Source organism: Vigna radiata, chromosome 7 (genome assembly GCF_000741045.1).
Source record: "Vigna radiata var. radiata cultivar VC1973A chromosome 7, Vradiata_ver6, whole genome shotgun sequence".
Lineage (NCBI taxonomy): Eukaryota > Viridiplantae > Streptophyta > Magnoliopsida > Fabales > Fabaceae > Vigna > Vigna radiata.
In genome coordinates this window covers 6693661-6837839 of record NC_028357.1, presented here as the reverse complement: position 1 = coordinate 6837839, position 144179 = coordinate 6693661, and the positions used below count along the sequence as shown (strand labels likewise).

Below are 144179 nucleotides of genomic sequence, written 5' to 3'. Positions count from 1 at the left end.
CAAAACGGGGAGAAATTATAGAAATTCTAAATTCCTTAATTATTTCAACGGTCATATTTTAATGTGTTTTTACTTACATGATATGTTAAATCGATTACATTATGTGCTTAATTTGTTAAATCTGTTTGAATGTTTTTCAGATGTAACTCGGTTAGTTATATAACTGATTAAATTATTATAGTAATCAATTAGATTGTGTCTGTTATGAGAAAACTATAAATTGACGCATTGCACATTGTACTCAAAACTTTTGATCGTTCTAAACTTTCATATCTGATATATTTGAATTAAGAAAAGTCATACAGGTGTGTTGAGATGCTCCAAGAAACAAGATACATAGAAGTTTCTTGAAGAACAAATTTGGATTTTCACTATTGATCAACTACTGCACTACTGAGGTGTACTCTTGACTGATCAGATTTTGTTTTTAGCTATATTGGATTGTGTTGTTCCCTATGCGTGCGGCCAGGAAGAAGAGCGTGGAGTTTTTTGGACTTTGAGGAGTTCTCAAAGGGTGACTGTATGAGATGATTGTTCTTGCTGCAGGGTTTTGTTATTGGCTATATTAGATTAGTGAGGTAGAGAAGTGGTTACATTTGAGAGGTGAAAAGCTCAGATCTTTGTAGTGTTATTGGCTTTCAATCTCATGTTGATTGCAAGGACACTGGATGTAGGGATTAAGGTCGAACCAGTATAAACCTTGTGTTTGTATTTCTTTCCTTTTCTCTTATACTTTCATTGCATGAGCTTTATTGCTTAGATTCCAAGAATGATTAAGATCATTCTAAGTTTTCAATAAGATTGAAAAAGTAATTGTTTTTATTAAATACCAATTCACCCCTCCCCCCCTTCTTGGTGTTGAGAAACAAGGCACTTCCTTTCTTACAATTAAGCAAGAACAAGAAAATGAAATTGAAACATCAACACAACATAGGCAAACAAAACTGGAACAAAAAAGAAACTCGAAAAACGTAAGTGCAAAAGCGAAATCAGTAAAATGAAATTGTGAGTAAAACGAAATTGGAATTAAAACTAGAAAAAGAAAAAATGAAAAATGAAAAAAACCTCAGACTAGAGCGGTTATACGTTCTACAGAGTGGAATGGAATGTATGTCCTAAGGGTGGCTGCATGGGTTCAAAACCCTAGGCCAGCCAAGTCAGCCCTTACAATTGGGCTTCTCCCTAATAGTCTAAAATGGACCCAAAAAGTCAAAAGTCTGAACCAACAATACACAAACGAATTAAAAACGAATTTATAAACTAAATTGAAATAAAAACGCCAAGGCGGAAATTGGTAGATGACGTGGTAGCCCTCTTAAAGTTTGAAATATAATCCCAAAATTGCCCTGAAAATAATAACGGGAATAATTAAGCTCAAATAATTTGAATTAATTAAAATATGAATTACTGGTCAAATTAAGGCCTAAATAGCAAAATTGAGAGAATAATGGACAGTTAACCACAATTCAATAATTAAATTTAGTAGAAAAAGTTAAGTGAATAGGAAAAAATAATGATTCATCAATGAAACCCTAGGAGTTGAGATGATTTCTTGTTGGTAGTGACCATATGTTCGTCCACCATTGGAGAGGAATTTCTTTTAGTAGTGGCCACATGACACTCTAGGAATGGAGAGGATTATGCTTTGTGAGTGGCCACATGTCCTCCCATCATTAGAGAGTATTTGTGGACACTTTTCCACTCCTTAGAAGGCCTAATTTTTGACCAATAGGAGCAAAGGGGGAAGGGGGAATAATGTTTTTAGGGTTAGAAGGAGACATCATTGGCCTATAAATAGAGGTGTCTCCACCCTTGTATTTCATCTTAGATTAATGTAATGTTATGCTGCCAAATTAAGGCCATACACTTCCTAGATCAAGACTACAGAAACCTAGAGGTCCCTCTAGTCACCTTCCTCCTTGAGTTGGCCTCACCTCTTTTGGAGCCATCAAACATCACTTCACCATCACCATATACACCAAAATCATGAGCATATCACCTTGTCCAGCCCCAGCTACGTAACCTTGGACCTTTTCCCACTCCATGTCGGCACTCATCATCCAAGGAAACACCATCTCCATGCACATCTCCTAGTTTTAGCCCAACCTAGCTAAGGAGGTTGTTATATGGTGCGAATACTTAACTAGTCTAGGGTAATGGGAAGTTATTCACTAACTAGGGATATCAAGATTGGTGCGAATACTCAACTAGTCTAGGATAACGGGTGTTTATGGTTGGACAAGGACAACCGGGAGTGGGCTAAACTAAACTAGACGGTGTATCAAAAGGATACTCGGAGCATCTATGAATACTAGGAGTGGTGAAGAATATTGTACAACCAAGAGTGAGTTAAACTCAACCAATCAAAGTAATAGTGGTTATTTTGGCTAGGGATGCTAGGAGTGGTTAGAATACTCAAATGTACTTCATTAAATATTTTATTAAAACCCTCTATGTTAACTTGGAGGAGAACTAGACGTAGCTCTAATGAGTGAACCAATATAAAAATTGTTTGTGTGTCATAGTTTATTTTGTAAACAATTAATTCGTAACAAAAGCAATCTCTAAACACTCAAGTCAACAACAAGTCTTCAATGAGCGTCATTATCCTTAATGGGTTATTGTCTACAAATCTATTGGAAATGAGTTTGAGTTAGTCCTATAACCAAACTCAACAGAATAACATTTATGAAGGAAGTACAACTAACTCACAAGCATAACGTACATAATGATTAGACTTGTAGCAGCGAAAAAAGTTATGAAAACATTATTCAGCCCTCCTTCTAGTATTTTCCAAAAACTTCAATTGGTATGAGGGCCTACCTCAATGATCTAATTCCTAACAAAACTCGAGGAAACGATTTAAAGGCTTGTAAAACAAAAGGTTATTGATCGTCTACGGAGCATGATGTATAGGAGACAAGACAAACAAGGTAGTGAAAGAAACAACCTTCCCATCTCCAACTTATGAAGGATTGCACAAGGACATTAAGAAGTAGGCTCAACATCTCTGGCAAGAAAATAAAAATCCTACATCTTAATAAAAGAAATGCTCGTGGAAATAGGAGAATTGATTCTCAAGAAAATTGGAATCTTGAGAAAGTCTACTACATCAACCTCTTCTCAAGTAGACTTGATGGAATCCTTCTGACACAATCCTCTTTCTCGTATTTTTACATTTCATTGTACCTGTAGCTTAGCTTGCAAGGAGCTTGGGTCACTATAAATACCCAACTCCTCTATTGTATTTTGACGTTTGAGATTAATGAGAATAGAATTTCTAAATTCAAGAAACTATTCTCTCTTGAAAGTTACAAGGCTAGAGAGTCCAAAGACTCCCTCTAACCACCTTCCAAGGCACATAACCTCCATTTTCATTTTCCTAGATTTCTCCATCGTGCTTTCTCTCTCATCCTCCATGCTTGCTCATTAGCCACTTCAACGCACACTTCATCCGCACATCAGAAGCCATTTCATTTTTCTGTGGCACGCGTCATCAATCCTCACCACATCTACTTTTCGTCCTTGCGCATCAGACACCTCACTCACCTCATTTCTCACAATTTTGCTCTTCGCGTCTTCTTCCTCGAGAGTCATTCTCTCTCGAAAGTTCTTCACAGGTTTGTCAAGTTCTTCATAGATCCGCCACTCTTCTCCATAGATTTACCATTGTTCTTCGTATCTCACCGTTCCTCTTCATCTTCTACACAGAATAACCTCCATAACTTAGGGTTTCTTCATTGTTTTCACTTTTTCTGTCGATTTCACCGAACAAAAGCCTTTCCATCGCTTGTGCTTTGATTTCCACCGATTAAACCACCATTCCCTCCGTTTAATCGATCTAATTTGAGTTTTCCCCCTTTTCTAGGGTTTTCCATCGATTAACTTAGGTTTTAGGGTTTCCTGTGTTCGTCTACGATTTCTCTCAGTTTCCTTCGAGTCAGCTCTTGTAGAGCTTCGTCTTCATCATTTCCGTTGTGTCTTCTCGTCGGAGAAGCTTCGAGGAGGTCTAGTTCGTCGTTGCACCACTTCACTCGGCCTATCCTTGGAGCCTTCGTCCATCAAGACTTTATCAAACTATCTCATTCTTTGAAAAATAAAAGATGTCACTCCGAGAGTATCAAGAAAACTGATGTCAACAAAAATCTTCTCTAGACATAAAAGATTGTCTGCTAACAAAGTGAGCTCACAAGTTAGGAAGAGAATGTCAATATGCAACATCATAAATCATGTTATAAGTTAGAAAGGAACTTGAGTAAGTCCTTGGAAGACATAAAAGGATGAACATAAGTCTTAAGTCAAAAGCTCCAGCACTCGTCAAGGCTTTTGAATAGTAGCAGGGTCAGTAAAGAACAAAAGAAGTATTTGTCATGAAAATCAATTGTCAGGCTCTCCACAACAAATTTAAATGAGAGGGAGAAATTTATCCCAAAAAATTAGATGGAAAGAATGAAACCAAGCTTTGGAGAAATAGGTATGAGCAATAAAAGGAGTATGACTATAACATGCAATTAAAAACAAACAAACAAACATTTAGAAGTAAACAACTCTAGGTTATCTTCCACTCTAGACGATGTAAAGGTGTTAAGACATTTGATAGCAAACAATGTCTAGGTAGGCTAATAGGTTATAGAAAAACTTGTATATCTAGGTCGAAAATAAGAGAATGATTAGGATCAAGGAGTTCCTAATCGAAAAATCACCTAGGGAAATATCTAGGTCAAATCTTTTATCAAGGATGATTGGCTTTCAACTTAGCAACAACAACACTTAATCATACTCTCAGTGAAAGTTCTTACCCTATGCCAACACGCCAAGTTCTCAAAGCCACAACATAAGGGTTACATAAACCCTAGAACACTTATCACCACACACAGTAGATAAGAATTTTGAAATACACTTATTTCATATGTTGTATATTAGAATGAGAGTCCTAATCAAATTTATAGAGATCTCACTCAAGGATACCTCCAAAACTCTGTTGTCAGCTATTTAGCGTGTAATAATCGATTATCCAGATATGGTAATCGATTATGTATTAATGAATGTACAACGGTCAAAAATTTGCTTAAAAAACTCATAATTGCTCGTGATAATCGATTATGGAAAGTCATAATCAATTATTGATAATCGATTATCGTAAGTGGTAATCGATTATCTTGAGTATAAAATGAGGTTTTCTAAGTTAAAACGATTTTTTAATGCAACCTAAAGCAAACAATACACAAAATCAAATATAAACCACATCATATACATCAATCTACTAAATTACAAAAACTTTAATATAACAAGTCTTCATGAAGATCTTCCTCCAGTAAGAGTACTTGAGACTTGACTTTGAGACATCATCAAAAAATTTACTATTCAGCTTTATGCTAACACTAAGAACAACAAGGGGTTTTAATTCAATCTTTATAGTAGTGGATTGTTTTAGAAAAATGACCCATTTTATACTCTTCTACAAAGTAGATGATTCAAGAAATATTGCTGAATTATTCTTTAGAGATGTGGTCAAATTTCTTAGTTTATCTCATCTTATCATTTCCAATAAAGATACCAAATTATATAGAGTTTGCATATAATAATAATTTACTGCATAGCACTATTAAGATATCACCAATGTATTTACTACCTTTTCCTAATTCTTTTGACTTTATTCATAAAGAAGGATTCTAATGTAATTTTATTACAAAATTTTTATTATAAAAGTAAATATTTACGTTAAAACTAAAAGAGATATAAGGAAGTAAATTAAAGTAAGTAAATATTGATGTCACCATCAAAAAGACTTGTCTACTTTTCATTCTGAATTGAACCTTGTCCACTATTAAAATCCTATAACTTTCACCATGGGAATGACCTCAAGAATAAAACTAGACTGAAACATGAGTAATGAATCATTCTAGAAAGAAAAAAACGAAACTTTTTTTTCAGAAAACACAAGGACTTAATAATCATTCAACAGTATAAGAGACCTTAATACCCAAATTCATACTCTGGTACGATTAGGTATAAACATGTTTTAAAGATCAATTAGTGATTAATCAAAGTGGAGAATATTTCAAAGCATAATATGATATATGTTTAATCAAAAATAAATATCTATAAGAAGAAAATTTGAAGACAAAAATAAGTTTGGAAATAGGTTTTTGCCCCCTGGTCTTGATGGAGAAATGAAATTGGGTTTCCCATTGTTTCTTTTCCCTCAACATTGCTTCAAAATGGACACAATTTTGACCATAATTTGGTGGGTTTAATCAATGCATTTGTGCTTTAAAGTTGTTCAGTTTCTCAAAAGGTAAAATAAATGTGGGACCCACCTCTGTAACACCACCCAAAATATTTCCTTCATCCAATACAATGAAACTATTGCATTCAACTGCACTCATTGCCAAGTAATGAACCTACACCAAAAAAGATACCCAATTGTGATTTTTTATTACAATAACGAGGTTTCGATGTCCTAAAGCCAAACACTTGTTTTATTTATTTTTTTTAAATCTGTCATTTTAATAATCTCTAAGAAAGAAAACGAAAGCAATATAATAAATATTTTATTCAAAATTATTGTTAAAATTCAATAAATATAATCAATTTAGAAAATATAATAGATATAAACTCAGATTTATCAAAAGTATGAGTTAAAATTTATTACAGTAAAATTTAGGCTTAATAGTTTACTTTATTTATATGTTAAGTGGTTTTTTTAAGTTTAGTATCCAGATTTAAAAATATATACATTGAGTTTTAAAGTTGTCAAAATTGTATGAATCAAGTCTCTTTCGTTAAATGGGCAAAAATGGAATTAATTCCAGTTGACACGACGAAGGAATGCACATATTTTCTTCTCCCTCTCCTGTGCTTTTATTGTAGTGCTCCCGCCTTTTCTCTCTTTTCTATATCTTTGTCAAATATTTTCTTTTCTCTCTCTCCTTCCTCTGCAACCTCTACCTTTAGAATAACCAGTTCTCCGGTGAGTTCCCTCTGAGTCTCACTCATCTCTCTCGTCTCCCTCGCTTGGATCTCTCCTTCAACAATTTCACCGGTCAAATCCTTTTCTCCGTCAACAACTTAACCCACCTCACCGTGCCTCTGACGTCGGCGAAGTTAGTCAGCAAAAGCCTGTTACGGCGACACGTGTTGTGTCGGTGGAGGTAGGGACATTGTCTTTGAAGGAGGATATCATCGAGGGTTCTGCGAAGGCTGAGAGGAACAAACTGGTGTTCTTTGAAGGGGGAATATACAGTTTAGATTTGGAGGATTTGTTGAGGGCTTCGACGGAGGTGTTGGGGAAGGGCAACGTGGGGACTTTGTAGAAGGCAGGGCTGGAGGAAGGAACGACAATGGTGGTGAAGAGGCTGAAGGATGTTATGGGGATTTCCTGCACCATCTGTTGTAGTCGTGGAAGTTCATTATTTTATTTGAGGGTTCCAATATTTTATTAGTGTTGTTGTTGTTATTGTCATAAAGTGTGTTGGGTGATTAGCTTATTTGCGGGCAGTGGCATAAGGGTGCTTTCTAAGTTGATATTGGAGGTAGGTTATACTTAGTAGTCTTTGTCTTATTTCTTGTTGCATTATGTATCAATGACATGTTAATTATATTGATTTACTAATGGGGAAAATAGTTTAATATGAAGAGTGTTACTATAAGTCTACTGTAAATGGGAAGTTTTGTGTAGCAGCATAGAGTGTGCTTGTTTAATGCATGCTTCAGGATAGAGAGAAAAGAAAAGTATTTAATAAAGATATAGAAAAGAGAAAAAAAAATTGAGGTATTGAAAATGTACATATTCTTTCGTCACGTCAGTTGGGAGTTAATACCGTTTTTGCTCATTTAATGAAAGGGACTTGATTCATACAATTTTAACCCAATATATGTACTTTTGAAACTGAATAGTAACCAATAAGTTATTAAGCTTAAAATTTATTATTTATTTAACCTATTGTGTTACTTATTATTTGGTAACTATAACCTTATTTTTTAATATTTAGTTTTATGTTTAAAATGTACATGTCTTACTCGGAGAAAGTATATTAAAAGTTTTATATATCAATTAAAAATAAAATTAATTTACAATAAATATTATATATATATATATATTATTGTATGCAAATGCATCTTATGAAATTAAGTAAAATTAGATTCAAAATCCTTTTTAAATATAATATCAACTAAAATAAAATGAATTTATATTATATAAATAAATACTAAAATGGAATTGTGTTTAATTTTTTTTAATAATTCTATTGAAAATTAAAAGGATTGATGTTTTTTTAGCAATTACTTAAAACCTTTCCCTCCAGAAAAAGATATTGAGCACTATCATTATTTAGAAAAATGGAGGAAATGGTGATTACTTGTTCCAAATTATGAGAGAGTTGGATGAGTCCCACATTGACGTGCATACGTGTGATGCACATGTCATGATAATACCAAACATCATATACTTTGTTTTGTTGCACTTCTCCACTTTCTAATAATAGTACCACTTTTAAGAACTTTTTATTTTTAAATTTTTATTAAATTTTCTTATTATTATTATTATTATTAGTTGGTTACAGTTACCATACCCTCCCATCACTATTATTATTTATGAGTGCAAAATGGGTGGCTTGGGTGGTTGGGATTGTTGCACTGAATAATCAAATTAACAGTAACAGTGAGAGCGACAGTGAAACTCTCCCTTCCACGAATAAACTTTATTTCACCTAAAACAGCAGCATGTGCAATGCTCCGATGCCATGAGAAAAATTAATTTTAATTAAATAAAATATTTAAATATAATTAAAATAAAGAAAATTATGATTTTATTGGCAATTTATTTTCTGTTCATTTTTATCCTAATTACTTTCTTAAAATCATTAAATTCAGCAAGTCTGTTCGTTAAAAAACTATAAAAAGAAATATTCGAATGAATATATTATTTAATTTATAGATAATTATTTATTTATTTCAATTAATATTTGTAAAACTTTAGAAAATGGTATTTTAGAGATGATAGTAGTTTAAAAATAGTGAGAATAGGTTATTTTAACATTCAATAGTGAGACTTGATTATTTTAACATTAAATAGTTTATTTATAAATAGTTTTGTTATAAACAAATTTTATTATTTTAAAACATACGGTCTCTCAAAAACTACTTTCTAGAGTTTTCTACCTTTTCTATAAGAGTTTTAACTCCTGAGTCATCTCTTTGACAATTACGAGGTATCTAATTGACCACGACGATAAGGTCTACATTCTTATCTGATTGGTTTCTGCAATAGAGCAAGTAAGTTTTAGCTCTTTTTTCTCTTCGCTCTTTAATTGAGTCCATGCATGGAAGTTTCCATTTGCATGTATATTTGACCTTTTCTTTGAGTTTCCTTGTCAACCTAAGGTCTTAAGGACTCTTTACTTTTTCAATTTGGTGATTCATACGTGTTTATAGAAATTTCTTATGCGAGAAGTATTCAGAGTGTTTGTAGAACTTTGTATCGTCAGTGTAAGGTAAGAGAAGCTAGTTTTACTTGATTTGTTTGATAGACAAGTTCTAATTAATGTTTGTATGGTAAATTATTGATTAAATTGTGAAATTGTATTGGATTAAGAAATTTAGTATGTTAAGTTAATTGTATATAATATATGTTGATGTGAAAATTGATTTAATTGAGGTGCAATGTGATTATGATGAAAAGTTTGCGTGTGATGAATTTAAAGATGTTAAATTGGGTGAAGTAGGAGCTATCAAATTGAATAAAGCTTTGTTTACATTTCAACAGAAGAAATAAGTAGTTTTTAGGCTAGATAGGTGAAAAGTTAAGTGAAGAGTTATTTTGGTTAAATTGTGTTTTGGCAGGGGTCTAAGGGTTGATTAAGATTTGTTTGAGTGTTATGACAACAAGATTCTGATGTAGAACTAGTTGGTCATCTTTTGGAAGTGTCTTGTATGGTTTTTAGTATTTTAGGGGTTTTCACTAGTGGTATTTTGGGGGTTGTTATTAAGTTTATCAAGACTTGTGTAAGTTGTTAGTTGCATAGAATTGATGTTGAAAGGTATAAAATGGAGTTTGATTGATGTTAAGTTGTTAAGTGAGGTTGAGATAGCTAATTTGAGTTAGGAAGGTGTTTTCCAATGTTTCTCTAGGTATAAAAGGTCATAAGAATCAGTATAATGTGTGTGGGGGGGGGGGTGGAATGTCCAAGTGGAGATTTGAAGTATACCTATTAGAGGTTAGTAGCTGCTCTGAAAAATTCCATTACTTATGGAAAAATCCACAATCTGCTTATGCACTTCTCTGTTTTCAATTTCGCACTTCCTAAAGTAAATCCACAAGTTGTGGGAAAAGCCATAACTCAATTGTTGAACTAGTTGGTTTTCAATTTGTTTCTCTCGAGACAAATCCACAGGTTGTGGAAACGTTCACTACTAGTTTGTGAAACTTTCTGGTTTCAACTCTGCATCTTGGACATCAATTCTTCCCAAGTTGTGATTTTAAAACTTATAAACACCAATGTACAAGAAAAACACAAACCCCAAATGTATGATCTAAAAGAAAGATAATGCATGATAAAATCATTCAATTAATGAAATTATGTATGCAAATGGCCTAAACTAAGATATGAATGCAAATACATTTTATTCACTCATCAGCCACCCTGTTTACTTCAATACTTATGTTTTAAATTATTTGTGATGCATTGTTGGGTTGTTTATGCTACTTTGATGCATGATCGATGATGATATATGTTGGTATTCAAATATGAAAGGGTGTGAACATATGTTTATGGTTTCCAATGGTTTCAAGGTTTGGAAAGTTGGTTCCAAGGTGGAACTTCATGGTGTGGTTTCAAGTATCATTAGTATGAATGCAGGGAGCTCAATATTGGAGGTTATCCTGACACTATAATGGTCATACGTTCTCAAATAGAGAGGTTTAACGCATGTAGTGAGAGTAGTAAGAGGTCTGAGTCTGATGGGCCTTTCTCTATTTGGCAAAAAGGCGTTTGAGGATTAACCTTGTGATGTATGGTAGGGTGAAACCTAATTAGAAAGGGCTTTGCAAAGCAGTAGTGGCCACCACAAGTGCACAACCCGCCACAACTCGTCATTCATTCTAAGTCCGGACAGACTAGTCAAATTGTTGCCATGCATACAGTGTTGGGTCGTTTGGTGTGAAATGTGTATCATGTGTATAATGTTTGAATGTTCATGCGTATAATGTTTAAATGTTCATCCGTATAATGTTTAAATGTTTTTATATATCATTAATTATTTGTATTCTAGCTTACTCTTGTTTTTGTGTTGTCTGTCTTTGTGTATGTTTCTCTTTTGTGATAATCACTTTAATGGTGTGAGCTTAGGGAGACATTCTTTACCGTTGCTCTAGCGAGAAGTAAGAGTGAGACTGTTAGGAAGTCAGATGATTCTACATGTGTAGATCTTGTCTTTTGTAAGTTTGTTTTCTTATAATAATTCCATTATCATATATGTAATATTCATTTTAGTACTAATTTACTATTAAAAATGGGATTTACAATATTTAAAAATTAAAATTAAAGTTTAATTAAATTTTAGATCTTTCGTTAATTTAAATATCTTTTAATTTTTATTAATTTTTATTTTATTAATTAAACAAAAAAATTATATTTTTATTTTGAGTATAGGTATATGTATTTCAAAAATATAACCAATATTCTAGACTTATCTTTCACTTATTTTTACGCAAAAATATTCCTTTTCCATCTGCATATAATGTTTCAAATATAAAAGTTGGAATAAATGTATTTTATATTATTTTTAAGTTCATGTATTCTATAACCAACCTAAATATTCTTATATAGTTTTTAAAATATTTTTGTATGAAAATTATTGTTAAGAATATAAAATGAGATAGGAATTGTTTTCATAAAAAATTTAATTATAATTTATTTATTATAATTTTTAATGATTATAAATTTCAAAAATATTAAGATATGTCACCTGACAAATAATATATATAAATTTTAAATATATTATTTCGAAATCTAAAATTATCAATCGATCATTTTTAATATTTAGGGACCTTTTAAATAAAATAATAAAATTTATTTAGTTATTAATATTATTTTCGTCTATGTAGATGAGAGTCTCTTTTATTCAATATATTTTCAATTAAAGCAATAAAAAGTTATTATTTAATCATTTTATTAATCACATACATATTTTAACACGTGGAGACAATAACAAAACTTACCCTAAGCTTTGCAAGGTAAATGTGATATTGTAAGAGAAACTTCCTCACGCTAGCTTCGGTAGAGAATAGATTGTAGCAACTTTTAATTGATATTAGACATTAAAGTTTCATTTAGTTTTAATACTTTAGGTTGGCTTCTTAAAATTATTGGTCAAAATCCAACATTGGAAAAGATAATACCATCGTCACTTATTTAACGAAGAAATTAAATAACAAATACAATTAAAAAATATAAAAGTTTCAAGTGTTTAAAAAAATATAAACTCAATTAAAAATATCAATGAGACTTATAATTTAATTAAGCCTAAAATTAATCCAATATATTGTGTAATTATTCAATCTTTCTTAAATTTATGTTTCTAAAAGAAGTTTAAAAGTATACTTTTCATTTGTTTTTGTAGAATTTAATTCTGAAATTGTTATGAAAGTTATGATAGATGGTAAGACATATAAGTCAGAGAAAGCGTACAAAGCGTATGGGAAGAAAAAAGAAAATTAGAATAGGATAGAATTAGGAGGAATCCTTAGGTCTTTAGAAGTTTTCATGCATAATATTGTACACATTCACATTAATGTAATCTGATATGCTTGATGTGTTTGAATTAATATATGATTTTGTATGTTTTGTTTATGTATGTTATGATTACTTTTTGTAAACGAATTATCATCTATATTAACAACTTTGACAATTGTGATATATAAACTGATATATTATTCAAACTATGTCTGAAAAATCATGTTAAAAGGTTTCAAAAATTTTGAAACACGAATATACTTCCTACGTTAACTGAAAAAGGGAAGAGATTGTTAAGACAAAATCGTCTATAAGACTGAACTATCTAACATCTTCATGTTTTGAAGTTTAACAAATAACGATAAACGAAATGAACATTTGATAAAACATTGTTTTTGTATAAAGAATATCATTAAATGAAACGACTTCTTATGAAAAAGCATTGTGATATCTGAATGATTAAAGGAAAGTCTTTAGTAAACGCACTATTATGAAAGTAGATGCCTTATCAAATGATATCCTCACAAAATGCATCTATAGGTTATATGAGAGTCTTGCTAAACGCGCTCTTGCTATACATTTCTAAACAATGCTAAACGAGCTCTCACTATATCTTGCAAAATAATGTGCAAAATGAGGCTTTTGGTAAATGCACTAAAAGACATAAACAACGTTCCAAAAACATGTGTTGAATGACATTTTTTTAAACGTGCTCTTGAACCAAACCAAGACCACTAAACAAAGTATTGTTAGTAAATTCCTTGTATAGGCTAAATGACACCTTGTTACAAAATGATATCTTCATCCAACGATGAAACCTCTATGAACTACTTGATATCTTTTGAGAAATTCTTAAACGGTCAATCTTGTTTAAACTTAAAAAGCACATAGTTTTACTGAGCACGCATTAAAGAGCATTAAATGCACAACGTCTCAAAACAACAAAAGTGATAAGAAAAAGGACATATCTGTATGCATGCACATCTAAAGTAGTCTTTGCAGTTGCCTATGTCAAGTATCTACTTGCTCTATCATGTACAAGTCAGAAGTGGATGTTAGAAACAAATAAGACATTCACAGAATGTTCTCACCATTAGAAGTCGCGGTGAAATGTTGTACAACCTACTTTTGATAAAGTACTGAAAAAGAATGTCTGCTCTGACAAGTTAACTTCAACCTACGATTGGTACCTATGAAAAGGCCATGAAGATTGGAAGATAAAAAACAAGCACTATCTAACAGATATTTTACCATGAATCCTATAAATTGAAGATCCTTGAAGAAAAGGACTTGTAACCAATCTTTTAATTTTAAATTCTGAAGAGAATTAAAATACTTTACATTTAACGTTGAGGAGTTAAACGGTAGCTAAACGAGTTTGCTTAGTGGAAACCAAAAGTGGGTGAAATTTTGACGTTTAACTTGGTGAAGTTAAACGGTACTTAGACAAGTTTGTCTCTTGGAAACCAGGAGTGGGTGAAACTTAACTAGAGAGTGTATCGGGAAGATACCGGGAGTGTCTAGGGATACTAGGAGTGGTGAAGAATATTGTGCAACCAAGAGTGAGTGAAACTCAGTACTAGTCAGAGTAACAATGGTTACTCGGATTGACTAAGGATGTCAGGAGTGGTCAGAATACTCAGTTGTAATCTCGTTGAAGATTATAGTGGAACCCTCTAAGGTGTTAGAGGAGACTGGACGTAGCTCAACCAGTAAAAAATAACTGTGTGTTTATTGTCATATTCTTTCTAAACATTTCTCTTACAAATATTTTTATTGTATACTATTATATAGAAATCATTTACCAATTATAATCTCATGTATCAAGCATGTACATCATCAATATAAAACATTTATTATGCCATTTTTTTTCACATGTATGATGGTTTTCGAATTAAATTTGAGCTCTATGCAATTTATGAGCTGTATCTTAAGCTAAACATGTATATAACAACATTTAAAACTTGTTTAACAATTTAGAAAAGCAGTTAGAAGCATGTAAAGCCAATTTTCGTAATTAATAATATAATAGATTATGAAAATTGCAGTTTGAATTATTTAACAGATTAAACAGATTATGAAATTGTTTAATCTGTTAAATTTCGTAGAATTGGTTTTTAACAGTGTAAATGATCTTGAAACTTGTTTTGATCACTCCATCACATGTAAAAACAACTTTCTTGACATTTCAACATGTTTGTTGGAAGTCCCACATCGACTAAAGATAAGGCCAAATTATAATATATAAGTGAGGTGCAAACCTCACCTTACAGTTTTGTGGGGTTGAGTTAGGCCTTAAACTCACTTCTAATATGATATCAGAGCTATCCTAGAGAGTTATAAGTGGGCATTTCTGTTTCTATTCCACCCGTTGTGTGTTGGAAGTCCTACATCGACTAGAGATAAGGCCAAATTATAACATGTAAGTGAGGTGCAAACTTCACCTTACAAGCCGGTTTTGTGGGGTTGAGTTAGGCCTTAAACCTACTTGTAATAATGTTAGTATCATAATAAACATGATATTTGCAGCAATTGTGTATTAAAATTCATGATTAATGAATGATATGATCAATTGAGCACAATACCAAGTTCAATATCAGACTTAATATTCATAATAAAATCAACCTTGGTAATACAACATATTCATCCAAACATAGACTTGGTTCAATCAATGAATCATTCAGATATACAGATATTGGAATCAACACAATCATCCAAAACAATTTTTAACCAATTTAAAGCATAATCACTAAAAAGATCAAGTATTAAACACTGTTTAGAAATTGAAAACATTCACAATGATGTAAATGTACCAGTATGCAATACTAGAATGTTTTTCAAACTTATAATGCACAACTTTGAATAAGAATGCCTAGTTTATTTCTGATAGTGTAAAATCTTTCCTTTTACATAGGTTTTGCAAAGATGTCAGTCCATTGTTGCAATGTATCAAAAAATTCGAGTTTTAGTAATTATAACCAATCACTCTAACATTAGAACTACACATCAGAGTTACATTTTCAAAGTCAATGTTCTAGCTAGTCAATATGGTTTCAAAACTTGAGAAGTCATATAATATGCAATGAATTCAAAAACATATTTCTAATCTACTATTTCAGTGAATTTTATTCAATCAGATACTAGCTAATAGCAGAGATTTATTTCACTCAGATTTAAACATGCAAAATTATTTTTAGATATCACGAGTATAATGCTAAAAATCAGAGTTCAAAAGTAAATCATCTAAGATTATGTGAAATATTAACTCCAAAATATTTAATGATAAGAACATGGAATCAATACCATTGATTAAGAGACGAGGTTAAATCTATTTGAAAGTGAAAAACTCTCTCTGAAGCAGATTTAACAGATTATGTTTTTAATGTAATAGATTATATCAGTTACAAAACCCAATTTCAGTAAAACAGAGAATAACCTAATAGATTAGAAGATTTATATAACAGATTAAATTTTGCAGAAACTGTTATTTTGCATATTTTCACTAAACCTCTTCATGTCAAGCAACAAGCATACATCAAATACATCAAAATGTTTATACTAAATGAGAATTATGCATGTTTTACTAGTACCAAGGCTTGTTACCAATTGTAAGATGTCCTCAAGGTGTTATAAGCACTTTTAATTGTGAGATTTGCTTCAGCTTTGTGCATCACCTTGAGTCTATTCCTTTTCCATTCCTCTCAATCTCTTGCAAAATAATTTAAGGGTTTGGATGCAAGTACCCATTTGAATTTGGGTCATTTCATGTTAGAAGATTTCAATGGTTCCTTAGGAATCAATTTAAAGTTTCCTTTAGGAACACCAGATTTTTTGTAATAACATGAATTTGATGCATGGCCTAACTGTTTGCAATAGAAACAGACAATTGAAGAGGGTTTACTTATGTTAATAAACCTTCTGATTCTTAATCGATTATTTTTACCAACATATACCCTATTCCTTCTCTATTCAACACACTCCTTTGTGAACCAAAAAGAGCATCAAGATTTGAACTGCCTAGTGTAAACTTAGACAAGGTGTTCATAAGATATTTGATTCTTTCCTCTTGTCTTGGACAGTTTTCACAATTTGACCATATGTCTTTCAAAGTCATTCTTTGGTCTATAGGGAGGTGATGCAGTAGACATTTCCACATTTCTTGGGTCAACATCTTCTCCTTTAGTGGGTTGGTGTTCATCACTGCCTTAATCTTCTTTTTCCAGTCTTTGCTTCAATTTGAGTGAAGAACATTTCAGTTTGGTGTCTCCTCCTCTTTCACATACAATACTGGAAGAAGCAGCACCTTTATCCTGCTTTCTAGAGCACTCTTTATTCCCTGCAAAATTTAAGTTATTTTTTCTTTTGCATAACAAAAATTTAAAGAACCTTTCTGCCATTAGATCAGTCTCTCCATCTTCTGAATTTTCTGTCAGTTTCGTAGTCGTTTCAGTAGCATAATTCAAGGAGTTGATGTCTGTTTTTTGTTGTTGATGTAGCCCTCTTTTCAAGGACTGTTGATCACAACATTCCATGCACTTTTGCCTATTGAATTCAAGAAACCATCATCGATTACACCTTTGCTCATGGTCTAAGACATATTGGCCATCAGGATCGATTTAACCAATTAAGCAAATGACCTAACCAATTAAAATTCGAGTAACTTCCAAAAAACTACCTCTGGTGCCGATTGTTAGAAAAGTGGCTTGTATCCCAAACCAATATGGGGAGTGAATTGGATTTTCCTTAAAAAATTGATCTTTTCAAGAACTTGATGAGTTCTTTGTGTTTCTTGATATCAATAAACAAATGTGATGAATCAACAGTAAAAAAGAAAGGATCGAGAAAGATAAACACAATCAATTTATACTGGTTTGGCCAAGCCTACATTCAGTCTTCCTTCAACAACCCTAGTTGAAGGGATTCCACTATAATGATAGAGTATACAAGAATACAAAGATATCACCTCTTAATGCACTCTCTTACCCACTCAATATCACTTATAGCAACACAAGAGGTTAACACCCTCACACTCTTACAATACAGAAAATAATCACAACTCTCTCAAATAATAATCCCAGCTCTCTCCCTTGGAACACCAGCACAAGTACAAATACAAAGTATCAATGATAAAACTATCTTCAAAGCAACACTCCAATAGTGTAGACATGATCAGAACTCCTTCAAGCTCACTTTCTTGAGTGAATCTTGGTGGGTTTCAACCTTTGATGCCTTTGATTCTTCAAGAACTCTTCTTAGACACTCCTGCAATTAATTCTCAATAAGAACATTAGTATATGAAAGTGATTTCGTTAAATTCTTATTGAAAAAGCGTGCAAAACAGTTATTTATAGGACTTATAAAAAGCTAGCGCAATCTAATCATAATAAATTTATTTAACCGTTAAAATAATTTTGACTTTGAAAGACATTAATTTTAACATATGAAAAAGACTTAATCAATTATTGGTTAAGAACATTTTCAATTTCAAAGATCGTTTAAAAAAGATTCTCTCACTTTTGAAAACTTCTGTCCTAATCGGTTATACACTTTGTATAACAGATTAAGTTTGCCTTTATTCAAATATACAAGAGTTCTAGATCAACTTAAACCGAATATACAGATTAGTACATTACTTAAGAGATTATTTCATCCAGAAATATAATTTTCAATCTGTTTTATGTGAAAATAATTTACTAATTTTAATAAAATATTTTCTTTTTTAACTTATTTATAAATTTAATGTGATAAATACATGTAAGTTAAAATAAGAATTTTTTTAATTAAAATTAAACTTATATAATGTAACATTAATTTTAATATTTAAGTGAAAATATTTGATATATAAATTCCAAAAACTTATTTTAACATTTAAATATAAGTTATAATTAAACTTAAATACAATTGAACAACATTTTCCTATTGCATTTCATAACATTAACATCGATATATTTAATATTTTTCTATTGTATTTCATTACATTAACATCAAAGTTGTCATAACCATTACAAACTAAAAAAATAAAAGGAACACAAATTTATTTAAGCCTTGGCTTTAAGATATCATAAGTAAATTTCATGTATATTTTATTTAAAATTTATTTTCCGGTCGTGTACTCCTTTCATTTCAACCCAACACTGAAAACCCCCAACAAAGTATTTGTATGGTTTCTAACCAATAAATGCGCTACATAACACCTTCAGTCTAAGTTTCCAATAACAACTATCAAAATCACTTACAACATTGCCTTGTCCATCAGCTATATTAATATTAATTGCATTTCAATGGTGAACACCCAATAAAATGTTCAGAGTTTATACTAATTTGTAAGAGAAAAGGTTGACAAAATTGTTGGCTAAAATTTTCATATGTAACACTATCAATCCTTATCCACTTTATTTCATCTCAGCCCCACTTCCAACACTTGAGTAAAAATGAGTTCAAATCTGAACCTTTTATGTATATGCTGCAATCATCTGGTTGTTTTCCTTAGCCTGAAAAGAGAGGATATGGGTTATGAACTGTTCATTTGAACTTCACGTATCAGCAATTGTGACAGAGTAGCTAAAAAACCACATGATTTCAATTCATACAGTCACTAATTTATCTGTGTATCTGTTTAGCTGACAGATGAAAACATACCAGAGTGTTATTGGAACATCTTGCTATATGCCTTTTTCTCTAGGTCACGCCTATCAGCTATCTGCAACAACAAAGCATTAACTATATAATGCTTGTTCAATTTAGATAGAAAAAAAAAAAGTGATTTGTTTTAGTAAGATGGTTTAGTGATTATTTTTCAGTTATTTAAAAAACAAAAGCTAATTCACGTTTGTTCATGATCATAAAATAACCTTTTTAAAGGAAGCAGCTGATTTCATAAGTTACAACTTTGGATTTTGTAATCTTTACGGCTTCTGGTTGTTTTGAAAAGTTGAAACAATCACATAAAAAAAGCACTTTTAAAGAAAAGTGATTCTTTAAAGAAAAACAAAGCTGTGAAAAGCGATTACTCACCTTCTTCCTAGCAGCAGCAAGTTCCTTTTTAATTCCAGCTGAAAATAACAAGATATCAGTTATGTTAAAGGAAACTTTAGATTACTAAGTAGCAGAACTGCACTATAAAGTTTAGTAAAACTATCCATACAAAATCACATCATTATCATCAGTTCTTTGTAAAATGGCCATTATATTTATTTTTTTTTTCTTCCTCTATACTTTTAACTCTTCTCTTTATCTTCCTAAGAAAATGTGGAACTGTCTCTCCATTTTGCATCAATAGCTAGATTAAAATAAACGAGAAATTGAAATTTAGCATAGCAATTAAATAAAACACAGAAGAGTAGATGACAGAAAGACCAGAGCAAAAATTGTATGTTCATAACTAACCATCATTTGGCTCCAAGGCCAGTGCCTTCTTAAAGCTTTCAACTGCAGCATCAATGTCATGGAGTGCCATATAAGCCTGGTGAATTGGAAGTAACATAGTTATCAGAATTAAAAGCAGGAAGTATTAAATATCAGTAACACATACTGACATAATAAAGGGTTACAAAAGCTCCGAACTTTTGACAGAAAGCACTTCAATTACAATACCAACCTGTCCTTGGCGAAACAAGGCTTTAGCATTGTTGTCTCCCTCACGCATTGCAAATTCTGTATCCAACAATGCTCCTTTAATATCCCCTAATTTTAATTTCGAAGCCTTGAAATAGACATAACACAAACAATTAGGTGAAAAACGGAAAATTTAGTTAATATGGCAACATAATCAAATGAATATAATAGTACAACATATTAACTCCCAACTTACAGAACTGTTTGTAAAAATCTGAGACTTCGTTTTTCTCAATCCTGAACTTATCTCTGCAAAGCCATATCAATATATATACAGTAATACATTATTGTTATCAGAGTAGGAGAAATGAAGTTGTGGCATAACAAAACCACAGCAATGCACAACTAAGCTAAAGAAATAGTACATAAAGGCAGCATACCCTCATCAATGCCTTCCTTTTCCCAACAAATATCCAGGTAGCGTAAAGCTTTCCTGTACTTCCTTAGAGCCATTTTGTAGTCTTGTTTCTGCCAGAAAAATGAAAATCATATTATTTTCTTGCTACTAAGAATTACAGGAAAAGGGGGGCAACTACTGCAAAATGAGCACTCCACAACTATAAACTGACAGAAAAAAAATTTCATTCATATCTCAGAAAACCAATATAAGCCTTTTCAGGTCAGGGTATGAAATAATACATCAGAATAATAATCTGAGTTTTAATACCCTGTAATACTCATTGCCAAAAGTTTTAATTGAGTCCACAGATTTCATCCACCAGTTAAGTTCATTAGGGCTCTCATCAAGGTCTGCTGGCCAATCAGGATAGGTGTCTCCATCTTTGAAGAAGTTAGATATCCCATCATCTGCCCCTTCAGGAATTTCTCCACAATCCACAATTTTAACATCAAGAGTGGGACGGTCATCCTCTCCGGTTGCAACATGCTCAATCGATCGGACGACTCCCATTCCTTTAACTACTTTTCCAAATACAACATGCTTACCATCTAGATGGGAAGTTCGGGTAGTAGTGATGAAAAACTGTGAACCATTTGTGTTGGGACCAGAGTTTGCCATTGATAGCACCCCTTTCCTTTCGTGCTTTAACTCAAAATTTTCATCTTCAAACTTAACTCCGTATATAGATTCTCCTCCAGTACCATCTCCAGCAGATATATCACCTCCTTGAATCATGAAGCCTTTAATAACGCGATGAAAGCAAGATCCCTGAAAATACAACAGAACATAACACAATTTCAGAAATTGACATTTAAACTAAGATCAGATTCATCTCTTGTGGAGACAATATCTCATGGAAGAAGCATTATATGTCAAGACTATAACGCAAGACGTTAATTAAGAAAATAATAAGAGGAATTTGTTTGCCCTTTTGCTTAATTGAAAGCAAGACTTATACTTTAAAATATCTCACCAATATCTCTCAGGAACCTCAACAAATAAGTTAAGAGATGAGAACTATTTATCATCACACCTTAAATCCAAATATATATTATCACAAAGAACAGTGCACACATGAATATTTTGATTCGTTTGATGCTGAAACCAAAGCCAACAGATTCAGAACTTCCTATCAAAACATAGCACAACAGAGCCAACTGGGCAATATATACTTGAGTAAAATTCTCCCAATTTAAGCTCATTTTACAGGATATTCTTGAGCAATGAACTAAGAACAGACACCAGAAGAATATTGAATTCCCTGTTGTAGTATTAATCAAGATGAACAAAAAACAATTTTTACACTTCAAGACCGATATAACACGAATTACTAAAATTTAAACTATTAAATCTTCCAATATCTGTTCATCTGTAGTAATCTTTTTCTTTCCTTTCTGCATCGGTGAGATAAAATGCTACGTTAATTATTATATCATTTTAAAAACAAAATCTGGAACACTGGAAGGTTGGCATATCTCCTGGATCATAGTGTATAATCAATTGGCAATTACTATACACCAAGTTGACGAATATTTTCAAATACAAATAATTTATGGAATTTCAAAAGCAATTCGCCCCGGGAAAAAACAAAGTTTTAGATTGAAGAAACAGTATCAACCCCAACATTGATACAAGTAAAAGAATCCTTTTGCAGGAAGTAAAAATTGAATGACTATAATAAGGTATGTACAATCAAAGAATCTACTATAATAAGGTAAAAGAATCCTTTTGCAGGACATAACCGTCTTTTCAAAACTCTTCGTCCAAAAGTGATGAAATAAAAAGCACCGTCAAATTCAACCCTTGGAATACTACAAAGTTCAGATCTTAGAGTAGCTAAAATTCTAAAAATCATCGGGATACGTTGATGAAAAGGGAGCAACAAGCATGCAACCAATCCTCTAAATCGAAATATCAAGTTTTGAACGCCCCCGTTACACTCTAATGGCAAAAAAGATATATTTATTTCATTCAAATAGCATATAGGATTCACTCAGAAGAATTCATGAAGCGGGGCATAAACCATTTGACAAACAAGGGTAAAAAAGCAATCTTTGAGAGATGAAAAGGGAGAATTGAATAGACATAGAAGAAGGGTATATGGATAAAGTGAGAAATGAAAGGTAGAAAGATTAAAAAAAAAAAAAAAAAAGACCTTGAAATGAAGGGGCACCCCTGTATTTGGACCAATGCCTTTCTCACCAGTACAGAGAGCTCTAAAGTTCTCAGCAGTTTTGGGAGTAACATCATCGTAAAGCTCCACCACTATCCTTCCTTCAAGCTCTTCCCCTATGCCGATGTCCAAAAAGCACCTTCCTCTCCCCATCTCTCTGTCTGCGATGTGATTCACTGTTATTTTGGCTGGGAAGGAGTAGAATGCTTACAAGACCTTCTAGACTCTTCTCTGAGGTCACTCTTCAAAGTTCAATCCGTAACAAACAGAGTGTGAAAAAAGGGGGAAAAATAATTACTGGGAAAATTAATTGGAGCAGATAATAATTGAAGAAACAAAAGTTAAAAAAAAAAAAAAAAAAAAGACATAAGTCTAAGGATGTTGGTTGAGAGGACCCTCACTCACACAACACAACCCTGATGCTTGCTAATGCTTTTTTTAGTTTATGTTTTACTTTGTTTCTCTACTCAACCCCTGGCTTCATCCCTACCAGCTTCAACTTTGAAAAGCCTCAAAATTTATTTTTATTTATTTATATAATAATTTATTAATAAATTAATTTAGTTTGGTGTGTGTCTGAAACGAGTATTGTATGGAAACTAGGTAAGGCGTTTGCATTGTTTTCTCAGATCTTGATTGCCAAATTTGGATATATGTAGGGTCCTTAGAGTAAAGGGTAAATTTTAACCAGAATGGATACTCTTTCTCTTTTCTTTCTTTTTGTTCTTTTTAGGTTTCAAAGAGAGACACTAATCTATTCAAATATAGAATCTATCTAAGGCGTTAGCCTTTCTTTATCTAACTTATATATCATATGATCATCACAATTGAATATTTAATCACTTAAAGAAACATGTCCATAGGAAAAAAGAGCATCTTTGCTTCCTCCACCTCCTTAAGTGGGTTCTGCATCTCTTCACTATTTTAATTTATTTTAAAAATATTTTACATATTTTCCTTATTCTTTTATTCCAAAAATACTCTATATCTCTCCACTATCCTCAACCATCTTATTTTACATATTTTCCTTATTCTTTTAATTTATTGATTATTATGTTTAAATTTGTAATTTTTTACCGACAAAGTATAAATGGATATAAATTTTAGAATATTTGGAATGCTTCAACTCCTATAGAAAAAATTATATACTTATTTTGTTTGACATATATTATGTGAAGAGTCTAAGTATATATGATCTCAATCTCCTTCTCTGCATCCTTTCATACATAAATTTAACGAGCATTCCAAATCAATAAATATTATAACGCATATAAGATATAATCAAATATTATACTGTTTTGCAATGGTATAGGTTGATTTGACGAAATACACTATGTCATTTGCATTTTTCCAGACCCATGTGTCTTTTATTTCTCTTCTAAAAGATTTATTTGATATAATTTGCTTAAGTTCATGCTTTTCGACTCCTTCCGAAACCATTCATTCTCTTCTCCATACTATAGATGTCATTCCCAACTAGTCTCAATCCATTTCCCAAGCTCATATAATGTTTCGTTCTTACAATTTAAGCCTAGAAAACGTGTGGCTTAATGGTATATCTCATATCCATTTTGTAAGGTCCCAATTTAGAGTCTCACAAATGTATTTAAAATTAAGATATTTCAAAACTCTTAAAGTGAAAAAAACAGTATTAATTAAAAATTTCAACATTTAAAACATGTGGAAGTGTTAACTTTACCAAAAATGTTATCTAATTACATAATTCTAAAATGAATAAAATAAACATTGTTTCTATAATTTATAGCACAAAAACTTTAAATAAAATTCTTTTTTCCCACTGTCCCTATCATACATCTGAAACATCTACACATTTCTTGTTCCCGTATAATAAAAGGTCATACTATCATCGCAAGACACACACAAACATAAATATGTATAGTTAAGCTACCATTAACACAACCGATGACAATATAACATACATACATATATATATGTGTGTGTGTGTTTGTTTGAGTGTTTTAACCTAGATGTTTTACTATTACCTATGATCCTGAGTAGTTTCCTAAGCTTTTCTATGTTGTGGATTCTAGTTGTAAATTTTTGTGTAGGTTTTCTTATGTTTGGGGATTTAGGTTCTAGGTTTTGTATTTTCACCCTAAGTTGTTTCCAGATTATTATTATCTCGTTTTAATGTTATTTGATTAAACTTCAAAATATGAGAGCGTTTAGGTGCATAGACGATTTTTTTTAACAAAAGAGTCTTTTAAAAGTAAAAAAAAAAAAGAAAAAAAAACTATTTCTACAGAAAGTCCTCTTGAGCTATTGCATATAGATCTACTTAGACCTACAAGGACAACGTCTGTGAGTGGTAAATGCTATAGACTAGTGGTAGTAAATGACTTTTCCAGATGAACATAGGTTCAATTCTTGTTCCATAAGGATAAAGCATTTGGCTTTTTATAAAATCTATAAAAGAATAGAGAATGAAAAAGGTTATAACATTATAAACTCTCAATGAAGTATTTCATAAATTTTGTGAAAACTCTGGCATCAAACATAACTTTTCAACTCCAAGAATACTGCAACAAAATACTCATTGAGAGAAAGAACATATCTTTACAGGAAATGATCAGATTTATGTTAAAAATTTAAATCTCCAATCAATACAACTTGATACATTCAGAATAGAGTTTATATTATATCTATCTTATGCAAGACACCATATGAATTATGGAAGAATAGAAAACCTAACATATCATATTTTCATCCTTTTGGCTATCAATGCTCCATATTAAATACCAAAGATAATTTAAGGAAATTTGATTTCAAAAGTGATGAATGGATTATGCTTGGATATTCTAAAACTTCTAAAGCATTTGGAGTTTACAACTGTAGATCATCTAAAGTGGAAGAAGTCATCTATGTAAAATTCAATGACCTTGAGCATGACCATAAAACATTAGAGACAGATGATGAATTTTCAAAATTGCAGATAAATGAAACAACATCCAACAATGTCAACACATCATTTGTACCTAAAGTGTCTAGGAATCCAAGTGTGGCCAAAGCATCTGAACTTGAAGATGAGGAAACTAAATTGAAAAGAAAGCCTGGTGGAGAATATCGTTTGATGTGGAAGAGCTATCCAAAAGATAAAGTCATTGGTGACATCAAAGAGAATGTCAAGACCAAGTCCTTCTACAAAAAAAGTGTTGAAAACCCTTTTTGTCACAATAAGATTTCACAAAAAGACATAGCTCCCCACCAATGAAGTGTAGTGGCAACCAAGGTGTCTAATCTAACAAATTTGGTGCATGTTAAGCCTTTGAATGTATAATTATCCTAACTAAAAACTAAAAAGGTGAGGAAAACAAAGTGAAATTAAAAGAAGGAAAACCTAACTAAGAATGCATGATTTTAGTTATAGGAACCTATTGGATGCATGAGGAATGATGATGGAATGGTTTAATTCATAAAAACATATGCAAGACGTGGAATATGATATGCTATGCTCCAAGGAATGCGTGGGAGATGCAAAACTTCCTAAAAAACATGTACTTGTTCTCTATGTAGAACTTCATTGAAACCAACCACTATTTTTATCAATTTCCAGATGTTATGTATGTGACTAGCCTAAAGATAGAAAGGAATAAAACTAATGAAACAATACTGGACTTTCTGGGTATTAATTTGATTTAAGTCTGATGCAGCAGTCCTACATGCCAAGTGGGATGAAGAGGCAAGGCATGAGTTCTAAATGGGTAGTATGGATTATGTATGAACTGGAAATGATTACAAAATGAAAACTCCTAGGTGGAAACTATAATGATAGCTTTTTTAGGTAAATTTCATGGTGTAACATCATGTTCTGGGTAATTGCGTATGTGAAGTTGGAAAACAACCTTAAATGGATGTTTATGAATGACTTAATGCAAAGAAAACAACAAAAAGAACCTAAATGGCTAACTAGGTATCCTGATATGCTTAAAATCATAAATTTAGAATTTTCATTCTAATGAAAGCACTGCAAAGAGAATTCTCGTCACTATATGCAATTTAAAATGGACCTATCAATTCTAAATGATGCAGCGAAAGTGCATATTTCATAAACATTCAAACGGGTAACCAAGATAATGTTGTCGTGAAAGGAAAATAAGATTAAAAACTAACAGATCACCAAATAGATTATAACTCAAGAATTTAAAGAGCTAATGGACAATAATTAATTAGAAATCTCTACATTGAAAGGTCATTCCTAGCTGATGCATTGAACATTTATCTACTTCAAGAAGACATCTTGAAAAGGTATGCCCGTTTTGGGTCATTAAATTCCCATAAGGAAACACATGTATGCAGAGTTCTAGAATCTAATTCATCCAGACAATAAAGACTACTCCTAAACCAAGACTCATGCAAACTGAAAAAAAAAAAGCAAGATGGAAAGTATAAGAACAAGAAAACAAAATTACCCGAATGCAATCTAACCATGAAACATGTACTAATAACATGCAACAGGAAAAACACATATGAACATAATATCTCAATAGAATACAAACAGGGTGAATAAGATATAAATCGCGCAAGAAAATAAAAGAAAGCAGTAAAACTAAGCTAATTGGCGAGCAAGAACAAAGAGCAATGGTAAACTGAAATTGAAATCAGGAAAAGAAAACAAAATTGTGTTAAAGTCAAACAAATCAATAAAATGATCACACGTGTGTGTCTTATTTTCAAAAAATTGTTAATAAAAGTTATCAAAATATCATAATCCTTAAGGAAAATTGAATCCCCTTGAGTGTGAGCCCTTTAATTGTGCATTTTCGGCTCCATGGGTTTGGTCAAAACAACCTCACTTTATCAGGGTCAATTTGTCATTCAGGAAAATTAAAAGAGAGGTTAAAATGTAATTAAACTAAGATTGGACCTATGCAAAAATATATTTTTGCTATTTTTATCTTCTGATTTTTTTTTTTTTTTGAAAGGGAAAAACACATTTTTAAAAAGCCAATTTCATGTATTTAAAAAGAGAAAAGTAACAACAATTTTAATTGAAACCTATTTGTACTACTTAACATAGCCTATTCCAAATAAATTACAAGCTTAAAGAAATTAAGAAAATGGAAAAATGGGAAAAGTAGAGTGTTATCACACCCCACACTTAAGGAACTACTCCCCTAGACATGGGAAACTAAGACTCAAAAAAAAGAAATGAAAGAGCAAAAGACTCAAAGCAAACAAAGCATTTCTAGATAACATCATAAATTACTCCTAATTACAAGTTACACAATTAGAGCTACATTCTCTAACTCAAAACTGCCACAAGTGTATCACTCATTCAAATCCAAGCTTCATGAAATCTACCAAGCAAAAAGAACTGAAGTACTTGAAAAATACTAGAAGGAGGGGTTGAATAGTGTTGATGGAAAACGTATTTTGCAACCCTTCTGATATAGCATGCTATCAAGCTTTTGAAATATTCTTTTGAAAGCTTAGACGCTCGACTTGAAATATATTTATAAGCGTTGATAAGTTTGTTGTGTTATTCAAAATATTTCCACTATAGTATTTTGTAAGAACTTCCTTAAAAAAAATAATCGTTTAGTTTGGAAGTTCTTGTATTTGAAATATAAAGTTCAATTGCAGGTTTTGCAAGAGGATTGTTTAGTTAAAAAAAGAGAAAACAACACAAGAGATTTTATACTGGTTTGCTCCAACTGAGTTACGTCCAGTCTCCTCCGTAGAGGGTTCCATTATAATCTTCACACGTTTACAAATGAGTATTAGCACCACTCTTTCATTTTCTATCTTTTAATTCCATTTCTATTTGTGTTTATTTAGTTCTTAGTTTCCTTTCTATCTAAGCATGTTATTCCATATCACATCATAATTAAACAGGTTATTAGGAAATAAAGCATTAAAATCAGAGCACCTATTAGTAATAAGTGAACAAATATTTTTATATTGGTTCATTCCAACTGAGCTACGTCTAGTCTCCTCTAACCTTAAAGGGTTCCACTATAATCTTCAACAAGATTACAACTTAGTATTCTCACCACTCCTGGTATCCCTAAACAATCCTGGTATCAACTCGATATGATGCCTAGTTGAGTTTCACGCACTCCTGATTGCGCAATATTCTTCACCACTCTTGGTATCCCTAGACACTCCTAGTATTCACCTGACACACCGTCTAGTTAAGTTTCACTCACTCCTGGTTTCCATTAGACAATCCTAGTATCAACTTGATACGCAACCTAGTAATCCTTAACTCACCTAAGTTATACAACAAATGTTTTAATTCTCTTTAGAATTTGCAAACAACTGATTGCTTACAAGTCGTTAGACGATTACTCTCATAAAGAGGATATATGTTCAATACAAAACAGTCTATAGACTCAATATGTGTTTCTCTATTTTCTCTCTTCTTACAATAAGTAAGTTCATATGACAATGAAGCTTGAGAGTTTTTCTCGACTTTTGCTTTTTCTCTTCTTAGATATTCTATTTTTGATCTTGAGCTCTTTCGTGCTTTTCTCTCAACAATATTTCTCTTTTATTTGTAGGATGTATGTTGAATGATATTCTCTTCGTAAGTTATCATCTTGATTTTTTCTTTGAATCATCTTCAGTTTAAAGGCTCTTCAAAAGATATCCATTAAACTGAGTTCTTTTTCTTGATTCTTGTGTCTTCTCTATCTTATCATGTGAAGCAGTCGTTGGTTAAAATCAACTTGTCAGTTTACTTTTTAGTACTTTGATAGAAGTTGGTTATACTATTTTTTTGGCACGACTTTTGATGGAGAGAACATTCCATGAATGTCTTCTTTGTTTCTAATGTCCACTTCTGATATATTTTGAATAGAGCAGGTGGATGCGCGCATTTGGTTATCTACATAGAATAGAGTAGATATACATACAACAGATATGTTTTTTCTCTTATCACTTTTTGTTGTTTTTGAATGTTGAGCACTTAATGACATTTAATGTTTGTTCAAAGCAACAAAGTGCTTTTTATGTTTTTCACCGTTGAGATATCATTTTATCATTTAAGCTTTTCTCTAAGATACCAAGCGTTGAATAAGAACTTCATCGTTGGACAAAGTGAAGGGTTTAGCTCATGGTATCGTCTAGTCTATTGTAAACACTTTTGAGATTTTTCTTTCTTCAGCTAGAGTGTTTAACAAGTTTGCTTTCTACATGTTTTTGGAATTTTACTTGAAACTCTTAAAGGGCTTAACCAAAAACATTGTCTAGAAACTTTAACATTCTCATCTATTTGAGAGTTTAACTGATTACCGTTTGGTACAATATAACTTTTGCGTTTAGCATAACTCTCATAGACGCTCTGATTTGGTAATCATTTGGTGTTGTGTCTCGTTTAGGTCTAAGTGTTTTTAAGGCTTTTGTTTCCTATGTTACTAGATGATTAGGAATTTTGAGCATTACACTTATGTTTATACTATCTTTATATTTTAGTTATAGTATCTTTAACTTCTCATTTCGTTTAGAGTTATTTTGTTAAACTTCAAAACATGTATAAGTCTTATAAATGATTTTGTCTTAACATAGTGATCTATGTTTGATACGAGAACACATTTAGGAAAGTGTTGTTTAACATATTGTTTTTGAACAATTGTCTACAACTTTAACGTGTTTACCAAAAACATTATGTAGCATACATTGCATTGTTTAACAAGCTACAAAAGGAATGTGTTTAGCCAAAATATGTTTAATGATGCGTCTAATATTAATTATGATAGTGTGTTTAATAAAATATCATTTAATAACGTGTTTGTTGTAAGACTCATATAAAACAAAATATATTCTTATTTTATTATTATATTTTACGGTGTTGAATAATTATTTGTGGTGGTGTATGTTGGTGAGAAAAGAGTGTTAAAGAGTGAATATTTAAATAAAGATTTTGAATATATAAAGAGAATGGTCTTTACAATTATTCTATATATATTGATTGAATGTCGTAGACCTTAAATAATCATAGTACCAAGTACACCTAAAAGAGTAAACCTACCACAAAATAACAACTACGCTAAGTATAATAACTAGCTGGGTATAGAAACAGAAAACAAATAAAAACAGACCACGATAGCTGTAATTGAAAACAACAACAAAAGGAATGAAAATAAAACAAGATTCAAAACAAAATTACAAAAACATCCCAATTTAAGTTTATCTAATAAATACAACAATAATTAACTCAAATATCATCATTTCATTTGTTGATCACTCAAACTCAATATGTATTTTCATTTAGATCAAACTCATAAAATAATATATAAAAAATTACATATTAGTCATTAAATTATACTCAAAACTTAATTTAAAAAAAACTTTATATGCATATTTTAGTCACTATCGATATCTCAACAAAAAGTATTATATTCAAAGGATTTAAAAGGGTTAAATATGTTTTTAGTCTCTATATTTTGGGACAATCTCAACAAAAAGTATTATATTCAAAGGATTTAAAAAGATTAAATATGTTTTTAGTCTCTATATTTTGAGACAATTTTGGTTTTAGTTCCTCTTTCAAACTAAAGTACAATTTAATACTTCAACTTTACACAACTCTGGTTTTAGTTCTTTTTACCAAATTTTTTTAACTTTATCTGTTGTTTCAAACGCGTTTCTCAGTTAACATTGAAACAAAAATGTGTCAAACTGTAAACAATCCAAATGCTATAATTAAACGTACTTGAAACAGCAAATAACGTTAAAAATATTTGGTAAAAATGATAAAAACCAGAGTTTTCTAAAATTGAAGAACTAAATTGTATCTTAGTTTGAAACATAGACTAAAACCAAAATCGTCCCAAAATATAGAGACTAAAAACATGTTTAACCCGAAAACAACCTTCTAACAGAAAATTTCAATTATTTTCAAATTAAAAATGTCGACCTTGCATAAAAGTTAAGATATTAATTGTTACCACATTAACTTCACCTATCTATTGTAAGATTCTATTGAAAACATAAATAATTTGTAATTTCTTACTCTAAAATAAATTTCAATTCAAATATGAAAATCACTCAAAATCTAGAAGTCTAAATCAAAGTATTCAATCATAAGAATATTAAGTTTGAACTTAATAAAGTTGAGATAATGACTTCTCTAAACTTACCCAACAAAACTGAGTGATGAACATTTTAAAAAGAAAATAGAAATAAAATAAAAAAATTTGAGAACAAAGCAGAACTTACTTTTATTAAAGAAGTTAATAAATTAAAAATGATCCTAAACTCTCAGCCTATTATAGATATGTTAGAATCAAAGAGATGGAATTTAGAACAATGAATAAAGAAGTTAGAGAAAAAAAGAAAAGAAGAAATTTACTAAGCAGAAAAAAATATGCAGCATCTAAGATGTCATAAAAATATGTAGAGAGTAATAAAACAAGACCTAGAAAGTACAGTTTCTTTGTCTTTTCTGTCTCTCCAAAAGTGATGTTTCATAATTAGTCCACAGCTCACCGTCTGAGAATCCAACGAGGATGGTTCACAAAAGTAGTACTCTAATCAATAACATCTCCATTTTCATCGAAGCACTCAAAAGAGAAACATTTACCAAACACTAAAAAATAACAGTGATCATTCAAAGCTCAATGCAAACATCTAAGGACCACCTGAATAACTCACCATCAAAACAAACACCCAAGAAATTCAAAACTTCAACTGTCTCCTTTAAAGACCATTCATAATTTCATGTAACAGAACAAAAAAACTTGTCATTCAAAGCCCACACTTTGAAGAAAAATGCAGATACACTAAAGAACTCAACTGAAGAAGCTAAGAGAATCAATAGAACATAAATTATATTATCATAGCATAGACAATGCTGATGTCATTTTCTAATTAACATGAATATTTTTACCCAGATAACGGTTAATTTAATGATCATCTAGATAAGATGTAAATTTAAATTGAAAAATAACATGTCAGTGTCTAAATTGATGGATCCAAGTGCTTTCTTTTTTACATTTTCAAATATAATATCAACAATAAGCTAAGACTACCTTGAACTAGGAAATAGTACTGAATTAACTATCACTGTGGGCATGTAAGTTTTGCCTTGGATGTTGTTCTACTTTGATCTCTTGAGGGGCTTGGACAGATGACAAGTCCTGGATGACAGGTTCCGGCGGCAGAGGAGGTGGAAGAGGAGGTGGTGCGATTCTGCCATCGACACAAGAGGAGCATTTGGTCTCAATCCAAGTTTCTACATCAAACTCTCCATGACCCATGATCCGACGACCCGAACAGAGCCTACCAATCATGCCGGCAATGACACCTAAGACGGTGATGACTGCTAGAACAGCTATGACAGGTCCAACCGACCCGTGATCCAAATGGGTGGTGTATGCTTGCTGGGTTATTTCTATGGATGGTGGCTGTTGAACAAAAGGTGTCGCCATTGGAGACAGGAGTTTGAAATAAAAAAGATAAAAAAAAAAACACAACTTTAACTAAAAAGAGAGAAAAAAATCGAGTCTTTTAGAAGAAATTCAAGTTTCAAATAGTTGAAAATGGGAAAACATTGGTGGGTTTGAGAGGGAAGATGAGAAAATTGGGGATTACCAAAATGGGTGCTGATTTCAACCTAGCATATGTGTTTTGGGTGCCCTTTTTCTCAGTTTTGCCCCCAAATTGTAGCAAAAGGGCAAGGTGGTCTTTAGGGTTACTGTGTTTTGTAGATTGATAGTGTGGAAAGTGTGTAGGGTTGAGTGTGGAGCAAATTAAAGAGATGAAGGAATTTTTTGGGTGGGAGAGTGGGAGTAACAGCAGGAAAATAAGAGAGAGAGAGAGAGAGAGATAGAGAGAGAGAGGTGTGGTTTTTTCTGTGTTTTTCCTGGTACTACAACTAATGACTTGGAGAGAAAGCTTTGGACAAGGGAATCATTTGACTACGGACAAGGAAGTGTTAGCAAGCAAGATACATTCATGATCAGATCAAAAGTTCAAATGGTAAAATATAATAATAATGATAAGATTTTTAAGTTATTATGATTTCTAAAATTACTATAAGAATTAATAAATTTATCTTCTACATAATTTTTTTTACTTAAAGAAATGTATTATTTAAGAATTAGTATACTTAATTTGATTAAAAAAATTATGCGTTTTCACAACTAAAATGTAATTTGAAAAGAAAATTAAAATATAAATGAGGTGAAAGACACAGAATTGTAGAATAAAGAATTTAACAGTATATATTGGTGTAAAATATTTTATACTTTTATTCTGTTTAATCTATTACCATATAACTTTCAAATTAATTATTATAAAATTCAATAAACTTAGTATAGACACTGAACTGAAGTATGGTTAGAGGATAATATTTTAGTTACTACTACAATTTTTTTGCTTTGAAGTAAAGGTGAGATGAGTGTGAATTTGAAATAAGAAGAAAAGATATTGACATACAATTTAATTATTAATATATTTAATTATTTTATAAATGAATATTAAATTGTTTAATCTTAAAATAATAAAAATAATCATTGACTAGTGTCATTTTTATTTGTGCTAAATATTTTTCTAAAACAAATATTAACATGGTTGCATGAGTATTTTAACTAACACAAACACATAAAATATATAGATTAGTGCATTTTGATTGTTTGTTTTTTATTTTGTTCATTTTAGTTCAAAATAGTACTTTATATCAACAACTGTCCAATTTGATTATTTCTTCCTAAATTGATTCAATCCTAATAAAATTTCAGATCAGTGAATTCTTTTATTCTTGAAGTGTCACTTTATATTGTAATCACCAGTAGTTAAAATATATTTTGTGTGGTTAGTGGATGCATAGGTGGATGCAATTATCTTTGATGTGTTTAATAAATTTAATAAATAATAAAAAATATGTTAATTTTTTATATTCTTTTAGAATTCAACTTTTTCTCCTCAATTTAACTTTTTTAATGTAGTGAAACAAAACCTTTTCGCAGAGTGATGTGTTTTAGTGATTTTTTTTCCACATTATAAATCAAATTAAAATAAAAATTCATTAATTATATCTTGAATCACAATTTTTATTATAGAAGTTCAAAATTCAATTATGAAATAACAAATTTTCAAAAAAACATGGAGAAACAAAGGCAAAATCAAAATAAAAGCTTTAGCATAATCAATTATGAAAGGAAATGATAATCGATCATGCCGTTGGTTTGAAAAATAATCAGTTATTCTTTTTCAAAACCAAATATTTGGGTGACTAATTGATTGGTTATTTGTTTCAAGTCCATTTGATATCTTCTAATCATGAAACGACATAAAAATATTAAATGCTTGAAAGCTTAAATATTGATCTTTAAGACCTCCTCACCTGTGGCTTCCTTCAAATGCACAAGTACCAATTAATTATATTCAAATCTTATAAACGAAAGGACCAACCTTGGCCCACAATTATATAAGTACAAAGTATAACATCTCAAAAATATAGTAGAATATTATATAAAAGATTCATCATAGATATGATATGATAGAACAGTTAATACTATAATATAAAGTGTAACTTATAGTTATCCAAAAACAACTATAAATTTAAAACTTTATATACAAACTAGATAAACCAAAACTATGTACAAAGTCAGTCTAAGTTAACTAAACAATAGAATCTTCTTCCATCAAGTGCTTGCTCCACTGAGATCTTGTTTCCCTCTACTCATACCCACAGAATGATCATAGCCAAACAAGGAACATATCTACATACAAAGACAAGTACAAATAGAAGGATAAGTTAGATATAAAAGATTCATACATTAATATAACATACAACCATACTCAATTCATGCATATAGTATAACTCACTTCAAACATCTTAAACTATTATGACTTAGACTTGATTGTCCAGACTTAGAATGATTGTCGAGCTATGGCGGGTTGTGTACTTGTGGTGGCTTGTATTGCTTTGCAAAGTCATTGCCTACGGGTTTCACCCTACCACACTCACAAGGTTAGTCTGTTTCGGGCCTTGAGGCATACTGGAAACCCCCAAGACTAAGACTTTCTGCTACTCCTCATGACATGGATCAATCATCTCTACGTGAGAATGAAAGACCATTGGAGTTTCAGGATAAATCCCAAGACTGAGCTCCTATATTCATTCTAAACATACTTGAATCTCACCAAGAGATTCCACATTAATTGGAACATATTTTCACAATTTTAAAACTACACTTTGAAATCACATACTTTCACTTGGAAACCTTAACACATAACTTTGAAACACATATAAATTCATACATAATCATACATCATTCTCAGATGAATCAAAACCTCATTCAAATCAATCAAGAATCAAGAAGGAAAAATGTAAACTAAAAACCTGGACCAATCACTCAACGAACCTCCTCACTGAGCGACCCCAAAGTTCCCTTGCTCAACGACCCTGCTCTCTGTGCTAATCCACAGGCAGTACCTCCAAACTCCAAACCACTCACTCAACGATCAGTTTCGCTGCACGAATAAAACTCCCGGTGGTACCAGACTCCAACCTCTCGCTCAACTACTTCGTTCGATATGCAAATAAAATATTATAGTGCTCCCAGACCCAGACCTCTCGCTGACCTCTCGCTCAGCGAATCAACTTTTTGTGTGAATAAAAATCATAGTGCTCCCAAACCCAGACCTCTCGCTCAGCGACTCAGCTCGCTGTGCGAATAATAAAACAGTGTGCCAGACTCTATAACCACTCGCTGAGCGACTTCACTCGCTCGACGAGTCTGCATAATTCTACAACACAAATATGCATAATTACCCAACCTACACCAAATTTACCAATTCCAAATATTTTCCCCAACTTCTAATCCTCCTATATAGTTTTATATACCTAACTAAGTGTGCCTAAACCATCCTAACATCATTCTAAAGTGTTTAAGAACCAAATCACACTTCAAAACCTACCAATCATCAACCTATGGACCCAAATCACATTCTATCACTTTTGGCACAGTTGTAATCAACTTAGGGAAACTAACAAGTCCAAAATGACCTATCAAGACTAACACAACAAACCATATGAGTACTCAACTCTCATACCAAAATTTCACTACTCCATTTCCTCAAAAAGAGCTCTAAACCAAGACAAATTGCATATATTCATAACCAACCCATGTTATCACAGATTTCTAACATTTTATACATCCAATAATAGATAAAAGAACACTCTATACAGTTCACAATCTCAAATCATCAATCCACACTCAAAACAATCAAAATGCATATTATTCATCTACCCTAAACACAAATTCAGTGCCACCAGTTCCAAGAATCATACAAGCACCAAAAATACACAATTAATTATCAATTAAATAAATTCTAGCTTTCCTTACCTCAGCGTAAATCTGCCCGGCTCTAGAAAAACCCCGATCGATGCTTGCACCGCAAGAAAACTCTAGAAATACCTACAAATCACTGATTGGTGATAGGAAACAACCCTTAGAACCTAATTTGAGCTAAGAATCAAGAGAAGGAGACCCTAATCACATGCAAAGACCGATTCTTTGTATGATCACATATTAGGAAAAAGGTAAGAAATGACAACGAAACTTACCGACTCAAATCAAGAAATTGATCGGGTTGAAAGGTAGCCCTCGAAGCCAGGATCTCCTAAACACCTCCTAATCATCGAACAGATGATCCAAGAATGAGAAAGGTTAGAGAGAAGTGAGAGAAAATAAAGAGAATAGTCTTTTAGAGAGATAGAAGGTATTTTAGGTAATGAGACGAGTTTAGAATATTCTATTTATATTATAAAATTATTTTAAAATAAAATACTTGATCTCATTATTTTAATGCACCTATCAACTCTATTATTCTATTTTCTAGGTTCTTACACAAAGGCAAAACAAATATATGGAATTGCAAACTAAGACGTGCATTCACGAGACTTTAACATAAATGCAAACACTTCATATGTCATGAAAATCCACTGTCAAGTACCATGAAAGGAGTTTTCTTATAATGACCAAACAAGTCCGCAAGAGAAATAAATTTATCTTGCATTGGGTCTTATGTGTTATTTTTTAGCATCCTTTTCTTTTCAAAGTTAGATGCATAACTGAAGTTTTTCTCATTTGCTTTGACAAAAGAAATAAATTTAGACTTTGGCTCATAATATTGACTTTGCCTTTGTAACCTAATCCTCGATTATCAGAAGGGTGCTTGCAACCTTTAATTAGAAGGCCTAAACACTCATTACCTTCATACGTTTTGTTTAATACTTTGAGTAAAATGTCATTTTCGCATTCAAATTGTTTGACGCATTTAGTATCTTTAGCCATAGTTAAGTTTTTCTTAAATTTTTCTTTTGAAAAAATAAGATTCTCACATTGTCTTTTTTACTCAAGTAATTTACTTTCAAGTTCGCAAAACTTTTTGCTTCAAAGATTTTACATCATCCTTAGACGATGTTAAGTCATTTTTCAAAATCTCATTTTCTTTTGAGAATTTTTTGTATTGCTTTCTTAATTTTGAAAGCTTCTGATAATCTCGAAGAGTTAGATGGCCTTTCATTATAGGTGTTGAATATAGTGAAAACTATATATGAGATTTAATCTCCCTTTGTGAATATACACATAGGGTCCTTTATTTATAATAGAAGAAATATGGGTTAAGCCCAAAATACAAATAAGAAATAATAACAAACTAACTAAAAATAAAAGATAAATATAAAATAAAGATAATATATATAACACTCCCTCTCAAGCTAGTACATATATATGAACAAAGCTTGTTGCTAATATAATTCATCAAGTATTAGTGAAAATATCTGCTTCTGCGCTTGAGTGACACCAAATTGCTAATAATTTACAAGATAACATAGAAGACAAAATACCAACCCAAAAGACTTCCCCTAAGCAACAAATCTAGGAGGTTTCTCCATGTAAATCTCTTTTTCCAAATCGACGTTGAGGAATGTATTGTTGACATACAGTGGATAAAGAGGTCATTGTTGAAGAGTCACCACAACTATAAATAAACTAACAAAAGACATCTTTTCCATGGGAGAAAAAGCATATATGAACGGGTCAAACGCTATGGTGACAAAAGGGAGGTCAAAAGAGACGACAATGGAAGAAGCCATGGATAAACAAGAGAGAAACTATAAAAATCCAAGATTCTCGAATCAAGGCACTTGGAAAAGGAAAAAGAGCAACATCAATGCTCTAAATAGATGCCTGAGAGGAGACGGGATGTGCAACAACACATGATGAACCTAAAAATGGAAAACGAGCGATCTCTACGCTATGAATTACTACTAGACATGCCAACATGCACAACTGAAAAGGGATCAAACTCATAACTTCAAAAGGCGTTGAGAGCACGTAGGAGCTCCGACGAAGGCGTTGTTAATGGCATGGTGTAACATCCCATTTCTGATTGTTACGACATAAAAAAATTGTTCTTTTAAAACGAAAACAAAAGAAAACATCCATATAAATCTTAGACTGAGGAAATAAACAATAATCCACTACAATCCAATTAAAAGAACATTTATCATAGACTTATATCTCCAAGTCAACTTAAATGAAATAACATAACTAAAATCAACTGAAAATGTTTGAAAACAATAGAAATCTTTCCCTGTTCCATTCCCGACTTCTTTCCGCTCTAATTATCAACTGGAACATCTGTATTAACATTTGCTCCCATATAGCAATACGAGTTATACAATCATCGCATTCACACACAAACAATAAGGGTAAGCTACCATAATCATCATCTAATACAACATCAACACATAAATTATTAGTTAACAAAGTAATATGGTTAACATGACATATTCAATAAGTACACCAAAACCAATAACTACAGAAATATACATTGTCCTTTTGTACTCTCTCAGATAAAACTTGTTCACCAAAACAAGACGCTTGTTCACCAAAACAAGATAGTTCGAGTCATCCTCCACCGCAGCTTCAGATCTATCTCCCCTGCTCCTCAAGACTTACGAGTAAAAACTCTGCTACGTTCACAATGGGCATTATACTCAGCTCGATTGGAAACCTACGGGCGAGACATCCTACCCTTTCTACCCTCTCGAAAGAGGAAAGAGTGACACTCGAACCTTGTCTCTTCTACCGCCTCTTATAGACGAAGAGACCTACCTTTCTACCCTCTTGTAAGAGGAAAGATATTACTTCGGTTTTCACCGACACGATGAGAGTACATAATTATATCAACACGTTTGGTATTTCTAGTGTAATAATATTATCACACATTCTTAATTGCTCTAAAACATTTTGATCAAAACCCATAGCATTCCATCATCCACAAAATCATGGAAAAAAAATATATCAAGACGAATAAACAATAATCGCGTCACTGTTGAATTAGAACCAAACGAACTCATACTCCTACGCCTACATGGTCCGTAGCCATTTTTGAATTGGCATATTTTATCCACCCTTGTATACAACCTTTTCAAAATTTAATGCATATATAAATTAGCATTGATAACCTGACATCATAAAACTCAAAGAAAATCACGTGAACCAATTTCAAAGAATTAAATATTACGTAACAAAAATTTTATCACCTACACCATCTAATATAATACCTTTTATTAATATAATAACCCTCCCACCCTAACTTAACATAATGTTATTTATATAACAACCTAATAAGGTCATTCTCCAACATAATATAATATAGGTTTAATACCTATTTTGGTCCCTCCTTTGGGAGGGTTTGTTCAAAGTGGTCCCTCCTTTTTTCAAAAGTTCACTTAAGTCCTACCTTTTGCAAAAACTGTTCAAAGTGGTCCTTTTTGTTAACGGCGTTAACTTTCTTAACGGCACACTTTGAACAGTTTGAACAGTTTCCTACCTTTTTGCTAACAGCCAAAACGTTACACCTCAGCAAACTGTTCAAACTGTTCAAAGTGTGCCGTTAAGAAAGGTAAGGCCGTTAGCAAAAAGGACCACTTTGAACAGTTTTTGCAAAANGTAGGACTTAAGTGAACTTTTGAAAAAAGGATGGATCACTTTGAACAGTTTTTGCAAAATGTAGGACTTAAGTGAACTTTTGAAAAAAGGATGGATCACTTTGAACAGTTTTTGCAAAATGTAGGACTTAAGTGAACTTTTGAAAAAAGGAGGGACCACTTTGAACAAACCCTCCCAAAGGAGGGACCAAAATAGGTATTAAACCTATAATATATAATTATAAACTAACGTAGTATAATATATAATATAAACTAAGGGTAATGATACTTTGACACCCAACGCTTGACAAATTTTTGACACCAGACACGTGTTATGTTGTGATTGGATCGGATGGAAATTTTTTTAAGAAAAACAAAATGATGTGGAAATAGGATGCGATAGATGGTTTTCGTTTTGGCTTCTCGCGGGTCTCATTTGGTGGTTTTCAAAATAAGAGAAAGGCAATTTCGCTCTCACTCAGAATCCTTCTCGCTCTCGCCTAGAAGCATTTTCGTCTTTCTCCTCCGTCGCACTGACCCACCAGCCCACCGTCGTCGCCGTTGAAGGAGTTCAGAGTTGGCTAGAGGCACGCCTTTCACCACAACCGTTCAGCCGTTAGGTGCTTACGAAGCTAGAAGACGCCATTGAAGGTCGATTTTTCAAGGTTTTTTTCCGTTTATTTCGCTAATGGTTGGCTTTTGTTCGGTGAGTTTAATTTATTTATTTTTTTAATTTTTTGGCCATTTAGGTTTTGTCGTGGTAAAGTTGAATGTTTTTTGAAGTATTTGTTGAACATTTTGTCCTGAATGTGCTTTATTTGTGGAAAGTTCAAATTTTTTGTTAAATGTTTTGGGCATTCAGGATTTGTTTTGTTATTAGGTTGTTTTGTTAAACTTTTGGTTGAAGATTTGTTTTGTTATCAGTTGGTGAAGTGACATACGAGGTTTGTTTTGAAGTTTTCAACCTGGACAAACTTTTTTTTATCTAAATTAATTTTTTTAATCTTTCTATCAAGTGCTTTTTCATGGACATTGGTACAGTAAATATTTTGCTTGTAAAGTTGACATTGTGCTTGTCAAGTTGGAATAAACAAATATAGAAAATAAAAGAATCGAATCTGCTATTGACTTCATAGTTGCGTATGCAAATTTACTTTTAACTTGAATTGAATATGGCAACCCTAAAACGTTATCAGAGAAAGCTTGTTAATTGCCATTTTTCCAAAAAAAAAGGATTAATGATGTTCATAAAGATAAAAATATAAGAAACAATATTTAAAGTTATATTTGGCTTGTATCTAACTACAATTATTAATTTTATATCATGTTCATTTACATGTTCTCTTTATATCTTTGTAATTGTAAATCTTTATACTTGACTAGGCTGGAATTATATATCATATATCTACTTTGTTAAGAGTTTTTTAAGGTTCATTAGTTAGGCAATATTAACAGATATTCCTCCAATAGGTTTTGCAAGCCATGAGAAGGCTAAAAGGTAAAGGCAAAAATATCTGCTGAGACTAAGGTTGTATTTGACCAGCTAATTGAGGATGTTATGAAGCTGATGGAGAATGGTGAATACAATTCAGTGAATCCTTCTGGGCTTTGTAGATATTATCCATTGTGTAAACATGTAATCATTTAGATAGCCTGATTAGACTCTATGTCTTGCAACTTGTTTTGATTCACTCTTTCTTTAGTTGCTATGCTTACATTGTGCTTAACTTTGGCTCCTTGACCTTTTTTCCCAGATGTTTATCATGAAAAGCGAGAGGTTTTTGATCGTGATGCGGGTTAGTGTTATACACTATGCGTTATTCTACTTATATTATGTTTTATGTCAATGTTGTTTTATTTACCTTTTGCAGTTTGGTTGTCATCATTTTGTGACATCCAACTCAATGTACAGTACACGGATAACAAAGTTTCCAAGATTGTTGAACTGGATTGATATCAACACTGGGGACAAGTTCATAACAAGTGTTTTGGCTAAGGGATCGGTGAGTAGTTCGTGATTTAAGGAATGTGTTGGTTCAATGTATTTTATATTTTGTATTTTATATAATTAAATTTGTTAATTTATTCAAGTTGTTGATGATGTTGGGGTTTGGAAAGAAGAGTTTTCTTATGCTATAGTGAAAGAAGTTGTTAAAAATTATGGTGTGTCATTCAACCAACAAGATAGAGGTGAAAAGGAGAAAATAACTTGGATTGTAGAAGAACAAACGTGGGTTATTGTCAACATGCAAAATATTATTGATCATTTAAGAAAGTTGGTTGAAGCAAAAAATGAAGATAAGGGTCAAGACTTTGAGGATAAGGCGTTTAATGGAAGTGAAGATTCTTTTCAAAGCACACCGGTTCAACATCAGGCAATGTGCAAAAACAAAACTGGAAGCAAAGGCCAAATAAGTGGGGAGATCAGGCAAACTTTCTGCACACATGGGTCAACTGAGAAAATGACATTGATTTTTAAGTGAACCAATTTTTTTAAGACTTATTGGCCATAAAAGTGATGTTCAACCAATGATTATGACATGTATATGGTTCTCCATGGGCAAGGAACAATTCTTTTTAAAACTCAATATGCAGAAACGACCTGGGAGCAAAGGGCAAATAAGTGGGAAGTTCAAGCAAAGTTTCTACACATAGGGGTCAACTGTGAAAATGGTATTGATTTTTAAGTGAATAAATTTTTTTAAGACTTATTTGCCATAGAAGTGATGTTCAGTCATTGATTATAGCATGTATATGGATCTCCATGGGCAAGGAACAATTTTTTTTAAAACTCAATGTACAAAAACAGACCTAGGAGCAAAAGGCAAATAAGCGGGGAGTTTAGGCAAACTTTCTGCACACATGGGTCAACTGAGAAAATGATATTGATTTTTAAGTAAACCAAATTTTTGTTAAGACTTATTGGCCATAGAAGTGATGTTCAGCCATTGATTATAACATGTATATGGATCTCCATGGGCAAGGAACAATTCTTTTTAAAACTCAATGTGCAGAAACAAACCTGGGATCAAAGAGCAAATAAGTGGAGAGTTCAGGCAAACTTTCTGCACACATGGGTCAACTTAGAAAATGATATTGATTTTTAAGTAAACCAATTTTTTTAAAGACCTATTGGCCATATAAGTGAGGTTCAGCCATTGATAATCACATGTATATGATGAATCTCCATGGGCAAGGAACAATTCATTTTTAAAACTCAATGTGCAACAACGAGCAAATAAGTGGGGAGTTCAGGAAGGTTTCTACACACAAGATTCAATTGTGAAAATGGTATTGATTTTTAAGTGAACCAAATTTCTTTTAAGCCTTATTTTCAGCCATTAATTATCACACTTAAGTCCTGTATTTTTCATGTCAACATAGTCCATTCCATTAAATGGTTTAGTGACAAATGTTTAATTTGAATTTATATGAATGATTATTATTACAAATGTTATATTTTATTTTAATGGTTATTAAATTCCAAAATTAAAAATTGAACTTAATATATAAATATTAACATATAAAACAACATTTGTATAAAAACCTATGTCATTGAGACCAAGAAGTCATAAATAAACTTTAATTGAAATATAAATATATAAGGACATGAACATAAATTGATGATGTCCTTTGTGGTTCACACTAATATTAGGTGTATAACATTACAATGATATTCGTTAATGTGAACTTCAAATATGATATCAATCTAATGGTTCTCAATCTCGAAGACCAGAACGTCTCCTTCCTTCAAGCCATATTGGGTGCAAAATTCCTTCCATCCTTTTTCAAACTTTATTAAATTCCTACTCTCTGAAACTAAAACTTTGCACATGATATCATCCTTATAATCATGGAGCATAACCTCTGTCAATCCTTTGTTCCTGATTAAATTCCAAAATGTACTTTGCAAGTCCGGTCAGCTAGAAACATGATTTGCATATCCCACCATAGATAAAAGATGGGATAAGAGATGAGTAGAAATAAATAAGAAATAGTAAAATAAGTTCAACTGTTTTTTGAAACCATTTCTTCTCTTTGCCTCTCCCACCAAACATACAATATTATTTCCCTCCTCTCAGTCAAAGAAGATGTTAATTATACAACTAATCACCGTGCATGTTTTTATCCCCCCAAGATCTATATATTGGCGTACACATATCACATCTCTTGATATAGTTTCCAACAAAAAATATCATAAATCAAGAATAAAGTTTAACAAACAACTAAAGACACGTCCAAACATACATCTATGAAAGATGTCAGCATAAAAATTGACAAACCACACGAAAAGATGATAAAGAAATGTGTTGTACCATTGTCCTGATGTTGTAGAGCAATAAAGCCCAGTATTTGGATCATAATAATAGCACAAAATGTTGTTATAATAGTACCTCGACCATCAAATATTGATGTCAGAACAAGCTTAAAACAACATTTTTTGGTAACAGAATTCATTAGAAGAAATGGGTACAAACCCTCAACTTTTGCCAACTTCTTAATACCATAATGATTTTCTTTATTTTTTGGTTTTGAAAATTACAACAAAGATAAATAGTATCATGTCTATCAGACCATTTCCCAAAATTTACATGGAAGAGAAGAGTCATACCCAGAAGATTCATCATACACAAAATCACCTGAAAGAAAAGTAGAACAATGTTAAGTAAATACTAATCAAATGAAAATCAGTAACAAAGACTTTGGAAGCCAATTTACCTATCCTCTATGCCAGAATTTATGGCATCCGATGAAGATTGACTAACTGCATTATTTTCATATGTAGATGGCTTACTATAATCCTCGTCAGCAAACATATCATAATCACCTTCACCATTGCTAGAGGCTTCTCCACTAGCCAAATGTTGATTTGATGGGCCTTCCTTTGCCCGGGCTAACTTCTCATATCCTTCTGAAAAAGGGAGAATGTAGAAGGCATAAGCATTAAGCAGTTAATACCACGAAACAAGCACCCTTCACTCCTTCTCATAAACCTAAATATCGAAAACATCATAGAAAGAAGAAAGAAGAGCCAAGGAAAAATTGACTATTAATAACCTGCCCCAAAATCCAACACTTAATTAATATGGAGGCCCAAAGATAGTTTCTCCAAATACTAAGAATAAACAAACACCATGTATGATATTGATAATAGAACAACAAGTTCTATCTTGCATCACGACCATAATAACAACATAAGTTGAACAATATTATAATAGTAAAACCAAGTAGTTAAATCAAATAAATTAGAAAATCAAACCACATATTGCATCATGTTGTTAACAATGCAAACATAGTGTATAACACTAACCCACTTCACGATCAAAAACCTCTCGCTTTTCATGATAAACATATGGGAAAAAAGGTCAAGGAGCCAAATTTAAGCATAATGTAGGCATAACAACTAAAGAAATAGTGAATCAAAATAAGTTGCATGACATAGAGTCTCATCAGGCTATCTAAATGATTACATGTTTACACAATGCATAATATCTACATAGCCCAGAGGGATTCACTGAACTGTATTCACCATTCTCTATCAGCTTCATAGCATCCTCAGTTAGCTCGTCAAATATTTAGTCTCAGCAGACATTTCTACCTTTATGTCACTATTACCTTTAAGCCTTCTACGGCTTGTAAAACCTATTGGAGGAATATATGTTAATAACTCCAAAGTAGATATATGATATATAATTCCAGCCTAGTCAAGTATAAAGATTTACAATTACAAAGATATAAAGAGAACATGTAAATGAACATGATATAAAATTAATAATTGTAGATAGATACAAGCCAAATATAACTTTAAATATTGTTTCTTATATTTTTATCTTTATGAACATCATTAATCCTTTTTTTGGAAAAATGACAATTAACAAGCTTTCTCTGATAATGTTTTAGGGTTTCCATATTCAATTCAAGTTAAAAGTAAATTTGCATACGCAACTATGGAGTCAACAACAGATTCGGTTCTTTTATTTTCTATATTTGTTTGTTCCAACTTGACAAGCACAATGTCAACTTTACAAGCAAAATATTTATTGTACCAATGTCCATGAAAAAGCACTTGATAGAAAGATTAAAAAAAATAATTTAGATAAAAAAAGTTTGTCCAGGTTGAAAACTTCAAAACAAACCTCGTATGTCACTTCACCAATTGATAACAAAACAAATCTTCAACCAAAAGTTTAACAAAGCAACCTAATAACAAAACAAATCCTAAATGCCCAAAGCATTTAACAAAAAATTTGAACTTTCCACCAATAAAGCACATTCAGGACGAAATGTTCAACAAATACTTCAAAAAACATTCAACTTTACCATGACAAAACCTAAATGGCGAAAAAATTAAACTCACCGAACAAAAACCAACCATTAGCGAAATAAACGGAAAAAAACCTTGAAAAACCGACCTTCAATGGCGTCTTCTGGCTTCGTAAGCACCTAACGGCGGAACAGTTGCGGTGAAAGGCGTGCCTCTGGCCAACTCCTAACTCCTTCAACGACAACGACGGTGGGCTAGTGGGTCAGTGCGACGGAGGAGGAAGACGAAAATGCTTCTGGACGAGAGCAAGAAGGATTCTGGGTGAGAGCGAAATTGCCTTTCTCTTATTTTGAAAACCACCAAATGAGATCCGCGAGAAACCAAAACGAAAACCATCTATTGCATCTTATTTCCACGTCATTTTCTTTTTTTTAAAAAGAATTTACATTTGATCCAATTACAACGTGACACGTGTCTGGTGTAAAAAATTTGTCATGCTTTGGATGTCAAAGTATCATTACCCATAAACTAAAGTACTATAATATATAATATAAACTAACGTACTATAACTTCAGTAATGAATCTTTCTTTTAAAACGTCATTTCCAATATAAATGAACCCAATATACTAACTTTCAAAAACTAATATAATATAACTTCATTCAATGACTAACTTTTCACATATAAATTCACTGCTTGTATCCAAAATAATTCAAACCTATATAGAATGATATTATACCAAAAACCTGATATGCGTTCTCTTCCCATGATTACTTTATAGTCCCACTTTAAACACTCCAACTCTCAACAATACAACACAAAAATTCTATATAACGTTTCACAAAAGCAAAGGTCTGTTAACCAAGTGGCTTTCCTTTGAAGCAATGTGGTCACAATTTCAGAGGAAATTCCAAGTAAAATTAAGACCCACAACAGGATCACTCAGAAGACTACGCACACCTCAACTGATATTTACCCAGGTTTTCCCCTTCATAGGCCAATATCCTCACTTCCTCAATAACACTACTATATCCAACTCTTTTCTTTCTCCATTAACATACACACACTCAACCTTCTATCCTAACTCTTCTTCCCCACAATTCCTCTCTTCTATCATCTAAAGCATTCTTACCACTCAAAACCTACAATGAAAAAAAAACATGCAACTCCATCTTCCCCTCTCAGTCTGAGATCCACACTACTCTCTCTATCAAAATCACACCTTACCCTATACTTTTTTCATCCTCTAACTTATATTATAAACATACATACGCATAATCCATTATTCTTCCCATTTCCATAAATATAATGAAAACTATCCCATTCATATGTACCCCTTGCATGCCACTCTCGGTTAGAGAGTATTATACAATGTTCATTATGGATGAAAAGACCAAAAACTAGCCGAAATGGAACCTAAAAGGTTTCGTTCTACAACCATTCACATCAAAAGTTTTAAAACAAAACGACGCATACACCTTACCCTTCCAAGGCTTAGCACATAAATCAATACAAGTTATCTATGTATTTAAACAGGGACACGTATTCTCATGCAAAAGTCCATAGCACACTCCCCGAAACAACATACTCATGAAACTAGGGTAACAGGAATTAATGTCTGAATCATCAAGTTCATATCATCACATGACATGCTAAATACTTCAAACATCACAGTGCAATGAAAACGATATCATATATTCTAAATATGATACATGTGAATTTAACCCTACCATGAAAAGAGTTTATACCCATATCTTACATTACGAAATACCTTGTGTTCATGTAACCGTGCTGTCAACACCCAATTTCGTCCGGGTGACTGAATAATAGGACTTGTTTATTTTATTTTATTTTCTTTCATTTTTATATTATTTTATTATTTTTAATTTTATTTACTATTTTGGTTAGTCTTAAAAAATAAAAATAAGAAAAAAAAAGAAACAATACGAGAAAAAAAAAAGAAAAAAATTTTGTTTGGTGGAAAAGAGAAAAGTGATCGCGTGTTGGAGAAAGGGGGTGGCAGAGGCTGATTTGGTTTTGGCAGAAATGCATTGCAAAATTGGCAGAAAAACGGTTTTGGCAGACAGGCAAGGAAACACATTCATACAATACAAGGCTCTTCATTCCTATGGTCACGGGGGGGATACACCCGTAATCACACACCACTTTGAATCATCAATACAGAAACTCATTCTCTCCCCAACGTCCTAGAACCATTTCCACAACCATTTGCATCCTCCAGTAGCACATCTCCGCCAAGGACTCAGCCGCCATCAACAAGACGTCCAAGCAACGTTTGTTTCCCTATCATCCACACAACACGCAAGGGAGCAGAGAAGAGAGAATAGAAGCATCACAAGGGCGAAAGGGATTGTCGGAAGGTCGTCGGAGATTAATAGCATAGTAACTCAGCATAGAGTTCTCAAGGTAAACAATTTACTTTGTGTTATCATGGCAGTAGCATTAGGTGATGTGTTTCATGTTGACTGATAAGCATTGGGCATATCACGACCCTGAGGAAAGTGTGTGAACCATCCTCCTCCATTTTCGTTTGCTATCGTCACCGGTCATTAGGACCGATCTACACCATCCCGATTCCACATTCACCATGTACATCCACCTTGTTTCCTTGGAATCTTAATGCCAAAAGTTGCACGATAATCACCTAAACATCTATTCCTTCTCAAATGAACCCAAACTCACCAACAACCATTTTCCCACTATTGCCCTGTACCATTTTCTCCATCAAACTGTCTTCCTTAATCCAAATCATCAATACCAGTAAGATCTAGACAATAAACAGAAAGCTCACTCAATCACAAAATCACTTTCAACAAACACTCACAAACTGAATCAAATTCGAGATCCCATTGGCAATGTACACTTTCTATTAGTCACTGAGCAAGCCACTGCTTCAACCATGGACGGTTCTGGGAGTGTTTAACAGGAATGGCGTGGTATTGGGAGGTAAAGGCACCTTCGATTTAGGTGCATCCAGCAGCGAACAGCACCACAGGCATTGCCCTAGCCCGCGGCAGGCTCGACGGCGGCTACGGTGCGAGGGGAAGCCTTGATGGTGATTGGCGTCGTCGCCGACGATCCTCATAGTGAATAGCATCACGACCTAAGGTAGAGGGAGAAGAGATTCTTCTCGTGCGAAGAGAGGAAGGTGAACAGAGAGAGGTGCGGTGGCCGACAGAGGTGTCGTGGCGGTTGGTGTTGGCCCTAGCAGCGAAAAAGCTTGGCGCGGCGGCCGGCAGGGTCCATGGTAGTGACCGGTCAGCGGAGGCAGTGGTGAGTGCTCGCGCAGGAGAGGCAAAACGTCCTTGGGCAACCTTCTTCAAAGGAGACCCTAGGTCTCTGGACAACTTAGTTTCTTTTGGATGCAAGTGGAGAGGGTAAGGAACCTGGGTCGTGGAGTTGAATGCAAATGAGGTGAAGTTGCTGAGACCCCCATGAGTTTCTGATGAGGTTAAGGGCCTTGGGCCTAGTATGGACTGTTTCCTTTCTTCCTACCACCATGCACAACTCCATTTGCACCTACTTTCTATTTGGGCTGTAGCCCATTCTGCTGCTACAAACAAAAAAAGAAGAAGATTGGGCCTGGACAGGCTATTTCGCACTGCACCCCATTTTCAGCCATACACCCCTAACAGACTAAGGTTGGAGAGAAAGGGCTTGGGCTTAGACCAGAAGAGCTTCAATTTTATTCAACACCCCCGGTTTTAGTCTTTGTACCCTATTCTTATTAGGCTTGGATTGTGATGTTTTTTTATTGTTTTTGTTTTTTATTTCTTTAGCTTTAGCATTTGTTTTATTATTGTGTGTTGTTATATCCATTTGCTAATAAAAATAAAAAATATAAAAATCATAAAATATAAAATATTAAAAAATATTTTAAGGGGTCTAGCACATGTGTGATCGCACGTATCATCATTGTGCTAGAAAACCTTTTCTTTTCTATAAATAAAAATAAAAAATGTTTTAAGGGTTTAAGCACGTGTGTGATCGCACGCATCGTCCTCGTGCTGAGACCTTTTCTCCTTTTATAAAAATCAAAAAAATGTTTTAAGGGTTTAAACACGTGTGTGATCGTACGCATCGTCCTCGTGCTAAGACCTTTTCTCCTTCTATAAAAATTAAAAAATATGTTTTAAAGGTTTAAGCACGTGTGTGATCGCACGCATCGTCCTCGTGCTAAGACCTTTTCTCCTTTCATAAAAATAAATATGTTTTAAAGGTTTAAGCACGTGTGTGATCGCACGCATCGTCCTCGTGCTAAGAACCTTTTCCTTTCTTTATCAAACACCAAATATCTTTCAAACAACAAACAATCTTTCAACTAGAACTACGTAATCCTGATTTCTCATCTTGAGAATACGTAGGAGCAAGGTCAGTCCTTGTCGGGCATAAAAAATAAAAAAATATATTTTGTTTCTTTAGTATTTTATTTTTAGGGATAGTTAAACATTTTGCAAACCACATCTTTATTCGCGTATTTAATTAAAGGTATTGCCTTCGGGCAGGCATTGTAGGGTGCTAACACCTTCCCTACACGTAACTGACTCCCGAACCCAGAATCTGGTTTTCGTGGACTGTGCCTTTCTTTATGGTTTTTCCGTAGTTTTCCAGAATAAACTATGGTGGCAACTCCAAAAACTTTTCTTAAACATTTTTCTCTTTGGATCGTTGTCCCGTCGCAATTCCGGTTGCGACACGTGCACTACAGCTTATATCACATTTTGATCAGATAACAAGTAGTACTGAGATAGAGCATAGCGAGAAACACAATAGAGAATAACAATTACTAAACGCATAACAATGGTCAGCTTCCCTTACCATAGTTAACCTTAGCTTCCTTTCTTTGCTCAAGATTCACAGCCTAAACTTTCACCTCTTCCAAGCTCACGTTCTTTCCACCAAGTAAAATTCACTCTTTTGATTTTCCAACCACTATCTCACAGTGCCCACACTATTTTTCTCTCCATTTCTAAACTTTGAAATCAAGATATCTTTGATCTCTCTTAGTCTCTCCACTTTTATAACTCACAGACCCACTCACCCTATTTGTTCGTCCTCTTATAGCCTTCATTTTCGGCAAAGTTGTTTGTAAAACCACTAAAAAGAATAATTGCTTCTGTGATATTTATTCATATCGTTACCAGAATTTTAAATAGACTAAGTGGCCCCTACCACTAACTCTTCTTTACATAATACTTTAATTCCCTAAAATCAAGTGGACCCCACATTGAAAACATAAAAATAAAACAGCAATATAAAACCACTTCTAACCTACATTCCACATTAGAGAATCAAAGAAATTAATGACATAAATAAATGATTTATTCATTAAGCAAAATTAAAACATAACTACTGGACTAACACGGAACTAACACCAACAATATTTATGCTTTACAAATTTTAGGGTCTTACACATGGTGGTCGCCTGGATGAGACGATCAAAACCATGTAATTATCGGTCGAAACTAGAACTTCGGTAGTGACAGTGGTAGACGATGGCACCGCCGACAGTGGTAGATGGCACCTCCATCGGCAACAACGAGTGTAGTGGTAAAGACAACAAGAATTTTTTTCCTCAAAAAAACCTTAGGCTCTAGATACCATGTTGAATATAGTGAAAATTATGTATGAGATTTAATCTCCCTTTGTGTTGAATATACACACACGGTCCTCTATTTATAATAAAATAAATATGGGCTATGCCCAAAATACAAATAAGAAATAATAACAAACTAACTAAAGAGAAAAGATAAATATAAAATAAAGATAATATATCTAACAATAGGCCTCAATGAATGAATTTAAATATGAGAAATCTACCTCGTCGTTATAGTCATCTAATGATTATTCAACTATGTTTGCCATGAGACACAAGTTGGCTTTTTCCTCTTTCTTTTATTCAGATTCTGAAGATTCATGATCCTCCTAGGTACTCATGAGAACTTTCTTTTTCTATCTTCTTTGAAATACAGTCTTCTTAGATTTCTCCAAGTTAGGACATTCATATTTGAAATGTTTTGGTTTCTTACATTTGTAGCAAATGACAAGTCCTTCCTTGTTTTTATCTTTATGCTCGTTTATGGATGTAAACCCGATGTGTCTTCCTCTGAAGTGAGTGTTCCTTTTCTTCTTCCACATGGATTGGATATTTTTGGAGATGAACGAAAATTCTTCTTCTTCTTCTTCATTATTTAAATCTTCTTCATTGTTAAACTCTTCCATAGGTTCTTCTACCTTGAAGGCTTTTGCAAAACTCCTTCTCGATGGTTTTTGGGCTTTGAGAGTAATGCTTTTTTTCTTCTTTATCATCCCATCTTGCTATCTCTAACTCATGAACCTTTAGAGTGCCTACTAGCTTTTCTAAGCTTATTCCATCAAGGTTGTTGGATGTTCTTAAAGTTGTTACCTAAGGTCTCCACTGTCTAAGGAGGGTACACAAACTTTTGTCAATATGATATAAATTATCATATGGCTTACCAAGTTTAGCTCGTTTAGGATCATCTAAAATTTGTTGATTGTGGTTTGAATATTTTTATTGTCTAACATAGAAAAAAACTCATATTATCTGGTAAACAAGGTAAGCTTGTTCCTCTTTACTTCATTTGATCCTTCGTAAGTGATCACAAGGGTGTCCCACAATTCTTTAGCCCCCTTGTAGGCATGAATCTTCCTATACTCTTCTTCATATAGAGCATACATTAGTGAATTTCAAGCTTTTGAGTTTAAGATATACCTTTTTTTTTACTCTTTTGACCATCTACTTTTCGCCAAGGGCCCTCCCTCTTCATCAAGGGGTATGTAGTTACCATTCTCAACCACATCTCACACGTCTATATGGCAGGACTCAAAGAATGCTATCATTTTTTTTTTCAATAGTCAAAATTTTTCCCCTTGAATAGAGGAGGATAATTTACAACATATCCTTCATTTTCCATTGGATCTTTCCTCAAGTCCTATCAAGAACTAACCCTTAAGGTTAGCTCTGATACCAACTAAAACACAAGATAAACTATAGAGGGGGGGGGGGTTGAGTAGAGTTTTTAGAAACTTTTCGCAAATATGTATTAAACACTTTTAAGTTTTTTAATGGCGTTTATGAAAACGTATATAAAGGAAAACAAATAAGACAAGCTTATTTTTATACTGGTTCACTCAACCTGAGCTACGTCTAATTCTCCTTTAAGTACTCTTAAGGGGTTCCACTAATATTTTCAAAGATTACAACAAGTTTCACCACTCTTGGTTTACAACTCTCCAGTATGAAGATACGAGTTTAACCACTATTGGTTCCACTTTAGACTTCCTAACTAGATCGTTAAGTTTAGTTTAACTTAACTAACCAAACAAGTGTTTTGATTCTCTTTAGAATTTACAAACATAATAAAAGTGTTTTAGAAAAATAAGTACAAATTAAAGCTCTCAGATAGTATATTTTCAATACAATGAAATTTGAAGATTTGTAAAAAAATTCTTTTCACAAAGAACGTGTAAGACGATGTATGCGTAAACAGAGAGAATAAAAGTGTAAGTTCAAAGGTTGTTATTGTATTCTTCTCTTCATTCAGTTCTCTTTATATAGTTTTTTTCGAGAAAGATTCGTTACTCATGAAGTTGACTTCGATTAGAGCAGGTAACCTTTTACGTATCAAGTCAAGTGTTAGGTAGCTTAAAAGTAATAATTCTTTATGCAGAGGTGGTGAGTACGACTTCCTCAAAGCAAAAAGCATTAATGAAACATTCTAATAATGTTTTTCTATCTCTTCATGTCCTTATGGTCTTGTACAAACATTTGAATAAAGCTTGGCGTTGTCATGATCTATACAAATAAAGAGAAGCAAAGCCCCATAGACAAAGGGTTACAAATCGTACATGCATTTAATGTTATAAATGTTGTATACCATTTAGGCATGTTACGTGTACAAAGTGTTTAGCAAACAAGTATATTCTATTGAGTAACATTATTTACAAGATACATCGTTTAGTAAAACCTTTGTCTTAAACAATTGAAATGTTAAACGCGTTTTTGTCATGATCTATACAGATAAAAAGAAGCAAAGCCCCATAGACAAAGGGTTACAAATCGTACATGCATTTAATGTTATAAATGTTGTATACCGTTTAGGCATGTTACGTGTACAGAGTGTTTAGCACATAAGTATATTCTATTGAGTAACATTATTTACAAGATACATCGTTTAGTAAAACCTTTGTCTTAAACAATTGAAATGTTAAACGCATTTTTATCAAACATTGTTTATGAGTTGTATAATATTTTATACAACATAGACTAGTTGTTTAATTGTTCAACATTGTTTTTATCAAACATATTCTTTAGACGATTTGAACTACAAACACAATTTCGTTAATTGTTCATTTATTAAACTTCAAAATAAAAGTTGTTAAATGATGTTTTCTTTTTAGACGATCTTGACTTAACATTTTAGACACTGTATATTAATAAATGTATGTTGATTGTAGAAATGTGTTGTAGCACTTGATAAGACTAATATTTTGATAACTATTTCTCTTGAAGATAAGCCTAGATATTGTAATAGAAAGGGTGGTGTCTTTACAAACGTGTTAACGGTTTGTAGTTTAGATGTAAGGTTTATTTATGTGTTACCTAGGTGGGAAGGTTCTAGAAAATATTCATGAGTATTACATAATGCTTTACTTTGTTAAAATAAACGCTTTACTTTGTTAAAATAAACTTAAGATCCTATATGATAATATCTATTAAAAATTATAGTTATGCTATTATTTACTTCTTTTTCTTTTAAAAATATTTAATAATGATTTTTCTAATTAATTAAATTTTCACCAAATCTTATTTTTAGAAAATATTTTAAAATAAACTCTTTAAATAAAAATAACAAACTATTTTATCTTTTATTTAAAATAATTAACCTGTTTTTCTTATGTTTTCTTATAATAAAATCAAAGAAAAATACTTAAAATTATAATTAAACAAACACAACAACATATTCGTACTTTAAAAATAATACATAATAATTATTACAAATATTAATACATACGACACTTGCACATAAAACAAAATAATAATTTACAATTAAGTTATATACTTTGATATCAATTTACTTATTTATGTTATAATTATGAGTTAATTATATCACATTAATGAAATTGTCCTTTTATGATATATATTAAATTTGTGATTTTTATAATCAATGATTGTATTGTTGATAAATGAAGTAATCAATAAATAATATTATACTTCTTTGATGTAATCAATCAATATTCATACAAATGCATATTATTACATATATTTTTTGAAGTTATTTAATATTAATTAATATTACTATGACTAATATGTTTAAATTTTAATATTTTTATAATTAAATTATTAAATATTATTAAAATATTTTAAGTTAACTAGTATTTTTTAAATTTAATTTTAAAATTTTATATATTAAAATAAATATTTCTAAAAAGAAATTTTATCTTATAAGAGAAAGTCAATTGCTTTATCAAACAAGAAATTAAAATGTAAGATATTATAATTACTCTACTCAAACAAATTATCTATAAAAGAAAAAGAATTCAATTATAAGGAATTCAAATATAATGAATTTTAATTTCTGTTAAAATCTCTATCGGAAGGCAACATTAAGCTTGGTTTAATATTATGACAAAACAATATTATAAGAGTTTCATGAGAAAATTAGAATCTCATTAGTATCATCTGGCCAATCTAACTAAAGAATTAATACACACTCTCTTTTAAGAAGAATAAAATCTTATATTATCATACCTATACAATTTATCGGCATTTGTAACAATCATTTACATTGTTGAGTATAGTTGTCAAAACGTGCAATTCGATCTGGCTCACTATGAGTTGGTAAATTATTGAGCTAATTCAACCTGACTCACTTATTAGCAAGCTTAAAATATTCGAGTCCAGTCCAACCCACTATAGATTGGTGAATTAAACAGATTGACTCACTGACTCACTTAATTATAAGTTTTTTTTAAAATAAAAAAAATATAATTTTATTTTGATTCAAATCTAAATAAATTTCACTCTAAAATGATGTTAAACTCCAAAAACAAGCACAAAAGGCGAACAAACAAATAAGTTTTTAATATTGATAATTTTTGTATTACTTTTCCATCTATAATATTAGAGTCTTGAATAGATAAATCTACAATATTTTTCTTTCTTGAAATATATTTTTTTTTTAATTTCATCTGCACTATAATAAAAAATGTAACTAATAATATTGAAACACATAATAATAAATAATTAAATGGTTGGTGAACCAATCCGACTCACCACGGGGTTCAACCCGGATGAGTCGGGTTCTAAGTAAGCCGAGTTGAAAACTAATCCGCATAAAAAAATTTACATTTTTTCAAATCGCACTGACTCAAACCCGTGATTGATCATATTAACTCACGAATTACAATCTATTTTGACAACACTAATTTTGAGATTCATATTGTCTCAAAAAGTCAAAGTTTCATAAATGTGTTCACACCATAAAGATATTTTCTTTTACTAACATTCATCTATAAATAACACATATTATAGTGGCCTAAATAAATTCTTGAAATATTAAAGCTTGTATTTACATTTTCAATGATGGCTGTTTCAACCGTCAATATTCTTAGCATAGTTTTGTTCTTTATTTTTGTTTCTCAAGGTGATGATTCCTTTCCTCTATGAGAAAATCATTCTAATAAAATTATTATTCATAATTTTTGTATATCATGATTTCAGGTTATAGCCAATGTTCCTTGAAAGATCTATCGGTAAGTCAATCTGCAACAGGAGTTAAAGTGCAAGGAAAAGAAGAATGGTCTGTGACTATCATTAACAAGTGTCCATGCGTTCAAAAGAATGTGTTGTTAGATTGTAAAGGATTTCAATCGGTAGAACGCATAAACCCTGCAGTTTTCAAGGTTTCAAAAAATGGGTGCATAGTTAACAATGGTGAAGCTGTTTACAGAGATGCTGTTAAATTTAAATATGCTTGGGACCACCAATTTCCATTAAATCCCATTTCCTCAGATGTTTTTTGCTCTTCAATTTAAACAAATGGAGTTTTATCTATATGCCATTTAGAATAAGTTGTTTTGTAGAGGCATCATAAATTTAAAATAAAACATCTCATCCTTTATATTTTCTTTCTCAAATGTTTTTTTTTCATGTGTTATGAATCCAAATACAAGTTTGAAGTTTATACATTAATTAAAAATGAAAAAATTAAACATAATTTACAAATATTAAGACTTTGTTCACTTGAGTGGATTTCGCGAATAGTAATTGAGAGGATTTGAAGATAAATTTTTTTTGTTGTTTATTTGAATAGATTTGGAGCTAAGTGAGAGTGGATTTGAAAGTAAATTTTTTTAATCTCTCACATAAATTAAATCTTACACTAATTCTCACAAACTTTACTTAAAAAAATTTACTTCAAATTTACTCTCATTATCTTCAAATTCACTCAAATAAATAACAAAAAAAATTACTTTTAAATTCTCTCAAATTCACTCAATTACTCTCTCTCAAAAACCTTTAAAATTTAATTACTTTTAAATTCTCTCAAATTCACTCAATTACTCTCTCTCAAAGCCTTTAAAATTTTATTGTTAGAAGTGATATTAAAATCAGATTTTATTGGTGTCTGGTTCAGACAAAAATAAGTATGTTCTATTATAATAAGATTCTATCATAATTAAGGTCAATGAAAATGTACTAAAATAAATTAATAGGATAAGTATGACATATTTTAATAAAAACATGTGATAAATTTCAACTCACATTAATTAAAAAATGGTTAAATATGTTTTTAGTCCCTATACTTTGGGGCGATTTTGGTTTTAGTCCCTCTTTCAAACTAAAGTATAATTTAGTCCTTTAACTTTAGAAAACTCTGGTTTTAGTCCTTTTTACCAAATATTTTTAACTTTATTTGCTGTTTCAAGCAAAAATTTCATTATATCATTTGGATTGTTTACATTGTTTGACACATTTTTGCTTGAAACAACAAATAAAGTTAAAAAAATTTGGTAAAAAAGACTAAAACCAGAGTTTTCTAAAGTTGAAGAACTAAATTGTACCTTAGTTTGAAAGAAGGACTAAAACCAAAATCGCCCCAAAATATAGGACTAAAAACATATTTAACCCATTAAAAAACTATTAAAAATTCAAATATGATCTGAAATCGCACTGGGTAACGAAAACAAGTTAAGTGAAGTTAAGTGATGTATAAAAATATGTTATCTACAAACATTAATAAATAAAAGAAATTTCTAGAAAGGATACTTCAACGTAATAACTAGCATTGATGGTAATAATGAGTTTCCTTTAATCAATTTCATTATTAATGGTAACTAAAATGTTAGGGAAAATATAAAAAATATATATATTTTTTTTGTTATTATCCTTTATTTGACTGCGTTTCCTTTAACAAGAAAATTCATATTGGTGACGAAAGTTTAGTTCAAATATTTAATAATCAATTATTATTTTATTAGTTAATTCGTTATTGGATTTTATAGAGTTAAGAAATAGGTTTTTCAAGAACCAATCTGATAATTAATCGGAAATTTAAGTTATTAATTTGACACTATGTTTTAGATGTAATTATCACACTTTTTTTATATAGAATGATTAAATAAAATTTTATTATTTTTGTTTATGTAGCATAATATCTACATTCGTTTTACCAAAAGCGTATTAATATATTAATAAAATTTATTGTAATTATCTATTTTTCGTAATAGGTGTAATTACCTATTTTTGGTAATAGGTGTAATTACCTATATTAATAAAGATAATTTTTTTCTTATAAATAAAAATCAAAGTAGTATTTAAATTCATTAATTAAATACATAATCGTAGTGTATTGGAAAGAGAGTCGACGCATTTGGAACCTTATTTTATGGTGTTTATTTTAATTTTGTGGACATTTGATTGCCACTTAAAATTAAATATTATACATAACACCTCAATATTAAAATAATTAAAGTGTGTTTTTTTATTGAATTTGTAAGTTCTATGTTCTTATATGTTAATCTTTAAAATACTATTTTCTTTAATTCTTTCCTAAAATCTATAAATGTTTGAGAAACGTTACATTTTAAGAAACATTAGTAAAACTAATGTTAATATTATTCTCACGTCGTGTATATTTCTAAATAAATGCATTGAATATCACTTTAATAACGAGTAATTAATAAAAGTTTGGTCATAAATTCATAATTAATTGTCACACCAATAGTAAGAGGTGCATACACTAGTGTAAAAATAGTATACAACAGTCAACGTTAAAAATGACCGTTGACATTTTTGTAAATAAATGCAATTATTAAACGTAATTTAAAATTGTAATTCGGCGTAAAATGATATAAAATGCCCAATGCCCCAGCGTTAGACATTAAAAGGTTAGTAAATTAAAAAAATTTGATCGGGAGATTGAAAATTCATTCACTTTATCTTAGCGTGCGAGACCTTTTCTTTGCTCAAACTTTTTTCGAACGAAGTTTGATGACCATCACATGTAATCTTTCTTTCATTTGATACAAATGCATGTTAACCAACTATTTTAGGTATGATTTTCGTTTGTTTTCACCGATTATTTTCGTGTTCTTGTCCTTCATAGGCGCATTCTGCTTTCTCTTTCACTGGTGACAGCACTTTATTCCGGTGAACCCACCTTTTAAAGGTTAGCTTTCGTTTTCGTTTTCGTTTTGAAGAACTTATTTGTTAATAACTTGTTTGTTATTTTTTTTTTGTTGAACTTGTTTGTTGTTGTTGTTTGGTTGAACTTGTTTGTTGTTGTTGTTTGATTGAACTTGTATGTTGTTGATTGAACTTCTTTGTTGTTTGTTATTATTCTTTGATTGATCCTATATTACTGTTTATAGTCCATGCTTTATAAAATACCAAAAACTGAAATTTGTTGTTTTTTCTGCTTTTCAAGTCTCGTAGAGTTATAAAAAAGGTCACAATTAATTAAAAAAAATGATTAATGTCGTATATTGACAAAATTCGACGTTAAATTAACGTCGTATATTGACCAAATTCAACGTTAAATTAACGTCGAATCGACGTGAATTTAGTGTCTCCTGATATGACGTCGTTCTCGAATTCGACGTGAAAGGCAAAAAATATTCGACGTTGTACGCTATTTTTGTACTAGTGATAGAATACAAATGGAAAGAAAGTGTTTTTTTTTTTTTCAGATGTATCTCAAAATATACAAGTCTTTTTATTAAGTCGAGACGTACCTAGAAACACATTTTACTTCACTTCTCGTTTTTAAGTTTACATGTTTTTTTATCATTTGTGTTAATATGATTTTTGTTGATACATATTGGATGATCTCGACAAAAGAGCCTGTAAAAATACTCGGCATTAAGTTAATTATGTTGAATAAATGATTCCACTGTATATCTTGTGAACAATGATTATATATAGTACATGGATGAACCTTGTGTATTGGGCCTATTATTCATGGGATTACCCTATTTTAGGGTTTGTTAATTAGTTTAATTCTCCTTAATGTGCTCTAATCTCAACCTAAAATGTCATTACAAGATTTCATGAAAAAAATAGTTAAGGAAAATACCAAAATTAAGAAATCAATTGTTGAATTGATTCAAAGGGTAGATAAGTTAGAAGCTAAAGAATCAAATAAATTGTTTGCACAAACCTTGATCAACCAGCGAAATGTAAATGTTATTACTTTAAGAACCGACAAACAAGTATAAGGCCCTAAGGAAGCCTAAGATGATGAAGACAAGGAGAAAGAATAAACACATATTAACAATAATGGAGGACCAAGTGAACCATTACCTAAGACTACTATTGATAAATCAAGGTTAGTGTCCTCTAATTCTTCCTCTAAAATTTTTTCCTCATCTTATTCTCCACCTCCTTCTTATCCAAATCGATTGAAGCCGAGAAATAAGAAAATCAAGGAATTGGGCCAAGAGATCTTGAATACTTTCAAAAAGGTGGGGATCAACATTCCTTTACTTGATGTTGTTAAACAAGTCCCAAAATACGCCATGTTTTTGAAAGAACTTTGCATAAATAGAAGGTGTATTAAGGACAATGAGATTGTGAATTTGGGAAGAAATGTGTCTAGCTTGGTTAAGAAACATATTGAAATATGACAAAAAGACAAGGATCCGGGTACTTTTTTGTTCCTTGTGTTATTGGAAATTCAAAGTTTGACAATCTCGAGCTAGATTTAGGAGCTTCTATAAATGTAATGCCTTTATCAGTTTCTAGTATAAGAAGTTCTTATATTTAAAACGAAAATGCAACTACAAGTTTTATAAGAGAAGCACCGAGAGAGAAGTAAACAGTAAATGCACAAATATTTTTATACTGGTTCATTCCAACTAAGATACGTCCAGTCTCCTCTAACCTTAGAGAGTTCCATTATAATCTTCAACAAGATTACAACTAAGTATTTTCACCACTCTTGGTATCCCTTGATGCGCTGCCTAGTTGAGTTTCACCCACTCCTCATTGCACAATATTCTTCACCACTTTTGGTATCCTTAGTCAGCGAATAACTCCTATTACCCTAGACTAGTTGAGTTTCACCCACTCATGGTTTCCACTAGACAATCCTGGTATCCCCCGATACGTTGCCTAATAATCATTAACTCGCTTGAGTTAACAACAAGTGTTTTAATTATCTTCAAAATTTGCAATCAACTGATTTTTTACATGTTGTTAGATGATTACTCTCACAGAGAGGATATATGTTCAATACAATACAGTCTACAGACTCGATGAGTGTTTCTCTCTTTTCTCTTTTCTCTGTACTTACAAATTGTAAGCTAATATTACAATGACACTTGAAAGAGTTTCTTGACTTTTGCTTTTTCTTTTTCTCTTCTCCGATATTCTTTTTGATCTTGAGCTTCTCTATACTTTTCTCTAAACGATATTTTTCTTCTCTTTGTAGGATGGTATTTTCGTTGTAAGTTATCCTCTTGATTGTTTCTTTGAATCATTATCTATTTAAAGACTCTTCAAAAGATATCGGTTAGACTGAGCTCTTGCCATTAATTTCGTGTCTTCTTTGTTTAATCATGTAACACAGTCATTGGTTAAAGTCAACCAGTTAGAGTAGACTTTCTTTTTCAGTACTTTGATAAAAGTAGGTTGTATTATTTTTCTGGCATGACTTCTGATGGAGAGAACATTTTGTGAATATCTTTTTTGTCTCTAACATCCACTTCTCATATATTTTGAATAGAGCATGTGGATTCATGTAGTAGGTTATCTGCATAAAATAAAGTAGATCTACATGTAGCAGATATGTCTTTTCTCTGGCCACTTTTGTTGTTTTTGAACATTGAGCATTTGATGACATTTAATTATTGATCAAAACAACAAAGTGTTTTTTAGATTTTCTATCATTGAGGTAACGTTTATCTTTTAAGCTTTTTTCTAAGATACCAAGCGTTGAATAAGATCTTCATCATTGGATGAAGTGAATGGTTTAGCTCATGTTATCGTTTAGTCTGTTGTAAACACTTATGAGATTTTGCTTTCTTTAGCTAGAGCGTTAAGCATGTTTTGTCTTCTATATGTTTTTGGAGTATAATTTGAGACACTTAAGGATTTTACCAAAAACATTGTCTCGACACTTCAACAACCTTATCCATTTGAGAGTTAAACTAATATTGTTTCGTATAGTATAACTTTCTCTTTTAGCATAACTCACATAGATGTTTTGACTTGGAAGTTGTTTAGTGTTGTGTTTGGATGCCTTAACTTTGGTTGTTTTATGTTTCGTTTATGCCTAAGTGTTTTCTTAAGGATTTTCCTATGTTACTAGATGATTAGGGATTTTGAGCCTTACACTTATGTTTCTACTTATCCTATTATTCTAGTTATAACATATTTAGATTCTCGTTTTGTTTAATGTTATTTGGTTAAACTTCAAAACATATGAGAGCGTTTAGGCATATAAGTCTTATAGACGTTTAGGCATATGTATTTGTCCGAGTACATAAGTTAATTTTATGCAGATTTCTACATATTGGATATGAAGGATGGTGAAGGAATTAGTTTAACAATTATTATCTTGGAAGACCTTTCATGATGACAACATGAACCAAGATAGATGTGCATGCAGGATCATTGACCATGGAGATAAGAGACATAAGGTGCATTTTAATGTATTAGAAGCCATGAAGCACCCGATTAAAGATCATTCTTAGTTTTGCATTGATTTATCAAGTGATGTTGTAAATAATTTTTCTTCTAGTTTCTTAGACATTTTTTTTTAACTTTTTCTCCATCTTTGGATTTTTCTTTTTCAAAAATGACATGCATAACTTTGGACAACAAAGAAAATTATAAAGCAGGTGATATTGAGGATGCGGTGTCAATAGATGATACCTTTTTGGCATCCAAGTGTGATGTTGAGGTGACTAAGCTTAGGTAGTAAAATGTTGCCATTTGTGATACAACCACCCACTTTAGAGTTGAAACCCTTACTATCTCAATTGAAATATGCTTATCTTGAGAGGCAAGAGAAACTCTCTGTTGTTATATCTGCATTGCTTACTGATGAGCAGGAAGAACAACTTTTGCAGGTTATCAGAATTCACAAGAAAGCAATAGGTTGGACTTTGGCAGATATTCCTAGTATTAGCCCTTCATTTTGCACACATAGAATATTGTTGGAAAGGATGCTAAACCAGTGAGACAACCTTAAAGAAGAATGAATCCTCGACTAATGAAGGTTGTCAAGAAAGAGGTCACCAAGTTGCTACAAATAGGTATTATATACCTCATGTTTGACATCACTTGGGTGAGCCCTGTACATGTGGTTCCTGAGAAATATGGAATCACAATGGTAAAGAATGAGAAGGATGAGTTGATTCCTACTTGTATTCAAAATAGCTAGAGGGTTTGCATTGACTATAGGAGATTGAACCAAGTCATTAGGAATGATCATTTTCCTTTGCCATTCATGGGTCATATGTTAGATCGTTTGACAGGTAAGTCACATTATTATTTTCTATATGGATTCTATGGGTATTTTTAAATTTGTATAGCCTTAAAGGATCAACATAAGACTACTTTCACTTGTCCTTTGCAATGCTCTTGATACATTTCAGCGATATATGCTAAGTATTTTTACAAATTTGTTGAAGCATTGTATTAAGGTTTTTATAGATGATTTTAACGTGTATGGTTCATCTTTTGATAATTGTTTGGCTAATCTTGTAAGGGTTTTTAAGAGATGTGAGGAAACTAACCTTGTTTCAAATTTTGAAAAGTGTCATTTTATGGTGGAACAAGGTATAGTTTTGGGTCATGTTGTTTCTAGGAATGGTATATTTGTAGACCCTGCTAAAATTGATATTATTTTACAGTTACCTTCGCCCTCTTCTGTACGAGAGGTTTGATCTTTTCTTAGACATACAAGGTTTTACAGGAGGTTTATTCAAGATTTTAGCAAGATAGTTGATCCTCTCTCCCATGTATAGGGGAATGATGCTTTGTCTAGTCTCTGGCTCATAGTTGAGTATAGTACCTAGTATGTGATGTGTCGACGTTTTTACTCGTAAGTCCTAGCAGAGCAGGGAAGCAGGTCCTTTAGCCATGAGGGCGGGACAACTCGAACAGGCTTGTATGGAGAAGTTATAGGTTGTATGGTTACGAACCTGTATGGAAAAGTTATAACTGCGTGAGGTTTAGATATAGGAGATAGACCAAGGTCCTTCATGATGATGTTGAAGATTCATAGTGACAATGTGTTTGGAGACGATGTTGATAAGGATAACGTTGATGAGGATCATGGTATAGTAATGATTATGTAAGTAAGCGTAACGCCGTAGAAGACTGATTATTATTAAGTTGTTGTTACTTGTTATGTACGTATTATATTGTTATTGGTTATGCTATGGTAGCTTACCCATATTTGTTTGTGTTTGTGGATGTGTGTGTCTTACGATGATCGTATGACCCTTGGTCATATGAGAGTAGAGGATGTTGCAGATGTTATATATGTATGATAGAGACGCGAGAGTGGGGAGTATCCTTAGTTTATTTAAAGTTTTTGAGTTATAAACTTTAGAAACAATGTCAATGGATTAATTTTATTTCTTGGTTTATTTTATTAATTTTGAAATTTTGTAATTGGATTATATTTTGTAATTGGATTACCATAGTCGATTATTAAGACTAGCCATTGGAGTTTTTAGACATGTTTTTGGTCGTTGTGCATTCATTAAATGCATAATCGATTACCATAAGTGGATAATCGATTATCATGCGAGAAAAAGCTGACAACGGATTTTTGGATGTGTCCTTGAGTGAGGTCTTTATAAAGATGTTTTAGACTCTCATTCTAACACATGAAAACATATATGATATTTTTGTTTTGTGATAAATGTGACCTAGGGTTTGTGTAACCCTTGTGTTGTGGCTTTGAGAACTTGGTGTTGGCATAGAACAAGAACTTTCTTTAGGAGTGTGATTAAGTGTTGCTGTTGTTGCTGAGTAAATCCTGTCATCCTTTGTGGAGATTCGAAGGAAGTGTTCATCCTTCATGAAGTATTCGGAGGAGGTGTTCAACCCTTGTGGCCTTTATAGGAAGTAAGTTTCATCTCTTATGGTAACAAGAAAGGTGTTTTCTAAACTCTTAAACTCGTCTTTTTGTGTGATTGTAATAGTTTATTGGTTTTATGATAATGGAAAGTTAATCTCTGTTTGGGATTAGCAACTAGACATAGAATCTTGTGATTTGAACTAGTATAAAATCATATGTGCAATTTTCTCTCTTTCTTACTTTTATTATTGTTTGATTATCTTCTAAAAAACTAAAATTAAGAGAAAATTATTAAAGGCACACATTTGCAATAAGAAACCAAAGGAAAGTAAGTTCATGAAGTCCAAAGGAAAGAGAAGATTTAAAAGTTGGGGGAAGGAGAATCAAGAATCCTCCTCAAATCACCGTTGTTATGGTTGTAGGAGAGAAAGGACATATGAAAGCGGATTGTCCAAATCCAAAGAAGGGTGAAGAAAGAAATAAAAGAAGTTCTTTACAAAAAGGAAAGCGTACATTGCTTAGGATGATGATAATGAATCAACATCAAGCTAAAGTGACTATGATGAGCAAGCTAATAATTGTTTAATGGCAAACAATAATATATCTGAAAGCTCAGTAAGTTCCTCTAACGACTCTGAAGATTCTAATTATAGTGATAATGGATTGCTTTATACTTACAAATAATTATTAGTTAAATCTGAAAAATTAGATATTGCTTACAAGAAATTGAAAAAAGATTTTAAGGAATTAAATTTAAAATTCGAAAATATTCTTGAAGAAAATAAAAAAATTTAAAAATAAAATTTTATATTATGAGAAAGGTAAATATACTAGCAGTGAGAATGTATTTCTAACGTAAATAAAAAGAAACTACTATATGAAACAAACCATACTGAATGTAATAAAAATACTTTGCAAAAGAAAAAGATTGTTAAAAGTAAGTATGCTCCTCATTATAATTATCAAAATAAAAGTAAAAGAACCCGTGGAGTTTGGGTATAACTTATAGGAAGATATACTTGGGTTGTAAAATAATTCAAAATATTTTTCTAACTAACCCAAATGACCCATACAAAATTGTTGGGTACCTACAATAACTTGTTCTTTTTATTTTGTAGATAAGATTGAAATTCAGGAAGTCCATGTGGTATCTTGATAGTAGTTGTTCAAGACACATGAGAGGAGATATAAAAAGAAGTTTACAAACTTGTAGAAGAAGAAACAAGGCTATGTTACATATAGTGGTAATAACAAGGAAAAAATCCTTAGTATAGGAGATATTGGAAGTGCAAACACCTTGATGATAAAGAATGTACTCTTTATAGAAAGGTTGAAGCATAATCTACTCAATATAAGCCAAATCTGTGATAAAGATCTCAAGGTAACCTTTACACTAAATTACTACACTATTCATGAAAAAGATTCTTTAGGAATTACTTTGAAAGATATTTGACATGCTAATATTTATTTAATTGATTTAGAAAATACATCTAATAAAAATATTTCATGTTTAGTAGTAAAAGAAGAAAATCCATGATTGTGGCATAAGAGAACTGCTGATATTCATATGTAACAATTGAATAAGTTTATGTCTAAAGATTTAGTAATTGGTTTACCAGAACTAAAACTTGTAAAGGACAAATTATGTGTGGCATGTCAAAAGGGTAAACAAATTAAATCATCTTTTCATTTGAAAAATATCGTTTCTAGCGAAAAACCCTTAGAACTCTTGCACATGGATTTTTTTGTCCTTCAAAAATAAAAAGTTTGGAGGAAATTATTATGCTTTATCTATAGTAGATGATTATTCAATGTATACATGCATATTCTTTATTACTTTAAAAGGTGAAACTTTCAAAGTATTTAAAAAGTTTGCAAAACAAGTTCAAAATAAAAAAAGATTTAAAAATAAAATCTATATAAAGTGATAATGGAATTCCAAAATGAATATTTTGAAAATTTTTGTGAAGAAAATGGATTTTCTTATAACTTTTCTAGGGATAGAACTCCACAACAAAATGGAGTAATAGAAAAAAAGAACAAATCTTTAGAAGAACTTGCTAGAACTTTATTAAATGAATCAAAAATTCCAAAACATCTTTGAGCTGATGTTATGAGTACTGCACATTATTTTAAAATAGAATGCTTATTAGACCTATTTTAAAATGTACTCCTGATGAATTGTTTAAAGAAAGAAAGCCTAATGTTTCTCATTTGAAAATATTTTAAATGCAAATGTGCAGGTGAAAATATTTCTAGGATTTTCTCTTAAATTAAAGCTTATAGAGGTTTTAATTGAAAAACATTTGAAATAGAAGAATCTATGCATATTGTCTTTGATGAAATTATGGACCATGAGGAAAAACATCTTGAGTCAAAAAATTTAGATGCAGGTGAAAAAGAAGACTTGCAAAGGACAACAAATGAAGAAACAAATAATCCTCAACTCGAAGATTTAGCAAAGACATGACAACAACCCCGAAGATTATCATTAGACAATGTTATTGGAGATGTTTCAAAAGGGGTAAGTAGTAGAAGAAATTTGGTAAATTATTGCATGACTGTAGCTTTTGTTTCATAGTTAGAACCTAAGAACATGAAATGAGCTCTTCAAGATCATCAATGGTGTATAACAATGTAAGAAGAACTCAACTAGTTTGAATGAAATCAAGTATGAGAATTAATGCCTAAAAAAGACACTCATCAAGTGATAGGAACAAAATGGGTGTTCAGAAACAAACTAGATGAAGATGGAAATATAACCAAGAACAAAGTTAGGCTTCTGGCACAAGGATATAGTCACAAATAAGGTATTGGTTATGGTGAAACATATGCTTTTGTTGCCAAGTTAGAGGCAATACGCCTATTTCTTTCTTATGCATCTATTATGAAATTTAAACTATATCAAATGGATGTTAAAAGTGCTTTTCTAAATGGTTTTCTAAAAGAAGATGTATTTGTTGAACAACCACCTAGTTTTGAAGATCATAAATATCCAAATCAAATCTTTAAATTAAAGAAAGCTCTTTATGGTTTACAACAAGCTCCTAGATCTTGATATGAAAGACTTTAGCAATTTTCTGTTAGAAAATAGATTTAATAGAGGTAAAGTTTATTCAACTTTGTTTATTAAAAGAGTAGGAAAACATATTTTGCTTACCTAGGGTGAATTTGAGATTTCAAAGATGGGAGAGTTGACATTCTTCCTTGGTTTATAAATCAAGCAAACGAAAGAAAGTACGTTTCTTTCCCAAACTAAATATTATTACGAAATCATGAAGAAGTTTGAAGAAGTTTGAAATGGACAAAGCTAAGGAGACATCCACTCCTATGACAACATCATGTTATCTTGAGAATGATGAATCAGGTATGCTCGTAAACCAAACTCTGTATAGAGACATGATTGAGTCATTTATGAGCTTAGAAGGGATTTGGAGATCTTAATAATCTCTTAGAGGTCTTGTTTGATGCATTTTCATGCTTTTTAAAAATCCTCATGTAATAATGGATTACCCCCTACTATAATTGATTACCCTATCCCTTTAGAAAATGCCTAAGTTATGGAATCATATATTATGATAAGCCATAATCGATTATCATAAGTTCTGGCTTTAGTTTTTGAAATGATAATCAATTATCTGAAGTAATAATCGATTATTACGAATTCTGAACGTTGGGAACTCAAAATATAGTCGTTGCAACTGTCATAAATGACTTTGAAGACTGATAGCTTTTGTGGTGGTCCAATGATGATGGTGGCTAAGGTTTTCGGTGGTGAGAGGTTGAAGATGATGACGTGGTCAAATTCAATTACTACGTTTCTATGATAGTCTACTTTTAAGTTGTCATAGTACATAAAAAAGTTACACTAATAATGACTCACATGAATACTGTATTATTAACGATTTAGACATCTTTATAAAAAAGATCAAATTAAGCAAAAATTATAAAAATTGAAACCATTTTGAATATAAAAAAAATGAAAATTGATAAAAATAAAAATCAAAATAAGTATCAAGTCATTATGTAATAAGAAATGTTGTTAAATTGTCTCATTATCATAACCATTAGTAACTTTGTAGAAAAAAAGTGCTAAGTTATTATACATGTTAGTAGAGTGAATTCTCAATTGATATAAATTGATCTTTGTTAAGATTTCAACGAAAATAAATTTTTAAAATAATTAAAGACATAATTGAAATGATTAGAAATTTTTGAAGTGAAAAAGAATAATTAAAAACAAAAATGAAAAGATTAATTAAGTTAGAGAGAAACTTTGAGTGAGAAGGAGAACTTTGTGGAATTATGAATAAGGATTTAGGAGGGTTTTAGTAGAGCGTAGCGCGAAGTGAAACGCCTAGTGGGATAGTGACAGAAGCAGAGAAGGTGAGAAAATGGGATCAAAGGCGAAGAAGAAAGGTTCAGCAGCGGAGGATATTCTTGAAACCCTCGGAGACTTCACTAGCAAAGAGAACTGGGACAAGTTCTTCACCCTCCGCGCCGATTCCTTCGAGTGGTACGCAGAGTGGCCCCACCTCCGAGACCCTCTCCTTTCCCTCCTCCGTACCCTCGCACACCCTCTCCCCCTCCCCCTCCTCGTCCCCGCTTGTGGCAACTCCCGCCTCTCCGAACACCTCTACGACGCCGGCCACACTGCCATCACGAATGTCGACTTCTCCAAGGTCGTCATCTCCGACATGCTCCGCCGCAACGTCCGCGACCGCCCGCTCATGCGCTGGCGCGTCATGGACATCACCGCCATGCAGGTCTCTCCCCCGCCCGCTCTTTTGGTTTTGCTGCTCTATTTGACTTTCTTTTTTCTTACCGCTTCTTTTGTTTTGGATGGTGCAGTTTGAGGACGAGAGCTTCATTGCGGTTATTGATAAAGGTGGATTAGATGCTTTGATGGAGCCCGAGCTTGGCCCCAAGTTGGGGAACCAGTACCTATCTGAGGTAGGTTTTTCTCTATTTTGTTTTACCATTATGTGTGTATCTGTTGGATCATCTTGTCTCTATTAGCACTTTTAAGGGTAGAAAATATGAATGTCAAACGAATCAGGTATTCCCTAAAGCACAATAGTTTTTGGAGAAGTTGGATCAGAGAACGCTCTGTTATTAAAGTTGAACTGCTGTTTTTAAGAGAAGAAAATAAGAATGTAAAATGGATTAGGCTTTACCTAAGTCAAAGCACATTAATTTTGGAGAAGTTGGATGAGCGAGCACTCTCTTATTACAGTTGAATTACAAAGAATCCAATGAATTTTACTTTCTTATTTTCCTTGCTTATATAGGAGAGATACAAACATGACCTGAATAATAATTGATTTTGTGGATTGGTTATTGTGTGTTGGTAACTTAGTTTTTTTTTTTTTTTTTTTTTCTCTTAATATCCAGGTGAAGAGAGTTTTAAAGCCTGGGGGCAAGTTTGTGTGCCTCACCCTGGCTGAATCTCATGTACTAAGTAAGTTTTCTAAATAATTTTTTGCCATAAAATATTAGTGAAAAAATGTGATATGCAGATAATATAATTGAAGACTATGTGGTGGTGTTTTTTTGACTGGTTTTTAGTGCTTGCTTCAATTGCAGAATTGTTATTTTTCTTTAATAGAACTCTGAGCTTCGTCTGTCGTTAATTAAATATGGATAGGGTTTAGTTCTAGTGTTGAGTTTGTTCTTACAGGCACCATTCAACTCATTCTTATCATAGGAAGTATAACTTTCCAAGCGTGTTAACAACATCAACCTGACTGTCCTTTCTGATCTGTTATATTACTCACTGATCTGGAAATACCAGATAAAGGACCAAAGGTTGGTTTTGTTTGAGCTTTGCTTACTGGATTCTATGACATCCTTAAGCCGAGTTAATTTAAGCTGGCTTTCCTTCAAGTCAGCAGTGCTTTGCTGATTATCATTAATCTGTCATAATATGGGCAACCACCCCTAGACTGAGTTAGGCTGGAGTATTGTAACTAAAGCTCTCTTGGCAACTGCGGAACCTTGCACCCATGAAAGATGAGGGTCGGTTAGTTGCCAGGGTGATAAAAATGTTTTATGAAAACAGATCTGTGATAATCTCGGAAATACCTAAAAAGGGAAATTTTGTTGATATTTAAACCACATTCTATAGGACAGAGTGGATCAAGTAAATTTCCTTCTATCCTACCAGATAGATTAATTCTAACCTGACTGTCATTTCCTATCTTCTCTCATATTGGATGTCAGGTAGCCTTACTTCCACATTGTTTAGTTCTTAGTAAAAGGTACCCACTTCCTAAACTCCACAGAACATGGAGTCATAATTTGTTATTTAGTTTTGTGTTAGTTACCCCTTATAAACTGTTTGTCACATAATACCTCCTATCTCCTGTATGACATGCTAGAAAAGAAACATGCTATCAAAACTAAAGGAGATGTTGTTGTTATCTTAGTATCTGTTTCAATTGATTGTATCTGTTTTTTTCCCTCTGCATTGCAATGAAATTATTTGCTACTGGTTTTCATGCAATCTTTTTCATTTTTTGACATGCTTGGTTTTGTGTGATTGCAAATATAATTAATTCACAATTTCCAGATCTACTTTTCTCAAAGTTCCGACTTGGGTGGAAAATGAGTGTTGATGCCATACCTTTAAAGTCTTCTGGTAAACCTAGCCTTGAAACGTTTATGGTGGTTGTGGAGAAGGAGCTATCTACTGTTGTGCATCAGATTACATCATTGCTTCATAATTCTTCTCTTAATTGCAATTCAAAACAGGTAGAATATCTGCACTACACTACTACTTTTTGTTGAGTTCTCACAGATGTAAGAGCTATCTTAAAATAAGCATTTATTGATGATTAATTTTACAGTTGTTATTAGTTAAAGTTGTAAGTTTAATATAGGAAGGAGGAGTAGATAAAGGGCTCTGAATATTGTGAAATGGAATTCATTTTACGTAAGATACAAAGTACTACTAAGGCAAGTTCAAACCACTGAATAAAAAGATTTGTAATCCTAAACTCATCAGGAAACACAATAAAATTGAAGACATCTCCTAAGATTGCTTCTTAGTTAGAGCTTAGAGGACCAGTTAATCAAGTAATATATGCATGATATTTTAAAATTGCTGTGAAGGTTTTCTAAGATATTTTGTAAATATCCTATTTCTAACTTAAACTTTTTATTATTTTCTGTTTTTGTTTTTATTTTTCAAGGTTTCTGGATTTACCGAAGCCCTTCAAAATGAAAACCTAATTCGTGAAAAGTACTCTAGTGACTCTGGGTTATTATATTCTGTGGAAGATCTGCAAGAGGATCTGCTAAAGCTTTCTCAAGGTCGGCGATTGCAGATAACTTTGGGTGGACCAGGGTGCTCTACTTTTTCTTATAGGGCTGTAATTCTTGATGCTGAGGAACTGGCTGACCCTTTTATATATCATTGTGGGATTTTCATTGTGCCTAAGGTGTGTTTTTGCAGAGATATCTTTTTACCTTTTTGTTGATTGCATAGTTTTGTTTTTGAATGTGCATGTTTATTATAGAGGTAGGGATGCTGGTTTGTTGGCAGATAGAAGTGTGTCAACTATATCTTAGGTTTTTTTTTTTTTTTTTCCATTTAATTTTATTTATTTATTATTTGAGTAAGATGTGCATCAATATGTATCTATAGAGCTGATTCTACAGATGTCAACTCTTCTTTGATATCTATTTGCAGTTTACACCTAGGGCTTCCAATTATGAAGTTTTTCTGTTTGAATTTGATGACTGAATGTTAAATCTCAGATTCGTGCACGGGAATGGCTTTTCTATTCTGAAGAAGGACAGTGGATGGTGGTCAGAAGCTCCAAAGCTGCCCGGCTCATAATGGTACCATGCTATTAATAAAATTACAGTTTGCTGGTATTTTTTAACATGTCACGTTACTTTTGTAATTGAAGCTTCCTAGCTGATCTGTGACTTCAGGTTTTCTTGGATGCCAGCCATTCAGATACAAGCATGGAGGAGATTCAGGTAGAAACATCAAGTTATACTTCATGGACATGTCATTTAAATGTTAACTGTGCTGTTTTTTACTGAATTGTGTTTGTCATCCCTTTCTAGAAGGATTTGTCTCTGTTGGTTACACCGTTGGCACCTGCAGAAAATGAGACTGGAGCTCAAATACCGTCTGTATCTTGTACAATTGCACTTTTTGTGTTTTGTCATTTATTTCTAACAATGTTAACATAAATGTTTAGTTTTTTCCTTTTTTCTATGGATACCAAAGTATTCAAACATGTTCTATTATGCATTATAGTTGTTACTATACTGTAAACCATTTTTGACAAGTGCTGTAGTCTAACTTTTTGCATGTTTGGATCAGATTATTCCTGTGGAAGTAATTATTTCGTTTTTGTCGAAATCTCTCCCTAGAAGTTGACTAACAAGCTTTTCTTTCTTCAGAATAAGCTGAAACAAACTCACATTGAACACTATGAATTACATTTATTCTCACAAATTCTTGAATGCATGCCTACAGTTTCATGATGGCAAGTGAGGGGCTCAAGGAACGAAACATCATTCACAAGGTTAGTAACTATAAACATAACATTGTTTCTGTTTTTTCTTTTGAATTTGATGTAGTGAACTGTTTTAAATAGTAGTTTATTGTGATAAAAATATCTTCAAGATAAAGGTACCATTAAGATAAAGTATCTTCAGAATCTTAATATATATATATATATATATATATATATATGTGTGTGTGTGTGTGTGTGTGTGTGTGTGTGTATGTATGTATGTATGTATTACATATTTTGTTTCCTTAATTTGGAGAGATTGATTGTTACATATAGAGGAGCTCAATTGCAATTGGTGTCATTGTTATCAACAAAATTATTTTCCTTTTTCCTTGTGTAGTTCAAGTTGGTATCAGAGTTCTTGATCTTGGAGTTTTGTTTTTGTTGGGATGCAAATAGAGAAAACACTACGCACCACTGTTGTTTGCTCAACTACCTCTAATTTTAGGGTTGTCAATGGGCTAGAGGGATGTGCCCTAGGTTGGCGATCACCCTTGAGTTCATAAAAGGGGCTAATGACTTCTCATTTGACTCTTTTGAGTAGATATGAGTTTTCAGTTCTCTTGCCAATTGGGTTTATTTCAACATATCTGCGACATTGTTTTATATTTTTACAATGTTGATGGTGAAATTCATCCCTTAGGGCCTTAATGATCTTCTAAATGTGGTGGGTTTTTTTTACAAAACCAGTTTGTAAGTTGAGATTTACACTCACTTATATGTTATAAATCTTCTTTATCTTTAGTTAATGTGGGCTCTCCAATGCATTCCCCTCATGGCGAGACATATACATCTTTAGTGTGGTATTAGACATCAACGAGTGGTTTGATAGTGACTTGATAGCGAGTGACATATAAGGCTTGATAAATAACAAACCTTGCTAAGATAGGGTTTTGATGACTTTGATATCATCTTAAGAAGACTTTAAGCCTAACTTAACTTTATAAAACCGGTTTGTAAGATGAGGTTGACATGTATTTATATATTGTATGTCTTAGTTCTAATCGATATAAGATCTCCAACAAATGAAAAGAGGAAGAATCTTCAAATTTCTGTTTGGCTTGAACCATGAGTATGACCGAAATAGGGTATCAAATCTTAAGAAAAGAAAAATTGCTATCATTACAAGAAATATGTTTTTATTGTAATGAGAACTTAGAAAGTGTACATTAAATCTAAGTCAATCTTATAAACCAACTGGTAAGCTAAGGTTTGCACCAACTTATATATTATAATTTGTCATATCTCTAGCATATGTCATATCTTTAACGCATCCTTCCACATTAAGGAGTAGATATCTCAGGTGTGAGACTAAATACTTAAAGAGAATATACAAGAAAAAGATCTTAAGAGATCTTTACTTAATTCTCTCTACTTGTTCATATATTTTTAAGGATTAATTGCTTACAATATAAGGTTAAGAAAACTGGAAAATGTAAACCCTAGGATGCTAGGTGTATAGATACACATAAAACAACTTTTGCTTAGAAGATGGTATTAACTATTCTAATCGAGGACATGATCTAGAGGGCTTTCACATTTATTCAATCATTGTTCTTAGACAAACAAGATCCTCTTTATAGGCTTTCATACCATGGTCGTGTTGAGTTGGAGCAATGAATTGATTTGTTTCTTCATGTTCTAACTGTAGCCTCGCATTCAAGGACCCATCTCTTCCATGGAGTTTGAAACACCTTTCCTTAGTATGTCCAAATCTTTTTCATCATGAATAATATTCTCCTTGGTTGTCATAGTAAGTCTAGAACTTTCTTGTTGTCATGGCAAAGTTTATGTTGGAGATTCCTTCATCATACATGACAACCCTTTGAGTTTCTTCTACCTAAGATTATGAACAGAGAAATATATTTTGGAGGGCTTGAGAGACCCCTCTCATAATCTTCTATTTATAATGAAAGAATACATGGAAGATTAAGGGATTACACTAGACGTCTAGGTACAAAACTAGGCATGACTATAGGTACAGCTAATAGATTGTCTAACATACTACACCCTACTTAGCCTTAATGAGGATACATAGATATAATTACTCTAACACTTCTTTCTATTGCAATAGAAAATAATTATCTAACAAATTGAAATTCACAGATACTCCATGTAGATACTCTAGACAAAGGCCTTGTGGTTACAACCTGTGTCTCTATTGGACTACAAATAACAAACAGTTCCACTAAGGGTCTTCCTCATGGAAGATTAGGTTCTTGTGAGAAAGTTGGGAATGATTGAAAAATTCAGTTACCAACTTAAATGGGAGTGTTCTAAATAGGGTTTATTGTGACAAATTTCTTTGGGATCTTTGTATTAAGATAAGATATCTTTAGAATCTTCTTATTTATTTTAGCATATTTTGTTTCCTTATTTTGAGAGATTGATTTTGCAAATAGAGTAGCTCTGAGTGTCATTAGTGTAATTGTTATCAATAAAATTAGGTTTTTGTTTCTTTGTGTAGTTCAAATCTCTCAGCCTAAGAAGGCTGTGAGATTATCTCTAGCATTCTGCATGAAAAATCATTCTGTACTTCTTATCAAGCTTCTTTTTATGATGTTCAGTCCTTGGTTTCATTGGTCATTATAGGGAGTTGGGGCTCTACACATCTCTTTTCTTAATATGTTATTCTTTTTTTTTTTTTTTTTTTTTTTTTTTTTTTTTTTTTTCTGTTTATCCACTTGCTTTATTGATCTACGAATAATTTTACATCCTTGTTTTATATTTTTTGAAATGCAACTTTTATCTAAAAGAAATAAAAAAGAAATGTCCACTGGTCTTTTACTTTTTCGGTTGCTATTTTTTACATGGATGATCATTCTTGTGATGTCTTGCTTGATTTAAAATCATCCCCATAATCTCTATATCATTTGTGGTTGTGTTTTGCAGGTCACATCTTCATTAACTGGATCGATTATTGTTGAAGATGTAATTTATGAAAATGTTGATAGTGAAGTCAATTGTATTTTTCCTTCTAGAGAGTTGGTCTTTCGTCGCCTTGTTTTCGAGAGAGCTGCAAATTTGGTGCAGTCTGAAGCTCTTCTAAAAGATGAACCGCTGCCTAGAAAATTGGTTAGTGAGACGGGGAGGAAGAAAAACAATGCATCTTCCAAATCCAGAAAAAGTGGATCTCAGAGACACAATGCTGGTAATTATTTTCCCCTTGACTCGTTTATTTAAACTGTTCAATGTTTATTGTTGATGCAACTCCTGCAAGAGTTGCTTTGACATTATTGACAAGGCCTGAGTTTATTAAAATATAATGCATATCATAAAGGGCCCGATTATTTTATATTTGGGTATAATTGATTTGAACCATTGAAAATGATTGAGATGTTTGTCCAAAATAATCTTAGTTTCATATTTTACATTGGAATGTGTTCATGATGCCAAATTGATTTTCTATGTAAATTTAACAGGGCCTAAGACGAATGATCTCATTGTAACCCTTTCAGTTTGCTATTTTTTTCTTCTATAAAAAAGTTGTGGATAGTGTTGTGTTATCTATTTAGGTGTGCTTACTTCATATACCTTTTTGGTTGTTGTGGAGATTTAAAAGGATCTGGCCATATTTGAATAGATTTGACAGTTTCTATCTGTTGAAATTTTCTTATACAATTAAATAAAATAAATATTTAAAAATATCTATCAAATATTTAAAGATAGACTTGCATTGTAATAATTATTTCATAATAATAGTCACTGCATGGGAGAATCTATCAGAATCTGCAGTCCAGTTTTTGTTGGGGACATCCTGATTTTCGCTCAGCCTTGAGAGCTAGTGCTATGCCATTTGAATAGTGCTTGCTAGGCCACAATGTAGCTCGTTGGGGTTACTTTCTTTTCTTCACTTTTTCATGCTCTCTTTGCCATATGCTTGGCTTGGCTTATTGTGGCATTGATTGTTTTCTATTTTCACACCTCCATGAGCATATCTTAGCTACAATTTTATCAACACACCTTGGAATATCCAAAAGGCATATATACAACTAAAAAACTATTTTTAACATATTTTTGTAACTCATGCTCAATAAGCCTAGCTAGAAAAAATACTCGTTAAAACAACAATTTAAAGCATACAAACCAATTAAGAAGCTAAATTTAGAGGTTAAATGAGTGCTAAAATTTGCACTCATCAACAATCAGAAATGTACTTGCTTTGAGCCATTAGAAGAGACTGATTGGGTAATTGCTTGATATCAATGCCCAAGAAATAGTCCGAGTAGCCAAGTTGTTTGAGAGAAAAAGTAGAATTAAGGTGAGCTGTAACTTGCTGAATGAGAAATGATGAACTACAATTAATGATGATATCATCCACATATAATATAACAAAAATAGTGAGATTCAAGTCTGTAGAGAAATAGAGAAGGACCTTATTTGCTTGCTGTTAACCCAAATTGAAGGAAAGTAAATTTGGGGTGATCAAATCACTGCTTGGGTGCCTGTTGAAGTCCATAAACAGCCTTGTGCTAACAGACAAAAGACTGCTCAGAATTTTCAAAACCTGTAAACTACCTCTTCCAAGAGAAACTAAAGAAAAACATTATTAACATCCAACTGAAATAACTCAATTAGAGGTAAAGGAATAGTAATAACAAGGTGAACAGTAACAGGTTTAACAACAGGAGAAAACGTATCTTGAAATTCAAATCCAGGAGCTTGTTGAAACTCCTTAGCCACAGGACATACTTTATATTTATTGAGACACCCGTCTGCATTTTCTTTTAGGCATAAAACCCATTTACAACCAACAACTTTTCGATCAGAAGGCAGAGGAACCAAGTTCCATGTGTCATTCTTCATGAGAGTATTCGTACTGCTTATCTGACAATTGGTTTAGACCAGTGAAAGCCTGTTTGATTCCTTTTGGCTTACTATGTGCAAGAAACAATGGATCATGAAGACATGACTTATGTAGTCCAGATTTGGACTTGGTTTGCAGGGGGTGAATATTATCAGGTTTAGAAGGAGGATGAATGGGTGACACAGGAAGGATGATGGTTGTGAAGAAGGTGACTAGTATCAGAAGATAACAAAGGCTGTTGTGGAGGAGCAGCGGGGGATCAAGGGACAATAAATCTGGAGCAAGATTAAATTAGTTAGACTGAAAAACATTCTGGGCAAGACTTTTTTGAAAAATATCATTACAGGGAAATCGTTGTTCATTAAAGATAACATCTTTGGAAATGTAAATTTTGCCAGAATCAGAAAGTCTGACATAGCCCTTGTGAGAGGACGAATATCCTAGAAACATGCTTTCTTGGGACCTGAAATTTAGTTTAAGTAGTGTAAGGTTGTAAAAAAGAAAACAAGCACACCCAAAAGTTTTTAAAAAATTATAATCGGGTGTCTTATGGAACATGAAGGGGATATTAAAATGTAATGAAGCATTATGTAATGTTAGAATGTAATCACATGTTACATATTTGTAGGAAATTAGCCGTCATATAATCTAGGAAATTAGGAAGATTGATTCCTAAATTTTAGGTGTTTTTATTATAATTGATTTTGTAAAATAGTATAAATACATACTGTGTGGTCTGCATTAGACACAATACATTAGGCATGTACAATTCTATATGGTATCAATAGTTTAGGGTTTCGGTCATGGATCTTTTGTTTTTTTTTTCTCTGGTGACCATTGTGATCAAGACTGTCTTCCTCCAGCGACCACTGTGCTTCATTCCCCGCTCCAATCCATTGCCACATGCGCCCACATGCCTGACCTCTTCCTGGCACGTTCATCTCACACGTTTGTCTCCACTTGTGTATTTTTCACTGTTTTGGCATGGCCCGCTTGCCGGTGAGCTCTCTGCCTTCTTCCTCACACCCACACCCCTTTTTAGCCCATTTCAAGTACTTTTCCCATGGCTTCCGGAAGCTCACACTCAAGTACCTCCTTTGAAGTTACTTTTACCACTGTTCTGTTAATTCTATGTGAAAAATTGATCAGGACGAGCAGCTATAGCTCCTGCTCTGCTTTTGTCCAGCTATGGTTTCAGGGTCAAGGCTGTGTTGATCACTTGGGATGCTGTGACACATATTATTCAATACATAAAAAATTGTCCAAGATGAGGATATTTACAAAAGCAGTACTAAGATCACTTGTTACTTAAGTGAAGATTGGGCAAGATCACCATCAAATAGAAGATCTACTTTTGGGTACTGTGTTCTTATCAAAGGAAACCTTATCTCATGGAGAAACAAGAAGCAAAATATAGTTGCCAGATTTAGTGCAGAAGCATAAAATCGTGCTATGACAGCAGCCACTTAAGAGCTTATGTGGCTTAGGCAACTACTACAGATAAAAGTAGGGCACATCCATGAAACAAAGCTTATTTGTGACAATCAAGCTGCACTGTGCTGGAGGAAGAAGAACACAGGGGTTTCTTTGTTTGTTGGGTCAGAGTGGGTGTTGCTTTTTATGTCAGACTTTGCAGTAGGTATTAGGCCTGCAACTTAGATTGGCCACTGTCCAACCCAACAATGTTAATTAAGCATAGATAAGTACAATATTTTTTTTTCCGGGAGGGTTTATTTATATTTTATACCATTAAAGATTATAAAGTACTTAAAATATTTAAAACTGTTTAAAAAGTATAAATATTAGTAAATAATTATATTACATAATATGGATAAATCATAAAATGTAAGTACTTATAATCTTTGTTTCATGCAATGAGGATTTTGGATGAAAATGATATGTTAAAAATTGTTTAACAACAGTAGTAGAGAGCGGATTTTTACAGTTTCAACACTGTTCCTTTTTTAGCTTGCAATATTTGCTTTGTGTTTTTCTTGCCACTGTAATTTTTTTTCCTGATTTTTCAGGAGCAAGTAACCAGTTGACAGTCTATCATGGCTATGTAGCTAGTTCTTATCATACAGGAATTATTTCTGGATTCATGTTGATATCTTCTTATATGGAAACTGTGGCATCAAGTGGGAAAATGGCAAGTATTTCTGGCTTTTATGTAGGGAAATTGCAATAAAAGAGCTGTGGTTTCAATAAAATATTTCCACTGTTAAACAATTTGATTGTTCAACTGGTTAATGATATGTTCAAAGAGCACTTGATGATTATTACAGTAACTATTCTCTAATTATTTATATATCTGTTTTTATCAAGAACTTTTTATGGTGCAATCTCTGCTTTATCTTCATTTTTTAAGGAATTTTATTAGAGTAAACCTTCAGTCCCTAAATTTTTAGTATTAGTCACTTTATTCCTGGCTATGTAAAAGGCCATTCTCTTTAAGGGGTTTATTTACCACCTTAACGATTGAAGTGAGTGTCTTTTGTGGGTGGAGAGATTAGTGTTGAAATAACTACATAAGTATCAATTTTTTGGTTCATATCTGACGTAGATGGAAACGCATGAAGTTGATGGAATTGGTTATCCCGATGCTGATTGGGCAATTTCAGTTGTCTGATATAATATCAAGTTCAGGGAATTTTGTCTTTGTTGGAGTGAAAATTCATGTATGGAAGGATAAATTATCAAGTGATGCACAAACTATTTCCTAGTTACATTAAGTACATTTTTTTCCAATAATTGGTAATTGTAAATACAAGCCAAATTAACCTGTTTCAAATTCTTTAAATGTTTCATGCTCTAAAACATTCTCTTGTTCATTATTGCTGATATATTCAAGTGGCATATCTCAGGTAAAAGCAGTAATAATAGGTCTTGGAGCAGGTTTACTTCCCATGTTTCTTCATGGTTGTGTCCCCTTTTTAGAGATTGAGGTAATATGTTTTTTCCTGTTGTGCCGTGAGGAGAAATAGTTGGAGTTCAGACTATGTCCCTAATGATTAATTCTTCTGAATGATTAATATCACATGGTTTGATAGCAATTTTTATCTACAGACTGTGGAGTTAGACCCCGTGATTGTTGATATTGCAAAAGACTACTTCAGTTTTATGGAGGATGAACGACTAAAGGTAGTTAAATATGCATTCCTATATTTCTCTTGACATATTGTGGAACATAAATGTCAAATTAGGACTGGTCAAAGTGAAGGCTGATTGCTTACTTTCCCATCCCTAGTAATCATACAATGTTGACTGTGGCAAGTAATTTTGATTTCATGATTTTTCTTTGCTTTTCTAAAACCAAATGTACGTGTGTTAAAATGTGCAACTACAGACTGAACAACTTATGTTTTAATTGTGGGGATTGGGGACTCTGTCCAGAATACTAAAACACTGTAATTTAAGAATTATTTGAATGAGTCCCATGGTAGGAGATCACAATATGACTTATTGAATCTTGTGACTTTGGGGGATCCAGGTGCACATAGCTGATGGGATCCAATTTGTCCAAGAGATTGACAATTCTGGAGTGGCTCAAATTCATGGAAAAATTAATGACCGTAGTTACACAGAGTCTCCTTTAAATGAAAGTTCTACTGTGTCTCATGCTGGTGTAGAACTTACAAAAGTTGATATCATTATAGTGGATGTGGACTCTTCGGACCCAAGGTGAACTGAATTATGCATTTGGTTATTACATTAAGATTTTAAAGAATGGCCAAGAAAAATGGTATTAGGCCGTCATGGGATTTGAAATAATATCTTCTATGATTTTAGAGAATCTTATTTATTTATTACATGTTTTGTACAGCTCGGGACTGACATGCCCTGCTCCGGATTTTTTGGATGAGTTTTTTCTTGAGACTGTAAAGGATAAGTTGTCAGAGAATGGTCTCTTCGTCGTCAATTTGGTGTCACGGTCCCAAGCCATTAAGGATATGGCTCTCTCAAAAATGAAAAAGGTAAAAAATAAATAAGTGCCATGATATTCAGTTTGGACCGAGTTTTAATATCTGGATCTTTAATTTGTTTGATTAAAGATTTATTATTAGCATGTTTAACAGCATCTCTATTTTTTCCCTTTGAACTTATTAAATGCAGTTTTTTGGTGCTTTTTTTGGTATTTTTCGACTGACACTTACGTTGATCACTTGACCCTTTATTCAAACCTTTACTATGTGGATTACCCATGTAAAATTTCAATCATATTTGGAATGTAATACTGAAAACATATAAGCTTTGTCCTTTTCTTGAAAGAAGCAAAATTTATAATGGCCAAAGGTTCCCAGGTTGGGTAATATAAGGAGATCGTGAGGTGGCAGTACGTGTAAACATGAAAGTCCCAAGTGGCAATGGAAACATTAACATACTTAGAGGGTAGAGCATATGTTTTCCTTTGAAGTTTTTCTATCCAATTAAGGACATACAATGATGGCAAACACCAAACACTATCAACACACTTTGAAAAATTCACTTACTTTGCTCTTGCTAAAACCGCTTCAATTCTTAAAGAAAAGTACTCCAAATTTTGAGGCTTTAATTATTAGTTATTAAAGAGTTTCTCTGTTTGTTTAATTACGCATGTAAATCCTTTAATTATAATCATTCAAAGTATACTATAGGGAAACCTAGTAATGGGTAATATCTAATTATTAGTTATACATATTTCCCTAATTACTAAAATCAAATTATATATTTTACACTTCATCTCAAGTTGGAGGGTATGTCATATGAGCCAAACTTGTTACAAATGTGATCAATCTGAGAGCTCTTTATGGATTCAGTGATCATGTTCGCAAGTTGGTCAATGGAGTTGACAAAGTTAGTGATGATTTTTCTAGAGAGCATCTTCTCTCTCACAATGATAATAAATTATGTGTTTAGTTTGCTCATGGAAGTCTAGGTTGGATGCATGTAAATGGTAGTTTCATTGCCACATATTAGTGGAGTATCTTGTGTATCTCGAAATTTAAGAGATGGAGTGGTTATTTAAGCCATGTAATGTTGCAAGCAGCTCTGCTGCCATAGCTGGTACTCAACTTCAAGACTGGATACAACTACTGTTGTCTTCTTTGTGCTCCTCCTCCAACAAATCTAGTTCCCATCAATGAAAAGACAATAACCATAAGTGGACCTCCTATCTAATGGTGATTCTACTCAATCAGCACCAGGATAATAAACAATTTTGGATTTGACTTTATCTGCATATAGTAAACCGTGACCTGGTGCATTTGTGATGCATCGAAGGATGTGTATCACAACATTCCAATAACCGTCACATGGGACCTTTAGGAATTGGCTAACTATGCTACCTGCATTTGTCAATGTGATGTCTGGTCTAGTGACATAGGTGTAATTAAGTCTGTCTAATAGGCGATGATTTCTTTCAAGGTTTTTCAATTGTGCCCTTGAACTGAAAGAAGCTTCAAATAGGATCCATAGTACTGTTGTTGTGGCGACAACCGATTATATTAATTATTGGAAATCCAATATTAACTAAATATTTGGTCAAATTATTAAGTTTAAAGTCTATTTTATAAAATGCTATTAAAGATTATTGTTGTCTATTCTTACAAGGTTTGTTGGACTTATTATGCCATTTGTTATTGGACTCCTTTATTCACAAACTTGAGATGTCCAATCCTTGCTGTGAGGGAGTTTGTTGAAAATCTAGTATATAATCAAGTTATAGTATACATTTAGTGTGCAAATATCATCTTACCAAGTTGGTTTTATAAAATTGATTTAGACTTAAAGTTTATTTTCTATTGTTGTTTCTAACGTTTATGACTTATTTTTTATTGGGGAATTGAATTGTTATCATTTAATATAAAATTACAGGCGCTGAGATAAATTCGGAATTATTCTGAAGAGTTCAAGTGGGTATCAGACCATATTTCCTTTGTGCAATGACAATACTTGTTATTAGCGTAAAAATTGTAAATCCCAATATAATAATGTCCAGTTGGCCAAGTCTTCAGATAGAGATTCTGATAGGATATAAAATAATAGGATATAATGGATTTAGGATAGAAGGAAGAGTTAATATCCTAACTGTTTTAGCAGTCAGGATGGGCGGGAAGTGACTTGAATAAATAGAGTTTTATTCTTTTGTTAGAGGAGGGTTTTTAGATATCAATTGTATAGGCAGGAACCTTGGTCCTGCGGAGGGGGATTTAAGCTCCCAGTTACTGGTTGTACATGACATTTGTTGATGTGAATACATACATTCATTCCTTTCTTACCATTTGGGAGAAATTGTGTGTGGGTGCTGGGAGACAGTTAGGTTTCATACCCAGAAACCTAACAGATTCTCAGTTGTTTGAAAGCTTATATCTTATTAATGGTGTCATCTGCATCGGTGTAGTTAGTGCCAGGTAAACAATATATTTCGCCCTATTGAGACCTCTAATTGCTTTTTGAATCACTCCAGAGGCTGAATTGCAGCCTGAATTGAATAGTCGTGTTCCCAGTCTGAATCATGGTGATTCTGGACAGAAGCGGGTCACATCTAAAGTGGGTGGGGTCGTATGACCCAACCTTAACACGCAGAGGTAAGGACAAATGGTGACTAATGGTGGGAAAATCTCTCTATATACTCATAATGTGACCCACAAATAATTTTCTCATAGAAACAAATCGGGCCTTGGGTCAAATACAAATAATAAAAACTGACAATAAAATATCAACTTACCTAACAATAAAATCTCTTTATTCTATCATAAAATAATATTCTACCTAATGAACACAAAATCATAACTACCCATTCCTCTTTTATTTCTATCAAATCAAACCAAATATTAATATACCCAAACCTAATAAAATAATAAATTTCTAAAATTTAAGTTTATCCCAACAAACTCCCCCATAAACTTAAATTCTTCCTTTATTCTCGCCTTCTGCTCCCAGAAGTCTTCTCCTTATTCTTCTCCTCATTCTATTGTCCAGGCCTTGAGTATTCCGAACTTTTCCTAAAGCACTTGAACTAGTGGCTAAAATCTCTACCGCCAGTGCGCCTCCATAACCACGAGTAGCCCTTTCCAACCGTCGGAACTCACTTACCTGAATACCCTTTGTCAGAAAGACTTTCCGGAACTCGCTTACCTAAATACCCTTTGCCAGGAAGACTTTCGGTATAGGGATCACTATACTCGTTGTGAACTCTTCTACAATCTCGTAGAATGTCCTTCACTTTGCGTCTTTTTCACCACAAAAATTACTATAGTGCGTCTTTTTCACCACACTCAGGAGGAAAACACTGTTTGCAAGATTAGCTATCTCTTACCCTCTTATCTATACCACTGTTGGGAAAATCTCCCTATATACACTCATAATGTGACCCACACAAGTAATTTTACTCTTCAATCCATTGTGGGTTATTTTCATTAAACCTTAGCAACTTTTAAATAGGTACAAATCGAGCCTTGGGTCAAATACAAATAATAAAAACTGACAATTAAATATCAACTTACAACAACTAAATCATCTAGTTTTAAAGTGGACAATATTTCAGATACGATGACTGATAGCCTCATCCTCCAAGTAAGAAATTCCAAACTAGAAGAGAGGCTATGGTGATGTTAAAGGTGTGGTGGAAGCAAAGGTGGATAAAGGGTAATGATGCTCACAGTTTTGGTGATTAGGTGATGGTAGGATGGTGTTCTTAGAGAGGTTGGGCCAACTCTAAAGAAAAGTGGCTAGAGAAAACCACATGAGATGTTCTAACCTTAACTTTAAAAACTAATAGGAATGACTCAACAATTTGGCAACATTTCATTACTAATGTCAAAGTGAGAATTCAAGGGTGGAGACATTTGTTTATAGGCTTAGGGTATCTCTAATTTGTAGAAGCAAAACCCTAAAAGCACAAGCTTGGCCAAGGTGAAAATCCTTTCCATCAGGAGGAAGACATGTGGCCACTATCTATGGAAAATCCTTTCCAATGAGAATATGACGCATGGCCACACTCACCAAAGGTGGGACGTCTAACACTTGCTCACCAAGCTAGGTTAAAATTTTGACCTTATGGGTCAACACACACTAAAGACGTCCACTTGGGTCAACATTGGGTGTTCCTTTGTTGGCCCAAGTTAACCAAAAATCCTAAACTACTTGGCCCAAAATACAAGGTCCAAACGGAAATCATGGACTGCTTGACCCAAAATACAGGACCTAAAAGGAAATCCTAGACTACTTGACACATGATACAGGACCTGAATTATTGCTATTTTACTATATGCTCCATGATGACCCAAAAGAAAGAGTTTAGACCCACCTTCCACATGACTTCAATCCTTCTTAATGTTCTTAGTCATGGTTAGAAGGTACCATCAATGACACTCAATTCAGGCAAACAGTGTCAGATATGGTAACTCACTATTCAAGTATACACTACGTTAGAATATTGGTGTGCCAAGTAGCGGCTAAGGTCACTCCAACCTATTTAGAATAGCTCTAAAATCCCGTATCATTTAGAAATCTAGGTGAAGAATTGTTTATGTACCTTTATCCTTTAACCCATGAAGGTGCCTTTTCAGATTGAGATCATGACGAACCACCTAGTTCTAGAACAATACTTCGGATATGATATGACAACCTTGATAGTGCCAATAGACATGAGGTTGAAAAACATTGTATGTTTTCATTTCTCATTTTGTTTCTTTTTGCCTTCTATACATAATTCAATTTACGACCCTAAAATTTTAATTTTTGATTCAACTATCCGATTCTAAGAATTTACTTTTTGATTCACAACTTGAATCCTGGTTTAATTACCTTGATTTGCATTAATGAGATGGACGTACAATATACCTATTAGAATTAATCCTATATTGGGGTAGTAGAATGGCCTCTATGTTGAAGATTACAAATGATATACAAATATTGCTTCTCTACTTACAGCCGAGATGGTCCTAAAAGACAATGTCTCCTCTTCGAACTCGGCCAAGACCTTCACAAATTCTGTTAGTCTGAGATCTCTTATTCGAATGCCCAGGAAGGCCGAATGTCTGTATAAGACACTCCAACATGCAAGTGATAGGTAGATATGAATAATAAATTTGCAATCAATGAAAACTATACCTGAAAATGCCTACCTATTTATACGGTTTTAATGGGCTTTTTATATAGATGAGCCAAGGTTAACCTGATCCGGTCATCCTAATATTTGATTAGTGCTTGACGTTATGATTATTCATGCATAATCTCGGTTATATAGCTAATATGAGATGATATCATTCTTGGTAACTGACATCATTTCGGTTTCAAATGACATAATTTCTATTTTTTTCTTGTATAATATTTCATTTATTTTTTATGCAGAGACATTTTTAGTTCGTTCACTATTTCCACTGGATGATGTTATGGACTATGTAAATATTTGTTGTGTTAATTATGAAGTATTGATTGTGTAATGATTTTTTCACCTTGTCTTGTCAACGGAAAGCAAGGTGTTTACTGTGCTTAGAGTCTAGTAATTCTGTAATGTCACTCTTTTTTTTTGTCTTTTCTTTATATAGGTTTTCAGCCACCTCTTCTGTCTCCAGCTTGACGAGGACGTCAATGAGGTTCATTTTGCACTCAAATCGGAGTCCTGTATTGAGGACAACTGTTTCTCTGAAGCTTCTATTAAACTTCATAAATTGTTGGAGTTTAAACACCCAGAGATTGGTCAAAACATTATAAATGCGACAAAAAAGATCAGACGTTTAAAGTGATACTTGCTTGCTTTCACAAAGCGGAAGTCATAGCCAAATATTTGTCGTTGATCTGTGTATTGGACTGTCTAGAGTGATGTTTAAGTGAGTTTTGATTATATTGTAGCACGGTCACCCTAGACTATTGGACTGTCTAGAGTGATGTCTAATGAATACTATTCTCTAGGCAATGTATTTTTGGTGTAAATGTTTGGCTAACCATGAAAGTTTTCTTGCGAATACTTTAGAATTCTTTTAAGGTAATGCTATTTCCTTGTAAGCATTTAATATTTTGCATATATGAAATGCATTTTTGCTCTTTTTTTTTGTAGGAAGATTTAAAATTATTCTTCCAGAAAATAATTTAGAAGTTTGTCCTCTTGCAACCCCAGGAGGTGAATATCTGGAAAACTGCTTATCAATCGCTGGCAAGTATCCTATGTGTTGGGGGTTGCCGTTGGGATGATTTTAAAAAATTAATTCACAAGTTGATCATTTTATCGCAAACCCTTGTGAAAATACGTAAAATGAGTTATAGTTTTTATGCCTTTTGGAAAATGCTTGTATGGAGAGTCGTGTACTTTGCAATGATAAGAGTTATTGGTTTCAACTACCCTTGATGATGATAAAAAATGCTACTGTTTTATAAGCTGAGCATGGCTTTTAAAATTTCAGAAAAAAAGTGTTCACTTTTTACCGTGTACATTTCTATGAATTCAAAAGAACAAATTTCACTTTTAATTGAAGTAACATTTTTTTATTTGTTGTGGTCTATTGCCCTTAAATTACCTTGTTTGAATATATTATTGTAAAAAACAAGACGGTTTAACGGTGAAAAAGCAAATGTGGCTAGTATAATTTCAAGATTAAAAATATTACGTTGGATGGAAGTTCCAGTGATGTGAAGGTCAATCTTTTGTACTTTTTTATTGCTAGGGAATCCTTCCGTTTCAAAGGTTGGAAGAGATCTTTTCTAAATCTGTAACCTTCATCAAACACTACCCTACAACGGATTCTTATTTGCTCACAGATGTTTTAAAGACCAGGAACTATGCACTAAATAATTACATTTATTGAAGTATCATTGTACACACACACACACAATAGAATGAAAGGACCGTTTCAGGTTACAACCATTGTCTAGTTATTAGATTTACACCGAACAACATTTTAGGAGCTACTTACAGCCTCTTGAAAGAAACTATCACTCAATAACGATGTGCATCTTGCTTCCACAGACAACGTTTTTTCAACACCTGGACATGGGTCACCTCCGAATACACTATCTAAGATTTTGATGGAGCAGCTGTTTTTCCCTTGGCATTCCTACAAAATATTATTACAACCAAAATCAGACAACATGCTTACTACTTTTATTAGCCTCGTTTTTTTCCCACCTATCTTCTTTCAATGAGCCACTATATTTTTCATAAAAGCTTTACAAGTTTGCGTGGCAGCAATAATTTTCTAAGCCTACAGATTATCCAGCGATAATAACAATAACTTTTAACTGTAATACTCAAACAAATTATTGGGTTAAGCATTTTGGAAAATGTCTTGCATCATAGCTTTTACCCAAGTCCACAATGTCAGAATCTTGCATAAAAACTGTCAACAATTTTACTTTTCAGAGTTACTAGACAAGGACTAGTGTGAAATAGAGTTAGTTTACCTTGGAGACTATTGACATGGAACTAGGAGCGTGGCAGTTTCCTCTAGAAAAGTTCTGACAACTACCTCGGGGAGTACCAAAGCTAGCAAATGTTATGGAGGATATTGTATGTCCTGCTTGACAATATAACTGAAGTTCGGGTATCGTATCATCAGCAGAAACTTCTTCACGAATGAGATCTGCATTTACCAACTTCTGCAGAGGTGGATGGTTGGATTCTGATACTTGAGCACATATTATTCTGGACAAATGTAACTTTACAGAAATCTCAAACGGATTTCCTCCGGTTTCTTCCAAGATAACGAGTAAATTGTTGGATACTCTCAACCATGATCGTGGCACATGGTACCTGTAGACCAATAAGTCAGAAGTTAAGGAAAGCACAACACTAGGACTGGGAACACAAACTCGTCTGAATTATCTAATTCTAGTAAAAACTTCCAGTATTAATGTACAGAAGTAATGCTGTATACTCCTCAAAATCATTCTAATAATTATTACAAACTTCATAAAGGAAGCATTATATTACAAACCAGTATTAATTAAATATCATTGGAACATAAATAATATTTTCCTCATTTAGTGATTAGTCTTACAATCAACATGAGATAAATGATGCAGTGAGAGGCTATTTATAATTCGTTAAGTAAAGTCTTGTGGAATTAGATGAAATCATGAAACCAGCAGTTTTAACCACTGCGAGAGTACATACAATGTTTGGGTCGGTTTTCCACAATTTGTTGTACACTTGTCAGAATCATATGCTCCACGATAATCACAGACTTGTTTACATCCACTTTTTGGAGAAACCCGAGTCCAGTATCTTCCAATATGGTGACCATTCACCCAAGCCTGACCTTTCCCCATGCTTTTCAAGTCAAGAGCAACTGGATCTAGGCCACCAGGAACATCAAAGTATGCCTGCTTAAAATAAATAGGTGTTATTGTTACTTAGGCGTTAAGATAAAAAAAATAGCATTACGAGAGAATGGCCAATGGGCTTACTTTGCACCTTCATAATCTCAGTATTCATATCATAATATTAGATTCACTAATTCTGTAGTAGTGCGTTGAGCATAATAACTACAATAAATAGATAACTAAACAACTTTTTAGAGGCAAACACAGATACAATACAACGTAAAATGCACAGGAATCATAAATCTTCCTAAAATAGATCACACAAATATTGAAAAGGGGAACTATAGCAGATCAAAACAATTGTTTGAGCATCAGACATGGAAACCTTGTCAGGAAGGCCATGAGCCCCATGTAATATAAGAAAACAAGTCTATCCACAAAATGAGGAAGATAGCTTCTCTGAAAATACATTCTGGAGTTGAATCCAGCTCAATACACCATACTCCAGCAGAAACCACAATTCATAGTACCCTACTCTTTCCACTCCCAAATCCTCTAAAATGGATAGAAAAAACAAGTTGAAAATTAATTTGAAAGGTCTAATATTTCTTGGTTAGAATGTCAGCGATAGAAGTCTTAAAGTCGTATCTTATTCTTCCTCTGCTTAATTTCTTGGAAATATTTTGTCATAAACATACTTTGAAGAAGCTTTCAAAACCTGTTTCTCATCAAATATCCTACATTCACTAACTGGCCTACCCAAACATTTACTCTTGCAAAATTCTGTGCTTCAATTGTCCTGGGCACATATAACATTCATTGCAGTTGAAGATTTCACTAACTAGCCTACTCAAACATTTACTCTTGCACACCCTCCAAGCTGTTCTGTTGGTTGCTACTTAAATATGGTGGGAGAAAAACTTTTGGTCGAGAGACAGGTTCAAACCCAAGATCAAGGGTAACATGAATGTAAGATAACCACTACTCTAAGATGGTTTTCTGCTAAATAGATGACAAAAGTAAGTTTTATCCAATTTCTTTAGTATAAAATTATGTATATGATATTGTACAGGTTGATGCTGCAAGCCATTGGTGCCATCAGTGACCCACTAACCTAGAACCCTGATCTCAAGTCAGGGTCCCATCTTGTTCTGATAAAATTGTGAAGATGGTATCAGATCTTATATACTAGCTATTAGTATAAAATTTTGGCGTGGTTTACTGCTATTTCTTTTTCTCTCTCAACTAGTGGTTTGGGTCTTTACTTGTTCGGCTAAATACTCAGTGACTATATATACACGTAAAACTTACAAAACGGACAACTGAGTTTCTAGTTTTATTTCAACAAAATTCAGTTTCTTATCAAGTTGGAATTCAATTGAAAGGTTCTCTGGATTCTTTCATCGTGTCTAGAGCAGCGTACGAAGCCTAGGGCTCAATTCCCTCCTCTTTTTCTCACCATATTTTGGGTTTCCACATGATTCTCCCTCCTCTTCTGTTTGATTGTTTTATGCCTTCTCTTGCCGAATTCAAGGAATAACCCAACAATCTCATCGATTACATACTGAATACTTAGTTTTCAATCTTATTTATTCTACTTTTCCAATTTTTCTTAGTACAGGTTAAGCCTTGGTCATGCTTGTTTTGAAGAAGCATTTTACAGGGGAGAGACTAAGTATTAAATCACGAGATTAAGTTTGATTCTTCGACAAATCAGTAAATTATCAAAATACTTAATGGGTTTAATAAAATATAGCTACCCAAGGGTTTGGTTAATTTTATATGTTTTCGTTGTCCGGGGGAGGGTACATATAGGCTACCTTAGGTCAGTTCAACCTCGAAGACAACCAATAACTGGGTTAAAAATTAAATTAAAAGGAATCCTGGGTGCGAATCCTGATCCTGGAAGTTTTCCTATATTAATTTTATCCCAATTAATTTGCTTATTATTTCAATTCTTGATTTTTTTTTCCTTGAATTCTTTATTTCAAAATCAACACTGAATTTCAATTAATTTCTTTTCCTTTTAAATAATATTAAATTGTGATAATTACAAATTCAAACACGTGGTTCTTATGAATGCAATATTATTACTTAACGACAGTCGTGGACTTGCATTTTTCCCTTATCAATTGTGGCTACGGTTGTGAAAAGTGTACCTTCTTGAGTGTGAGTTGTGCACTAAGTTTTGTCATGTACACTAGGTAGTAGGTTCTACTCTTTTCTCTTCTACTATCGATCCAAAAATGTCGCTCTCCCTACATACTTTGGTGTGTCCCTTCAACCTAAAAGAACTGAATCATTGTTAGTCATTATTATGCACGTTATTAATAATATCATTTTTGAATTACGTCCAACATTTTGTCTTGTAAAGTCCCAAGACAGTTAAAAGTGTTGTTTGAAGGCTCTCTAGGCGTGGATGGGTCATATCAGTTCCCCAACTCAGTTGCAGCAATGTCGATCTCCTCAACTGTTTTCTACTGTTTTAGTTTGCAATAGTGTAGCATAAAAATCTGATTGTATAGAATCTAGTTCAAATTCTAAATATTTTCCATTTGAGGCATTCATATCTAGGTCATTCTAGTCCAGATGTACAAAAGCTTTTGTCATCTTCTATTGTTTACATATCCCTCTTGAGCTTCTTCTATATTATTTAACTTTTGTTGATCATTATTCACTAATTACTTAATTTATCTTTTGAAAGCCAAATCATGTTTTTAGGGTTTTGGGATTCATGCATTTTCAAAAACTTTTCAAATTGACTCGGCTGGTGAGTTTCGTCCATTTACGCAATATCTCAATCAACTGGCCATTAATCATAGATTAATTTTCTCTCACACACCATCAAAATGGTGTTGTTGAAAGAAAGCACATACATGTGGTTGAACTTGGTTTAACATTCCTTCCTTGTTCAATCTATGCTTCCTTACAATCTTTTGGATCATGCTTTGATAACTAGTATTTACTTGATTAATACACCTTCAAACTTGTTCAATCAAACAATTACCCCTATGCTAAAAGTTAAAAGTAATTGTCAAAATGTAACTCTTTCTATTTAAGAGCAGAACATCTTAAGCACTATGATTCAATTGTAACATGTTCTCTGGCCACAAGAGAATTGATCCAACCAACAAAAATCTCATCCTTAAATTTTGAAATTCCTAGTGAAAACTTCTTTCCCAACAATTTCATTATCACACTACAACCGTGTGATTGAATAGGAAATTAAAATTAATTGAACTTGAATAGCTTTCAATGCAATTGTTACATTTTCATTTGGACAAGAAAATTCCAATTTATTGAAATTTTAATTTTCTTGTTTTAATAGAGTATTTCAATTACAATTAAATACAAAAATTTATTTTAATTAATGACCATACGCCTGTGCATAAATTTATAATTATCTTAATCATTGACCATATGCTCTATCTGTCACTCATGAATTAGGTAATACAATTATCAGTATAACAGTATCTTAATCAATTTGCATGATTCTTGTTTTTTAAATATTTTGTTAGGCATTCTTAAATTAAGCTTCCTCAAGAGAAAAAGAGGGAAGCTAGTATGAAACTTCTAACTTGGTCATAGAGGCGCTAATACCATGCCAAGAACCAACTTTCTAAGGGGCTTAAGTCCTCGTGGAGGTTCATGAATGAGTTGATATTTATAACAAATCAATGTAAATAACTTGTAGGCTCTTTTCATTTTCTATTTTCTTTCACTCTACAACAGTTCTCACAGAGAAATCACTTCAACAGATCATAATTACCTTGTACCATGTAAATGTGGATGGGATGCCATCAGGGGTTAATTTTACCCACCCTGAATTTTCATTCTCTTCACTGTAAAGTTTTAAAAACTCGCCCTGCAGCCCAACCTGGGATAAAATCAAATAAAGTGGAACCAATATTTTCAAATTCCTCATAATATATGAAGTACAATTCCACAAATATAGAATGTAAGTACATAAGATGAAAAGTATAGAACAACTAAATGAGCTTCGAATAAAGATAATCAAACCATGACACACCTAGAAAACAAACCACTAAAGTAGCATTTTAAATTTCTATGGAGTGAAGGCAGAACTAGAATGACCACCTCATACAAAAAATCAAAACTAAGAATTTTGTTTTCCAAAATTATATTATCAGACTTACCATGAGAAGGTTGAAATCCTTAAAAATACAAAAAAGCCTCGAACAGGCAAAACTTTAAAACCTATTCCTACAAGAGCATGTAAGAGAAAATTAATATTCAAAATCCTATTTTTGTACAGGAATATTGTTCAAAACCAGAAAATATATGGATATAAGAGCTTTTTTAATATTTAATTTAGCAGGTAGCTTAGATGAGCCTAGATGTTCTGTATAGCTAAGTTCAATGCATCTTAGGAAGTACTGGTATCTTCATTTTTCTCTTGTAAATTGATTTGACTAATTGGCATTAATCATCTTTGAAATAGTCTTGAATATTAATAGGTGCACACAGGTTTATTTACAAAGAGTGCAGCTAGAGTATTCGTAATTAGCTTATGTACATCGAGTAATAACACTTTATGTGGAACTAACTGATTGACTCACCCTAGAAAATATTTGAAAGTTGGTCATTTAAATCAGAAGGTCAATTGTAGTATCCAAATTCAATAAGGAACTATCTAGAAACGAGAGATAGAGAAAGCATGTGCATTGGGCTTGTGTATTTGCTAAATCTTTAAGAATAAAGCTGTAGTGTACTACTCGTAGACCCAGTAATATTTTCCTCTAAAAACCAGCTAATAATTCATATAGTTATTTGGGATCGGTACAGGGTTTAAATATTATATACATACCTGATGGGTCCATAATGATTTTGAAAGATCTATATCTCCATTTTTAAATCCAGTGATCTTTATTGTACCTCTGATCCCTGCTCCATCCTTCTCAATAAATGCACCATAATTCTGCAATATTGTTTCAAATGAGAATATACGTATAGTCAGTAATCTCTATCCCTCAATTGTTTTATAGGAGAATATGCTAAAGAAAAGTCACATAACGATGAACAGGAATATCCTGTTCATATTAATGCGAATACATTAGATAATCCTTTGTCATCAACTCACTAATGACAAAGAGCATACTGTTGTAATTAGAGGAAAACCTTTCTAATTAGACAAAATATCTATAAAATCTTTTTAATTAGAAAAAATATCTTTTTCCGTATATTGTTTCCTTATTTTCCTTATTTAGAAAATTAGATTATTACAAATAAAGGCAAGGAGAATATAATAGACATGAATGAAAATAATAAAATCCATTCTCTTTCTCAAGAATAACATATAACTAAAACATATAACGATAGAGGTATCAGTTAAAAACTATGTTGGCATGTGCCTTTATTGCCAACACCCTGGTCCTGCCTTAATATGTCTTGTACTTTTATTTTGATAGGTTTGATGGGTGGATATACTTCCACCTCAACTAGAGACATGGCTTTACTAATGTTTGCAATGTTTGGATAGTCCTCACTTTAGAAACTGTTTTTGCAAGGTAGAAATAGACCTCAACTATAAATTATAATAAAATGCAATAATTGATAGACAAATGGATGTAATTAATATTTTCCGTCATTACGTAGGCATAATATTTGACATTATGCTCTTCCATTCTTCTGTCATTACTAATATACATCTTATCGAAATGAACTAGTTTGATTGATCAAAGACAATATCAGTGTATGAATTATGAAATTTAAGCAATCACCATAGACCTACACAACACATTACACTTGAAAAATAGATAAGTTTTGCATTATACAAAAGGATAAATGTCAAAAATATAATAGGAATTTCACCTGCAAACCCACTGTTTGAGTTAACAGTGTTAAATCATTGTATCCTGGGAGAAATTGAAGAGACTGGACCACCTTGATCCAATGACCAACAGCATTACCTTCACTTGGACAAGAAATTAAACTACATGAATATATATAAACAAAAGAAATAAATATTAAACCTCTAAAGCACAACAATTATGATACAACTGATGCTTTGTTTTGAAAAGATGGCAGACCCATTGTCTAAAGTTAGGGATAGTGCTTTATAGAGACAATGACACTACGTAGTCCTTAAAAAATTATTATTGTGTGGTATAACCACAATCTACAAAATTTGAAAAAATATATTTTTAGCATATTTTTGTAAAGGTATATTTGATATTCTTGGAATACTAACTCACTGGATCTGGTGTTCTCTAAAGAGTGGTTTAGTAAGATTGTAACGATCATGATGAATAGCTTCTATTATATTTCTTCTTTCTATTGTTCCTATTTTAATTATTTTATCATAGAATCATCATTTAATATCTTTTGTGTGGGAAACAAGTCTTTCATATCTTATTTGAACACACAGAGATGCTGATATTATAAATTTTTAGTTTAAATGACATGATTATATATACAAACTGTTAAAGGTAAAATTATTTCAAATGTGTTGAGTGGCATCTGTATATGAAAACTATGAGAATGATACACTGATCATTTGCAATAAATTTGATTTGAACAGAAAAACTCTATGATTTATGTGTTGTAATTTCATAGATATTAAGGGGGGTAATTGCTGGTGTGGACCTTGTCGTATGATTCAGATGAAGGCTACCCTGAATCGAGCCACCTGCACATTGCATGAGCTATCGATGAGGATTCCCCCTCGATGACATGACATGAGATGACAAGATAGATGATGATGATAATTAATTAGAGAGTAGAAAGAGTTGTCTGTTAAATGACACCATCTTCTTGAGGAGACACAATGCCCTACAGAAGGCTGAGCCACCTCATTTTGGTTCTCTCATGTAGCTAAACCAATAGTATTTTACTATGCACCTTTTGTACGTTTTACAAATTGTTAATTTATTTTCTTCTCAAATTTTGTCATGCATCTGTGAAATAAATGTCATTATATTTACATCGGTTAATTTATAATTCTTTTACGTGTACTCATTATATTGGATTTATTTAGAGTAATTATCTTCAATTTCATAGTAATTTATAATTTGTTTTGAAGGGAATAAATTACTCATCCATTACTGCTCCCCCTTCTGGGAACCGAGGTTGTTATGCTCTTAATTATATTTTGGTTCTCTCGTTTATTTACAACAAAGCACTAGAAAGCTGAGCTGTTGGTTACTAGCCTTCCAGAAGGATATTTCTATGATGACCACTGTGGTTTTATTTTGGAGTTTGAGGCATTTTATATCTATACTGTGAAAGACTAGTGTTGAATATATTTTCAGCATAGAAACTATATAAACTATTTTCCAGATTTGCTAGACTGTTTATATACTTTGAACAACAGTTTATAAGTTTAGGGATATTAAAATTATAGAAAAAAATATTTGGTAAATTTGAAACTAGAATTTGTTTGAGATATACTTTTGCCAAGTATTGTATATGCTTGCCATGTTGTTCTCCTGTTTCAGTTAGTTTAGCCAATTTCTAGCTAACAACTCGAGCTTTGGGTCGTCGTGATGCAGGATAAACTCTCTCTTCTAATAAAATGTTAAATTTCCGAAAAGTCAGTCGGGCATGAGCATGCGGCTTGTGCATGATAAAACATGAAAGAGATATAGTATCAAACCTTTCACGTTTCTTTACCTAAAAATTAAATTTATGGGATAAGTGGCTCATAACAAACAGAATCTAACCGAGGTATCCTCAAACATTTCAAAAATGCAAGATTTTATAACAAAAGACAGATTCAAAGGGATAGAGTCTCAATCAAGAGCTAACAACAACAAAAGTCCAAGGATTCTAAATTCTTAGAATGTTAATTTATCCCTAACTCAACCCCACAAATTGTGGGATAAAGTTAAGCCTAAATCCACTTATTGTAGGATAGAGTTAGACTTAAATCCACTTTCTAAGATGATATGAAAGCCTATAACTAAATATTTGTGGATTTGATAGTGTGTGGCACGATATGATAGGCTCAGTAAACCTACCTATGTAAGACTAATCATAGTGACAAGGTTGCTTGTAATTGTGGTGTACATGAGTATTCTTATTTAATATGTAGAATATATACAACAATATGAACAAGATAAATATTTAATAATGGAAATATTAGATAAGATATTTTCTCATCAAATCATATCATATCTATGTATTTAATGAAATATTCAAATCATATCTCTGATATAAATAAACACAAATAAACCATTTGTACATAATATAATTCCTCTAAAGTGTCAGACAAACACTATCTAGATCGTGAGTGTTATTTTTCCCAAGCATCGCTGAACTTAAAACAAAATGCACATGCTAAGATTCCTCCCAAGAATCTTCCTACGGAAGTTACATAATAAAGTGCATTATCCAGAATAGAACTTCGATTAAAACAGAAGAAATAATACTACAGTTACCTATAAGCTGGCCATTGACAAATACTCGCAGTATATCACGGACACCATCTATTGTAAGTTTTGGACGGACATCATTTTCCTCCCAAAACAAGATGTCACTGTCAGAAACGGATATTCTGCATTATATACACATTAATGAAAAAATTATTAGAAAACCATTGAATCAACATTTAAAAATGCTTTAAATTTTGATGAATTTTTTGTTTATTTTATTGCAGCTTTGTGGAATTCAAATCATGTTTCCATCGATGGAATTCCTTTTGCAGATATACGAAGGGAAAACTGTATAGAAGATATCTTCTCCATAACCTTTCATGCTTCTTTTGTTAGAAATAAAATCATTCATAAGCCATCTAACTTCAACTTTTAGTAAAGTTATTCGTTGACACTGTAACATTCTATGATCAAGTAGTTTGTCACTGCCCTTGTAAAAAAAAAAATGCTAAACTTAAGTCAGTGGTGTGGGCCTGTCCATTATTGTCCATGCTTCAACACTCTGTGACCTTTCACCTAAAACCTTAAGTTTTCAAGAAAGTTGGTCCTTGAAACCTATAGCTATACTGAATTCCTCTTTATCTAAAAGAAGACAGATAACAGGTAAAACATTCATTTTAGATAAAAGTAAGGCATAATACACACTGCATGTACCATATAGTGAAAGTAAAACAAGCCAAAAAATATATAATGTGACACATTTGGTATCATTGCAGAGCATTCAGCAGGGAATAATGACCTGGTTGAATACCAAAGATAGTCAGATTGATCCTTTGTCACATTTAAGTGCTCCCATATACCTTCAACAGTGAAACTGCTCTTACTCCAAATATTGAGTGGCTCTTTTGTAGTCATCCAAGACTTTGAGATGTAGTAGATACCATTGTGGTCCCTACTTTGCTGGGCTGGGAAAATATTGGAGACAGTTGGCAAATCAAATTCTACTAGTTTGACAGAAGTTTGAGCTCTAACCTGTGCAAATTTAAAGAAGAAAGTTTCAGATAACTCCAAAATAATATAACAATACTACAAGTGTCGTATTGACCATTTTCAAAATAGAAATTGCAAAATCAATAGACAACAAGGATTTTGCTTTGTCAAAACCATCCTGCGCATTATGTATTTTAGAATTTTTTTTATTTTGTCCTTGTTGTAATTTTATTGGTTATTACAAGTGTATCTTGTTATTTAAACTAAATTATGTATTTATAAAAATCTTGTTGGAAGTCTTACGTCAATTGGAAATAAGGACAATTTAGAGTATATATATGTGATACAAGCTGGTTTTGTAGGATTCAGTTAGACTTAAAATCAACTTCTTAATAAATGTACATATGCATATACGTATACATATACATATGTATAAAGGTGAATATCACTGAATCATTAAGCAAAAGTAAATCATTAATAAAATAACTTTCACACACATAATATAGAGAGGAGAAACAAACTTATGTCAAGCCAACACTTTTGCAAACTCAAAATGTTCCCCTGCATAAACCAACCTTGGCAGTATTGAAAACTGTATTTGTGCAATCTGGCAACACACTCACAGACCATGGTGGTATAGTGTATCTTCGACCACGAAATGTCACCGTTGCCTCTCTTTTTTCATCAATGTTGGCAAGAAATGCTGAGCATATGCTTGGAGATTCAAAGGAAGACAAGTTCAATCCATCAGGGTGAACATTTGCTTGGTATACATGTGCCTGAAATTGATGAAGAAAAGTCATTCAGAAAATAAAATCACCTATATAATTTTACATACAACAAGCAAACCTTATAGCACATGATGGGATGGCTATATGTGCTTGTGAAGACATGTTGTAATAAACTAACTAGAAAAATATGCAGAAGCATTGTCCCTAAGTAAAAATACATTCTTTGTGAACGTCTATTGAAGCATAGAAAAATTGAATACAAATATTGGGAATGATAACAGTAATGTAGTTTTGGAAATAGTAGGAATAGGTTATCAATGAGGTTTCCAGAACTGCAGAAAAAAGTTGTGCTTATTTTCTAATTATATTTTTGTATATATAAGATGCATTCATTCCCTGTTTTAAATTACTAAAATGCCTTTAATTTATTAGGTAATAAATAAACTTATATTAACTTTTCTTTGGTCCTTAGTTTTGTAACTTATTTCTAAGACACATATTTGACCATTTCTAGTCTAATTATTTGACATTTATCCAATTGTTATTTGATACTTTTGATATTTATTTAATTATAATTTCTTTCTTTGTATTTGACATTGGAGAAAAGAAAATGTATATCCTTTTGACATTGAATACTTGATAATATCAATTTATTTTAATGATTTTTGTTTTTTGTAAAAATATTTAATTATTACTTGGAGCAGTAAATAGGCAGGTGCTAGGATATCCATTTCTTGATGGGATGGGAATGGAACAAAAATTTCATACTCGTTAGGTATGGGATGGGGATGATCAGATAATCAAACCCACACCCACACTCATCCCTGTACCTGCCTATTAAGTGTTCTGAGCATTATACGTTTTCTTTTTTCCAATGTCAAATACAAGGAAAAAAAATTATAATTGTATAAATATCAAGAGAATCAAACAACAATTGGGTAAATATCAAATAACTAGAGTAAAAATTATCAAGTGTGTACCATAGAAATAAGTTACAAAAAACTAAAGACCAAAGATAAGTTATTGTAAGTTTATAAGATTGTTTAATAAATTAAAGGTATTTTAGTATTTTAAAATGGAGATGGATATAAAGACGAGACAGGGTATTGAGACGAATATGGGGAAGAGGATCCGAAAGATATACAAATACCTATTCCATACTCAATCTAAAAAGTCAAACATTTTCCATACTTATACATGTGCCCTATCAATGTGAGGATTCTCTATCAAAATTGGGACAGGTTCTGAAAATATTAAAAAAAATGGGTTCATTTGTCATCCCTACATACAAGTATTCTTATCTATATTAAAGAAGAGATATAATAATACGGAACAAAATCAATATCTAATAATGGGAAACATTTAGCAAGTCATTTTCCTTTCACATCATATCATATCTCTATTTAATATAATCAAATCAAATATTTAACATAATCAACTCATTTATAACACTCTTCCTAAAGTTGAGGCATATGTTCATAGGAGAGAAGTTTGTTACAAATATCATCAACGCAAGACCTCTTGAAGACTTGGTAAACTATGACACGGCTTTTAAATATTTTCTGGACATGACTTTCTCTTTTTCAAAGTGAAAATAAATCTTGAATATGTTTTATCTTTTCAAATAATATCTTTAACAAATCCCGAACATACTTGCATCAAAAGACTTTGTAGAGATATAAGCTATTAGTGAGTCACTATCTACTAACAATAAATATTGGTAGGTCTCTAAGTGTAACTACTATCAATAAAATATTAAATGCAGTAAATCATAATGATTGAAACTTCTATGAAATATTTATTTATTTCATGCTAGGCTCGAACCTCCTGCTTTGGACCCAATTTTATATATGTTGGTGAATCGGCAGTAACCAGGGCAGGCTCACAAAGTTTCAACGCAGCATGTAAATCTTTCAAGTGACCCCATTTTGGCTCATGCAGCAGACCTAGAAAAACAGGGTTCATCAACCATGTTAAATGCTATAGGCAATATAATCATTAGCTACCATCTAAACAACAGTCTTATTGTTATTCTTCCACATACCATACTCGTCAATTGGGGCATCATAATCATAACTTGTAATTTGCAAGGGGCCCCCTGCAGTGCGGCCAAAATTTGTTCCGCCAAAATACTGTAATATAAAATAGCTTGTCAAGATGTGGGTTACTGATACTCATATCTACGGAGACTATAATATACATCATATATAGATAAACCCTCTATATCAGTATATACTCATCGTAAGTAATTTCGAAATATAATAAGAAAAACAGCTATTAGAAGATATCACCATATTGATTATTAAGGTTATTTATATTAAAATTCGTTACCATAAACAGATAAATGGAAGAACAAAACAAAGAACAGGGCATCCTATACAATGCAAGAGACAAATAAGACATTTAAACCATCAAAAGCAATAGGCAATGGTTGTTGTAGCCAAGCTGGACTTGAAGCTTGATACTTGTTGCATTGGGAAACACAACAAGTTGCAACAAACTGTGTCACTATTCTTTTCATCCCAATCCAAGAAACAGGGATTGAGCCAACCGCTGATAAGCTCTGTACACTCCCAAGAAATTCTTCCAGAAGTTTGAAAACCCATGTTGAAGATTTTGCATAAGTGACGATAATACCCTCTCAAGCCCAAAAATCCCCTATAACCTTGATTGTTTTAAGGATGCACCACTAATATATGATGTCTGTTGGAAGTCCCACGTCGGTTAAAGATAATGCCAATTTAAAGAATATATGAGTGCAAACCTCACCTTACAAGCCGGTTTTGTCGGATTAAGTTAGACTTAAAATTCACTCCTTAACATGATGTCAGAGTCAGGTAGTATATCCTAGCAAGATTTGTGTTTGTTGGCAAATCATTCCACCCATTATCAGACCATTCATTAATGTCTAGTCCACGAGATGTATATACCTCGGCATGAGCAGAGGTGTGTTGGAAGTCCTAGATCGACTAGAAATAAAGTCAATTTAGAGTATATATGTGAGTACAAACCTCACCTTACAAGCTAGTTTTGTGAGGTTCAGTTAGACTTAAAGTCCACTTCTTAAGCGTGTCAATTTTCTGCATGTAAAAACTCTTGTTTAGGAAATGTGTCCAGCAGATCTTACCAACAACAGCATTGAGACAAATCTTACATTTCATGGACAAAGTACATGATCCAAAGGGCTTACTCATTGATTCAACCATTGCTTTCAAACGCTAAGTTCCTCCTTATAAGCTTTCATATCAAGAGTCATAAGCAATAGGATATTGGACAACAACAACAACAACAACAGTGGGTACTATTGCAGCGAAAACAAAGCTCCCAAGATCCAGATTTTTGATACCAACTAGAAAAAGAGAGTGACTTTACTATTTTCATTCAAATCAATTACATTCTCCTTATCACTATTTGTAGCAATCTAATCTTCTAAAAAAGGGAAATAAGGAAACAATATATTGAAAAATAATCTAGAAAATCCTACAAATATTTTCTCTAATTACGAAGATTCTATAGATATTTTTTTTAATTAAGAAAATTCTATAGATATTTCCTCTAATTACAATAGTTTTCCTTATTGTTTTTAGTTTATAATCTAGTTTCTATAAATTGGTGTAAAAGCTCTTCCAGGGCTATGTGGGTTAATACACATTGTGACTACAAGAATGATGAAATCATGAGTGGAAGCATTGGAGAAGTCTTTAGTAAATGGGCATCAATTACCACAAGGCTTGAAAGAAAAATATTTCATGCAAGAGTGAAACCAATGGAAGCAAATTTGGAATCCCATCTTGCGCAACAAGATTCACACATCGCACAGTTGGAAAAGATTGTGGAAAGATTTGTGAAAGAAGATGTGGGAAAGGTGCTAGGGCAGCAAATTCTATGAATCAAAGAGTCTTTGATGAAGCTAGGCAAGAAGAATTAGGAAGTGTGTGTTGGAAGTCCTACATCGACTATTGATAAGGTCAATTTACAGTATATAAAGTGGGTACAAACCTCACCTTACAAATCGATTTTATGGATATGAGCTCTTAATATAGTATTAGAGTCATGCGTTAGAATGTATCCCACCAAAATTCGTTGCTTGTTGGGTCTATTATTCAACCCGCTGTCGAACTACCCATTAATGTCTAGTCCTATGTTCGAGAAGTATATGCCTCAATGTGAAGGAGAAGATGCTATATGAAATTCTTAGTTTTCTCTGTTTCAATTTACTTTCTTGTTTCTAAGTTTCTGATCTAGTTTCTATAACTATGTCACAACAATTTTCCCTAAATCTCCTCAATAACATTGGTAAAACGTCTTCCCAAGAATGGTTCGTGTGATTTTATGCCAGAATTAGAAATAATTAATTGTTGCTCCCTCCATACTAATGAAAGTTAACCTAAGCTTAAGGCTAGACATACTACACCTAAAAGAACTTTTCCCTTGCTAACCATTCAAGGGGTCACTCCCTACAAAAAAAAGTCATTTCCATCCTCTTTATATGTGAAAGTTATCGATCCTTACAAGTTGTAGAGGATTAATTATACTCGAACTACTTAAAGAAATAAAGAAATGCATTATCACCTATTGTGAGAAGGAATTCACAAGGGAGATCCAATACCAATAACATGAGTCAAATCCACATAAGGATTGACATCATCTCCAACTAGAACCTTAAGACAATAGGTTTATCAATGGGTCATCTTTCTTTTGTGGTGCTTAACTTTATCATTTTTACTCAGTGTGAGACTAAGACTCAAGCATAGAATTCTATCAAACTCTCCCACAAGTATAAGTCCCTTCCACATTGGTACATCTCCCTCAAGGGAAAGCATTTATAACCATGAGTATCTTACTAGTGACCCTTACTTGTACCACCATTCAAAGAAAATAGGACACATTTGCCTAAACCTTAATCGGGAGATTTTCAAATAGGGATCATATTGACTTGTTTAAGCTGGCCACCAAGTCAAATCATCGCCTTTGATACCATTGTTGGGTCTTCGAGAGGATTCACCCGATAGATTTAGTACAAATGAGACATGAACCAAGCCCACATAACCTTACGGGAAAGGGTTTATGGGTTTTCTTTCTTATATGATGCCCAATTTTCTCATTTCTACTCAATGTGAGACTTAAATTCACTTGGATTCCTAACATCACCACCTTTATAATAATTACATTTTTAAAATAAGAATGTACAAATATGTTAAAATGGATAGAAAGATTTTAAAAATATTTTCTCCTCATCAATATGAAGATAACTCCAAGACACAATTAGTATTCCTAAAAAACTCCAAGACAACTTCTTGGTAAACTTTATAAGGAACAACAATGTTTATGCTAATATGTAGAAAAAGGAAGAACACACACTTGAGGGACTTTCAAGAGGTCCTCACTTTCCACAAATCTCCTATTTTCCTTAGAATACTCCAACAACCCCATTTCCTCCCAACCCAGACTATTTATAATAGTTAGTTACAAGAAAAGAAAAAATATCTACAGGAGGTTTATAACTATCATTTTTCAGTTATTAGTTTTATCCCTCCTCTTAATGCCAAACCTGTCTTGACCCAACCTATCAGATACCTTTATCCTAATAATTTACTATTAACCATATTTATACCTTTGAGTTAATAAAACCCCATAACTACCGTACACCTATAATCTCCTCTTTTATTATTTCATCTAACATATACTTTTAAAGTTGTTTGGGTAGTTCATTCTCTTGCCTAAAAATTTCAATTTGATGTTCAAAATATAAAGCAAATTTATTAACAAGAAATGGGAAAAGGTAAGGTAAGATAGAAGCATGGAACATATGTAGCAAAATGTGCCAAAAGAACAGCAATATAATAAAAAGCCCTCCAATATAAACATTGGACAAGAATCCTTCATGAGACTACCATCGGTTAGAACAACAAAGAAGCTAAAAATGAATTGTGTACCATGTAATAATTTTGAAAGCTTCCGCCACGTTGGAAAAATCGTGCAACTGCAAAAGCAAGGTCTTCAACAGGTCTATGAGGTAATTTTTCACCCCACTGTGTATACCTTCAAAATCAGTTGGAGACAACCAAATTATTTATAGCCACAGTCAAATACTGAATCAGCTCTCGACATATTGTTGCTTTTTACCTTCTATTTCCAATCAAAAGTTCAACATAGGTTTATGCAAGTACACATACAAAAGCACAAAATGCAAACATAGTTGCTAACCTAAAAGGTCTATAAGCAATTTATATAATGTTGAGTATTGACTGGTAAAGTTGAATTTATATTGTCGTTAAAAGTATAATCAGACATGCCTTTTAGGTCCTTGTTTCAGGTACGCCAATTAGTAAATACTTTCCTATTATTACGACACTTCTCCAAACCACATAATTTACAAAATTAGAGAACAAGCAAGAAGTACATATAGAAAGTGAAGGAGGTAATGGTCGAATGTAGCCCAGTGAAGTCACCTCCTTAAAATGCTACAGTGGAAAATTGGGAAGTGGCTTGTAGTAAAGAAAGAAGACTTTTAGTTGATAATTCTGTTTAGAAAATTGAAAGAAAACCATCGGACTGGACAAACTAAGTAAGCATATCAGAGATATAATATAAAGAACTAGAATCTCTCCTACCCCTAGGTGATATAGACATATACAACAAGCATGCATACAGAGTACAGAGAACCATGTAGACAATTTAACATGTTGAGAAGTGAGAACTGAGCCACGGGTTGCTGCCAAAGACCACTGCTTGTTGAGGGCAATAGAACTCCATTTCAGTAAAAGAGCCAATTACTACGGTTGACTATAGGGTTTCAGGAAAGAGAATAGCAGCTTCTATGGCAGCTACCGATGGCCTTTATTGCACCTTGCTATGTCACAATAGTAGCCCCTATTGCTCATATTAAAAGGTAGTCCCTCCAAGGATGTATTTGTTCATACCATCCATCCCAATTCTCTGTCCAAATCGTTGGTTTGTTATGAGAGTTTGGTTTAAATCCATCACAGTAGTAAGCATTGCATGTATCAATCTGTGTACAACAATATTGATTTATTAACCACTTGAATTGTTAGTTTTTTGAAACACAGAATATTTTAACTACATTTTCTGTTATTTTTTCAAAATCTATAGGAGAGACCTGCACACATTTTAATTTTAGTAAGTATAGGTAAATGCCAGTAACAGTTATTTTCAATTGTGGAAAGGCATATAATTTACAATATCATATGGAGCATCCTGTTGTCTACACATGACCCATGGGACCCCAGCACCAAGACTTAGAGCCATCTTAGCCGCCCATTTAACATACTCTTTACCTCCTTTGCCATAGGAGCTCTCAATGTTCCCGTATTCATTCTCAATCTGAAATTCCAGTCACATGCTTAGTTAAAGATTGCCTTCTACAAAGGGAAGCATCATATTTAATACTTGCATGAGCTAATTCCAAGATAACAGAATAAAACATAATCAATAGTTATCTAACACGAAATATTTAAGTGTGTCCATAAGTTTGAGAACTAAGTAATTTGAAAATTGGATACGGTAATCAGAATACGTCAATACAGAAAAAGGACCACATAACAAGCATCGACAACTAAAATACCGCATACAATTTCTATATATTGGATACCTGTATTATATAACACCACCTAGATAGGTGATTCTGATAGACAAGGAAAAAATTAGAAGACAAAAATAGGAAAAGTGTTGTATTCAGTTATCAATAATCTAAAAGCAGTTCACTCCTACTAAAAATAAAACCTACCTAGCAGAGAAACTGTTAGGACTTCCTTTCTTGAATTACAAAACTATTGTTTGAAAACAAAAGCTCCTATGATAGGTTTCTGAATTGCGCACTATTCCCGTACCCTATCATCCTACCTGTTCTTAGAAAAAGTACACAGAAATACCTCTATTTCTCAAGTATCCAACAATACAAAATGACCAAGGTAAACGAGTTCACCCCCAAAGGAACACTCTCCTTTTATACACCAAACTCCATTTTACACATACTCAGTTTTATAACCCCCTACCTGGTTTCACCAGGACACTGTATAAAAGAATACATTTCCCCAATAATCTATAACAGCAAAATAGAAGATTTTCAACTAATAGTAACAAATATAAAAACTAATTTGTCAGTTATTTAATCCGTTCTTTCTCCTATGATAAACCTGTAAAGGTTTATCAAGTATCTGGGATCCAACAGAAACACAAATGCAATGAGTTAAAACAATAATATAGAGACAGTTTTCATCGCCAATTTTTTCATTATCAGGACTATGAAAAATAAAATCAATTGACATATATAATGACCAAAATCTACATTTTTCCCACCTGCAACAAAATTATAGGACCACCTTGCCAAGAAAACAGCATCTCCTCTCTCATCATATTCACCATCTTAGAGACAAAGCGCTTCATCTCCTCCTAGGTTTCGAAAAAAAGTCTATCAAAATCATGTTAACATAATCCTTTCCAATTAAATTGACATTTATTCCATGATTTTAGGAGTTCACAAAAATCCCACCCCTAGATTCAAACATTGAGGTGCAATACAGGATATAAAAACGTGTTCACACACTAAGAGGAGTTTGGGCTAACTCCAGAATCGTGGACTATGGGTTTAGTGCTAAACCCTACTTAAATATTCTAGCCCATGTGAGATTTTAGTTTTTCCCAACAAAGTACAGATGGTTGTTAAGTCAATCACAGTTCATATCTAAGAATGCTGAAGAAAACGAATAAAAATCACATATGAAAAAAGGAGAACAAGAAACAAATGACAAAAGTCTGTTTACAAACAAACAAAAAAAGAGACTAATGTCAACCAACAAAGCTGTCCACCTTGAAAGGTTCATTGTTTGTTCGAAATTCAATACCAGGGATATCACGCAACCACACTGGGAAACCCCTGCAAAAACATAGCTCGTGAATCAATCAACAAGTTGTCAAATACTTATCTACTTTTAACGAGAGAAATAAGCCTTGCTGAACAGAAATAAGCAAACAAGAGGTGAGTGTAATATACCCAAATGAGCAAAAAAACCAAAAGGAAAACAACTAAAACACAAGCAAAATCAAAAGAAGCAGGTGAATCTATGAGTGTAGCAGGGACGTAGAATCTGAAATCCCTATGCATAATTTTCCAACTACACCCAGGTTTCAATACATAACAGATGGGTAGCATCAAGACAGTGATGATGATGATAAAAAAAACATCAAGACAGTGGTGATATAAAACAGGCAATATCCAAATACAGAAACAGGCAAGATCAGCATGTATTGATCACAAACAAAACTTAACTTGTGTTCCCATCAAGTACCAATTATAATACCAGCATTGTACAAGTTTGTGTTTATTTCCTTTTTGTGAAGCAGGAATTATCCTCACTCTGGATTTTCTTATTTGAGTAATTTAATTTGCACTAACAATCATGCTTGTAAACATAACTTCACATTAAAAAAACCTAAAATCATAATTTAAAGCACAACTTCTACATTAAAAAAATATTTAAATTAAGCTTCAAAGCACAATTTCTATATCAAAAAAATACTAAAATCTTGTTTCAAAGCACAACTTTAGTATTAAAATAAATAAACAAAAAACAAAAAGGATCAAAGTTCTACTTAAAAGCACAACTTACCCATTTACCTATTTTTTTACAAAAGGTAACCAGATCAGTAATTTCCAAATAAAACTGCACCATTTTAGTGCTTTGCCTCGCATAAAAGGTAAATGATTAAATGAAAACTGTTTCTCACTCCAAAACATTACTCCAAGGACTTTCAACAAGAAAAGATGTAAAAATTGAAGCATGGCATAAAAGTTAATTGAGGATTTTTCCTGTTTAGAAGTGTAATTAATTAACTAACATCATGCAATCTCTTGTTTTTCTATATGGAACATTCAAATTTAAGAAGCAAAAAAAAAATGCTAAACGATAATATATGAAAAAGGCTGAGACCCAAAGTTCCACTCGGCGCACGCATAAGGGCCTATACGGAGAAAGAAATAGAGTCCATGAGCTGCTGCTAACTTCACAAACTTCACAAGATCGTATCTCCCTTCAAAATTATACTGCATATGTGCAAGCACATTAAATGAAAAGGGAATTGATATTTTAGTATTAATAAAAAATATCAAATACATAGTTGAAGATACAAGACAAGGTCACTGCCCGGAAAGCGGGGAGAAATATAATTTTCCACCTGTCCTCTCACTGGCTCATGCCCATTCCAGAAAACATAAGTTTCAATCACATCCGCTCCACCTTCCTTGCTCTTTGCAATCAAGTCAGGCCACATCTACATCATACCAAATGCACAATAAGACACTTCCATATCCTATCATGGTTAAATGAGACTGATAAAAGAATTGTGATTAATTTGGAAATTTAGTTTCAGAAGAATTTTCAATTTTCTATGCAGACAGATATGAAATTCAAAACACAAGCTCACTTGTGCTGAAAATGCCGAAATGCAAAATCTCGGATGTTCATGATAATCGAATTCTTGTTTCTTTTTTTTTTTTTTCAAAAGCTCATTCAGGATACTGAGAAAAAAACAGCATTAGTTTCTAAATTGACTTTTGAGAACGATCTAGGTTGATGGAGGCAATGAAACAATAGCAAAAAATCAAACAGAGCAAACAAGCTCTAAGAGAACTCAATTAAACAGAGAGAGAAAGTTAGAAAACAAAGGAGAGAGAAAACTTCAATGATTCAGTTAAATTGCGGTTTCATCTTACTTTTATATTACAGTTCATCCATGGCGAAGAGTTAAATTAAGATGAGGAATTAAGACCTCGGGAGTGGCGCGAGGATAGTGGATTCCGGCGGAAATGAGGATGCGGCGTTTGCCGTCGAGGATGAGAGCGCGGTGGTCGTAGGTGACATTGAACGGTTTGAAATACTCTTCTGCCTCCGTCACTCTTACTCCATACTCGATTGTTACTAAGCAAACGCAAAAAAATATCACTGCCACTATCATCTCCTTCCTATTGTTTCCTAATCCTCCTCTCCGCAACATCTTCTTCAACATTGCTCTTCTCCAAGAGACTCTTCGTGTGTAGTTCGCAACAGCAACCACCGTTGAAAACTATATAAATTTTGGAATAAACGATTGATTCTTTCTTCTAGTAGAATCTATTCAAGATGGCCATGAAATTTGTCTCGCACTTATCCATTGTCTTCGTCTTGCCATTTATTTTTTCAACAACTATTAATATATATATATATATATATATATATATAAATATAAAAATATGAGAGAAAAAAATTATAGAGGAGTTTGCTTCGAATTTTATTTATATTTTCATCTTTTTAATTATAAAACTATCAAATGAATTTATTTATTTTTCAATCCAAAGAGGTTAAAAAACATCACGTTCAAAATTATTTATTAAAAACCAACAATTCTTTTTCATATCAATTTGTTAAGACAATATAAGGAAACCTTCCTATTTTAAAGTTTAATAAATAAATCAAATAAAATTTTATAAATAAATTGCTTATTAAATGATGTTTTATAAAAATAGTGTTTTTTAACCACTAAAAGACAATTTTAAACAAACAGTGGCTATCGAAGAGAAAACAAAAAGAATATATGCATATAAGCAAGTTCTTATAGTATTTTTCTTTTTCTACATTGTCTAACACTTTATTTATAAGTGTTTTAGATTTGATTTGAGTTATTAAATATGTATTTTATTTGAAAAGTATTTTTGGTTATCTTTTAAATGCAGAATTTAATTAGAACATTTGATCTTTAATTCAGTTGAGTTAAATGATAGTTAGTTGACTATTATTGACAGTAGAAGTGGTTAATACTAGTTGTAAATCAACAGTGATGAAAGTCGTGTCTTTGTTAAAGATTAGTATAATTTCTTAAGAAATTTTAAAAAGAGAATTAAAAGTAACTTAAATTTTTATAAATATAAGTATATTATTGTTTTGCTTTATAAATATTTTTCTAAATGTTTTGTTAAACATACAAGCATCTAACCATAGATAATTTAACTCTTGTAAAAGTTATTAAATGTTGTATTACAAAAAAGTTTTAAAACATTATTCAAACTTTCTTTACGGTATTTCTTGTTCACTCTTTGAAGATAATTCTCTTTTAAGAACTTTCTTTACGGTATTTTTTGTTCACTCTTTGAAGATATTGTTCACTCTTTTGAAGATAGTTCTCTTTTAAGAACTTATTCTAAAATTATGATTTTGCTTTCTGGCCGCCTTCTTCCTACACCATGGAAAATGTCAAAAAGTATGATTAATTAGTTGGCAAAGTTATAGGTTATATAATTTGTAAAAATGTATGGATCAACCAGTTTAGAAGTAAAAGAAAATGTATATGACGTCTGGATAGGGTAGTTCCCAAAACGTTTTCTTCTTATGTTATTTGGAATTGTCTTTCAATGAAGCAATTTATATTTCTGACCAGATAAGTTCCAATTTGTAATTCAAAATAATAAGTATAAATACAAATTCTGCACAATTTGGAATATATTCCTTTCACTTTTTTGTTTGTTAATTTAAATTTTTGTGTAGTGAAAACAATTATTTTCTTGGGCATTGATGAGACTTGTCTGGAATGTGTTACGTAAGTCTTTATGGGTACAACAAGAAACTTCATGGATGGTAAAAGATAAGGATTTATATATTAATAAAAGATAAGGATTAATGTTATTAATAAAAGATAAAAAAATAAAAATAAAGCAAATGGCTTAGACCTCATCATCGCACACACAAGGGAAAATTGGCAAGAGTTTGTATTGAAACATGAACAAAAAGTCTAAATGAAACTCGTAGCATCGTACTTGTGAGGCTCGCTATCATTTTGATACACTTACAATATATAAAAAGTGTCCTGGTATGCAAACTCTTCGAAAGAAAATAAACTAGGCAATGTGCCTTTTGAATTCTCAAATTATAACAATCATCCATATATTACAGATGTAAAAAAAATAATAATAACGACTTATATAAGCTAAGTCTAAATTAACACATAATGTAGTTTATGAAATAAATTATATGAATACAAAAAATTCTTAGTGTATGTTAGGTGTTAATTAATCAAAATATTTCTCACAATTCTTGTTATATGACCTTTTTAATTTTTAGTTGAGTTGAGTCTCATTTTCTTTGATATTTCTAAACTCTTTTCTCTTTAAGGATGGATATGTTAGATTTTGTTTTAACTTAATATAATCAATGGAATTTCTTTAATTCCTCGTCTACTTTATCAAATTATATTTTAATTGTATGTATTTATTTTTTCAATATAACACTTATTATTGATTAGAAATCATAATATATTAACACTAATACCGTTGATTTCATTCTTAATAAAATATTTAATAGAAAATTTCTCAACCACTTAACTTAACTTTCAATCATTTCAAGAGTAACAAATTTTTATTACATTACTGATTTTGCAATAATTATTTTCTTGATTAATCTATATAATTGCACCACCTTTAAATGTAAGGCCAAACAAGATACCATAAGTGAAAGAGTATCTAAAGAACAAGAGTTAATAAGATAGGTTAAACCAAATTTGGTACTCATTAAATGACCTTAGGTCATTAGACGACTAGGACTGTTAGACAACTTGACTATTAGATGACCTCGTGTATTAAACAACCAAAGTGATTTGACGTGTGATCTAATGGATCACTAGACAAGGTATCATTAGATGACTAACGAGGTAGATAGTTTTGAACTCATACTATGAAAATTAGAGTTGTTGGTGTATGTGCGGGTTAGGGTTGAGAATGCCCAACCTAGAGCCAAAACCACCAAGGTGGGCAAGAAGCTCAAGAAGGTTGAGTGGTGTTGGAGTTGGGGTTGAAACTACTAAGGCACTTAAGTATAGACTCAAGGGTGTTGGGATAAACTTAAATTTTAGGGTTTTATTAATAATTTTGTTTAAATCTTATTTTATTAGTTTTGGGTCTAGTAATATTTAGTTTGATTTTGGTAGAAATAAAATAGGAATATGTAGTTATGATTTTCTGCTTATCTGGATACAATATTATTTTATGATAGATTAAGTCGATTTTATTTTTAAGATAGTTGATATTTGATTTTCAGTGTTTATTTTTATTCCCGTAATATTGTAAGTATCACGAATATTTAAAACACTTCAATTATCAATGAATAGTAAGACTCAATTTTAGAAAAATATTTGAGTGTGTGTATCATGAGTTTTTCCTATTAGTGGTATCGAAGCTTTATGCTCTGAGTACGAGAGAGAGAAAGAGAAAGAGAGAGAGAGGAGAGAGTCAAACATTCTGAGAGAAAAAGTGAGTGCTTGATTTTATTTTTATTTTTTTTTGTGGAGAGATGGAAAAGGCAGTCAATGGGATTAGTGTGCCACAATTGTCGAAAAATACCAATTACGATAATTTGTCTTTGCAGATAAAGGTTCTTCTGGGATCCCAAGACGTATGGGACATAGTGGAGGACGGGTACAATGAACTCGCGGATGATGAGCATCAGACAATGAACCGAGTTGTTGCATTAAAAAAGACATGAGTGAAAGATAGACAGACTTTGTACTTTTTGTATAATGCAATGGATGAATCTGGATTCGAGAAAATAGCTAATGCAAAGTCAGCAAAAGAAGCATGGGAAATTCTGAAAGGAGATACCCGCGTGAAGTAGGTCTGAGTACAAGCTCTCAAAGAGTTTGAACATATGGAGATGGATGAAAATGAGGGAGTTGTTGAGTTTATAACTCGAGTGCATAAGATGGCCAACAACCTCAGAATGAACAAAGAAGAGGTTCCTCTTAACCGGGTTGCGGAAAAGATCTTGAGAAATCTAATGGATGATTTTGAAAGTATCGTGGTCACCATTGGAGAGACAAAGGATTTGTCAACTCTCACTATGGAGGAGTTAATTGGTTCATTAAAAGCCCACGAATTGAGGAAGAAAAAGAAAGAGAGGGAACCCAACGATCAAGCACTATAGGTACAATTTGACTCGAATAAAACTTAGATTACTAAAAGTTGAGGTCCTAGCGACAGATGGCGAAAACTGAGGACGAGGTGGACATGGTGGAGGTAATTTTAAGAATGATAATGAAGAGCAAACCGATCAGCAGAATTGGCGTGATCGAGGACAAGAAAAAGATTGAGGAGATCGGTCAGGAGTTGAGTGTTTTAAGTGTGACAAGTATGGCCACTATGCAAACTAGTGTAGATCAAGCAAGTGCTACAACTGTGTCAAGGTTGGTCATATTGCGAAGTATTGCAAGACCGAGACAAAGGGGGAGACAAATCTCATTACTGAAGATGTTGAAGAAGAGTGTGGAATCCCGTTGATGGCAAAGAGCTCGGATGTAGTGGACATGGAGAGCCCAATCCTAACAATGGATGAAGTGATCTCGATAAAGGATGAAACAATTATGGAGAAGGAAAACCTAGAGAAAGAACTCAAACATAAAGATGAAGAGATTCAGCGGATAGAGAGGCTTCTAAATGAAGCTAATGAAATTATGAATAAACAGAAGGTTGAGCTTGAGGAGATGAAGAAGGTGGCTCTTGAAAAAGAATAGAAAACATCTAATGTTCTTGAACCAGACGAAGAGGAAGATGAAGATGTTGAGAAGAACCCGATGAAGATGTTGACCAAGATTGTTGTGAAATCGCCTAAGGTCAGAAACGAGTTGGTCAATGTTATTGAGAAGTCGGGCATAACAAAGTCAGTCAAAGCATTAAAGAAGTCAACCAAGGTAAAAGATAGAAGGGCCATAAGGAAAAAAAAAAAAGTCAAATCCGATTGAAAGAAGCAAACCCAGTGTTTGATGATGCACATGGAAAGTCGAATGAAGGAAGGAAGAATTTAAGTTTATGGGGGAGTTTGTTGGGATAAACTTAAATTTTAGGGTTTTATTAATAATTTTGTTTAAATATTATTTATTATTTTTTGGTCTAGTAATATTTAGTTTGATTTCGATAGAGATATAAAATAAGGATATGTAGTTATGATTTCCTACTTATCTAGGTACAATATTATTTTATGATAAATTAAGTCAATTTTATTTTTAGGATAGTTGATATTTTATTTTCAGTGTTTATTTTTATTCACGTAATATTGTAAGTATCACGACTATTTAAAGCCCTTCAATTATCAATGAATAGTAAGACTCAATTTTAGGAAAATATTTGAGTGTGTGTATAGTGAGTTTTTCCTATCAAAGGAAGGATCAAACAAGTGGTTTAGGTCAGTCAAACATACACAATGATTTTCAATATAGCTAAGTAGAGCCTGGTCTTGGGGTCAAAATACTAATCAAGTGTGGGAATGTTAAGTATTAAAAGATTGTGTTTATGAAAGCATAAGAAGATATGTCTATCAGAAGATAAGTAGATGAAGTGTGTAGTTTAAATTGGCTAGATGTTATGTTTGATAGTTAGCTTAAAAGGCAAACTTAGAATAAATGATAGAACAAAGGGGTGATTGCACAAGACAAACACTGGATGCAATTACGTAGAATAGATAAAAAGGTGTATAATACATTAGTTAGATCCTGAGTGTAATTATACTGAGTAAACAATATGATGGGTAATAATCATTAGGTGAAGGAGGAATAACTAAAGCATTATACGATGCTTGAGTCTAAGTTTCACATTGAATAAAAATGAGAAAGTTAAGCATCATATAAGGATGAAGACCCTGAAGACCCACAAACTCATTGCCTTAAGGTTTTGGGTATGAGGTGGTATCAATCCCTTATGTGTGAGTTGAGCTCATGTCTCATCGATGTTGTGTCTTCCCGATACATTGCATGATCATCATGCATATCGAGAATTGTAGAAGTCAATTGGAAAAATTAACCTATTTACTTTTTACTACCACTTCCAAAGTTTGAGTTATGTTTTTTCTTTTACCATTTGGATCACCAAATTAGCTGGTTTTAAGTTTCCAAAGTATAACATTTGGTACATCGCAATTAGCATGACGTTGATGAAAGCTCTCAAATATAGTAGGACATTAACAATGGTGATTTCCCCGATAATGTAATGGATAGTAAAGTGCCCAGTGTATTCACATTTCCTTTTGTATATACATGGCTCCTTTAAAAATTCCACATATTTAAGGAGTTACTTGATTGCATCTAGCAGTTAAATGTTAATTTCCACTTTCTTAAAGATATCCATCAACTTTTTCTCATCCTTTACTTTCTTAAAGGTTGTTGCAACTCTTGATGGAAAAGGGAATGTCATTAGTTATGTGTGATGGTTGTTGTTGCAACTCTTGGCTAATAGAGTTTTCCTTTATTATGAGCATCTTCTTATAGCTCCTCGCCACTCCTCAATGTGATTGTAGTGACATTGTTGTTGTTGTTGTGGTTGTGCTAGTCTATATCTAAGGTTTTGTTGGTCTTTAAAACCAGGGTTGTAGGTGTTTATGTAGGGATTGTAACTTTGGTTGTGCTGGTTGTGTTGAGGTTTTTATTCATTCACTTGAACATGATAAAACCTTAAAAATAAGTCCATCCATAACCCTTAAAAATGTCCTTCATATTCCTAAATTGTTTGTCAGTTTGATTTTCATAAAAAAAGCTCATACAAGATTTCTCATGTAATGTTATTTTTTATGACAATGTTTGTATTTTACAGAATAAGTACTTAAGGAGGAAGATTGGACATGTTAGAGAATGGAATGGCTAGTATTACTTGGACCATCCAAATCTGTCACTAGACCTAAAAGACAACACCTTTTTTTCTCCGATTCAATAAAGACCAATAGGGAGAAGATCTTCCTACGTCACTATCGCCTTGGACATCCTTCTTTTAGGATCATAAAATTGTTATTCCCTTCCTTTTTAACAAATTACAAGTCTCAATTGTGAAGTGTGTGAGCTTGCTAAACATAAATGTGTTCCTTTTCCAGGTAGTAATAATATAAATGTTTTTCCTTCTATTTAATTCATATTGATGTGTGGGATTCCTCAACAGTCCCAAATGTTTTTGGTATCCATTGGTTTCTTACATTTAAAGATTACTTTACTCGTGTTACATGGTTTTCTTACCAAAACAAAATCTAAAGTCAGTTATGTGGTGCAACATTTTTTCTCTATGATATAAAAAATTAGTTTGGTGTTGACATTAAGAGGATGAGATTTAATAATGTTAAAGATTACTTTAATCATGGACTTATTTTCTTTTGTCAAAAAAGAAGATATTATTAAGAGTCTTCTTGTGTCAAAACATCTCAACAAAATGGAATTGCTACGAGAAAAAATGGGTAACTTCTAAAGCAACCTCAAGTTCTTGTTTCTCAACATATGTAGCATAAAGTTCAACTTAAGTGAATTCAAGAAATTCAAGTCCTAGAGTTTAAAAAGAAGATTTCAGGATTAAAAGACTCATTTGAAAGGAGAAAAAGTTAAGTTGAGAAAGCTCTAAAATAAAAGTTGATTGAGTTTAAAAAGAAGATTGGAGAGTTGGAAGACTCAATTGAAAGTATAAAAAGTTAAGTTGAGAAAGCTATAAAATAAAAATTGAAAAAGAAGCATTAGACGATGAACAGTAGCAAGACCATCAACTGATGAACAATGAAAACTATATTAGACTATGGACAGTAAAACTATCAGACTAAACAAAAATAAACCATTAGACGATGAACAACAAAAATCTTAGACGTTAAACAGTAAAAACCATTAGATGATAAACAGTAAAACCATTTAGATGAAACCAAAAAAAAAAAAAAACCATCAGACGATGAATACTAACATGAACAAACATCAGTCGATAGAAGTTAAAGGCACATGAAATAGAAAAACACATATGGAGCTAAAGTGAAAACAATAAAGGGAAATAGTATTAGATGAAACCAAACATAAGAGCAAAGCAGTGAACATGCACATCACTAAAATTAGAATGTTAAAGTGAAAAAGTTGGTATGTAAAATGCAATGCAGACTGGATGAAATACATGCTTAGACTGAAGTGTAAAAGAAATATTAAAAGGAGAAGTCAACAACAACTACTCTAACCCAGTGTCGAACACAGTGCCAGTGCAACAATAGTGACTGAAAATCAAGTTTAAGAACTTGGAAAACACTGGATTAGAACTTCTTTAGTAGAAGTAAACAAGCATAAGAGAACACACAAGAGATCAAAGCATAACTAGGAAAGATGAACGAAATCCGAGAGTAACATGGATGAAGAACCAGCAAGCAAGATAAAAGCAGTTGTATCGGACAACAAGCGCAAACAACAAGCATAGGATTAACTAAATAAATTAGAATAGCACACTAAATGGAAAAGAGAAAAAAAAAAAAAACAGCAACTGCTGAGGTATAAAAAAACACTTCCAACAGATTTTGGAAAGGCCTGAAAATAAATCCTAAAAAGCTACCAAAAAGTTGCTTTAGTGTATGTGTGTCTGCTGCTCCTGCTACTCTGTCTCCAAATTTGCACTCTGACATCGGGAGCTTTGTTCAACTGCTTCAAACAGACAAAGAGATAAATCAAAACCAGTCGCGGTGATTTCCTCAATTCTTGAATTACAGATAACTCACTTTCTGCCCCGAAAATCAATCTGCTTTATATGGACATGCGTGTCATTCATTTTAATACAATGCCAACCATAGCAAGAGATAACAAGACAGTTAGTCCTTCCAGAATCATCCTTTTCAATAAAAATTTCAAGAAAAAATTATAAAATAAAATAAATAAAATTCCCACAGGTTGAAACTAGTTTATCTCCGAGTTAAAAATAAATTATTTTAATAAATCATACACAATTTCTATAAATTAAATTAACTTCTAAAATAGTTAATTTATTTTTTCTCTTAAAAATCCTTTATGAAAAAGTTCGTTAAAAAATAACACCACAAAGCTGCCAATTGTCGGAATTCCCTTGTCGCATAACTGATCTAAGAACAATGACCACTGCCTTCAGGTGGAGCTCTCCAAACTATATTCTAGTTAGGAATTGGGAGTTAGTATATTTTTATCATTTATTACAAGTTAACAGCATATATGTTTACCTCAACTTTCTAACAAGTTCAAGCTCTCTCGCCTAACTTCTTGAAAAAATAAAGTTCAATGAATAGGTATTGTTTGCTAATAGTCAGCCCCAATCACTTCACTTGGGTATTGGTATAACAAGGGTGAATGCTGAGAGAGTATTTTCTGTTAGGGTACGACGAAATGAGCTATATCAATTTTAAAAATATTATACAAAAGTTTCCAGTTTAGTTACCAATCAACTTCATTCATGGCTCCTCACCACAATCTTCCAAAACAAAACTAGAAATCAACACAAGAAAATCCAAATATGAAGAACACCAGTAACTAACGATTACAAAGAGAACATGGCAGTGTACAAGTTAACTATGTATAAAAGTAAGGAAGAAAAAGGACAAGTAAATGTAAATCTAAATACACCTCTCAATTTCATTACTCCATGAGAATCCCTTTAATACACATCTGACTCATGCACAAGGGTTAAACAAGGCCAAGATTGCCTTATAGTTAAAATTTGGATACAATACAGGATATGAACTCAGTTAAAGTGTAACAGGAAACAGTAACAAAGGATGAACAAGTCTAGATATCATTTGCTGTTTCATTAAGCATTATAAAGGGCTGAATAGCACATTAAAAATCAAACAGAAAATTAGTCCTTGAATGCATGAACATATTATAGGCTTCAAATTATAGAAAGTGTGAATAGAAGCATTAAAACATGCACTGGACAACAACCGTTACCTTTACACTCGGCTTCATAGTTCGGTACAGAGAAAAACAAGAAATGAAGAGCATTATTTATATCAATTAGTTACACTAAAATATTATAAACTACATGGTATACAATCATACTTAATTGAAGAAAGTACAATGAAAAATGCATTCAACAGTTATGTGCACTTTTTTGACACTTCTTGTGACAGAAATGTTTCCAGATTCCCCAGCATAGAGAGATGCGCAAAACGGCAGAAGGGATACATCATCCATCAACAATGAATTGATCTTCTTGATTATCTCCCTCGACCCTAGTGTCACCATGAACAATTCCATTCACATGATGCAAATTTTGCATCATTTGTGAAAGATAATGGTTGCTGGCACTAGTATGATCAGATAGGCCAGCAGGTTGGGCAGGCCATTGAGAGAATAGACCAAGCAATTGGCTAGTAAGATTTTGTTGCTCATGAAGAAACCGAGTCTGCATCTGACCCATTTCTGCTCGGTGCTGGCTTAGCATCTCGTCAACCCTCTTCTTCCATTCTAGCCTCCTGCAATTCATTCTTTCCTCCCATTCCCTCTCATGAATCAATTCTTCCTCTCTTCTTTTTCTTTCCATCTCTTCATTTTCCTTCTCCATAGCTTCCCATTCCGCCATTCTCTGCCTCCTAAGCTTGTCCCTTTCCTTGTCCCTCTCCTCCCTCTCCTTTTCCCTCTCCTCCAGTTTCTTCTCCCACTGCTTATCAAGCTCCACTCGCAAGTTCTCCCTCCTCTGCCTCTCACGCTCCCTCTCCACCTCACGCTGCTCAAACCGCGCTTCCATTTCCCTTAACTGCCCCAGTTGGTTACCAAGAATCCGCCACACTTTCCTTTCCATCCCCTTTACCACCTTCCTCTTCTTCAAACTTGACCCATTCACCTCCCCTTCCTCCTCAAACACAAAACCATTCTCCGCCGCATCTTCCCTCTCTCGACCACTCCCATTGTAATTCACCTCCCCTTCCTCGGCCTCATACTCAAACCCCAACACCATCACCTCATTGTCAACACCATCCATAGCAGCCCCAAAATCCCCATCCCCAGAATGACCCATCTGCCCAAACTCAACCATGTCCATCCCCCCAGCACCAGCAAGAAACCCATCTCCATGATCCTCATGGTGATCCCCGTGATCCCCATCCTCGATCGCCATCAACTCATTGCCACCATGACCACCAACAACAAGTGCAACATCCCCAAACACATCCTTGTACCTTAGAAAGTTAGACCAATGAGTAAGCCCCTCCACCCAATCAAACTCACTCCCATCATCACAATCACCTCCTCCGGACCCCGAAAACTCAGGCCTCTTGATCTTCTGCTTCACCAGTAGATACTGGTGCCTCATGTTCTGCACCTTCGTCGAAACGTCCTTCCAACTCCACTGCCAAGGGTACGCCACGGGATCGCGCACGTAGTGCACCGAATTCACGTGACAAGCAATCGGCTTGAACTTCTTCTCGCGAGTCCGCATCTTCGCCAGCGAACCGTCCGCCACCATCTCCCCGTACTTGTCGATTAGGGTTTTCTCCTCGGCCTCGGTCCATTTCTTCCGCCTCGGAGGAATCATCGGGAACCAACAGTCACTACGCTAACGCTTGCGCAATCTTCCTCTTCTTCTTCCCCCTCCTCCTCCGTGAGCACCAAAACCTTTTCCGATAGCGATTCTGATTGCATCGAGAACGCCAAGATCGAGCAAGTTGCTTTAATTTCCTTTTTTCGCCTTTTCAATCCGCGAATTTAACCTAGCGACCAGTTAATCGAATGTCCTCTACGAAAATCTAAAAAAAAAAATAAAAAGAAGAAGGATGGAGCTCGCTTACTCTTGCCGGTTTCGGAATTGGAATTACATGAGCGGCGTGACTTCTCCCCGGAAACTTAATTTTTCTCGAGAAAATATCCAAATAATAATTCACTGGAGAATGAAGTGACCAGAAGCTATATTCCAAAACTGCAACCAAAAATTTTCCGGCCAATTTATTTTCCAGAATAATAGTAAATTTTTGAATCACAAGTTTATATTTATTAATTGAAAAGTGCTAAACAAACTAGTGGACATGCCGGAGTGGTTATCGGGCATGACTAGAAATCATGTGGGCTCTGCCCGCGCAGGTTCGAATCCTGCTGTTCACGATTTTTGTAAAAAGAAGATTCATAATTCTAAATTATTTTTTAAAATAAAATACATTACATATTCAAAAATAAAATTTGCAATATATTTAATTGAGTCTAACACCACCTTTTAAATATTAGAAAACATACTAAATTAACTTTATTAAAAAAATTTGAAATTTAATTGAAATAAAAATATATTAAAATAAAAGTGAATCATAAATATAAATATAAAAACCAAATTACTGATTAAAAATTTACAAATCATTTTTATATTTATATAAGTTACAAATTAACTTATCAAAACATACTTAATATTTTATTCTCGTCTTCGTAAATTATCCATTATGCAAAATTATGCAGTCATAACTCAAAATATTATATGCAGTCATAACTTTTTTTTATAAATTTGTTGCTTCTAAAAAGTTTAAATCTTCAAATTTAATTCATAATTATTCAATACTTTAAATTTAAATCATAATTATTTAAAACTTTAAATTTAATTCATAGTTTCTTATATTTAAATTCTAGGTTAATATTTTATAATAAAATACATGATATTTAAAAATATTAAAACTAATATACACAATGCATATTTCAAGGTAAACTTGTGAGATTTTTTCTACATGGTTTCGTTAAATGAATGTCTTGCAACATGTAGATTATTTAGAACATTCCAATAGTTATACACGTCTAATGCAATCTTTTAAAGTCCATCTTCAAGTTTAATTAACAACTCCAATTTTACAAAGACTTAATTAATAATTTAGTCTATATATATTTAGGTTTTACATTCATTTATTTTCTAATTTTTTTTACTTAATTATTTCTTATTATTTATAAAAGACTCATTATAATTTTTTTAATTTTTTAAAAAAGATTCAACTTATATCTTTCATTAAATTGGAACCAAAATAAATCATAAATGTAAATATGAAAATCAAATTACTAATTAAAAAAATATTATTACAAATTATTTTTGCATATGTATAAGCTATACATCAACTTATCAAAACATACTTATTATTTTATTCTTATCTTAAATTGTTTATCATGCCAAATGACTTATATTACTCAATTTATTTACATATTCAACAAATAATGTTTCTAAAAAAATATAACTTAAAATCATTACACTACAATTTATAAATTTTATATGTAGTCTTAACTCTTTTTTTTTGTGTTTGTTGCTTCTAAAAGGTTTAAATCTTCAAATTTAATTCATAATTATTCAAAGTTTTAAATTTAATTCATAATTACTTATAATTATAATTCTAAGTTAATATTTTATAATAAAATACATTATATTAAAAAATATTAACTCTAATTTACACAATGCATCAATGCATATTTCGAGAAACTTTTGCATTTTTTTCTACAAGGTTATGTTAAATGTATGTGCAACATGTAGATTGTTATCAAGTGATGTTTTAATTTAATTACGTTGCTAGGTTACATTGTTTAGAACATTCCAATTGTTATACAAGTCTCTCATACAATCTTTTGAAGTCTAAGTTTATTTAACAACTTCAACTTTACAAATAAAAACAAGATTTAATTATTAATTTAGTTTATATATTTAGGTTTTACATTCATTTAATTTTTTATAATTTTTTTATTTAATTGAGTTTTTATCATTTAAAAAAGAGTCATTGTGATTTTTTGAACTTTTAAAAATACTTAATTTATCTCCTTCCTTAAATAGGTATTGTCACCCTTCTAATTTGATATATAACACCTTTCAAATGTCAATTTAATATAATGGATGAAATTGACTCTAATAAAAAATATTGAAACTCAATTGTTAGGTCAGAGTAAATTATAGACCTAAATACAGAAACGAAATTACTAATTAAGAAATATCATAGCAAAACATTTTTGTATATATGTATAAACTAATCTATACATCAACTTATAAAAGCATACTTATTACTTTATTCTAAATACATTACTTTCTTTATTCTTATCTTAATAAACTGTTGTGTGAAATGACTCTTATAACTCAATTTATTTGCATATTTAACAAATAATATTTTTTTAACAAAGATATAACTTAAAGACATTACACAAAATGATCAAATAGATAATTAAAATTAATAACTAAAAAAAGTTAAATATATACTTTTAGTTTCTAAACTTGGACGCAAAATTATAATTTGTGCATATTTTAAATTTTGATGTAATTTGGTTTTCAAACTTTAAAAATAATAAGTATAATCCTTTTAACCTAATTGTGTGAAATTTTTTAGATATATTGTTTAAGTTGTTTATATTGATTCATTTAAGTTTAAATCTCAATCTAAAACACAATTTAACGTGTAAAGAAAAAGTTTATGTTATTGAATTAAAATGACAATATCTATTATTTTCAAAGTTTTGAAAAAAAAATCTAAATTTAGAATATAAATAAATTTCAACTTCACATGTAAGTTTAAGAAAAACTATTTAACCTTTAAAAAATATTCATCACACTTGTTAGGACTCAATAAAATCTCATGGACTAGATGAAATCTACTAACACTTCGTATTTCATTTTAACTTTTGTATTAATGTGAAATTAAAATAAGAAATTAAAAGCTTCCCAAAAATCTAAACTAAAATATATGTTTTACATACTCTAAAAATATTATAAAATATCTCCATAACATTAATAGAAAATATTTTATAATATAATAATTTATTATAAAGTATAATAATTGTGTATCGATATTTTCAAAATTGCTTGATTATCACTACTGGAAAAAGACTCCATATTTAACTGAAATTCAAAATATCTCATATTTTCGTATTTATGTTCATTCATAATAACATATGTAAGTGATAAAGTTTTTTGGGGAGGTCATCCTCTCTCACATGATTATAAAAAGATAAATTTTGATTTTTTCAAAAAAAATAAAAAATAAATAAATATAAAAAATTTAGATATATCAAAAAATATTTTTCTTAAATTATGTAAGTCAGATCATCGAATCATAAAAACAAAGAACAAAGGAATGCAATTTTTAATAGGATTGAGACTACATAGAATAAAATAAATAACGGAACTAAAATAATAAGCCTTAAAAATTTTAAAAATAGTTAATGCATGGATTTAAATATGCACTTGAATAAAATTTACATATTATACTAGCTCATAACTATTGTAGACATTATTTCCATACCTAAAAGATGTACTATAGATATCTCAAGTTGATTTCATTAACTGTATCATAATAGACACAAAATAGTTTAGTCTAATTAATAAGCTAAGTTTGAACATAAGTAGTCTTAAGCATTTCTATATATATGTTTGTGTAAAAGTTGTTTTAGTTAGTACATTCTAGTATATTAAGTTTTAGATTAGAAAAAGTTTTTATTATAAAAAAAAAACTTTAAATTTAAACACTACAGAAAATGGAAAATTACCTGCGGACTATTATCGAGGGTCTAAAGGTTGTGGGTAAATTCATTTTACCGAAGGTAATACCGAAGGCCACAAGGCCGTGGGTAATACCGACGGTTTTGGAACCGTCGACAGGCCGTCGGTAAGGAGGGTTTACTGACAGCTTTTGGTCGGTACCGAGGGTTTTTGTTCGTCGGTAAATCTCTTCTTTTTTATAGTGAAAGATATTTTAATAATTTTAAAATTTAATTTAAAATAAAAAAATAAAAGGTAAATATCTATCATTCTGATTGGTCAATAGTTATTATCTTTTATTTTAAAAAATAATTACCTTTTATTTTATTTTTTATTTTAAAAAGCAACTATCTTTTAAAAAATATATAATACAAAGTAATAACTTCTCATTTAGACTAAGATGATAAATAATTACCTTTTATTTATTTTACTTTAAATTAAATTTTAAAATTATTAAAATACCCTTAAATTTAAAATTGGTTTTTTTTAAGAGACTTTTTTTAACCTAAAACTCGGTAACTGTTAAAATATAGCAACTAATATATATATATATATATATATATATATATATATATATATATATATATATATATATATATATATATACTCAAATATTATAAGTATTTATTTTATATATGAATAGAATGTTGGTTTTTTTTCATTCTAACAAAAGGATTTCCTGAAAACTTATCTACGTCAATAATTTATTGAAAAATGCACTTAAATTCGCTTCATGTAAACAATATATTTTTGATAATATTTAATATCATGTTTCATTTAAATTAGTTTTTAGGAAATGTTTTAATTTTTTTTAAAATAATTTTTACATAAAGAAACACATTTTATTATTTATATTTAACAAATTAAGATTGAGATATTATGAATATTTGATATTTTATTTTATATATATATATATTATATGAATAAAATAAAATGAAAAGCTATTTCATATAACATGTCTCTTATGTTTTCAAAACCTAAAATCCCATCAACAACTCCTTTGATTTAAGAGTATGTTAATTTTGCAAGGAATACCATGGTTTTGCATTAGAAGTTATATGACCTAGGCTTCATAAGTTATATTGTATATGAAAGTGTTATTTGAAGAAGAAATATGCAATTAATATTATATAACTAACATTTAATGTATTTTCAAGTTTAAATGTGGACATATGCAAGATGAAGTAGAAGAACTTCTTAAAATCTTAAAACGGCTCCAAAGGATTTTCAACAAATTTTTTTTTTCTTTCAACCATTTTCTTAAGAAGTAAAAGTTATAAATGATCCTAGTGCATTTTTTCTAAGCGATCGATCAAAGTATTTTTAAACTCTAAGTTTGTGAGTAAAAATATTATTTGCGTTTAATAATAATTTAGTTAGTATTTATCTTAAGATATTATTTTTCTTTTAATGAATGTGATCAACCACACTTTTTTATAAATCACAATTATTTAGTTTGAAATGACTTCATTCTAAAAAATACTCAGAATATCAAAAAGTGATTGTTGTAAACAATAATAGGATTTAGCTCGAAATGGTTGTTTGTAAGAAAAATACTCGGATTTTTTTATTATTTTCAACCTTTCTATTAATCATATTACATTAGACCTAGCTAGAAAAAATAAATCTTTTAGAAAATTGACTTTAGCCTTTTTAATTGATCTTAAATATACAAGTACACTCAGCCAAAATGAATATTCAACTTTTTTTTCTTTCATTCATGAGTCAAGACAACATTGAGATGTGAAGACCATAACAAGACTTTCAAATGGATTTCAAGGATCGTGATCTTGTATGAAGACTAATTTTAGAGTATTAGCTATTCACAATTTCACAAAAAAAAAAAAATCATCTGCTCATAGAAATTGCCAAAGGGAAATTCGTAAGAAAAAGATTACAGGAAACTAAATTATGATATTAATCTCTAATATTGTCTGCTTCTTGTAACCTTTATCTCTTCTTACTTTCTGTTTTGCCTTTCCTGACACTACAAGCTTGTTAAAACCAAGAAATACCACTCATTCTTTGACCTTCTTCTTGAAATTCATACATAGCTTAATCTTCATAGGATTTGAAAACCCTCTGTAGTCTGGAAACATAGATGAAAAACCACTGTTTTCCAGGCTAGAGTTTAAAAACAACATGGATATCAAGTCGCTGTGCTATTATCCTCATGTTCTGGAGCTGTAAAAACCGGAGTCTGTATGGGTTTATTACCCATATCTTTGGTTTTGTGAAGAAGAAAGGTCCCTGATAAAATTGTAACAAAGCCACAAACCTCAGTAGCAATTTGTGATGCATCTTGTGTGTCCCACTCCTGTAGAAAATCAACAAAGCAGAAAAGCAGTTAATGATTTGCAATCCATTTGCAAACTACCGATTGAAGATATTATTTAAGAGCAATTATACTCCAGATGAGATGAGTCTACAAGACAATACAGCAATGCAGATAATTGACCAATCGTAGATGTTAATCATGCATTGTAGCCTTGTCAAAATCTCATCACCCATTATTCTATTCATGTTATTAGTCCTCTAGGGTGTACGGTAATGATTTCTCTAATGATCTCGTTGCTCAGTATAAATTTGTAATAACCATACTCAAGCATCTTCTAGGTAATCACTAACATTCTTATAAATGTTAAATCCATTTAACCTTAGAAGAATTATTATTTGTCACCATATCTTTTTAATAGAACTTCAATTTCTCTTAGACTGCACTGTATATTCTTAGTCTTTTAAATGCTATTAAAAATCCTATTCTAAACATGATTGCGAAGGGGATAAACCTTGATCTCGATCCAAATTATAGAAATTTTACCACTCTAGTTGAAATATACAAATAAAAACCATCAAGTTATAAGCAAATCATGACAAGGAAAAATGTTATTTTCCGTCAAATAATTCTTACTCCGCCGGTAGTTTTGTTTTCTTCGTAGTCTAGCTAAAACAAGGTGAAACAAGAATCTTATATCTGAAGTACCTAAATTGGATTTTGTCCTTATCGTGCTATATATCCTTTAGGCATTTTAATATAAAATATAATTCTTACAAAATTTGTAGATTTGGAAGCCCAATGGCATCTTTTGATTATGTGGCTGTTTCCACCAAGTGAAAGCAGGCTTTTTGTTGTTGATAGTTTTAAATTAATTAATGATATGGGTGCTGAATTTTGGAAATGGCTTAATGGTCTGATGCAGATTAATATTGTTTGTTCTTCAATTGGTTCTATCCTCCATTTTACAAAATTATTGGAGTGATGAAGCTAAAGTTGTCTTGGCTGCCACTGTTATACATACTATCTCTGAAATATGGTATAACCGTAATCTAGTGTGTTATCATTTATTTCTATGTTAATATAGCCGAATACCATTGCATGGGTTGTATGAACCATTAAGGAATTTATCAAAGCTTTTTCAGTTGATTGTCATCCCAAGAAGGCAACTAATGTAATGCAAGTTAATTAGGAACTTCCTGATTGTGGATGGGTGAAATGTACTAATGATGGAAAAACAGCGATGGACGATTCCTTGGATGCAGCTTGTAGTGGGATTTTTTGTGATTGTACAGTTGCTATGATGAGTTGTTTTTCTATTTCTCTAGACCGACACAAATGTTAAACCGGAGCCTTTTGCTACTATGAATGAATGCTATTAAAATTGCTCACGGAAAGAAATGGTTAAAATTGTGGATTGAGAGTGAGTGATACAACAAGTGCAATCTACGCTTTCACCAGTTCTAATATTGTATTCCTTGAAGACTTTTCAATAGATGGTTGAATTGTATGGCCATTATGAAGACGAGGTTTCAAGTATCTCATATATAGAGAGGATAATAGATGTATTGACTTACTTTCGACAGACTATATTTTATTTTTCTTACTAATAATATCTAAGTATGTTGCAGATTATTGATGTTAATCTAATGTTTCAACATAATTCGGGTAGCAGATAATATACTGATGCTAGTGCATACTTGCTTAATAGAAACAATTAGTAGCATCCCCAAGCACATTTTAACGAAAAAGTATAAAACAATATAAAATATGTGTAATATGGAACCATAGAAAAAAATTAGTTACCTTGAACATCATTATGCTGGCAAAAATGGTGAATGATGTAAACATGACATAGTAAATTGGTGATACAACTGCGGTGTTAAAAGTGTCCAAAGCCTGAAATATGTCTCCAAAATAAATAAATAAATAGCATTACAATAAATAAGCATATTGTCTTGAACTAGTAACTCATTACACTTATTTCAAGGATTTTAGCATTCTTGATTTTAATTATCAAAGAAAGTGTACAGAGTATGCTGAATATGCCATGCCATTTCTAAAGTATTGCATGTTGAGTATTATTCATCTTTAACTGAAGATGGAAGGAAATGAACTAGTTCAATGTCAGTTAAGATAAATAAACCACATAAAACCTTTTGTTATAACTTGTAACTTATCCAAATGCCAAATATTAGATTAAAAGTGCAGACATTTTCATTTAGCAAATGATAGAGTCCTGTACAAAAGCATGGTTAGATATTTTTAAGTATTACAGATTACAAACTAATCATCAAGTTCAAATGTTAAAGATCTTAGAAAAAACAAAATAGTATTTTCAATGCTAGCACTCTAATCACCAATAGAAAGTTTTGAAAAATAAATTTAACTTCAGCATAATTATATCGAGTTGTATTTCGGAATACATGTCACCAACGGAACATGTAGTAACAGATATTAATTAAAGTTTACCTTGTTCAAGTAGTTAATCTGCAAAAGACAACATCCTATGACAACAATTGTAAAGAACCACGTCTGAAAGTAAACGAATTGGTTGTTGCCTTCAAATGTAAGCTTCATAGCTATAGAAACTGCTTTCACACTCATAACCTACCCAACAAGGAACAAAGTTAACTTTACATAGGGTAGCTATATTATGAGCATTGAAGATATAATGGATACCGTAATTGAGCCTGTGAGAGAGCATATTCCAACATATACAATCAGATGGCTTTGCCCATATCGTGGAACATAATAGAAAATAAGGACGCAAACCACAACCACAACTAGGCAGCCGTAGATCAAAAATCCTGTTGATGAATAAAAGAAGTCAATGACAGCTTAATTAATAATACATGAATGCTTGAATCCATTCAATGGTTAAGAATGTTGAAACCAAGCCATCAGGGATAAAAGTTACCAGGTTCTGTAGCAAGTTCCCACACTTCCTTAACAGAGTGAATATCTCTTTCATGGGGAGCATGCAACACAATAGTTGTAGATCCTACCACACAGAGAGCACATCCAAGCACGCCAAATATGTGCAATCTCTCCTTTAGGATAAAGTGAGCTAGTACTGCACTGCATGGTGATATTAGTTTGCAATTATTTCTTACACGAAAACAGCATCCAAATTCAAATTTGATGGATGAAGATGCGCATCCACGGTTGTCTTAAAGGAAGCAAATGCCATCAAGAATACCATGTTCCGTACCTGAAAATGATACTCAAAGCTCCCAAAGGAGTTACTAGTAGTGCAGGAGCAAAGGCATAGGCTGCAAAATTGGCTATTTCTCCAACAATCACTAGGAAAATTTAAGCATACATAAAGAATTAGTAGATGAATTTTTCATGAGATTAGTAAGAAGTGAGAATATTTGCAGATACGTTATTTCTGGTTATAGAGTACAAAGATGTATATGTATGCACACACAAAAACACACACATATATATGCGTGCGTAAGATTGCACAACATCGATCTCTGCCAAGGCATCTTCTGTAATCATATGAAGTCGAAACTTCAATTCTTGAACATGTAACAGTAGTAAACAGGGGCACTGACACGTACTCAATATTACTTAAGGTATGAATAGATTAGAAGCTTATTTCTTTCATAAAATCTCATGAATATGGAAGCCAGCATAAAACCAAAAAGGGGTGTATTAGATATCCCCCAACTGTATATCATGTAAAAGTATGAAACCCCAGTCAGTCCTTCGTCTGACTAAATTTTTCATTAGTTTATGATAAAAACAGTCCCAACTTTGAACTTTCAAAGCTTCGTCAAATATAAAAACCCGCAAGTCAAGTCCACCTACTTCGCTCGTTGCTTTTATTCTTAACCTGTAATGTACTACCATCAAAAGAAAAAACAAATAAAACATAAAGTCAACATTCATCAAATTATAGAAGAATGGAAGAAGGAAATAGTCATCATCCTTCCACTGTTTTTGTATCTTTGTAAGAAGAGAGGGGGACTAATAATGTCAGACCATCACTTTATGCAATTCTTGGTGGAGTAAAAGGACCGGAATACCTCTATTTTTGCATACTTTTTACTAGAGATAGAAATCAAGAATTTTTGGTAGCCCAAATAAGTAGATATTATTCTACATCCTTGTACCCTTAACTGTAAAACGGTAATTCCCTGATAGACAAAATAAAGACAACAAATGAACACCTTTCATTTAATTGAAAAACTTTAAAAAGTTCAAGCATCATTTCCTTTGCATTCAAGCTAAAACATAGTTTTTAACTAAGAAAAAATAATTAATATTAAAAGGTGACTTGGCATGGCCACCAAACCTTAAAATCTTGTCGAGAAGCTACATGACACAACTGCACAACTGATTAGTAAAAAGTCCAAAATGGTATATCATATAAAGTAAAACAATGAATACAACAACACATTTAAAAATGAATTAGGTCAAACATACAACACAATTGGTCACAGCAAGAAATCCTTTATAGATTAAAACAGGTAGGAAGGTAGCTTATGTATGTATTGCAGTTAAAAATGTTAGAGTTACTCCAGTAAATTCAGAACTGGGATAGTTTAAAAAACTGAAATTCACTTACTAGAGATCATTCCAAACCACCAACAAGGTTCACGGAGATATGCATGCCCTCCCGAAGCTGGTCAAACAAAAACAAAAATAAGTACAAAATAACTAATGAAAAAATTATAATTTAACACTTGTCATGCCAAAAAGAAAAGAAAAACCATGAGAGGAATCACGAACCTGCTCTTTTCCCTGTAGCCCCAGCCTTCTTTAGCCCCATTTTTTTTATTATGAAGCTGGAGCCAATGAAAATGCTGGAAGAGACAGCCAGAATAAAACCGGTTACGTTGTCAGAAGATGCCCCCATTTGTCACAACCAGACAAATGATACCAAAAAATATCTTCTATGAAACTAATCGAGGAATTGCAGGGCCAAGATGTCCAATTCGATCCCTTGACCCTATAAGCCATTGAATATGCATACAAAATTAATAATTAAACAAGAAAATTAATTCATGGAATGAAGATAAAGATGCACATAGAGACACCTTAGAAGGATAAGTTATGTACCTTGTTGACACCTCACACACAACTTTTTGGCTAGAAAATCATGATCCAGAATCAAAGAAAAGGGTTCTCCTGAGCATGAAAGTTGAAGCCTTAATCGTTGATGTCAAAGGTGACGGAAGAAGAGATCATGGAATTCTGATGGAACAGAGACACAAGAAGTAACACAGCCCTTTGTTGTCACGCATACCTTGCTGAAACAATTACCCCAAATTAAGAGTTTCCGTAATTCACGTTTTCTAACACCTTTTTTGCATTATTAATATTTGGCATGTATAATAAATATAATACGATAATTACTAGTACAACTTTATACATGTCTCAGTGGGGTCTTGAAGGAGCTCTTTCGAACACGTAAGTGGCTTTGAAGTCTATTCTAAAATTTGGAATGTGAGAAAATAGAATAGTAATTAGACTGACTGAGTATTTCGCACGGATAGAATTAACATGTGATATTAAAAAATATTATTGAAATAATTATTATTTCAAGTAGATAATAATAATGAAGTATATTTTATTTTAAATAATAGCAATAATATTAAACTAGCAAAATTAGTTACAATGACTTGAATATGTAAATATTTCTTCAATAGATATATTTTAGACCATTTCAAGATGAAAAAGCTTAATGGGCCTTATTAGGCTGCACTTTTTAGTAGAGCTGTCAAATGTTTTGAAAGCCTTAAGGCCAACTCTGATTCCTTTTACACTTAGCCCCATTTTATTTGGCCCACATTTAAGGGGGCTTTCCAAAAGCCCCTAGCCCCACGGCCCCACAAAATGGGGTGGGATTAAATTAGGGCCAAGATAGCCCTAAAATCCCAGTCAGTTTTCTCTGTTCACCCTCGACATCTCATTTTCTTCTGTGCAAATGTTTGCTAAGAAGAGCTCCAAACAATGGAAACACAGTGGAGTCTACGACGGTCGTGCATGGTGGTAAAAGCGGCAACAACACACAGTGGAGACAACTCTTATGCCTATACGATCTTTTATTCACATCTGTTCGATCTCCCGCATCCTTCATTATTGCAGCGAGGGACCGCAGGAGAGCATGGAGGAGGTGGAGGTGGAGGAGGAGGAGACAACGGGGAATCAGAAGATAGGAACCAGAGAGGAGGTGCTCCTGGTTCTCGCGGAGGCAAGGCGGCCGCTGGACAAACTGCCGGCATATTTAGCGGTGGCGGTTGAGGCGGGGCGAGTTCCAGGGTCGATTTTGAAGAGGTTCTTCGAGCTGGAAAAATCTTTTTACTAGGCTCAGGACATACACCATCTTTGTAGTAGTTTCTCATTGGCGAATAAGTGTTTCATTCTATTCCGGCCTTGAAGAACTGAAACCTCAACTGTGTGAGAGAGATGTGTGTAAGAACACGTTGTACTCTTAGGTGTGATGATGTTCCAAGGGCTTGTAACCGCAGTGATGCTCCTACTTGAACCGGGACGATGTTTCATGGCTTTATAATTTCTGACTAAAGTACTTGAACTACATTGTTTTCTCTTTTTTTGTTTCATCTAATAAAATTTCAAAAAAAAAAAACAAAAAAAAAATTGAAAAACAAAAAATGAAGGCAATCTTGAGTCACTTGTCTTTCTTGCAAATCGTCAAACTCTTGTTTTTCGAAAATAACAAAAAAAATGAAAAAAATTGATAAATCAAAAATAAAAGTTGCAGTGTCAGACTTTTTCGAGGTCCAGTGTTTAATCAAAAATAAAAATTTGACGTTTTTCTTGAGACGTTTATGCACATGTTGTTGAAAACCCTCACCCTTCACTTTTCCAAAATAAAGCATCTTCCCCAAAACAAACACTGTTACTGCCCTCATTAACAAAGTAAACCTTTACTCTGGGGCAATTCGGTCTGGCCAAAAGATTTCTTGCTTGCGTTAATAGGGTGATCCCTGAATCCATTGAGACAAAAAAAGAATTTTCAAAAAAAAAAAAGAATAATAAGTCAACTAGATTGAAAACCTGAAAGGGCAGTCTAAAAAAAATGAAAAAAATGACTTATGTTGAGGTCATTTAGTCGTAGGGTTAATCTTTTGAAAGTAAAGCAATCGGAGTTCAAAATGATGTATGACCCTCTTTCTTCATCCAAAAGAAAAAACAACACACTATTGCTACCCGTTTGAGCCAACATTAACTTATTTTTCAAAATTATCCCCAAGCAAAGGTTATCATCAAGTATGATTCAACTCGAGATGCAAATGAAGAGCACTCAATGATTAAACGAGGAGAATACATCAACAAACGGTGAACATAAATAAAAAAAAAGAATCTCAAAATGATGATGAAGAAGAATGAAAAATGAAGTTCAAGAAAAGCAAAGTGCTCAAAAAGTCAAATAGTTGATGCAATGCCTAGATGATAACCCTTGTTTCAAAAAATATAACCAACAAACATTCATTTGGACCTTCATATTCTTTTTTTCAAATACCTTTTAGCCCCTAGCCACGTTACAAGCCTAATAAAGCCCACACAGATTGGATAATGTTTGCTCAATTTTTCATAAAGCTTAATTTTGCGATAAGGCGAAATGACTTTCAATGTGTCGTAAAAAAAAAGTTGAAAATGAATGAAAAAAAAGAGAAGAAGATAATGTCTCGGGAAGAGGGGATCTCCTTGCCAACTAGCCAGAAACATGTAAAAGAAAATCAAACCAATTGGGGTCGTCCTTTTAGCCGATCTTTTTCATGCCCACTACCTCTTCCAAACAGAACCCTTTGCCAAGGAAAAAACTGAGGCAGCTTTGTGAGTCTCATACAAATTTTTCATCAACCCATGATCCCAAGACTGGGGCAACTTTATGAGTCTCATACAATTTTTTCATCAACCCATGATCCCAAGGCTGGGGCAGATTTGCAAGTTTCATTTGATTTGTTGACCCTAATTTTCATGGATCCATACCTCTATGCTCATTTTCCCAAACACTAAACCGGGGCAAAACATTTTGGTATATCGTGTTTTGTCTTGACACTCACATATTACACTCTGTCAAGGAGTGTGTGAGGAATGACGTGCCCACATGGTTGTCCTAGTCTTCTCCAAACCCTCCTAAACATCTCTCATTTTTCACCTACCAGTTCAAGCATGTGTGCACTGATATCTCGAAAGAAAAAGTCAAAATGCAATAATCTCAAATTTAGATCTCGGATGTATGACATTACTCAATTTTCACAAAACATTGAAAATAAAGACCAGTTTGATGATTGCAAGTAAGATGACTGACTCAAGCAAAAAGAAATGCAAAACAAAGCAAATGTTTTTCATCAATTCATAAAAAGCAAATTTTTCGGATCGAAACCCTCTTCATTCATATGAATGGTTATCGAATCCTTCTTCTCCAAAAAAAAAATAACATTCAGATTTTTCTTTTTCAAGCCAGATTGTTTCAAAAATCGAATTTCTATCAAAATTGCAAAACATTTCATAAAATTATGAATTTCAAGAATTTCACGATTTGTAAGCCCAGTTTCACGCTGGCCCCAAAGCCCAGTTTCACGTTGGCCCCAAAGCCCAGTTTCTACACTGGTCCCTAAGCCCAGTTTCGCCTGGCCCCAAAGCCCAGTTTCACCTGACCCCCAAGCCTAGTTTCACGCTGGCTCCTAAGCCCAGTTTCACGCTGGCCCCAAAGCCTAGTTTCTACACTGGCCCCTAAGCCCAGTTTCGCCTGGCCCCCTAAGCCCAGCTCGTCTGGCCCATAAGCCCAGTTTCACCTGGCCCACAAAAGCCTAGATTTGCCTGGCACCCAAAGCCCAGGTTGCCTAGCACCTTAAGCTCAAGTTTATCTTTTTGTTATCGGCCCTCTACTTCGCAATGGTCAAATTTAAGTTTTTCTTCTGCGATTTTGGCCCTCTGCAAGGCAATGGTCAAATCTAGGTTTTAATTTTGTTATCGGCCCTCTGCTTCGCAATGGTCAAATTTAAGTTTTTCTTCTGCGATTTTGGCCCTCTGCAAGGCAATGGTCAAATCCAGGTTTTAATTTTGTTATCGGCCCTCTACTTCGCAATGGTCAAATTTAAGTTTTTCTTCTACGATTTTGGCCCTCTGCAAGGCAATGATCAAATCTAGGTTTTAATTTTGTTATCGGCCCTCTGCTTCGCAATGGTCAAATTTGAGTTTTTCTTTTGTGAGTTTGGGCCTCTGCTAGGCAATGGTCAAATCCAGGTTTCAATCGGCCCTATGCTTGGCAATGGTTGGATTTAAGTTTCTGTTCTGTGAGTTTGGCCCTTTGCTAGGCAATGGTCAAATCCAGGTTTTAATTTTTGCCATCGACCCTCTGCTTGGCAATGATCGAGCTTTCTTTTGTTGTAATTTCACCTTTTCCATGAATTTGTTTATTATATGTTTGAATCAATTTTGATCCTTTTATTTCTTTTTGAAACCCGAACAAAATTAGTGTTTCTATCTTTACTTAGCTTTTACTCAAATAATATAAAAATATCAAATTTTCATATTATCTAGTAATATCTAAGTAAAGAGCGGCAGCTATCAACACCCAATTTCGTCTATATGACTAAATAATGAGACTTGGTTTTTATTATTGTCCTATTTCATTTATTTTCTTTCATTTTTTATTTTATGTTATTTTTAATTTCAAAAAAGTAATTACAAAAAAAAAAAAGAAACGAAGAAAGAATAAAAAAAGCAAAAAAAAATTAAAAGAAAAAAAAAGGAAAAAGAAAAGAAAAAAAAAAGAAAATGAAAAACGGAAAAAAGAGAAATAAGAAAAAAAGAAGAAGAGGAAAAAGAGATAAGAAAAAGGAAAAAAAGAGAAAAAGAATAAAAGAGAAAAGAACAATAAAAAAGAAGAAGAAAAAAGGGAACAGAAAAACAAAAGGAAAAAAAAAAGGAAAAAAAAGGGGTGCACGTGAATAAAATGAAAAGAAAAGAATGGTGATTAAATGGGAGATGTGTTCCACGTGATCTTCTTGGAAAAATTCCCATAAGCAATTAATATTAATGCATGACAGATCAATTTAGAATATTTTTTAAATTTTGTTTTATTTGGTAATAATTTGATTCAACATTACGGTAATAATTACAAGCAATAATTAAAAATAATATATTGATTGCTGCATTCAGTTTATTAGCATAAGGAAACAGAAACAAAAAAAAAGAGAAAGAGAAAATTCAATTTCAAAAAGAGAACTTAAGGGAACAGAAAAAAGAGGACTTCATGTTGCATGCACCCTGGTTTTCTCTATACCTATACTTTTGTCTTGTTTCATGATTTTTTTTTATTATTGGATTATCAGGTTTTTATTGCATATAACCCCCTGTAATTTTATATCCTCACATTCCTTGTTTTTGTAATTCTGTTTGTAAGTCTGTTTATAAGTTTGTTTAATTACTGCACTTCAATATTTATTATACATGCTTTCCATACTATAAAATAAAGAATAAAAAAAAGAAAAATTACAAAATCAAAAAATGGTTTTAGAGATTCTTATGACATCTTTCTTTTTAATAATTAAATATGGTTTTTAGTTTGTTCTTGTTTTATTGTTCTTTGAATATTTCTTAAATGAAAAAAGATAAATCTTAAAAATATAAAAAATAGTTTCTAGTATTTTTTGTTCTTTAATTCTTAATATTTTTTTTAGCAGTAATTTATTTTCTATCTTCATATCTTTCTTTAAAAAAATATTTACGTAAATAGTATCATTATTTTTATTCTATATGCATTTATTATTTTAAGTTTTGTTTTAAATATTCACGTAAGTACTATTTTCATACTATAAAAATTACAAAAATGAAAAAGTAAAAAATAAAAATATATAAAGTATTAAAAAAAATAATAAAAAATATATTTTAAAGGTTAAAGCACATGTGTGATCGCACGCATCATCCTTGTGCTAAAACATTTTCTTCTTTTCTCTAAAAAAAATATAATAATAAAAAATATAATTTAAAGGTTAAAACACATGTGTGATCGCACGCATCTTCCTTATGCTATAAAACTTTTTCTTCTTTCATAAAAATAATAAAAAATATTTTTGAAAGGTTAAAGCACATGTGTGATCGCACGCATCGTCCTTGTGCTAAAACCTTTTCTTCTTTTCTCTAAAAAAAATAATAATAAAAAATATAATTTAAAGGTTAAAGCACATGTGTGATCGCACGCATCGTCCTTGTACTATAGAACCTTTTTGTCTTTCATAAAAATAATTAAAAAATATGTTTTAAAGGTTTAAGCACGTGTGTGATCGCACGCATCGTCCTTGTGCTAAGACCTTTTCCCCTTTCATAAAAATAATTAAAAAATATGTTTCAAAAGGTTTAAGCACGTGTGTGATCGCACACATCGTCCTCGTGCTAAGACCTTTTCCCCTTTCATAAAAATAAAATAAAAATGTTTTAAAGGTTTAAGCACGTGTTTGATCGCACGCATCGCCCTTGTGCTAAGACCTTTTCCCTTTTTATAAAAAAAAATAATAAAATATATTTTAAAGGTTTAAGCACGTGTGTGATCGCACGCATCATCTTCGTGCTAAGAACCTTTTCCCTTTTTTTATATATCAAATATCGAAATAAATATTTTCAAATAACAAACATTCTCTCAGCCAGAACTACCTGATCCTTGATTCTCCATCCAAAGTGGAGATACGTAGGAGAAAGGCTAGTCCTTGTCAGGTTCACTTCCCAAAAATCCAAATCTTTTCCATACAAATTCTCTAAGCAATTTACTAAAAAACTAAAAAATATATTTTGTCTCTTTATAATGTCTTTTTTGGGGATAGTTAAACATTTTGAAAACCACATCAAAGTCGCACATTTAATTAAAGGTATTGCCTTCGGGCAGGTGTTGTAGGGTGTTAATACATTCCCCACACGTAACCGACTCCCGAACCCAATCTTTGGTTTTCGTGGACCGTGCTTTATCATTTTATGGTTTTTCCGTAGTTTTCTAGAATAAACTATGGTGGCGACTCCAAAACATTTTTCTAAACTTGTTTTCTTTTTGGATTGTCGTCCCGTCGCGAGTCCGGTTGCGACATTTAGGAACTTAACTTTGAGTCTGTTTGGATAAACTTCTTCATAAACATGCCTATAGGAGAAGGAATTAAAGAATATGAAATAAGTTTCTTTCATGCATAGGCTAAAATCAGATTTATGGCCAAGCTCCTTCTTAATCATTTGTTGGGTTTACTCAATCGATATGGCATTTCTACAATAATGTTTTATTGGCATTCAATTGGGCATCCAGTTCTACAATTTGACTGTGCAAACTTAATTGGCAGTCGATTAAGTGCTTTCCCTGATATTTGTTGTAGAAAAGCTTACAGAATCACGAACAAATATTTCCTGAGGCGTGTAGAGTCATTGTCCTTAAGGATTTATCCGCGGTGTATTGTGCAAGTCCCCCAGGATACAACAGGAACTTCTCAGAAATTTCTGAGGATCTCATAACTAGCAAGGATCTCTTAAAAAGAGTAAAAGAATAAAACCCACGATAAGAGAAGGAAGAAAAACTAGAAAAGAAGCTAACGAAAATCTATGCAAGGGAGAGAGAGAGCTCAACAATGTGAGAGAAAGAAAACACGTTGGTTTTATTTTATGTCTCTGGAATGAAAGCAGTGGTTGTATTTATAGAGAATAAAACCAAGGGAAAAAGGCCCAAGGTCCAAAATGCATGAAAAATATCCCGAGCCTTGCGGGTGAAGGAGCAACCGTTCAAAGAAATCCCAAGCCACGTTCTGCAACGTTCTGAAACGTTATCCAATGTTCTGCGTTGCTTGCGGAAAAGAGACGTTGGCACCAGCTGGGAAATATCTCCAAGGCAAACTTGGAAGCAAGGCTTGCAGTCCAAGCTTGAAACTTCATTCGAAAAAGATGGCACATATCTTTGCAATATTATATTAAAATAATAACAATAATTATATTCTTGTGTTGAGGATTCCATTTGTATACAATTATACTCTGGTTATTTTTTCATTAGTTTTAAGTTGTTTTAAATTGTAACTTTATCTTTGCAGTTTGGATTATAAATCAGTGTAATATTGGGGATGATGTTGTATGGAATAATTTATCTTTCATGCTCTTATGGTGTTATGTGTCTCAATTTTTCATTTGGCTAAAAGATGTTAAAATTAAGGTGCATCTGTCCAAAGTATTGCAGTGTATGAGAATGGGTTGGTCTTCGTGTAGGATTTTGCTTGATTGTGACAGTGGAAGTTTCCTGAGGAAATTTGAACTTTGCACTGCTTGCTTTATATTTACAGTTTTTTTTTTTTGTTACCCACCACTGTAAGACTTGTTCTCCCAATACTCTACC

The 144179-nt window shown here is 32.3% G+C and overlaps 7 protein-coding genes and 1 non-coding gene across 15 annotated transcripts; 3 read left to right on the top strand and 5 right to left on the bottom strand.

The window, feature by feature from the left end:
• Window positions 1–18936: 18936 nt before the first annotated feature.
• Window positions 18937–23344, bottom strand: LOC106769233 (peptidyl-prolyl cis-trans isomerase CYP40). The gene is made up of 10 exons (XM_014654762.2): window positions 23327–23344; window positions 22904–23163; window positions 21016–21516; window positions 20729–20816; window positions 20545–20597; window positions 20332–20436; window positions 20121–20196; window positions 19749–19786; window positions 19374–19434; window positions 18937–19225 (listed from the first exon to the last, which is right to left on the bottom strand). The coding sequence occupies exons 2-9, from the start codon at window positions 23072–23074 to the stop codon at window positions 19381–19383; spliced, it is 1086 nt and encodes a 361-aa protein (XP_014510248.1). The 5' UTR covers window positions 23075–23163; window positions 23327–23344; the 3' UTR covers window positions 18937–19225; window positions 19374–19380.
• A 9393-nt stretch (window positions 23345–32737) lies between these two features.
• On the bottom strand, window positions 32738–33810 carry LOC106767697. Its single transcript, XM_014652638.2, has one exon. The coding sequence runs from the start codon at window positions 33313–33315 to the stop codon at window positions 32941–32943; it is 375 nt and encodes a 124-aa protein (XP_014508124.1). The 5' UTR covers window positions 33316–33810; the 3' UTR covers window positions 32738–32940.
• Window positions 33811–57709: 23899 nt separating this feature from the next.
• On the top strand, window positions 57710–58178 carry LOC111241941. Its single transcript, XM_022782684.1, has 2 exons — window positions 57710–57787; window positions 57865–58178. The coding sequence occupies exons 1-2, from the start codon at window positions 57724–57726 to the stop codon at window positions 58176–58178; spliced, it is 378 nt and encodes a 125-aa protein (XP_022638405.1). The 5' UTR covers window positions 57710–57723.
• A 12799-nt stretch (window positions 58179–70977) lies between these two features.
• Window positions 70978–90054, top strand: LOC106768086 (methyltransferase-like protein 13). Of its 3 annotated transcripts, XR_002668452.1 has the most exons (17): window positions 70978–71448; window positions 71534–71635; window positions 72077–72143; window positions 73254–73435; window positions 73876–74124; window positions 74444–74527; window positions 74624–74671; window positions 74762–74826; window positions 75180–75228; window positions 78112–78370; window positions 82054–82175; window positions 82891–82971; window positions 83093–83167; window positions 83517–83707; window positions 83850–84000; window positions 88940–89078; window positions 89557–89687. XR_002668452.1 is itself a non-coding variant. In XM_022783026.1 (16 exons), the coding sequence occupies exons 1-16, from the start codon at window positions 71077–71079 to the stop codon at window positions 89752–89754; spliced, it is 2292 nt and encodes a 763-aa protein (XP_022638747.1). In that variant the 5' UTR covers window positions 70978–71076; the 3' UTR covers window positions 89755–90054. The 3 variants fall into 3 exon arrangements, 2 of the variants coding, with proteins under 2 accessions (XP_022638747.1, XP_014508535.1); XM_022783026.1 differs by lacking the exon at window positions 88940–89078 and having other exon boundaries at window positions 74765–74826; window positions 89557–90054; XM_014653049.2 differs by lacking the exon at window positions 88940–89078 and having other exon boundaries at window positions 71077–71448; window positions 89557–90054.
• A 581-nt stretch (window positions 90055–90635) lies between these two features.
• On the bottom strand, window positions 90636–113508 carry LOC106768085 (beta-galactosidase 9). 4 transcript variants are annotated; one of them, XM_022783024.1, is made up of 20 exons: window positions 113109–113508; window positions 112515–112610; window positions 112271–112383; window positions 111150–111216; window positions 110640–110732; window positions 109521–109664; window positions 109244–109332; window positions 108257–108362; window positions 104365–104452; window positions 104145–104266; window positions 102165–102368; window positions 101399–101631; window positions 100666–100781; window positions 98873–98915; window positions 98099–98219; window positions 97095–97205; window positions 96036–96143; window positions 92118–92326; window positions 91406–91754; window positions 90636–91059 (listed from the first exon to the last, which is right to left on the bottom strand). In XM_022783024.1, exons 1-20 carry the CDS (start codon window positions 113343–113345, stop codon window positions 90904–90906), a joined length of 2805 nt encoding a protein of 934 aa, XP_022638745.1. In that variant the 5' UTR covers window positions 113346–113508; the 3' UTR covers window positions 90636–90903. The 4 variants fall into 4 exon arrangements, 3 of the variants coding, with proteins under 3 accessions (XP_022638745.1, XP_022638746.1, XP_014508534.1); XM_022783025.1 differs by having other exon boundaries at window positions 90765–91059; window positions 98099–98201; XM_014653048.2 differs by lacking the exon at window positions 98873–98915 and having other exon boundaries at window positions 90765–91059; window positions 98099–98196.
• A 9513-nt stretch (window positions 113509–123021) lies between these two features.
• LOC106768572 lies at window positions 123022–125012 on the bottom strand. Of its 2 annotated transcripts, none has more exons than XM_014653799.2 (2): window positions 124877–125012; window positions 123022–124776 (listed from the first exon to the last, which is right to left on the bottom strand). In XM_014653799.2, exon 2 carries the CDS (start codon window positions 124621–124623, stop codon window positions 123277–123279), a length of 1347 nt encoding a protein of 448 aa, XP_014509285.1. In that variant the 5' UTR covers window positions 124624–124776; window positions 124877–125012; the 3' UTR covers window positions 123022–123276. The 2 variants fall into 2 exon arrangements, with proteins under 2 accessions (XP_014509285.1, XP_014509287.1); XM_014653801.2 differs by having other exon boundaries at window positions 123022–124798; window positions 124877–125009.
• A 92-nt stretch (window positions 125013–125104) lies between these two features.
• Window positions 125105–125186, top strand: TRNAS-AGA. The gene has a single exon. It is a non-coding gene; the product is annotated as a tRNA-Ser (tRNA).
• A 5120-nt stretch (window positions 125187–130306) lies between these two features.
• On the bottom strand, window positions 130307–136144 carry LOC106768573 (probable magnesium transporter NIPA1). 2 transcript variants are annotated; one of them, XM_022783023.1, is made up of 9 exons: window positions 135911–136144; window positions 135581–135654; window positions 135417–135473; window positions 134052–134142; window positions 133758–133918; window positions 133520–133647; window positions 133310–133447; window positions 132644–132736; window positions 130307–130879 (listed from the first exon to the last, which is right to left on the bottom strand). In XM_022783023.1, the coding sequence occupies exons 2-9, from the start codon at window positions 135618–135620 to the stop codon at window positions 130712–130714; spliced, it is 876 nt and encodes a 291-aa protein (XP_022638744.1). In that variant the 5' UTR covers window positions 135621–135654; window positions 135911–136144; the 3' UTR covers window positions 130307–130711. The 2 variants fall into 2 exon arrangements, with proteins under 2 accessions (XP_022638744.1, XP_014509288.1); XM_014653802.2 differs by having other exon boundaries at window positions 135581–135800; window positions 135911–136143.
• Window positions 136145–144179: the final 8035 nt, after the last annotated feature.

Bases quoted from the DNA above. Each gene is read 5' to 3' on its own strand.
- LOC106767697 (XM_014652638.2), bottom strand. From the start codon at position 33,315: ATGGCGACACCTTTTGTTCAACAGCCACCATCCATAGAAATAACCCAG.
- LOC106768573 (XM_014653802.2), bottom strand. From the start codon at position 135,707: ATGGGGGCATCTTCTGACAACGTAACCGGTTTTATTCTGGCTGTCTCT. The intron at 133,448-133,519 runs GTATCCATTATA...CTTGTTGGGTAG, and splicing joins CTCTCACAGGCTCAATTACG to GTTATGAGTGTGAAAGCAGT. The intron at 130,880-132,643 runs GTAACTAATTTT...GATTTTCTACAG, and splicing joins CCAGCATAATGATGTTCAAG to GAGTGGGACACACAAGATGC.
- LOC106768572 (XM_014653799.2), bottom strand. From the start codon at position 124,623: ATGATTCCTCCGAGGCGGAAGAAATGGACCGAGGCCGAGGAGAAAACC.
- LOC106768085 (XM_022783024.1), bottom strand. From the start codon at position 113,345: ATGTTGAAGAAGATGTTGCGGAGAGGAGGATTAGGAAACAATAGGAAG. The intron at 92,327-96,035 runs GTAATTATGATC...TATTTTAAGCAG, and splicing joins CCACATTTACATGGTACAAG to GCATACTTTGATGTTCCTGG. The intron at 91,060-91,405 runs GTAAACTAACTC...AATATTTTGTAG, and splicing joins CCATGTCAATAGTCTCCAAG to GAATGCCAAGGGAAAAACAG.
- LOC111241941 (XM_022782684.1), top strand. From the start codon at position 57,724: ATGATGGCTGTTTCAACCGTCAATATTCTTAGCATAGTTTTGTTCTTT. The intron at 57,788-57,864 runs GTGATGATTCCT...TCATGATTTCAG, and splicing joins CTTTATTTTTGTTTCTCAAG to GTTATAGCCAATGTTCCTTG.
- LOC106769233 (XM_014654762.2), bottom strand. From the start codon at position 23,074: ATGGGGAGAGGAAGGTGCTTTTTGGACATCGGCATAGGGGAAGAGCTT. The intron at 19,787-20,120 runs GTTAGTTATGAA...TGTTATTTTCAG, and splicing joins GGCCTTGGAGCCAAATGATG to CTGGAATTAAAAAGGAACTT. The intron at 19,435-19,748 runs GTGAGTAATCGC...TTGTTGTTGCAG, and splicing joins TTGCTGCTGCTAGGAAGAAG to ATAGCTGATAGGCGTGACCT.
- LOC106768086 (XM_014653049.2), top strand. From the start codon at position 71,077: ATGGGATCAAAGGCGAAGAAGAAAGGTTCAGCAGCGGAGGATATTCTT. The intron at 71,449-71,533 runs GTCTCTCCCCCG...TGGATGGTGCAG, and splicing joins TGGACATCACCGCCATGCAG to TTTGAGGACGAGAGCTTCAT. The intron at 78,371-82,053 runs GTAATTATTTTC...CTGATTTTTCAG, and splicing joins ATCTCAGAGACACAATGCTG to GAGCAAGTAACCAGTTGACA.